Raw genomic sequence first — 144,179 nt, forward strand, 5'->3', positions numbered from 1 at the left:
TTTAAACCAGAACCATGTCACAGCCAGCACAAATAAATGCATCCCACTGTTGAGGGTAGCATTCCAGAGGTTCAGTTCGTAAGAGCTGATCCCACTTCCCTGTTCCTCAAGTAGCACTGCTTTGAGAAACACAGCCAAGACAAAGTGAGAACAGAACACAGAAGAAACAGCGGCACTTACCAGTTCATGACTGTGCTGAAAACTCCTCCTGGGCTGTGTTTAAACCATCTCTCAGACTCTGGTCCATTCCTCTCCCCACACTCGCAATCTTTGTCTGCACTTGTAAAAAAAAGCAAAACTCACATGAACGAGTCTTTGAGTGTCACAGAGGGTTGCAAGAAGAGGTGTTGCAGAAGGAGTGAACCGCTCCAAAAAAGGAGAGAGGAGGTAAAAAAAAAAAAGGGACTGTCCCTTTAAGAAGGTACGCTCCACGGCGGATACACCTCGACGTAAACAAAGCAGTTGTGTGTTCCCTGGTGCGGGCGGCGGAGTCCTACACGCTGCACCAACACATTGTTACCGCCACCTTCCCTTCCCTGCGCCCGTCAAGCAGGGGTCAGGACCCCAGCGGCTGGAATGTGACCTGGGAGAGCTCAGACTGCTCACCTCACTGCTCAGCCCGAGGGGGGGGGGGGGGGGGGGGGGGGGAGCGAGAGAGAGAGAGAGGGAGAGAGAGAAAGGGAGAGAGAGGGAGAGAGAGAGAGAGCGAGAGAGAGAGAAAGAGAGAGAGAGAGAGAGAGAGAGAGAGAGAGAATGAGGGAGAGGGAGGCTGTAACAGGAAATGACATATGAATTTCATTCAGCTGTGATTGGGACTTTGGCCTCTAACTTTCTTGGGAATTCTCCCCATAACTTTTTAACTTGGGCAGATGGAAAAACAAAGCAGTTTGGCAGGATTTGTGCTGACTGGAAGGGCTTTTTCCCAGCCTCTTTCCTTTTTTGTTAAACCTGAAGCAACAACAATGATAGTTTGGTATGTTGTTTCCTACCTATAAAAATAGCACACTTTCTTTCATGTTTTCAATTGATCCAGGTGCCTCTGAACTGAACAGGGAACATCACCTCAAGACTATTTGGAGCATTCCACCCCTTGTCTGTTAAAATGCCTTTTTCAACTGGGTAAATGCCCAAGCCTGCCTTGTGAAACAAACTCATCTGAGCAGCGCAAATGGTAAACTGTCCATAAGAAAGTATAATTTGGTGCGGATCAGTTTTACTCCCACGGTAACATCTGGCGGCTCTCTCGGGAATTCAGGACGGAGGATTTCTCATGCATGACTGCAGCTGAATCCCTTTTCTTGCCCACAGAGAATATAGATTCTGAGAAGACCTTTAAGGACAGAGCTGAATTCAGGGAAATTGAAATGTACGCTGAGGATGCCTGTGCTGTCTGACAGACAGGCTCACCTCTCTCGTGACACAGAGACACAGCGGCGATGACCTCACGATGACCTTTCTGATTGGTTATTGTACTGTCAGGTACACACACACCTCATCTCTGGCTGAATACAGGGCAGAAATTTAGCAGAAATGATTGGACCATAGCTCAGAAATGTCATTTTATCATGGGTAAGCAACACCCCAAGTCTCAATCAGAAATGTCTCAGCTTTGTAAGAAGACCAAACTGTAACAGGGCTTTGGTATACAGATTACCACAACGAACAAGAGATCTAAAAAAACCACAGTCCTCCTCAGATAAACAGGAAGTTAAAGCACTTGTCAGCAGACTAATCCACCACCCTCAGGTGTCTTTTTTTCTGCATTTTCACCCAGCTTTTTAGCAGTCATTAATTATGAATTTAAACTCGTCACAACCACAATGTCAGCCGCTGAACACACTCAGGAATGAGGGGTGAGGCTGGTGCAATTCTCTGCAATGCAAACTCACTGCGATCACTTTTCACACTAAAAGTCCCAGAGTACCGAGAGCAGAACAACAAGAGGACCCTGACTGACCTCCCTCCCTGTCCCAGGGGAACGAAGCCAGTTTGCTCCACCGATGTGGGCTTCTAGTCACTGTTGGCAAATGGCATGGGTGAGCTCGAACCTGGGCCATTGGGTTCAGCCTGCACTTGAAACAAGTGCTTTTACTGTTTGAGACACACTAGAACTAACTGCAGGTGTCATATCAGATAGATCTCCCTGTAATCTCTACACTTAGACTCAGAGACATAATGAGCTCCTTTCTGTACACTTGACATGTGATTGGATTTAGCAACTGTGAGCAAACTGTGCAGCAAAATGTTCTCACCTTAGAAAAATGTACTTGAGCTGCATACTGCACTTTATTATCACTTCCACCAGGGCCCTAAAGGTAGCCCTGGAAATTAATAACAAACCATAAACCTTCACAAGCAAGTATAGCACAACACAATACAATATTTTAGGCAAACTATTCTGTATACATAATTACTTGTTTTTGTGTGTTAAAGTCAAATAGCAGTATGGCAGGTATCCCCCACCTAATTTAATAATGATGACATTATAATATTTCACTGAGAATAAAAGTTGATCATCACTTCAGTAATCAGTCGTCTAAGTCGCAGATCAGGCAGGAGACAAAGTCAGGCCACAGAGCAGATTGTGAAGATGAGCCAAATTCATCCCTGGAAATAATCTGATTAGCACAAATATGCATAAATAGAGCCTTACATAACTCAGAAAAATAATGAGGGAACTGCATATGGGCCAGAGAATGCCCTGGCATGAAAAAAAATTCCCACGAAGACTCCATTTCCTGAACTTTGATCCTGAATGCTCCTTTAATGACTTCACACTCATTCATATTACATAAATGAATGCCTATGACTTCATACTCCTTAAAAATTCAAAGTAACGTTACATTGTCTGTCTCAAGTCAAAGAGCAGAGGAGACTGAATGTTTTCAGTGCTGCTGGCTGTGCTCACTTCCAGTAAGTTATGAGCAAAGTGTCTGCCAAATGAATAAATGTAAATGTAAATGAAAAACCATTTTTTTAGAGCAGCTATGGGGCTAAAAGGACAACTCTCATCCTCAAACCTCTAAAGCCTCCTGATGGCCTCAGCACTCACATACAAAACACAATTCCATCTAATGCATCACACCATGCTTAAAATGATACCTTTATGGATAGTGAAAACATTTCATTTAACTTAATATTAACTTAAATATTAAACGTGGTACAAAAATGACATATTTATGAAAAAAAACAAATTTAAAATGTTTATCATTTAATATTATGCAGCACTGGACACCCCATAGACACAGGCACACAGATGGTAACACACAGGGCTGCAGTGTACAGTGTAACTTCATTACGTCATTTAGCAGATGATCTTACCCAGAACGACTTCCAAATAATTCACACAAATACTCACATACTCAAGCTGAACCTGCACACTAGCTGCAGCTGTACCATGCCTGGGTCAAAAATAAAGAGCTCTCATTGGCTGGAGTGGTGATGATTGTACAGGTGGAAGACCTGACGCCCTGAATGTGGAGGGGCCCCAGAAGTTGCTTTGGAGTAACCAGAAGGGTGTCATTTAGATACCAGTCCAGCGTAGTGCCCGAGTCATCACAGCAGAGCAGTCTGAGTGGGATGGGATACTTCACAAAACCAAAATAAATCGGCAGACAGACACACTCCAGGCGTAATGGCTACAGGCCACTGAGCACGGCCATGTAGCTGTCTGTACGAGTTCATCTCCAGCGTTTAAATGCTATAATTAATACGCTTCCAGCTGGCTCTGTTTGTTCGGCATTCCTCTTGATTTCTTTAATGAATTTCTGCTTGCTGACGCCCTCCCCTCCTGCGGTCGTTTCAGACACACAGACGGGGCTGTTTCAGGGAAACGCAAGGCTGAGAACCCGAGGGCCGACCTCAGGAAGGGGGCTTGTATCTCTCGTCTTATCCCTGTGCTTTCAGAAACATGACAGTAAACTGCACTGCATTCACCAGATCTTTAGCAGAAAGTTAGGAGCTCTTGGAATAAGGCCCTGGGAAGCCTCAGATGGGATTTTCAACTGTCCCCTTTGCCAGTGAATGAAACCAGTACCAGCACAGTATCAAATCCACAGCCACAGTCTCCATTTAGATACTATCCAGAAGAGCCAATAATGTCAGCATCATCGTTCATCGCTCTACAGTACTCCTCTGAAGCCCGTGTCTATCAGATGAGTTATCTGTATGCATCTCTCGAAACTCTCCATGGTTACAGGGCAAGATTTCCGCTGCTTCCTGAGGCTACTGCTCAAGCCTCATTCATATTCAGACTGTGACTGAGGAAATTCCAGTTTGAAGCTCATCAAATTTATGACCTGCTTGCTACGGTGTGGTTTCTTGTCTGAGCTGAGAGAGCAGGGGCCGGATTCCCCGTGGACGAGACAGAAAGCTACACTGTACAGTCATGTAGGAGAAGGCTGTCATGGTGTTGGCTGCTGCACCACACAGCACTCTCCAAATAACCTATTTTAAAACTTCAGCACAAAAACCAGGACACAACCAGAGCAACTGCTGAAAAAAGGCTATCGTGGCTCTCCAGCCACACACCTGAATTAACAACCCCTGAATAAACACAGACAATTTCAATTAACGATCGGATCTGTTATTGGAAGATTTGAATTGTTGATTGTTTGAGAAAGTTCCTCCATTAATCATACAAACAGTTATCTACGTAAAACTAATTTAACATCCTTAAAAAAATTAGCATGCCATGCAAGCAAGACCAGGGTGACAGTGGCAAGGAAAACACCCTTCCACCCAGGACAAAAGAGGAGAATAACACCGAATTCTCTGTTTGGATGTGGAGTACCTGTCTTTCTGTACCTGTCTATAAGGCATGAAACATAAGACAAACAACGCATCCACAACACTGACGAATCACTGTGACAATCTGAAAGATCCTCACTAGAAACTACCAGCTGCCAATCAGGACAAATTCAGCAGATCACAGCATACAACATGGAAACAAATAAGGAAAATAATGCAAAATATTGAAAAAAATATTTAAAAATCTGAATCATCAGAAAACACAAATGTTTCTTTATGATTCCCATAACATCTACAATCCATTATGTATGATAATGGAGAGCAGTGCGTGACAGGCAATGCCAGTAGTTTAATCCGCCTAACATTACCATTCTAAAAAATTATTGATTAATTTTTACAGGAGACTTGGCTTCCTTTGCCTCTGAGCTCCCACCTCTGTATCAGACATGTAACTGGACACAGACCAGCTAATGTGAGACATTGCACATTTCAATAATACCAACATCTAAGAGAACAACCTGCTAGCAAGCAAGTGCTCACAAGCATGCAACCCAGCTCTTTACGTGACTTTGGGTAAAACAGTATAATACTCTCAGTGAAGAACACAGCTGTTTTGACTGCTATCAGAGGTAAACATGAATGAGAAAGACAGAGCTTCACACGCATTGACCTGAGATGGTGATTGTGCTTTCCCTGTGGGGTCTGTCTTGACGGGAGCACTTTGGTCGCTGGTTTAGATTTGTCAGTCAGACGGGTTAACCGTTCCCCACACCTCTTGAGCTCTAAATGAGACTCTCTGTCCAAGTGTTCTCTCAGTCCCTGAAAAAGCTTCAAACGGATGTGTCAGCCGTAATAAATCGTGTTCCAGTGCTGTTGAATTTTCATGCTGTTTTGGGCATGGCGAGCCAAGGCGAATTAAAAATGTAAGCCTGTGTTTATTTCTCAGGCCTCAGATCTCCTCCCTCCAGATCTGGGGTTAATGCCCGTTCCAGCGTTCGCTTGCTGTTGTTTTTCCGCAGTGCTTTTACCATAGTCCTCAACGTGCTCCATCAGATTCCCCGACCAGAGACACTGTAATACTGCCTGCCCTTTGCAGGCCGTTCTGATCGTGTAACTATGGTTTTGTGTGATCTGAAGCCACACCAGTGATCAACCACATCAGCTGCAGGTGATCTGCAGTGTTACGCTTTGTATGATGTTATCTGTCTTCAAAGACCTGAGCTGATTTATAATTAAGATGGGAAACAGTACCGCAACTCACAGAGCACATATCAATGCTGAAAATATGCATCACAAGTCTGAAAAATATGCATGAGGCTCATGTCTCTATGTGTATGAGTGTGAGAGTATATCTGTAAGTAGCCGGACCAGTGTACAGGCCTATGCTCACTCTGTACAGAAAATGCCCTTAGCTCTTAGATAAATAAACACTTGTAACTTAATAAGCAATGCTGATGTAAGGGCCTCTGTTTATGTCTTTTAATTAAAATCACCTTGTGTGAAAGGAGACATTATTGTATATGCTTTTAGATAACACTGTTTACACTGATTCTGGATGTTGCTTTATCATCGTTGTGGACTGTTTCAGATTTTTACAAATAATCTCAAGACTGTTTACATTGACTGCGAATATGCGCACCATCAGGACAGACTCTAAAAGGGACAGACTCGATCCAAGTTCATGCAATATTGCACAGCCTTCAGAGAAACTGAGCACCATTTACACATAAGGCACATATGAACATTCACAAATGATAGATCTAATGAAGCATTCTGAAAGAGCTCCCTCATCTGTAGTGCTGCTGCAAACCCATTGTGCTCCTCCAAACGTCCAGCTGGGTCCTTTTCAAACTGTGAGCTGCCATCAGAATAACATTCAGCCCCTCTGCATCTGCGGCAGCCGATAGCCTCTCTAACCTCAGTGCTATGGTAACAACAACATGGTACTGTCTACGTTGGCAAGCGGGAATTGGCTTTCACTCCCTTAATAAGTGGCATAGTTTTCCCCTGAAAACATTAGCTGGAGGAAAGTGAAAATGGCAGGACAGGGGCTGGAAATGACAGAAAAAAAGTCAGGGAGGGAAACACAGCAAGCAGCAGAAAGAGCCACTTCCACTGCTCAGACCCTCCTGGGGCTGAATTTATAGCGTCCTGTGAGAATGGCTCACTCCTGTCCTTCATCCCTACTCTGCCCAATTGGCTTTGGACCCTTCGTCAGCCCTGCCTTCTCTCTGTATCATCATATTTAAAGTGCATGTTGTTCATACAGCCATCTCCAGTTCCACTGCCTTGTCTATATCAGTACATTTAAGCTGACTGTTTTGCCTTTCCTTGACGTGGTGTCTCTTTTCTTGATGTCTTCACCCACATACTCCTATAGGACATCATGTCTGTTTCATCACAGGAGACCACTAACACTTCCACACCCCTTGAAATGCACACACAGCCTTAAAGCCTTACTTTTGTTCCCATGGTGCTTTGCAGGGTGCAGCAAAGAGGCATCTCTGGGTTCAGACCTTGAAGTGAATCCCTTATGAAAACGTACTAACAGGCAGTCAGAGCTGAAACATCTGGACACCTGTGCGGAGAACACAAATAATACAGAGTTCAGAGAAAATGTATATGTATATGTACAACTCAGAGTAGGAAAACCTGGTCTCATACACCAGGATGATAATGGCTAGTAATGATATCAGCTACTTCTCATAATCTACTTTTGATTAACCTCTTGAGGACATGACCCCTGGATGAAGCTTTTAGATGCTTAACTGTCCGGTTACAGTCATGCCAACCCAAACTCTGGATAAAGAGTTTCCCAGCAGGCAGGTCCAGCACTGGCCCCATGGCTCTGAATCCCAGCAGCTCCCATTCTGTTGGGTTATGGGCTGTGGTATGCAGTTTCAAATCCACACCTATCCTCCGCGCAGCACAGAGAGAGATCGCTCCTGCTGCCCACTGATCCTGGATATCTGTGCAGCAGATTCCAGGGAATAACAGCCGATCAATCACCCGACACGAAGCCCCCCGGGCTGGGCTCCTTCCCCCTTCTTGTTGGCTTAAGCTCCGGGTTCTGACTCGTTCGTCAGTGCGGACTGCATGGAAGTGGGGGGGGGTGATCTGTGCTTTTCTCATCATCAGAGGGGGCTACAGGGGTGGCACGTCCTGAACAGCAGGTCCTGAGAATGCGTGGTGCTGAGGGCAGAGCACATGAAACAGCATGGAAGCCACCTTTGGCAAGGAGATCATTTAAATGCAGTTAAAGCGGAGGTTATGATTAAACACCCCCATAAACCAGGCCCCCAGGCCTGCTGATCTTCCATCTGATTCCTGCCCGGGTGATTAGTCAGCCGGAGCCTCCAGCAGGGACAGAGACAGGCCGAGTTCCCCTGTGGCTGGTAATGGATTCACTGCCAGAGAACCTCTGCAGATCGGCGCTACATTCCTGCCAGTGGGTTATGGGTTTGAACTCCCCAGAGTGACTTAGTAGCTTTTCCACGCTGACACACGCGTGCCGTTACACACTGAGGCTGTGACACACTCCCCACATTGCAGCCCTGCCCTCGTTTTGTCTGTTTACCCCTGATGATCAGGGGGTGTGCCTCCCCTCCCCACTCCCCCCTCTCTGGGATTCCCCCTGACTGACCTGGGATGGGAAGGTGACTGAAGAACAAATGCAGGGGCTCGACTCCTTCCTTTTCACCTTCTGTGGAAATAGCCTGATTGGTCAGGTGAGGTGTTACTTCCCTTATGTCTTACAACACCATCGGTTAATAAATACATCACTCTGTAAAAGGTTTCCTGACCGGTTTATTGGATGGAACGCTGCTGTTGTACCCTAGAGCAACTTTACCCGATTTAGTGAATACAGACATGTAAAAATCTACATTATTAGGAAAAAAGCTAGACAGGTTGCAATTTGATAACACATAAGGAAAGTGTAAAACTATCTGCTTAAATGGACTGACTTAGCTTTTATCAAAAGGTCCTGACTTTATCCAAAAATATACACAATGACACAGTCTTGTTCTGCCCACCAAAATGGGGTAGGTCTACCTATGGTATCTGTTGTGGTCTTGGTCTGACAAACCAGAGCAGGAGAGACATCAAAAGCCCTCCCAAATAAAACCTTGCATGCCAAAGCAGCTCCCAACTTTGTGCGTCAGGCCCCTGCTGGGCCCTGTTAACCACGAAGACCCCCTCCAGGGGGGCTGGTCACGCCCCGCTGGATGATGGACACATTCCCTGGGAGCCGGTCTGAGCTGGTCAGTGTTGGTCAGCATTGTTCAGCGTTGGTCAGCATTGGTCAGCGTCAGTCTGAGGCTGTGAGAGTCTGTCAGCACCCCGCGGACTCCAGCCGCCCACAGAGGCAGGAGATTCACCCCGGCCGTCCATCACTGTCATTCGGCCAGCTCAGGTCACCTCCAGGGGACAGCTGGCCTGACCGCCTCACTCCGCCCAGCAGGATACAGACGTGTGAGTGGGAAACGGAGAGAACTGCGGCTCTGCACTTCGAGAATAACCCTTAAAATCACATGTGTGGGTGAGATTTGAGTTCTTGTATGTTTAATGTATTACAGATATTCTTCAGTACATCAGGCTATTCACCACAATGCTACCCTCTGCTTGCTGGCAGTCCTGCTAAAGGGCTTGGCTCTATATTTGAACCTACAGGGCTACAGTGATGATCGATTCAACAATGCAGCCACAGGATTTCCCTGCACAGAGCCCAACATCTTGTTTTCACACAGTATCTTTGAATATATTCCAATAATATCCAGCTGTTTTGCAAATGAAGGGTGTTGAACCACTGTAGAGAGAAGTGTTCCCCTAATGCAATTCTCTTCTATCACGTGCACACTCACCTCCCCTCTCAAAGAATGCAATACAGTGAGATCTCACACTGACCGCATTGAAACCACACTCAGACAACCTTCCGTCATGGAGAGCTACATACCTCAGCGATGCACGTCTCATGAGATTCAGGTCTCAGTGTCTCATTTTGTCTTGCACTCGGGGGAACCGTCACGGTATTGGGCACTTCGCAGTGGAGTCTTTGACTCAGTGGTTTCTCTAGTCTCGACAGTCAATGTCCACATTCAGATGTGGGGAGCCGTTTGAACAGAACCTCTCCTGTGTCTCTGTCAAACCCTGAGTAGGAGAGAAAGGAGGCTTTCCCTTAAAAACCTGCGGTGACTGGCACAGAAAAGCATACTTAGTAGAAGGAATTAACACATTAACAGCTGCTCTCAGGTCTCACCAAGGGAAATCTGCGCTGTAAAAAATCTGGACACATGCAATGCGCTGTATCACTGACCGTTCTGTGCGATGCCACACCAGTACAGTCCAGCCAATTCACAGCCTGAATGCAAGCCGTCTCTAAGCTCCTGGATGTGGTAGCCACTGTAACACTGTCCCAGGGGCAACACAGGCTGATACTAAGGCATTTGCAAAGAGTTATTATTTCTGCTTAGTAACTTCTTGCAAATGCCTGGGTATCAGATCTGCAAGATTTCAATATCAGCGTTTTAGCCAGTGCTAACAAAGCAGTTCTAGTAATATTGCACAAAATATAACATTATGAAGATGTATTTTTTTTTTTCTACATATTACTTCAGTGTCTCACTCATGCATGTCTGACCATGATGTCAGAAACGAATGCCGACGGATTATGTGAACACAATGTTGAGTAACAAAGGCCTTAGCATGCTGTAATGGTTCTGCAAGTCACATCAACAACCAATCTCAGATTGTGACATTTAAAAAGTGAAAAAAATGTACACTTTCACATTGTTATATAGAATATCCTCTGACCAAAATAAAGTTTCATTTTGCATTTCGACTGTTGGGTGGGCAGAAGTCCTCAGAGCGGTTTTAGACAGAGGGGAGGTGACCGTTGAGTGAATAATTAAATAGTTGCACAGGACTGGGTTGGACCCAACCAGATGATTACAGACTTTCTGAATATGATTTCAGATCAGCCACAGAGTAACAGCAGGCTACCATGCTGTCATTACACGCCCCTCCAACTGCAGAGTTCAACGAGAAGTTACAAAAACAGCAGCAGCAAAAAACGCTCCAAACATAGAAAAGACATTCAAGCGTGTCAGAATTTTTAAACGATCTAAAAGACAAACCCACAGAAACCATAACAGAACGATGCCTTTATCTTGTACTCGTGATATGCAGAATGTGTTTTGAAGGACTTTAGGTCCCCGTGTGTATAAAGCAGCAGCTCTGCATATTTGGGACACTGGAACACACAAGTGCTCTGAGATGCTGCTACAAAGTACCTTGTAACTCTTAATGAGATGAAAATGGACAGGTTCATTACTTATGTTTTAATTATAAATGTGTCACATTGTATATTCTTGAGTTCTACTGCAGTTTTTCTTCATTTTCACTCTGTTAAACACATTTTATGTTACAGCCATTTAACAGACATTACAGGCATTTAGCAGACGCTCTCATCCAGAGCAATTTATATGGGTTAGAGTGTTAGTAAGATCATACCTGTTACTGAGAGTATGCAGATTAGGCCCAGTCATCTGAAATCACTAAGCCGCCCTTGAAAAGTGCAAAATGAATACAGATGCATAATATCTTTGTACCGCTTTCATCAAAGACCTCACTGGAGAACAGCGAAAGAGATGGAACAGATACTGCCACTGAATGTGGGATTATTACAAACTAGTCATTTATAGAGCATGTTTGAAAATATAGATGCAAATTCAGAGATCTGTGGTTCATGTCTAACTTCATAAAATTCCATAAGTAAAGGACCTGTCTTAAATGAGAGGTAGTAAAAAGTGCTTACTGAAGTTTTGAAGTCCTTAAGTCCTTTTGTATATCGCTGATCTATCTGGCCTCCACAGATCCCGCGCGGAGGCTGCTCAGAGAAGCATGTTCTTTCGTGTCGCTCAGCTCAGCCTGTTGCAGTTGTGGCTGTTTTGGTCTGGCATTAAGTTCAAAGTCTTTGAATGTGTTTTAATGAATGTTTGAAGTCCTAATCGCTGCGGTCACAATGTGGCTGTGTCACTAACAGAATTGCTTGGGGCATTTACATTATTTTTGAAATGATCGTTGCATTTATTTTATATATATATATATATTTTTGAAACATGAATTGTAAGGGGCCATCTCCACACCCTGATTGCAGCCTGAGACTCTGCAAAGCTCTGACCTTTAGCCCTGCCCTGTAAAACCCTTTACACCCCAGCCTAGACCCCAGCCTGCTGAGGGCTGCTGACTCCTGGCAGCTAATTACCGTACTGTCAGCCTGAACATGAACAGCTAAACTAACAGTGAGCAGAGCAGAGACACAGCCTTCCTGCTCTTATCTTCACAGCTCGGGAGAAATAAACACGCTTAGGTCAAACTTCAGCCACACGTCACACTCCACAAACACTGCAAAGCGCTGCTGGAGGCTTTTTATAACTTAGCTGGACGCTGTTGTTTAATGCTTCATAAAAAGCAACCCCAACCATGTGCTAACCATCTGAGTGTCTCACATTCTAGCCCTGCTAGTTAGCTTCTGTTGACTTTTAGAATAGTCCCCATTTTCTTGCCTTGGGTTTTGGATAGTGAACGCTGAACTGTTCCTTATCGGCTAACTTGCTTACTCCAAACACAAGGTAAGGATTAGTGCAGTGCCTACAGGCTCCTTACATACGGCTTGCATGTGGAATACGAGGAGAAAGCATCTACCTTTATACCTCTGGCATGTCAGACTGAGAGGATCTCTACCTGTAAATATCATCTGATTTAACAACAGTTCTATAGTGGCCTTTAAATTGACATTTTGAGGCCTAATTTCATTTTAGAGGGCTCTGCTACCATCTAGTGGACAACAGAAGTGAAATTTAAAAAAAATCCATCTCGCAGAATACTCTGGCGGATAAAACAGTTAAAAAGACATTTAAGTTATAAGAATTACACTTGAACCAAGAATGCATTTAAATATAAAGTTAAAATCTAATAGCTCAGAACGTCTTTGAATTGTCCCACTGAAGCTCTTTTCCTTGTTGGAGGAGAAATTGTCTTTAAAAACAGACTCAAATAGGATGCCCACAACTGGGGTAAGAAGCAAACAGCAAGAGAAGATGGGCATCCCAAAGCCTGTTAGCAGTGGAGTAAGCAGCAGCTCTCCCTCACCAATTTGAACAGAATCTCTACAGACTGAGGGTAGGACACGCCTTCCTAGTTTCCTGGCCCTGGATTTCTAGCATCATCCTACTCTCCTCATTTATAGCTACTTCCAATACGTGCCCTATCGCGTGCCGTAAGCTGCCCTTCGGTTAGGCCCGACGCCTGCTTTCTGAGCCACAGAGACAGTGACTAAACTATCCTGATAATGTAAAATGTCATGACGAGTCATAAGCCTTCGTAAAGTTTCCTATGGGACCATTAAGGGATGAAAACATGAATCTGCATGCAATTATGATACTTAGGAATAATCTGAAGGATACAGAGGTTATGCTGAAGTCTACTGTAATGTTACCTTTGCCATTTGTGGGAGACTCATTGCAGTGTTTATGCAAAGTAAAAACAAAGGAAAATACAGCATTTCATTATTTTCAAAATTTATGACCCAAGAATCATACACTTTAACACAAGTGAATGTATAAAAATACATATCACAGGAAACTGACTCAACAGACTGTTCCTGTTACAGGGAAGTAAAAAAGGAGCCAAGCAGTAAACACAGTTGTCTAGGTAACCCTATCTATGAAACAGCGAGTCCTTCGAGTCCCTTCAAGTGGTATTTTTCCACTATATCCGATACACTGTCCAGGGCTCTGATGTTTCTCAGAAGAATCAAAACATCCGTTACAACATCCCTGCAAGTCAAAATAAAAGACATGTTAATATGATTAAACACTGTGCACTACAGCAATAATCCTCGTGTCAGAGGTCCCCTTACCTGACGCTGGTGATGTCAGGGTTCTTCTTACACAACGAATGTGCCGTCTGAAGCAGGTGATTGCTGAAGTTCTGAAGCTGAGGGGTGGGAGACCTGCTGCTCACATCTTCAAACCAGGACTTCGGAAAACATGCAGCCACCTAATTCAGAGGAGGGAACACAGGAGGGAAATCTCAGCAAAAACACACGGCAGTCCCAGGGCACTCTCCCGAGGTTTCCATGTTGTAATACCCAATCAAACAGATGCACTAAAGACCTTTTTACACTTCTCCACAGAGTCCTTCTCAGAAGGCGTGTTCAGAAGGGTCATCATGAGGTAGCGGTTTAGCAGCTTGTCCAGGCTCAGTTCTTTCAGCACATCCTCCGGAACCAACCCATCCCACAGAGCGATGCTACCCAGCAGCTAATGCAAAACAGCACAGACAAAGGCAACTTTTTAATGAACCCTGACCTTAATGACCCCACAGGCTCCATGCATCTGATTCTGAAAGCCCAACGATACTGCCACTTACCTTCACAGCTGAATAGAACTGCCTGTCCCGAAACAGGTATTGTGGGGACCTTGTGTCATCTAAAAACCTATCAAAAAAAAAAAGAAGGATTGATTACAATAACTTGTTGCTTATGGCGTAAGAGTAGTAAGACTGACAACTGTACCATAGTTTTATGCATGGACACACACATCTAAGAATAGTCCAAGCTAAACAGCATTAGCTGTGCAACCTTTTCCTTCACAATGCCAGTGATCTGACACAGAATGGGGCTGCGGTACACCTGCTGCGTTACCGTTTTGGATAGAGGGGGATAAACACATCTTCGTCCACAGCACTCCTCATCCTCGCCACGACGGCTTCCACAAAGGCCTGCAGGAGCGGGAGAGAGTGTTACAGGCAGGAACACAGAGCTGTGATATACTCCTGCAGCAGGAGCATCAGGCTAACGCTGTCGCGCGAAGACAAAGAGCTGCTACCTTCACCGGCTTGCTCTGCTCGCCCTCAAATACGGAGTAATCGTCCTGCAGCCTCCGGCAGAGCTTAGCCAGGCACCGAGACTGTGCTGAGGACAGCGGGTCCCACACCATCTCCACGAAACCTGGAGGATGACATCAGAAACCCTGTAAGTACAGTGCACATCACTAACTGCGCTAACAGGCTGCAGGCTTAGCTCTCATGCAGCAGATCTTCAGCTCTCTGTTCAGCATTCTCTGCAGCTGATGTGAGCATTCCCAGCACTGAGCATGCCTGTTTCATAGGGACCATGAGTGATGGTGCAGGGTGGAACATGGACTCTGAACCAGTGGGCTCTCCACAGGATCCCAGCTAAGTAACTCCTGTTGTACTGCATCTGTTTAAGATGGGCTGTAGAATCTGTAATGTACAAAGCCAAAGCCTACAAAGTAGAATGTGATTCTGTGTCACTTTACATGGGCCTTGATCCAATGTTATACATCCAACCACCTCCCAAAGGTGTCTGCAGGAGAGGCCTCACCTTGGATCTTCGTCACTATGGTCTTCTCGATGATGGAGGTGAGAGTCTTGCTGTCTGTGTTCTCAGACTCCTCGTAGCCCTGTCCATGACAGAACCTGTCCGCTGCCGAATACCACGGGAGGGCCTCAAAGTCCGTACTGTCCTCCTGGAAGGAGAACCAGAAAAAAAAACAGTTAATGCAAGAGGCCACTTGCAATCTCATGCAGACCAGTTTCCACTAAAGCCATTCCACAGCCAATTTGTTTGATGAATTTTACTGGTTTCAGGAGAGACGACCTTGTACGTGTCTTGTGTTTTTTAGGGGATGTGAAACAGCAGATCAGCTTTGCTATGCTAGCCTATACGCGCACCACTTGAGAATGAATGAGAATGAGAAAGAAAGTCTGACACCTTGAGAGGGTTCCAGCCGACGAGCTGATGCCTGAGCAGAGGAGCCAGCAGTTTGGGGAGGCACAGGCTGATGTAGGCGTTGTGGTACGACTCCGAGAACTGGCTCCTCCACTCCTCAAACCGGGAGAGAATCTTCCCCACGTCCGAGAAGCTCTCCTGAACGTCCACGAAGATGTCCTCGGCCCTTCTCAGTATTTCATCTGAGACACAAGACGTCACTCAAACAAAGTGCCACTCGACTCAACAACCTACTCACACTTCACACCTTTCCTTCCTCCACTCACTATTGAACAGGAAAGTCCTCACAAACAAAAACTACATGTATTCAGACAGGACACAGACAGGTGTCCTTTCTCTAAGCTGCTCTCTAAACCACGAGGGAATGAAAGCAGAAGGAGATACTGTGCACCACATGGTGTAGTAAAGAGGCTGGTGATGCTTAAGTGTAGGGAGGCACCGATCCGTAGGGGAGCACCACTTCCCCCCTTACACTAATTTGGGGGGGATTACGGGGGGATTTGGGGGTGGGGTGGGGTTACACTCGCACCTCTCTTCCTGTCCAGCTCTTCCTCCTCCTCGGGCAGAGGCTGCTGGTCTGCTGCCCCCCCCCCAGCTTCGGCTTCGTCAGAGTCACCGGGCTGCCTGGGAAGACACAGCAAAGCACCCTCAGATTGCAGGACATAACGTGAGTGTGATACCTACAGTACAGGCACATCAGGACATAACGTGAGTATGATACCTGCCTACAGTACAGACACATCAAGAAGAATCAAGAAGAACCATCAACACATTACGCTGTTTAATGTGTCCCTATCCAGCCTGCAGGTGCTATCACTGGTAACCAGATGCAGCAGGCTGAACAGTTAGCACATCTGTCATACCTGGCTCCCTGTGCCTCTGCCTGGGCTTTCTCTCCGTGGCCGTTGCTGGATGGGTCTGTGTTATCTACAGCAGGGTAAAAGAGAACAGCAGTAGCATTTAAGCATTACCTCCCCTCCACAGGCTGCATTCTATCAGAAAGGCACTCAGCTGGCTTATGAAAGCAGAGGCAGGGCTCATTCAGACCGTTTCCAGTCCCACAGCAGAAGCACACGCCTCCCAAGCCAGCGATGCCTCCTTTAATGAGGTTCTGGGCGTGTGCTGTTTCTGAGACCTGCACCTGTAGGCAGGCGTGGCGGTGTTCCTAGTACAGCCTCAGTGTTTACTCACAGGCGAGCTGCTGCAGGCGAGAGGACTCCTCCCTCACCGCCTCACGCCTGCGGGCCAACAGCGCCTCCGCCTGGTCACTCAGGAGACTGTGCATGTCCAGCTCCACTGCGTTAATCTGCACCACCTGAGGAGGAGGAAGAACACAGCTCAGTGGAACAAATCACAGAATTATTCTACACGCTCCATATAAAATATGTACACTGCTTACACACAATTAATTCCAAAAGGCACATATACAAATTTCATTACACCCTGTGTTATAAAAATGCATATTGTTATTAATTGTTCAAACCATGTCTGCACAAATATGTCCATGTCAAATTACAAATGAAACACTTTAACAGTTTTTTGCAGCCCGTGAACAAATACTAACATCAGCAAAAGGCGCTGCGCGCGAGAGCCTGTACCTTCTCCCTCAGGCACTCTATCAGGTTCTGGATGTAGACCCGCATGTCTCTGTAGAACCTGTGCTGCTCGTGGGCGGACCCGTTCTCCAGCTGCTCCAGGGCAGCCTGGGCGTCGTCCATGTCCAGCTGCATCCTGCGATGCTCCGCCTCCCGTGCGCGGTGCACCTCCCTCAGGGACTCCAGCCTGCGGAGGGACCGGGGAGATTCATCCATCCATCCAACACACTCATTCTAACTGTGCGTTTGTTAGTTTGCACAGGGACAGGGCACATGGATGAACACCGCAGGAAGTGTGCAGACGTTACCCTGTAGAAGTAACATCTGTTTGGAATTGCACTAAATGTTCATTTTTCTCGTCCGACTGCGGAACATTCAATTTCTCAGAGTCAGCTGGGTTTGAGACCTTTTCTCATCAGGCCAAATTCTTCCCCTTTCAGCTTTACACTGGTGTTATACTACAGGAAGTTTACAAACTGGTTGGTTTCTGCTTTCAAATTCATATGTAAATATGAATCATGCCATTTACACAAAAATAAGATGTTAAAAACCTTTGAGAATACATAGCGCTTACTTGGTAGCGACTCTCTTCTTGATGACAGCGATGCTGACAGGCGGAAGGGACTCAGGAATTTCAAACTTCTTCCTGTGCTTCACTGTCTCCTGGGGGGAGCTGCTGCCAGAATGCTGTCCACAGGGGAGACAGGAGATGCTGTGAGCAAGGTTTACTCTCGGCTGCCATACTGAATACAGAGGTGTTACAATAATAACAAATTCAATAACAAGTGCAATAATACCCTAAAGTAAAATACAAGAAAAGGAAATACTTAAATGGCACTAAGATACTGTACTGCTGTTGAAACAAAAGTATTACAAACTTTTAACAAAAGGCTGTATGGCAGGTAGGATGGATGAATGATTTAATAATCAATACAGCTGAGTATAAACACTGCTCTCGGTAACCAGTACAGAAGCCATTTGGGGAAGAGAGTTCTAATGTGCCCTGATGTCACAGAGGTAGCTGGTCAGCTAAACGATATGGAAACATTTTTGAGAAGGCTGCCTTAAACCAGCCCTCTTTGATGGCCAGCACTGGTCATCACAGCTCAGGGACAGATGAGGCCAGCTAAACCAGCCCTGTCTGAGGGCCAGCGCTGGTCATCACAGCTCAGGTAAAGCAGCGGCTGTCCTACCTGAAGCCTCTTGACTCCCTTCCCAATCTGCTGCTCCTCCCACAGGTTGCGATCTGCATCCTCCTGACTGTCAGAGAGACTGCCCTCACTCTCGCTCCCACCTGAAACATCACGGCGACACACAAACGGACCTGCTGAGCCACGGAAACATCTTCCTGCCCTTCCCACTGCACCCCGAAATACACAAGCCAAAGGGGACCTGACAGAAACCGACCAGCCTCTTCGCTCATCAGCGCCTTAATCACAGACGCACCAAGGGTCTGCCACACCAGCCAATGAGGATGCCCTTTCACACCCCTCATGATATAATCCTGTCATGCTCTTTCTAATGGGAATTAGAATGCATGCATGTATAGTTTACAATATACCAGCAAAGGGTGCCTCTCAGAACTTCTCCAGGTTGTATAAAGCTCACCGATCTTTTCCGTGATCCTCTCTCTCAGTGTTTTGGGCCTGGGCGCAAACTGGATTCTGCGCTGGTGGTCATCTGTGCCATCGCTGTCCTCACTTCGATCTTCCTCCTCCTCCTCCTCTCCAGCTCCAGGGGTGCTGTCGCGCCCCTGATCCAGGGGGATGTAGTCTCTCTGCGCTCGGGCCTCCCGCCGCTGTCTCCTGGCTGCGCGGATCTGCCGAGCGTCAGGAATGGCACCTACGCCGAGCAGAAGCCGGTGCGAGTTACCAACACAACCGGGCTGCTGTTCCGCAGAAAACGCGTCCAACATCTCATCTCTGAGTCAGTCTGTGACCTGTTACCACGGCACCCTCACTGCAAGAGTACCCTCAGGAGCTACTCATTTACCGTTCTTATTACCAAGACTTACTATAAACTAACTCATAACGGAGCAGCTTCAACAATAATGCCATCATTTAAACATCTTAGCACGATGCAAACACGTGTTAGAGCAACTGATTAGGTCTAAAGTCAGATGTTAATTCTGACGAACCTATCCTGGGTCCAGATGCGCGGGACGAACTGGAGGTTGAGCTTGCATCGCCATCACTCCCAGCGTGAATGTCTACTTCGGCGGCGTCCTCTCCAGACTCCGGCTCATCAGAGGACACGCTGGCCGGATCAGGGGACACGCTGGCCGGATCAGGGGACACGCTCGCCGGATCAGGGGACGCGCTCGCCGGATCAGCATCCTTCTGGTCTGCAATCCCGAGATGAAACGTTAGCAACAACTCAGTATCACATAGCGCAGGCAACACGTCAACAATAAATAGAAGGAGAGCTAGCAGAGTGATGAAGCTCAACTTTAAATCTTACCTTTGACAGCTGTCAGTTCGGCCGGAGAGACTCCTTTTCTCCGAGCTTTGAAGACAACCTCTCTGTCGGCTGATTTCTTCACCTTGAATTCACTTCCATCCACTATTTTAAAAAGAGACACAGTGAAAATGTCAGTGTGATTTCTTATTCCTCGCATATTTACTTTACGTCTCCGAAGTTAAACTACTTTACTGAGATATCCTACCTTCCTTCTCGTCTGAAAAGCTCAGCACACTTTTCTCCTGGTTTTCTTTCTTCCAGGCGTTTGGGGATGGTTTCCTTTCAGCCGCAGTCTCGCTGCTACCGACGGCATCTTCCGCGCCGCCCGAAGCCGACTCAGAGGCACCCACCTCCCGCTTGGAGCTGCAGGAAATGCCCCTGCTTTGCGGCAGGTTCCGCTGCCTTAGGCCACATGCTCCTTCTTCATCATGTACCTGTTCTTCTTCTTCGCTTGATTCATTCACCCTTTTTCTGAAATTTCGTCTCGGCTTCTTATTGAACATGCTCCAGTTTAAAACTGCAGCAAACTGGCAAACTTAAATCAAGCGTTCATGCACTCAAGTTTGTGAGCTAGCAAGCTAGCTTATTTGAGCTTCATGAGCTTCCCAAATCGAGAAGACCACTGCACCGATGACTATCTTCTACTGCCAATTTTTTTGTTTATTTTCACGGTAGATACTAAACCTGGTAACTAACGCCTGCACGTTGACTAACTCACCAACGTTATTCCAACTACCCCAAGGAGAACTTCCGGGTTACGATTTCTGAGAGAGACGTCAAAATAAAAGTTCTCATTCACACGCGAAATTTAATAAATGCTTGAAATATTATGTTTTTGCTATGAAACAATCATATTCATAATCTGCAATATACAAGAATTACATATATTTGAAACCTGAGACATTTAGAGGTTTAGAGCATTTAATATGGCTTATTGGGGCACAAGCACTGTTCAAGGCGTACGACACGCATATTGAGTTGGAGATAAAAATAAAAGAAAGTGTATTAATTATAGGGGGTTCACTGTACTCAAGAGGACCTCCTCTAATCAAAATAAGTCAGTTTGAACTCCATGCTTTTTCTTACAAAGTTTGCTGCAGCCACACTGGTTACACAGGCACCATTTCACACCTACAGCATATATGGCACATACAGTATATATTGGGCTGCAACAAAAAATAAAAATAAAAGAAAATATATTTTTTTATCCATGATATTTCATCAAGGGAATTGCATTTCTGTCTCAGAACCTTTCGCTCAGAAATGTTTCTTTTACATTCACTTACACTTGTGACGTGTGCATGCAGAAACCCTAAACTACCATTATGAATCCTGTGCACCCGTGACCCGCATCTAACAGCGTAGGCGCGCGCACTGCCAATATCGTAAAAAGCGCGCACCGATACCAACACGAAGCACGAATCTCCGATATCTACAAACCAGACCCCATCTCCACTATCGGCAAAATAATCTCAATATATTTATATATTTCAAAATATAAACACATACTGAACATATTACACAGCGCGCCTTGTCCATAAAGAAAAAAGTTAACGATGTGTCACTGCGTAGAAAATAGTTGTTTTGCTGTTGCACAAACTGTGAAAAACATTAAGGCATAGAGGCTACTCCACATTCTCCGAATTCCTGTTGTTCCATTTTACCTTTTGAAATCAATGCGGTGCGCCCATATTTTTAAATCGTTTGATTCGCCTACCACGCTACGTCTGCCAATCCAATCCACCGCTGACAGCCCATGGATCCCCCCCCCCCCCCCCCCCCCCCCCCCAAAAAAAAAAACCCTTTCCTCCACCCACTGGTGGTTGGCTTGCAATCAAGCGGTACGCGGCTCTCGCTGACAGTCAGCCATGTTTTTGGTGCGACGCTCAGCGCTCAGCTGCGGGTAGACGCTGTACAGATTGACACATTTCCTTGGGAATAAAAGAGTCAGTTTTATATACAGGGACTCCCCTGTGTTTATCACCCGAAGGAAGGATTAAATACAGAAATCAAACCACTTTCGTTGTCCCCATTGCAAAAGTAAGTATTTAAACGCATGACTTCAAGATATAATTAGCATTAGATATCCTTAAATAGTTTATACTGGAGGATAATAGTAACCTTGTTTCTTGTTGAAAGTTGTTTTCACGCGGTATATCTCACTAATGTTAGTTTAGTGCGTGTCATGACTGGCAATGTGTGATATTCGGAAAAGTTACGTACCGTGTTTGTGTACATTAAGTTTTATGTTGGTACTCAGTAATTTTGTATACTTAACGATTCTCTACTTAAAGGATAGAGGATAAACTGTCAACAGTTAAAGTGTTTTGAAACTTTTAGTTTCCTTTAACTTTTATTCCCGATTTTACAGTTGAGGAAACCTTCCAGTGTTCGGGATGTTTGATTTGACCAAACTCGTTCAGCAGGTTGCTAAGATGTAGACTGACTATCTCTCACTTGCAGGAATGCAACTGTGTCGGTTTACAACTTTGCAGACTGATGTTTACATTGAAAGATTGAATGCAATCGTAATATTAATTGATTCATTAATATTGCAGTTTTTTGCGCGTCCCTCCAGTAAAAACTTTTTTGAAAAGCAACCTGTCCAAAGTAATTCCCATTTACCATTTTATAGTAACGGTGGTTCAACAGTTACTTTGTAACGTATAGCGTGTTCACTGTTTTCACACGCCACATGAACGAGTAGAAACATACTCTGTGTTGCATTGGGGTTTGGCATCTGAAGTATCGGCGTAATTCAGACTCGTGTCATTGAGGTTCAAAGTGTTATTTGCGGCCAGTGTTTGGGCTTGCAGTAAGTGAAGTCATTTTGGAACACGATAGAAATTAATAAATATGTAGACAATAACTCCCAGCTTCCGACAGCCGCATTCATATATCGCTGTGTGCACAGATATTTGAGCTACATTATTTTGAGCTACTAGATATTTGAGTATTTATTATTTCCAGAGAGTGTCCGTTTAGAATTTGATTTCAGCGACATTGACAGTTGATTTAGGTTCGAAAAATCTGCCGTACAGTACCCGTCTCGCCTTCTGATGTTTCACATTAACCATGACGTATTTTTCATTTATTCGTGTGTCTGCGGGTGTCGTGAGAAAAATGAGCGTGAAAATGTATTTATTTTGACTTAGAGTATATCTGCTGTACCGACAGATGTGCAATTGAGGGAAACTTGTCTAAATCAACAATGAGAGACGCACATCAGTAGAAAAGGCACCACGGTGTTATTGATCGCTGTAAGTGTGAAGACAGTAGATCCAATCACTAAGGGACACATACTGTATATATAAATATATAAGAAACATTATATATGACAGAGTATTTGAAGGAAGTGCACTCTCATGCGTGCTGGGAACGTAAAGTGAGGTGTAAGTGTTGTAGCTTCCTTAGCCAGACTGGTATAGTCTTACCAGAGTCAATTCACAGCGGGAGTGTACCAGTCCGAGGATTTGCTATCATGACGAATCAACGAGTAAATACACACGCGCTCACAGAAACGAAGGTTTATTAGTTTTAGTCTCTGTTTTTCTGTAAATATTCATTCAAAGTTGACAGATGATTATAGTTTTATCACAGTTCTGCCGTTCTTATGCATCAGATTGCATTCAGCTGCAGTGCATTGAATGGTGCCTCAGCTGACAGCTGTGCTGAATTGATACATTGATACGTCTCTCTCTCTTTCTCTCTCTCTCTCTCTCCACACACACACACACACACACAAACACTCCAATGTTAAGATGTAGTTTACACCCCTAATCCACACCGAGTGATATTTTGCTCATTTCTTTCTAGTTTTCACAGATATCTGTGAACTCAGTGGGCAGTGAAAAACTGCTAACAGACTCTTAATGTTCCATGTATGAGCATGTGCAGTTTTTCAGGGGCTCTGCAGCATTCACAGGGCAAGCTGCAGGAAGTTCTGTACAGAACTGTGCACAGCCATAAGGCTGTACTGATGTCACCACACTGATGCAACATTCTTGGTTTTGAACAAGTTGCTGAGGTGTCTAAATTTAGAGGAAAAAGCACACACATTGGTTATTATAAGGTGGAGCCCTGACTTAAAAAAAAAAAAAAAAAACTAATTTCAGGTCTTTTATATGTTCAGCGTTTTGCAGAAGTTAAACCATAATCTAACCTTTAATTGGCCAACAACAATTTTCAGCTTACTATATTTTCAAAGTTTGTGGCTGTGAAAGTTTCAGAACTTTTTTGTGCATTAATCCCTTTGATAAAAACACTAAGAAATTGCTCTTTTATAATGTATGTGAATGTGAGCAGAGAAAGATGATGTATAAGGTATGTAAATGTGAGTGTTTCACCAATGTGTGTCATTTTGACTTGGGTATAAGTTGACACATGTTGTGAATTTTTGTAGGTTTACCGTAGGCGATTGTGGGGAAGTTCTTTTTTGACCTCCTTAAGTGTTCCTCATTGTTTGAGTAAAGGCCCATTCCACCCTGTTTTCTTGTGGAAATGGAATTCCCATAGCCAGTGTCTCTCTTCTTCGCTGTAAGACATTTGGACAATGCTATGGTTAGGCTTTGTTTCATGTAGGCACACCGAACTGTTATCAGAATTGCTCTGTGACTTGAGTGAAGCCCCAAAGAGTGCAGTTCTTGGGTTCTGTCAGGAAGTGTCTTTCTTTTAGTGTGATGGCAGTTGCCTTTCTGGGGATGTGATGCCCATGCAGAATCATTAAAATTATTTGGCTGTCTATTATCTAAGCATTATTTACGATTGTATTATTGGCACATGTATTTGATGGTTGTCAAAATAAGAGAGAAATTATTTAAAAAATAAAAAAGAACACCAGTTCAAATGCCATCAGTTCAAATGTGGGACAGTGGTTGTGTTTGTACTGTAAATATCAGTGCTTTCAGGATCATTAATATCATCTGCTGCTTTTGTGTGTCTGTTTATGGTGGCCGGCTGCGCTAAACCCTGCTGCCATACCACTTCTCTTCCTGTGAGTGTTACAGGCATGTGGCATGTCTGCTGTTCTTTTTAAAACGCAGTCCATCCTTTTCAGGTCCCCTCCCAAACCTCATTAAGTGTGGAAACCAGCAGACAGTAGCAGCTGAAAATGCTTCCCTTTTTACACCCAGCTGTGTGACAGATTTTCCCTCACCTGTCCTGTTAGACCTCACCTTTCTCTCTGCCTGCTCTCTGTTTTCTGTTTGTTCTCCACCTGAACAGGTTGCATTCCTCAGCTCTGATTTGTCAGGTGACTCAGGTGTAGGAAGTGTTTGTGAGGAGGTGTGTATGACAGGTAGTGGAAATGGCCAGGAAATTTATTTTATACCAATTCAAGGCAGGTGATTCCAGTAGATGTCCTCGGCAGGTGGCAGTGAATGAGAGTCTAGCTCTTCATCCTTTTTGAAAAGCAGCAGGTGGGAATATGGTCCCAGCAAGTAAAGCAAAGGGACAGCATTTTGGGAGTTACTTCTATTGCTATCATTTGACAGTGGACCTGAGTCAGTAAAGAAAATCTTCACAAGTGTTACTAAGCAGCATAGATTGATGAGACCCAGTCAGCACAGGTTAGGTGGTTCATACCATCTCATACAGACAACCTTGAAAAAGTAATTGTAGTTGACTGATAATTTGTGTGACCCCCAGAAGACCTCTTTTGTCAGTGTTTGTGCAGTCTGGCCAATGTGTTTATGAATCAGCTTCCCCCTGGTGCTTTGAAGACGGGCCCTTAAAATAACTCTTCCTCCGCTTTGAGGACATGCCAACATGTCATTTCCTTACTGTGGTATCAGTGGCATGTCTACGCTGTGTCCAGAGCGATACAGAAGTTCTGTGGGGTTTGTTCTGAGGGTGAGAACTTCAGTCTGTCATGGCACTCATGAAAGAAAGGAATCTGATCAAAATGTTCTCTCAGTCACCCTGGAACCTGCCTGTGCCTGCTTTTGTGGCCCAGAGCTGTTGAGGAGCCAAAAACGGGTTGATTTTTTTGTGAGAACTGTGCTTGAAACTTGTATTAGTAATAGTAGAGACAGACACCAAAGAGTCCTCATGAAACGTAAGAATGGGGTTTTATTTCCCGTGGTGCTGCGTAGAAGGTTACCATTTTGAGAGAGTGTGGTATTCGATGTGCAGGCTGTGAGGTTTGTGCCGTGTCTGATGTAGGTCACAGTGCCCTGCAGACTACAGGCCTTGGGAGGGAGGAGCCTATAGTCATTCAGTACCTGGTCTCAGCATCACCGTCCTCCCTGTCTGTGTCCCTGTGCTCGTCACCATGGTGACAAGGACACCTAGGAGAGAGGACACGTATTGGAACAACATCATGTCATGCCATGTCTGTGGCTTGGCAGTTCCTCGCTTTCTCTATGAAATATATTGGCCATGCAACAAAACCTCCTGTGGATGACTTGGCTTTATATTCTCCTCTGTGTCTTATGGCATGAAGATACTAGTTTAAGGCCCTGTGGAAAAATATTCCGTTGAACTCTTTGCTTTAGGTCCTGCGGGACTCATGTGGAAGGGTTTCTGTGCTTCAGTCTCACTGTAAGAGGACCCTGCCCTTTGCTGTGACAAAAATAACCTGAAGTTGTGTAGCTGTCAATTTAAGGTTACAGCCACCCTGCAGCCTTTCTGAGTACTCAGCCAAAAATTAACAGAAAAAATAATTGAACCTGGACTGTGGAGAGGCCAGAGCCAGCCAGCAGATCCAGAAGACTCTACCCCTGAGATCTGCTCTACAGGGACCAGAAACTCTGAGGTTAGAGCCCAGTTACTGTGGCCTCCTGGAAAGTTTAGAATGACCTCTGACTGTACTGTTAACTGCTTGACTACTATATGGCCCAATCACCCAGGCGACAAAGCTGGGGTCTACCTTCTACCATTTGGGGCGGCAGTGTAGCGTAGTGTAAGGAGTGGAGCTCAAACCCAAAGGTTGCTGGTTTGACTCCCCACTGAGGGTACTGCTGTACTCTTGGGTAAGATACCTAACCCAAAACTGCCACAGTAAATGTCCAGCAGTATAAATGGATAACATGTAAAAATTGTAATCTATATAAGTTGCTTTGGATAAGAGTATCTGCTAAATGACAATAATATAATTGATCAAATACCTGCCTGCATCAATCACTGCATGCTTACTTTAATAGTAAATGAGTACTAGCTAACCTTTTGGGCGATGCATGTCATTATGTGTCTTTGTTTTATCAAGCAGGTTAGCCGTATGAATTCACTTACTCACTTAGAGTTTACTATTGGTAGAGTTACTGTTTTTGATAATAAAATGCTTATCTGAGCTCAAGGGCTGATCCAATAACAAGTGTGATAAGCAGATAGCAGTCAGTTGTCTAGCTGGTAAAATCACACAGCAGGTAGCTGTCTAAATTTACACTATTTCTCCTGAGCTAAGGCAGTCCAGAGCGCAGAAAGGCTGAGCAAAAATAAATGAGGTAAAAAATGAGAAAGTAGTTCTGTGTTGAACGCACAGTGTGAGCTGTGGGTGAGCTCACCATCACCACTTGCAAGGACGTCTTGTTGGACTGCATTCTTCTGAATTACTCATCCCATCCCCCAAACATGCCTTCTGCAGGTAGGACATCATCGCTGACCTGTGTTTTATATTTGCTTTTCTCACAGCCAGGAACCTGATGGCTGGCTGGTTTTGGGGTGTGGCAGGAAGTGGCCCAGGTGGATTGTGGGAAATTGTGGGAATATTTTAGTGCCCTGCTTGGGTGTACTGTGCTGGATATCTTAATAGCAGACCCCTTCACACATTCCTGGTCCTCCACAGTGAGGCTTGATTCCTGTCTCAGGGCTGGAGGAAGACAGGTGGCTATGGGTGAGATTACCGAAGGCAGTGCTGAAACAGTATTTCCTCTCAGCACTGTGCTTTACAAATCGTGGTCAAACACTTGCTGTCATCTCCTCCCCCCAAAAAGAGGAGTAGAGCTATAATTGTATCCAAGAGAAAAGCAGCTCACTTATTGATTTTTTTGGATGAGGATTTAGTATGAATTTTAACCACTTTTCTTGCACTCCAAAATTTTCTGGCAAGTTTCGATGAATAAGGCAAGATATGCTCTCACCGGGGACCACGGTACAGTGTCCCTGGTTCGACTGAGCTGTGCCATTGAGGACGGGTCACGGTTGACTGTGGAGTATAATTTCCTTTTCCTGAAGCATCTCTTTCATCAGCCACCAGGCAGGATGTGACTGTAGTGTTAAATACCAGGAAGAATTTCATCACAGGAAGTAGCTCTTCACTGCTCAGCTGGGAAGGCTGGTCTGAAACACACAGGGTTATTATGGGCTCAGAACAGAAATCAGGGTGAATTTATGCCCACCTTTCTTTCTTTGTCTGCTACTTTTTCTAGGTAATCAGTTAGAATCAGTTCACACATATAACCCACATGCAGAATTCAGGGTTACATTCAGATCACAGCAGAGTCTGCATTCATCTCAGATTCTTGTATGAAGCACACAATGGCAGGATGAATCCTCACAGGAACTGTGGAAAGCATATTTTCAGAGACATGGAAGTAGAACCACAGTCAGCACCACTCTGGTATCAGTTCTGTGCTGATTACTCTTCCCACCTTCACAGCTGTTAAGATTTCCATCCCTTTTCACATGGGGAGTGTCCTGGCTCTTGCCTGGGCTGTGGAGGTGCTGGAGGGAGCAGGTTTGGGACTGAAGCACAGAGGGGGCTCTGTAGTGCTGGTGGAGGGTGCTCTGACTCCTCCGCGGCTCTCCCTCCTCTCCCAGCATCCATCTCTGCTCTCTCAGGAAACTGACACTCGGTTCACTGTCAGTGAATTGTCCGGCACTCAAAATTACCCAGGCGGATTTTGAAAAGGAGGTTCCTCTCGTCCTCCTCGGCTTCCTCTTGTCCTCCTCTATCCCTCTTCTTCCCCCTCTCTCCGGTCCACCCTCCTCCTCTTTCTTCTCCGTCTGTCAGAGGTGGAGTAAGCCGCTCTCGGCCCCGTCTGCATTATTAATGGAAGGATGTTTCCCTGATCTATTTTCCCCTTTGTGTCTGTGTGTGTGTGTGTGTGTGTGTGTGTGTGTGTGTGTGTGTGTGTGTGTGTGTGTGTGTGTGTCTGTGTGTGTGTGTATGTGTGTCTGTCTGTGTGTGTCTGTGTGTGTGTGTATGTGTGTGTATGTGTGTGTATGTGTGTGTGTCTGTGTGTGTCTGTGTGTGTCTGTCTGTGTGTGTGTGTTGCAGATGGTGGTAAGTTAGCCAGCTGAGCTGAAGATCGGGAGTGGACCCCCACCCCCCCCCCCCCACCCCCCCTGGCATTCTCCACACACCTGCAGTCATGAATGGTAAGCCCTCAGCCTCACAGCCTCATTAGAGTGCCAGAGCGCGTATCTGAGGCGGAAGAGCCAGAGAGCATCATTCCCCCTACAGTGAAAGCTGCCGCTGACAGTGTCCCTGCCCATGGGGGCAGCGATGTGTGTGCGGCTATAATGCTGAAGCACACCTCAGCCTCTCTGCCGTGCTGCAGACAGCAGACTTCACAACTGAGGCAGCCCAAGTGGGAAAAGGGAGGCTGGCCATGAAAATGAGCCATTTGGTTGATATAATTACAGGTCTTTTCAATTAAAATGGTACACAGGTTACTGTTTAGCCACAGTCATTTACATGAAGCATAGTGATAATTAATGACTTACTTTCCTGTGCTTAATTAATCATGGTGTCCTCGTTAACTGTGAACATGTTTGTGGCGCAAGAAACAAGATTAAAGGGTAAACATTAAACTCCCAACACTTTATGAGAGAGTATTGCCCAGAACACAATTTTAGCCAGTTGGAGGGTTAAAGGATAATAATAATAATAAAGCTCTTTTTGTCCAGGTGGTCGCAGTACTTGGGCCATCACTCCAGAGGAGAGAGCGAAACATGACAAGCAGTTTGAGTCCCTGTCGCCCGCTCTGGGTTACGTTTCAGGTAGGTGCCACCTGTAGGTACAGCTGCCTTCCTGTGACACTGTGGTTTGCAAATCACACCTGAAACCAGAAGGCTCCAAGTTTGAATCCTGAGCAGGTTGCTGCTGCTGGTCCCTTGAGCAAAGTGCATTAGTGATCATACAGCGCTAAGTTTCCCTGGGAAAAGGTATCAGCTCATAAAAATGTGATAGAAAAGAGAGAGATCACCCAGGTTCCCGACCAGCCGAAAGGCCCTGGCTCAATCCGAGCTGTGAGGGGTGTGGATGCAAAACTGCTGGTGAGAAGCAGTGAAACTCACTGCTCTGGGAATGTCCGGAGGTTCTGTGTGTTTAACCTCGCAGTATCTCTGATCCCACAGGAGACCAGGCGCGCAAATTCTTCCTGCTGTCCGGCCTCCCCGCTCCGGTGCTGGCAGAAATCTGGTGAGAGTCTCCATGGAACGGGGTCGACTGCATAGTTCTATACTGAGTATAGTGAACAAAACTTCATTTTATCAGTGTGTTTGTGTGTGTGTGTGCGCACGTGTGTGTGCGCGCGTTTGTCTGTATGTGTGCCTGTGTTTGTCTGTGTTCGTGGTGCAGGGGGCTGGCGGACGTCACTAAAGACGGGAAGATGGACCGGCTGGAGTTCTCCATCGCCATGAAGCTGATAAAGCTGAAGCTGCAGGGTCAGGCGCTGCCCTCCGTCCTGCCCCTCATCATGAAGCAGCCGCCCGTGCCCTCGGCCTCGGCTGGGGGGCCCTCGCCTGGGGGGCCGTCGCCCGCCGTGGCCTCGGCACGCTTCGGTACGCTGCCGTACTCCTGTTCTCTCGGGCTGGGGGGGGGTCCCAGGTCAGGGACTGAGGAAGCCGTTCAGTCAGACAGCCTAAGACCTCGTTTCAGTTAGTTTCAAAAGCTGGGTTAGGTCATATTACATTACATTAGAATTCATTTAGCAGCCGCTCTTATCTAGAGCAACTTCCAGCACAAAAGAACAGAGCTGTATTCATTCAACCAGGTTACTGGTCAGCTCTCTTTGTTACAGCAAGAGATTTAACATAGTCATTAAAATAATGATGTCCTGTATATTCAGAAACTCTTGACACTCTGGAGTGACCCCCTAATGTAACACAGCACCCCTTGTGGTCAGAAAAGCGCATTGCATTCTGCGAGGGAGTTACAGCTCTGAGACCTCACTGGAGAGACTGGCTGATTTCAGACAGAAGCAGATTCCACCTTGTAGGATGCAAATGTGTGTGTGCGCGTGTGTGCGCGTGTGTGCGCGTGTGTGCGCGCGTGTGCGCGCGTGTGCGCGCGTGTGCGCGCGTGTGTGCGCGCTTGTGCACGCGTGTGTGCGTGTGTGTGCATGCTTGTGAGAAAGCTTTAAGTGCAGAGTGACTGAGAGCCAGCATCAGTTCAGTTTTGATGTGAAAGTGAAAAAGGAGAGAAGCCATACAGCTCCAGGCGAGTAGACAGTTTTTAAAGAGTAGAGTAAAGAGTATTTAGAGGTAGAGCATCTTGTCTTCATTCCGACATATATGTTCCTTCCTGTCCATTTTGTTTCAGTGTATCTGTCCCTGGTAGCAAGTGTATTACATACTAGCTGTTGCAAGTTGATATGTAATGTGGCCCAGGTAAATACAGAACATACCTGCGCATGCATTTCAGCGATGTGTGATAAACGTCCACTGAATGTTTAGTAAAGGGAGATAAACCCTCCAGCATGGTTTCCAGTGTAGTTTACATAAACAGACCTTCATCATATCAGATCGTCTGAGGTTTAAAAAGACCTGTTTTTAAACATTTCAAGCGGCTTGGCCCGTGTGCCCGTCAGTGCCGGCCGACAGCCTGGCAAACAGTGCCTGATCTGTGTCTTCGGTACCAGTCTCTGGGTTAATGTGTTTGTCCAGGGATGGGATCTTTGCCAAATCTGTCGGTGATGGCCATGATGCCGCCCGTGCCCATCCTGGCACCTGTGCCAATGTCGGCCTCCCTGACCTCTCTGAGCTCCCTGGGGGGCAGGATCACGCTGGCGTCCCCGCTGGTCCCCGCGGGGGTGCCCCTGGCTCGGTACCCCCTCCTCGGCTACCTGCCGGTGCCCGCCGGAGGATCGGCCCTCCTCCACCCCTCCCCCGTCCCTCGCACCGCAAGTAAGGCGGTCTGCACCGCGCGGGTGCCGCGTGTGTGCCGCGCGGGTGCTGCGTGTGTGCCGTCTGCGCTCTGCATGCATGCACGGCTTCTGCATGCGCTGCGGCAGGAAGGAATGCGCAGCACGCTGCAGCTGCTGCAGGAGAGCGCTGGCCGTGATCGCCGTGCAGTTTAGTCTTCCTTAAAGGGGTTTACTGAGCTCCTTTCCAGCAAACGTCCTGCATACCGCGCACAGTAAGTCCGCTGCCATGCTGCAACCCCTTATGGGCAAAGCACACTGTAAATTGTAAATGATGTAGATCAGAATGTGGAAATCGACAACATTTGGACAAGTGGGGAGAGTCATGTGCATGAAGCGTCATCATCTCTGAGATGAGATCTAAAGTCGCCTTAATATCACAACAAAGACTGTCCTACGGATTGTGCCTGTCCCAGGTCTCACTCTGGTGTCTTAAAGCTTTGGAATTTATGCCTGCTTATGCATGTTTCTCTAGCTGCATCTTATTAACAGCAAAATGGTTTTCAGCAGTCTGTGGTACTGATTGAACAAACTGAGTGATGTGCTTTTGTACAGTTTAAATAGATGTGTTATGCAAATCTGTAATCTTTCCGTATTGATTAGCATGGATGTGAGGAAAGACAGAGGATATGTCTTCCTTTATGTGTGATCAGTTTGTGATAAACGTTTGAGCGTGTGTGAGACATTCCAGTTTCAAACTCACTGTAGTTTCAGGCTCACGTGGTCACGCTGGAGCCTCCAGGCGCATGGTTACACAGCAGACTACCTGCTTTCAGCTGCTGTTGCATGCTGGCAGATGACCCGTAGGGTGCTTTAACTTACTGGCCAATGGCAGCTCTGAAACCCTGTCGCAAGGTGGCTCAGTCCTGCTCCTGAAGGGCTGCTGCATCTGCAAAATGTCCAAACAATTCCCTCTCCAGTCTGTGATGTGCCAGCTTGGTCCAGTTTGCCTCTCTTTCCCAGCTCTGTGAGTGTTAGGTTCAAACAAAGTGTGAAAATGGCTGGATTGTGGAGTATCCCTGCTCTGCAGAGAGAGAGAGAGAGATGAATGTTCCAGGGTACCTGACTGCAGCGTGTCTCTCCCGGCAGCTCTCCCTGTCTCCAGCTCCCTCTCCTCTCCCATGGTGGTCCCCAGCCCTGAGATGGCCAAGGCACAGTCCCTGCTGGAGCTGGGCTCAGGCAGGTAAGAGGCCCTCAGCCGTGAGGGTGGCATCACAGTGACTGACAGCTTGCGATGTGTACAGCAAAGCCGATGCAGTCTATGGGATGGATAGAGAACAGATGTGCTTGTTCTTTGAGTCTGTGGTAACATTAAGGTGTGGTAACATTAACCTGTCGGTCTACTGAAGAGGCGGGGCTGACGCTGGGATATGGCCTCATGGGGTCACACAGTGGCAGTGTGATGGTGCCATTGGTCAGTGGTGTCTACCCCACCTTTTTTTCAGCCTTCAGCTTCAGCCTGCAGCCTTGTCCACCACCTCCCTCCCTGCCCTGGCGAGTAACATGCCAAAAACAGGCCTCCCGGACTGGGCCGTGCCACAGGCGTCCCGGCTCAAGTACCGGCAGCTTTTCAACAGCCTGGACAAGAACATGAGCGGCTTCCTCTCAGGTACGGAAACGCACACCTGTGCTGGCTGCACTCTCACCTGAGCTGCAGGACTGATTTAAAATCTTCTCCGAAAGTAGAGCCGATGGAATGATATACAGGCACCGTATGTTAGGACAATGACACTTGTTGATGTGAAGGTGTGGTTTGAGGAGGAGGGGAGGAATTTAGGGTATGAGTCAGTCACCCAATTTTAATCCCAGTGAGAGTGTTTGTGACTAAATGCAGCCAAGAACCCTGGCAGCCTGTGTTTTATTTTTCTTGTTTCAACCACTGCCGTACAACGCTGCTACCTGTTGCTTTGCCTTAATCATCCTGACTCAGCCTACAGCCTGACTCAGCCTACAACCTGACTCAGCCTACAGCTTTCCCAGAAACTCTGCATCTCACTGTTGCAGTGGCTAAATCCACAGCTTACCTCACTCAGCAAATTATGATTGGTAAATTCCTCCACTATCAAGTGTCCACTCAACAGGCATAAGTTATCTCATGATACAAGCTTTTTGACTATTCCTGAACATGAACACAAGAATAGCAGGGTCCCCTTGTGTGGGGGAGCTCTCTGTCAAAAACAGTCAGAAACCCGAGTCCTAAACCTCTTCCAGAGCCAGGCTAAGGGGTGGTGCTCGGTTGGTAATCTGTGAAGTGCTTTGTGATTCCCTCTAAAGCAAGAGCACTTTAAATGTTTTGTATTTCATAGTGTGGGACACTCTGCCAGCAACGCCTCTAGACCTTGTTTGACAGCATACCGAGGCAGTGCTAACCCATCGTTATAGCTACAGGGGATCTACAGGATGTGGAGCAAATGATTTGTTGTATGTGTGTGATGCCATTCACTGTGCCAGAATCACAGTTTCTGTGAGTGAGCATGTACAGTATGTGTGTTAGCTGAGTAGCTCTGTTGGAATGCGAGTGTGAGTGAGCTCAGGTGAACCTGACTTCAGCGCATGGCTTTGGTCTCAGAGAAACAGTGGGGTAGAGGGTGCTTGATATGTCACATTTCTTTATAACGTTTAAGACTAATCACACTGCAGCTGCAACTAATCCCTTTAATGATGCCTGTTAGTTTAGGTATGTCAGCATTCTGGAACAGCTCTGAACCATTATATGTATCAAACATACAGGCATTTAGCTTTGAGTCTTGTCTGTATGCATTTACAGTACAGAGAAAAGGTTGCATGTGTTTGTTCCTGAGTCTGGCCAAAGAAACAGGAAGAGCAGCCTGTACAGCATCACTGATGACTGTTTACCCCCAGTTCCTGTGTAACAGCGTCAGATAATGCCTTTGCATACCCGCAAAGTGGACATACGACCCCGGAGTATCTGAGGGGTTTTGAACAAATGGAAGCACTTTGGCTGCTTCTCTTATTCTTTTTAATGGACCCTGCTCCTTGATAATGTTTTATCTATCAAGGGTTTTTACATTATTCATTGATTTAAACTTTTTAAATGTTTTTTTTTTTTTCCGAATTTCTCCATCTGCACATATTTTCTTCACTGACGACTGTCCCTGGTGACTGAAACATTTTCTAAGCTCATATTTTTTTCCACCTCTTCACCATGCAAGTTATATTTCATTTATAAGTATTTCTGAAGCTCAGCTCCAGTTGTTTTCTTTTTCATATTATTTTGTCTGTGTTGATGTACCCACTTTTTCTCCTTCGTCCCCTGTTCTGGAACTTCACACTGCAGCTCACACTCCTTACTCATATCCCGGGAAAAGGTCACTTCCAGTCAGACCAGTTCTGTGGCAGCTGTAGAGGTGTCTCAGCTTGTGAACCTGCAGGCCACTAAGGAACTGCAGACTCAAACAGCAGACTGTCAGAGAAAACAAAATACCACAATTCATGCTCAGAGTCATAAAAACTTTCCATGAGGATGATCAAAGGGTTATAAATCATTCATAGGTGTTTGTCAGGACTGTAATATCCCGGTCAGTAAGATCAGGGGAAAATGGTGACTTCGCTCTCCTATTAAAATAACAGCTCTGTAGTCGTTTACTCCTGTGGAGTATTGGAAACTAGAGGCCCTGTTGACCTTCGTTTGTGTGTCGTTTGTGTTTGCCCAGCGCTGTCTTAACGTTTGTGCAGCGTTGGCAGCATTCACGAGCGTGCCTCAAGAACTCGTTTCCTCTGAATTGTTTGTTTTTTATCTGAATTATGTGAATTTCTACCAAATGCTGAGGTGGAGCTGCTGACAGGTGAGGACACTTCAGATAGACGCCACTCAGGTAGAGACGCCACTCAGGTGATAACGCCGCTCAGGTAGAGACGCCACTCAGGTGATAACGCCGCTCAGGTAGAGACTGTGCTCAGGTGATGAGTTTGTTTTGCAGGTCCCCAGGTCAGGAGTGCTTTGGCATCATCACACCTATCCCAAACACAGCTGGCAGCCATTTGGTAAGTTTACTGTGGGCCTTTGTTGCTTGCATTCAGACCTGTAGTAGATGTAAAAGCAAATAATAAGTAGTAAATTAAACTAAAAGAGTGCAAGACCAATGCAAGAACATTGTATCATACCACAATTATTACCACAATTCATAATTAATCAAACAAATACTTACCAAACAATGCTGTACAGTTAATATTATAATACAAGACCAGGTCCTTAAGAGATGTGCTTTTCATTGTGAGTCTGTGACATCATGGCTGAGTTCAGACAAAGAGAGCTCTGCTCTGTCAAAAAGTAACTCTTTTGTGACAAATCAGCCAACATTTTTTAAAAACTGCACTGTGTGTGTGTGTGTGTGTGTGTGTGTATACGTATGTATACGTATGTGTACGTGTGTGTACGTGTGTGTGTGTGTGTGTGTGTGTGTGTGTGTGTGTTCTCCGCAGGAACCTGGCAGATGTGGATAAAGATGGGAGACTCTCGGCTGAGGAGTTCATGCTGGCCATGCACCTGGTAGACATGGCGAAGTTAGGCCTGCCCCTCCCCCTCACCCTGCCTGTGGACCTTATACCCCCCTCTCTCAGGTACACATCACTGACACCCAAACACACTCCCCCTTTCTCAGGTACACATCACTGACACCCAAACACACTCCCCCTCTCTCAGGTACACATCACTGACACCCAAACACACTCCCCCTTTCTCAGGTACACATCACTGAGACCCTAACGCTAACCCCCCCTCTCTCAGGTACACATCACTGAGACCCTAACGCTAACCCCCCCTCTCTCAGGTACACATCACTGACACCCTAACACTAACCCCCCCTCTCTCAGGTACACATCGCTGAGACCCTAACGCTAACCCCCCCTCTCTCAGGTACACATCACTGAGACCCTAACGCTAACCCCCCCTCTCTCAGGTACACATCACTGACACCCTAACACTAACCCCCCCTCTCTCAGGTACACATCGCTGAGACCCTAACGCTAACCCCCCCTCTCTCAGGTACACATCACTGACACCCTAACACTAAGCCCCCCTCTCTCAGGTACACATCGCTGAGACCCTAACGCTAACCCCCCCTCTCTCAGGTACACATCACTGACACCCTAACACTAACCCCCCCTCTCTCAGGTACACATCGCTGAGACCCTAACACTAACCCCGCCTCTCTCAGGTACACATCGCTGAGACCCTAACACTAACCCCCCCTCTCTCAGGTACACATCGCTGAGACCCTAACGCTAACCCCCCCTCTCTCAGGTACACATCGCTGAGACCCTAACACTAACCCCCCCTCTCTCAGGTACACATCACTGAGACCCTAACGCTAACCCCCCCTCTCTCAGGTACACATCGCTGATACCCAAACACACTAGTTGCCAGTAGATAGAAACTGTACATATATTTTGTAGCGCGGTGTGTTATTTCAAATGTCTCCATGATGTTAAAAATGTTCCTCTTGTGGATTTTGTTTCCCAGAGAGGGGAAGTCGGGTGAAGTGGTGAACGGAACCACTCCCTCTCCGTACCTAGGGGTCCCAGAGAAGACTGAGGCCCTACAGAAGGCCAAGAGCAACGGTACTGCACACACACACACCACACACGCTGCACGCAAATGCCAAACGCACAAACCACACACATATCACCTACACCCCCCTCACATGCCACACACACACCACACACACTACACATGCTGTACACGCTGATGTCACCCTGCGTCAGCACCAGGCATGTACCCAGCATGATGGGACTTTTTATGGATATAATTAATGTCTAAAATAAGAAGTAAATGTCCTCTTTCCCTACCTGATTTTGGACAGTTTGAAAGAATAGAAACGGACTTTCTGGGTTAGGGTCTTCCACAGCTTATATGTCACACATTCTCTCCCTCTTGCTCAGCCCTGCTTAGTATGAATATCCACAGGCACTTAGGCCCTCTCTCCCTGTAAGGAAACTCATGACACAGCGCTGGTGCCTGTTTGTGTTGTGTGTGTGTGTTTGTGTTGTGTGTGTGTGTGTGTGTGTGGGACAGTGACGTTTGAGGACAGGCGTAAGGAGAACTTCGACCGGGGCCACGCGGAGCTGGAGAGGAGGCGGCAGGCCCTGCTGGAACAGCAGCGGCGTGAGGAGGAGCTGCGGGTGCGGAAGGCCCGGGAGGAGCAGGAGCGCAGGGAGAGGGAGGCGCGCGAGCTGGAGGCCAGGAGGAAGGCGGAGGAGGAGCGCAGGCTGGAGAGGCAGCGCGAGATGGAGCGACTGAAGGAGGAGGAGAGGCTGAGGGAGCTGGAGAGGAAGGAGGCAAGAGGAGGCCGAGCGTCCCAGAGTTAGCCTGAGAGAGGCTCTCGGGGTTGGAAACGGGCTGAGCACTTTGGCTCTGGTTCGAAACGGCCCCTGTCATTTGCCAGCAATGTATGGGGTGGGGCCTCATTCCAGTAGGGTTAAGGGTGGGGAGGTCACATAGGGTTTCCTCATCTCACCACTCTCAGACACCCTGAAATTTGTCAGGTGCCTGTGAGTTGGTCAGATGACATCAGTGGAATAGTTCCCATCCTCCGGTTGGTGCCTGCTTTGTGGCGGTGCACTGTGGGAGCTGTAGCATGAAAAATGGTCCTTGGTTGCATGGAAGTATATGAGAGGATCGCATTTGTCTCTTTCAGCTGTCCTACACAAGTACACAGGTTGTCATGGTGAGATGAGCCTAGTGTGCAACTGGCCATTCCAAAACAGGGTTGCATGGAGGGGGAAGGCATTAAAAAAGGCGGCTGTGTCAGCCAAGCTGTGTGTCTGTGAGCCTGCGGAACCCAGGTCACGTGACCGTGTCTGCGTGCAGGCGGCGAAGCGCGAGCTGGAGAGGCAGAGGAAGCTGGAGTGGGAGCAGAGGAGGCGGCAGGAGCTCCTCAGCCAGAGGAACCAGGAGCAGGAGGACATCGTGCGCCTCAAGGCCAAGAAGAGGAGCCTGGAGCTGGAGCTGGAGGCAGTGGTAAAGCAGCTCACTCATGCCATTATTTGACAGTTATAATGTAACTAATGATATACAGCTAAGAATGAAGTCCAAAGGAATAGGTGTTTTACTTGCATACGGTGAAAGTGCTGGTTAAGGCTCAGGTGAAGAGTCTCAGTCTGGCCGTACAGCCAGGTAGAGCCTGCGGACGGCACTCGCAGCAGGGGGGAGAGACGGGATTCTCTGCTGTCCTGCAGCGAGAATCCCACACTCCCAGAACAACTGAAGCTCACGATGATTACATGACAAAACGGCTGTTTAGCCCATTGGATTTTGCAATCCCTGCCGCTGGAGTTACCATGTTCATGCTGTCACAGGGGGACAAGCACAAGCAGATCTCAGACCGCCTGCGGGACGTCCAGAGCAAGAGGAGGATCCAGAAGGGCGAGCTGGACCTGGTCAACCAGCGGCGGGACCGCAGTGTGACCGAGATCAGCGTCCTGCAGCAGCAGTTCGAGGTCCGACTCTCACCCCGGTGCTCTGCTCTGCACAGTTTAGCAGGGAGAGGAGAATGAGCGGCAGCAGCATGACCTGCTAATGCCCCCGTCCACGGGCAGGAAGCCACCTCTCAGACATGCAAAGTACTGATAATGTAGGGGTGTCTGATCTCATCTGCTGCATGTCAAAGCTGGACAGTTATAGTGCAGTTTTAGTGATTATGTCACTGTTGTTTAAGTGTTTGGAAGACATTATTTGTCCATGGTGAGATATGGGTGTTCATGTCATGGTCATACATGAAGAAGTGTTATAGAATGTCTGGTTGCTGTCTGTCGTTGCAGCGTGTGGAATGAATGAATCATGTTCAGATTGGTCCTGTTTCCCCAGGACTGTCAGAGGAAGCTCTCTCAGCTGGTCCCAGAGCAGCAGAAACTGAGTGAGAGGCTCCGCAACATGGGTCTGAGCAACCTGCCCTGTAAGCATCACCCGCGTCACCCCGCGTCACCCCGCGTCACCCCGCGTCACCCCGCGTCACCCCGCGTCACCCGCGTCACCCGCGTCACCCTCGTCACCCTCGTCACCCGCGTCACCCGCAAACGTTTGGAAACATGGCGGTCTTTACCTCAGCATGTCCTCCTGTGGAAAGTTTAGTGTACAAGACCCTGATTAATGACTGTGATTTTTTTCGCTGTGCTATTTCAAGCATCAGAACGGTGCATATTGGCCATAGGTGCAAAATCATGTAGTTATCTTGAGGGCAGCATTCACTTCGTGAACCTCAGCAGCTCGGACTTCCTGTTTCCCGCTCCTCAGCTTCGACGATGACGATGCTGAAGAAGAGCGTGAGTGAGAAGAATGCCGTGTGTCGGAAGCTGAAGGAGCAGCTGGAGGCCCTGGAGAAGGAGACGTCGTCAAAGATGTCCGAGATGGACCAATACAACCAGGACATCAAGGTGAGGGTGGGGGGGGGTGTCAGGGGGCACAGCTGGGCCTCTCCTCATTCAGCCAGTGGAGCTCTGATTCACTGGCTTTACCAGGAAAACCTGTATAAATGGCATTATTTCAACGAATGCGGGGAGAGTGAAAGTGAATCCCTCCTCTGCGTGACCGCAGGTCTGCCGCAGGGATTTCTGGGTAATGTAGCTGGGTGATGGTTTGCTGAAGGCTGGGCGTGTCTGTCCCGCAGGAGCTCAGAGAGAGCCAGAGGAGGCAGCAGTTCGCCCTGGACAAACTCTGCGCCTTCAAAGAGGACAAACTGAGAGAGCTGGAGAGACAGAGGGAGGAAGAGCTGGAGAGGAAGAGGAGGGAGGAGGAGGAGGCTGAGAGGTGACACGTGACGTTTGGGCACCATCCCTACAGCGTGTGCCTGCTACTGTAATGTCAAAGGATCTCTGCTGGGTTATCCTGTGAAAATCAGTTTGCCTCTGTGGCATACATACCAGTACTAATACGCAACTTCATCTTTTTGGAGTGCTGTAGAATGAGTTCTTTTAAGAAATAAACACTGCTATCTCGTCTTTGTTTTGTGATTAAAGTGCCTCGGCAGTGTTGATTATTTGGGAACTGAGTGTTCATCCTCATACTTAGCGTTCTGAGTTCTGACCTGCCTGTTGTGTGTGTTATTGGTGAGCATATGTGCTTTGTGTGTTGCACTAACCCCAGACGGGCTAAGCTGGAGGAGGAGCATAGGAGACGCCTGCAGGAGGAGCGGGAGGCTGCGCTGAGAGAGGTGGAGGAGCGTCGCCAGCAGGAGAAGCTGAAGCAGGAGGAGGAAGAGCGTCGGAGGAGACTGCAGGAGGAGCTGGAGGCCAGGCGGAAAGAGGAGGTGGAACGGCAGAGGCAGGAGAAGCTGAAGCAGGAAGAGGAGGCGCATCAGAGGCGACTGCAGGAGGAGCTGGAGGCCAAGCAGAGAGAGGCGGAGGAGCTGAAGACGCGTCTCCAAGCGGAGAAGGAGCAGCAGGAACGCAGCCTTGCTGAGGAGGAGGAGAGGAGGCGCAAGGCAGAGGAAGAGGAGAATCGCAGGCGGTGGGCACAGGAGGTGGCCCTAAGGGAGATGGAGGAGAGGAAGAAACTGGAGGAGGAGAGAAAGAAGCTGGAGGAGGAAAGGAAGAAACTAGAGGAGGAGAGGAGAAGACATGAGGAGGAGAGGAAGAAACAGGAGGAGATGAAGAGAGAGGAGGAGGAGAGAAGGAGAAAAGAGGAAGAGAGGACACAGGAAGAGGAGAAAAAGAAACAGGAGGAGGAAGTAAATAGAAAAGACGAGGAGAAGAGGAAACAGGATGAGGAGATTAAGAGAAAGAAAGAGGAGAAAAAGAAACAGGAGGAGGAGGTAAAGAGAAAAGAAGAGGAGAAGAGGAAACAAGATGAGGAGATGAAAAGAAAGGAGAAGGAGAAAAAGAAACAAGAGGAGGAGGAGAAAAAGAAACAGGAAGAAGAAGTAAAGAAAAAGGAGAAGGAAAAGAAGAAACAGGAGGAGGAGATAAAGAAAAAGGAGAAGGAGAAGAAGAAGCAGGAGGAGGAGATGAAGAAGAAGGAAGAGGAGAAGAAAAAACAGGAGGAGGAGAAGAAAAGACAAGAAGAGGAGGCTAGAGAGGAGGAGAGGAGGCGACTCCAGCAGGAGGAGGAGTCTGCAGCCAGACAGAAGGAGGAGCCAGTCAGCCATCAGAAACCGCTGTCCACCAAGTCCAACATCAAAGGGAAGGTAGCAGCTCTCCTCAAAGGCATAGAGGAGCGGAAAGGTAGAGAACTTCTCCCATTTCATACTGTGTTTTTGCATGTGCTTGGCATACATGTGCAAAGGCATATTTAGCACTAAATCCCAGCCTGAACTTTTACAATGTGACTGCCTAGAGCTGTCATCTTTGAGGCTACAACTTATTCATTATAAAAGTGGTAAAAAGTCAGTCATTTCTGTATGAAGGTAATGTGATGCACGACTCAACTCAACAGGCAGAAAGCTACATTTGAAATAAAACGATGGAGTGATGGTATCGTACCATCATTGTACCAACTGTGATCTATGGAACAGATGACTGACATCACTGACAGGTTGCCTGTGGTTGTAGGTGCTGATGTCACTGACAGGTTGCCTGTGGTTGTAGGTGCTGATGTCACTGACAGGTTGCCTGTGGCTGCAGGTGCTGATGTCACTGACAGGTTGCCTGTGGCTGCAGGTGCTGATGTCACTGACAGGTTGCCTGTGGTTGTAGGTGCTGATGTCACTGACAGGTTGCCTGTGGCTGCAGGTGCTGATGTCACTGACAGGTTGCCTGTGGTTGTAGGTGCTGATGTCACTGACAGGTTGCCTGTGGTTGTAGGTGCTGATGTCACTGACAGGTTGGTTGCGGTTTCAGGTGCTGATGTCACTGACAGGTTGGTTGCGGTTTCAGGTGCTAAGCGGGCAGCCAGCATTGCGCAGAGGAAGTCTGCAGCTCTGGTCACCTATAGAGCCCTCTTCACCTTCTGCTCCAGGAGCGGCGATGAGCTGGGCTTTGAGGCGGGAGACCTGATCGAGGTATGCCTCCCGCGCCCCTCCCGCTGATCCTGGGTCAGTCTTATAGGGAGCTCCATTAGCGATGGGCTGTAACCTCATTCCATTTCCCATGATCCCACAGGTGGATGAGAGCGCGGAGGGGGAGAAGGGCTGGCTGTATGGCAATGTTCGCGGGGCTGTGGGCTGGTTCCCTGTTAGCTATGTGGAGAAGCAGCCCAAGGCCGATCCCTCCGTCTCTGCTAAACCCGCCCTGCTGGCCACGCCCTCCACCCCCAGGTACACTCACCTGCCCCACAGCATAGCCTTGCCACAGCATCACTATTTCTCATCCTTTAGCGGCTAACATTTAGATGCACAAATGATTAGCAGGTGGACAGGTAATACCAACATTCCACAGATTTGCAGAGAGTGGCAGTGTAATGTCTCCTGTGTCCCTGTCAGCTCAAGCAAACCAGAGGACGAGTCTGCTGCCCCTGAGATGAGTCCGGGTATCCCCAGTGATGTGGAGAAGAGCCCCGCCCTTCCACTCACCCCTACCCCTGACCCCGCCCCCGATCCCGCCCCCCCTGTGACCTCAGTCCCAGTGGAACAAGAACAGGTGGGTCTGAGAGATGAGACTCACACAGGTGACGTAGCTCCCTCCCGCTCCTAACATAACCCTAAACCCTAACCCTAACAGTAACGCTAACACTAACGCTCTCCTTGCTATTGCAGTACTCAGCCTCAGAACTCCCTGACAAAGTAAGAGTCAGAATTCTTTTACCAAAACAGGAACAAACTCATAGTGCAGTCTTTGGTGTTCCATTGCTACATTCGGCCTTCTTTCCTGAAGTGCAGTGTCCCAATGTCTTAATAATACTGCTCACCCGGGTGTGATGAACCTCAGGTGGGTAACCTCCAGGCCCAGGTGCTGCGCTCCTGGACAGCGGACGAGGACAGTCACCTGAGCGTCTCCCAGGGCGACGTGGTGACGGTGCTGGAGCAGCAGGAGGACTGGTGGCTCGGGGAGCTGAACGGGGTGCAGGGCTGGTTCCCCGCCTCCTGCGCTGCCATGGCGACCGCTGACATGGTGCATGCAGAGTAAGACACGCCTTCTCCCCAGGCACGGAGCGGTGCTCACCTGGCAGGCAGGTTACCTGTACTGCAGGTCGTGGCAGCGCTGCAGTCAGTGTGAAACTCCTGCAGGCTGCACACTGGCTGCCAGCCCTCTCCCAGGGCAGGTTTAATGTTTAACCAGGGAAGGATGCAATCATGTGCTGGAGCTCCTGTCTGCCCAAAGCCTGTGAGAAAACTGAATGGGATTTTATCTAAGTTTCAGAAGGATACAGACACAGACACACAGAAAAACCATAATGAAAATTACCATTGCCCTATCTGATGCGGTTCTGTCAAATGAACCAATCACAGCCTTAATTTGCCCTGTAAATGAGCTGAATGCACTGTAACTGGAGTTAGTAAGGACCCAGGGAAATTAATGCTAGTTTCTGTTGTCTTGTTAACAGTCAGCAGCTTCCCCCTGCAGATGGATTTGGGATAACACAAAGCTGTCAGCCAGAAGGTATGTAGGAGGTCTTTGTGTGACCCCCACCCCCCCACAGGAACGCCCCCTTTGTCCCCAACTACTCAGCTACCGTTTCCTCTTAAATGGGTACTGACGACTGCAGTAATTATTTTTCAGTTACTTCTCATGTAAGCATTGCCGCAGAATAGATAACAGCACTGGTCTTTAGACAGACCCTGACATCGTCTCATGCAAGCCTGTCCTGTAATCTGCCCTGCTCTTTTCTGCTCTGTCCAATCAGAGTTCGTGGCCCTGTACACCTATGACAGCCCAGAGCTGGGGGACCTGACCTTCAGCGAGGGGGACACCATCCTGGTGATGGAGAAAGGAGGGGACTGGTGGAAGGGCTGCATTGGGGACAGGTCTGGGGTCTTCCCCTCCAACTACGTCAAGCCCAAGGAGACAGAGGTGAACCCAACAGTGTCCTTTTAATGCTAATAATGTCATGGTCAGAATGGGGGGTTTATGTCTCTGTTTAGTCAGCAGGTTGTGATGGAATGATCCGTTTTAGTTTGGTGTGTTGATTTCCGATTTCCGATTATTGGTATCCCTATAATCCTCTGTAAAAGAGCAGGACTGTCTGTGAGAGTGTTATGCAAAATGTCTTTTCCTTTGGTAACACTATATCTCAGCCTCAATTATCAATGTGTCTGCAGGTCCCTGCCAACACAAGCAGACCTGCAGCTCCCAACAAGAAGCCAGGTCAGCGCCTGCGCCTACACCATACATTTCACTAACAGCACAGCCATCTTATAACGAGCCACTTCAATGACCTCCCATCTGACTCAAATAATAGCAGTGTAAAATGCAGCAGAACTCAGACTACATGTATGGTTGAGAAGTCATGCAGGTCGTGGTTAAAATGCCCACACTTAGTGTCCCATTCTCACTGAATGTGGTTTTTTAGGATCAGCTTTCTCTTCTCTTTAAGTGCCCATGTTAAATCACAGGAACCTACTTATTTTCATTTTGATGTCCTGTATGGCTGCACAGATGAATTTTGCTGTTAAAGATGTATAATTTCTTTGAAACTTTAATTAACCTCATGAATCATATGGGTAAAATATGAAAGGCATTTGTCATCGTTAGCCTTGATAAAGGCCTTTCACACCTGTACCTGAGGCGGCCCTGTATCCCTCACCTCACGCTTTTGCGATCGGTACCTGCTTTGTAGAAATCGCCCAGGTAATGATGGAGTACACGGCAACGGGGGAAGACCAGCTGACCCTGGCCCCCGGGCAGCTCATCCTTGTCCTCAGCAAGACCCCCACTGGCTGGTGGAATGGAGAGCTGCAGGTGAGAGCCAGAGCATCTTACTGCAGCATCTCACAGCAGCATCTCACAGCAGCATCTCACAGCAGCATCTTACTGCAGCATCATACAGCAGCATCTTACTGCAGTATCTCACAGCAGCATCATACAGCAGTGTCTTACTGCAGCATCTCATAGCAGCATCTCACAGCAGCATCTTACTGCAGCATCATACAGCAGCATCTTACTGCAGTATCTCACAGCAGCATCATACAGCAGTGTCTTACTGCAGCATCTTACTGCAGTATCTCACAGCAGCATCTTACAGCAGTATATTACTGCAGCATCTTTTAGCAGCATCTTAAAGCAATAAATCAGGTGTCATTTCACTGTTTGTTCCCTCATATATGATATGATGCAGACTGTATTGTAATATATGTTCATACATGTTATACACATACATGAATTTTTGTCTGTGGCTGAACAGAATGAGCTCCACTTTCAGCTCTTGGTTGTGAGAGAGGACTCCCAGTAGCTTTGTGATTCGTATACAGTATGTAATATTTGGTGTACAGTACATTTTGCCTTTGGATTTAATATTATAAAAAGGTGTGTTTCTCCACAGGTGTATTGAATTTGGATTCATTCATTCATTCATAATTCTGGGTTTGATTATGTGACTTTCCTCCACTCAGGCAAGAGGTAAAAAGCGTCAGAAGGGTTGGTTCCCCGTCTCCCACGTCAAACTCCTGGGCTCCAGCAGTGAGAAGTCCACACCTGCACCTGCGCCAGGTAAGAGCGCCTAAGGGGGGCTCCTCAGGTACCCTCTCCCAGTGAGCCATACTCACGCGTCTCTCTCCTACAGCCCAGCTCTGCCAAGTCATCGCCCTGTACGACTACACTGCCTCCAGCCAGGACGAGCTGAGCTTCCCCAGTGGTCAGCTGATCAACGTGCTTGAACAGAATGACCCTCATTGGTGGAAAGGAGAGATCAATGGAGTCACAGGCCTGTTTCCCACCAATTACGTAAAAATGGCCACCGCCGAGATGGAAACCAGTCAGCAATGTAAGTACAATCTCTATAACCACAAATATAAAGCAAATCATCACTTTTATCTATTTATTTCAGTTTTTTTGCGCAGAACCTCAATGGTAAAGTCTTTAGTGGGTCCTATAGAAATATACTAAGCGGTGTGTTGTTTTGAAATGGTAATCACTGTGTCTCTCTAAGAGAGTGTCCTAGTGTTCAGTGTTTGTTTCTTTATCTTTCTAATGAGGGGACAGTTGGTGATGGAAATTAGTCCATAGCCCACCCCTTTCTGTAAAAAGAGGTGGAGTTCACCTCAGAGGTTCACTAAAAAGGCCTCCGTTGGTGGTGCTGAGTACTGTGAGGATAATGTTACAGGTTACAGTCTTAGAAGAATTCCATGTGTTTGCATGATGTAGCTTATTGAAAGAAATCATACACATAGACACACACCTATGTGTGATATGTATGGGTTTGTCTAGGATGTCTCTGAGAATGATGGAAGGTTTGAATGATCTCAGGGTTTTTCCACACACAGGTCTTTTTAAAATGATTTTTCTCCTTGCATGAGTCCATCTGTCTAACACACTTTTCCATTCATTCCTCTCTCTGTCTCCCTTCCTTTCTCCCTTCATGTCTTTCTCTGTAGGGCGATAGTGTTGCCTCCTCCTCCTCCTCCTCCTCCTCCTCTCCTCCTCCATACTGCTGACAGACCCTGTGGCCTGTCTGGGCACGATAGTGTTGCCTCCTCCTCCCCCTCCTCCTCCTCTCCTCCTCCATACTGCTGACAGACCCTGTGGCCTGTCTGGGCACGGCTTTCTGACCTGACCTTTGATATCAGGGGGAGTCAAACAACTCCAATGAATGTTCCAGTTTACATCTTGCAAAATGCCAGTTCTTCCATACATTTGCTGGTATTCTGTAGATGGTGCCCCTAATCCTACAATGTCACTGACCGATACCAGCAGTTTTCATGTATGAAACTCAGTGGGCAATGGTGGTGAGCAATGTTCAGTGTCAGCATTTTGCCAGTATTTTGGTCTGAAAGGCATACAGTGTAAGAGAAATTGAAGTTTCTGAAAACCTTCACATTTTACATTTCATGTGCTTTATTGCCTTAAATCACCTAATTATTTTCACATTTAAATAAAATACTTTTTAATGTTTCCTTCCTTCTGGAGGGAAGCAGTCTCTCTCTGTAGTTCTCGTGTCTCCACGCTGTCTGCCGTGTTCCCTCTGGTTCTTTACCCTCTGAGACTAAGTGTTCATTTTGCCCTCTTTATGCATGTCTCTGTCCCTGACTTCAGCCACACAAACTGTAGTGTGTTGGTTTGGCAGTAAGGAAGATCTGCCTGAAGCACATCTGAAAATATATTCCCAATTTAGACACTGTCTGTGTGAAAAATTTGATTTGATTTGATGATTTTAGATGATGTTTGATTGAATAGCACTGGTGCTGTGTGAGGCCTGACAAAAAAAAATTGATTGTAGTACGGATAGATATGAATGCTTTACTATAACAATAAGCATATGGTTTAGTCTGAACATGTTTTTTTCCTTGTGATGTGACATGTGATCGCAGACTGTGAGCATGCAGCTTACTTACTTAGCTTTAGCATTACAATCATACTCTTCTCTTATTCAATTATTCAGTTATTATTTAATCAAGCTCCATTTTCAGTTTTGATCTTTAAACAATTTTAATTTTCAGGATTGTGTCACTCAACTGGACCTGGATAAATAGTGATTTGAAAATGGATAAATCATGCTCAATTGTTTTACTTTACAAAAATATACTTTCATTTAATCACACATATCTCAATCTTTACATGGTGTTATCCTTAATTCAGATTATTCACTTAGATTTTAAAACATTCTAACACTTTGGTGCCTGTAGCAGTAGTTATTTGAATGAAATGTGACAGTTAGCTGAATTAATTTCATTCAGAAAATAGCAGCTGAATTGGCTAGCTGTGTTCTGATTGGCTAGCTGTGTCCTGATTGGCTAGCTGTGTTCTGATTGGCTAGCTGTGTCCTGAATGGCTAGCTGTGTCCTGATTGGCTAGCTGTGTTCTGATTGGCTAGCTGTGTCCTGACTCTGCCATTACTTGCAATTCCTCACATCTGTTGTTTCTGTTACATTTTAATCTGTAAAATTACGTAGCTCGTTACATAGCTCGTTACATAGCTCGTTACTGTACATGTGACTGAAAATATGAGTTAAATCTAGTCCTCTAACAAAACCACATACAATGCTTTAAAAACGTTAAAGTTCTTGCCAGCACACGTTAAATAGCAATGATATGTTCAGAGGAATATATAGTACAGCAATCTACTTTCTTAAATTACTAAAGAGCTAAAGTGAAAGGTGCTCTATTTTTATATTTTAGACTATTGTTAGAAGTGTTTCCATCATATGCCAGTGGCCACCACCACGGGAGACATTTTATTCATACATCAATTTCTTTAGTGCTTGAAGGGATTCTGTTATGGCATATGAATGATCTGATGTGGATTTTATTTTGCGTTTATGCTCCAGGTATATTTGAACTCATCTGACTATTTTGAAGATGTACCGCATTTGTATACATTAGTATACACAAGTGAATATAGCCATTTCAAAAATAAAGTCTTCTTTTGAAAGTCTATTGCTTTTTGTTGTTAGTGGTCTGTTGCACCATGAAAACGTCATTTGCAGATCATGTGCCACCGTCCGAAAGGAACCAGGTAAACATTTTTGAATGTACAAACTGAATGTAGTCGTTTCAGTGATGTAATTTAGGCATTGTTGTAACTGCAGACATGTGCATGGACGGGCTGTGGGTGTGGCCTCCCACTGAACTTTTGGGGAAACATGAGTTTGCAGAGTGATGGCAGGCAGTGTTTTTTAAATTTGGGGAATACCTCAAACAAAGCTGTCAGTGGAACTCCAGGCCCTGAGGGACAACCGCTCTCTGGCTGGTCAGGGAGGAGACTCCGCAGTACAGAGTTTTAGAAACCTTTCTTTGTCCCATTGGTGGTATAGTCGCATGCATAGCTGCCTTCCAAGCCGTTGACCTGGGTTTGATTCCCGGCCAGTGCATGTCTCTTACTATTTGTGGGCAGCAGTGTGGCATAGTGGTAGGAGCAGGGCTCATAACCAGAAGGTTGCCAGTTTGATTCCCCGCTGGGGCACTGCTACTGTACCTTTTGGCAAGGTATTTAACCCAGAATTGCCTCAGTAAATATCCATTTATACAGCTATCCAATGTGTATAACTGTAACCGATGTACGTGGCTGTGAATAAGAGCATCTGCTAAAATGACAATGTCATGTCCCAGATGTTTCACAGGGTCATTGTAGCTTGATAAGCATGTAGCTGTGTGTCGCCTGACTGATGTCTCCCCCGACAGCGTCTGCTGACATGGACGCCTTGAGCCCGCAGGAGAAGAAGAGGCAGGGCTACATCGTGGAGCTGATCGAGTCAGAGGAGCGCTACGTGGAGGACCTGGAGCTGGCTCTGCAGGTGCAGCTCCCTGCTTACCTCACCTGCTGTGCTGAGCAGCCGAGCAGCCGAGCTGTGCTGCGCGTTCAGCCATGATCACTCATCCGCCTCCTGACCCAAGAGGAATCCTCGTACCACCAGTCTGTCTGTCATGGGCTCTGTTACAGTACAATGTGTTGGAGGGTTTAGGGCAACTGTACTGGAAAGAGGGGGCATGCTTTAGCCTGTGAGCACCACTGAGGTCAGGGGCATGTTTTAGCCTGTGACGGACATAGACCACTGAGGTCTGTTAAGCTCACTCATATTCAACACCTCACATATTTGGCAGGCTTTTACTGATAATGACACGTGATGTGATACGTTATAAATGATTCTCGCGTAGTGAGCTGATGTTATGTAAATAGCCGACCTGTGTTCTGCAACTCGGAGTATGATAGCAGCTCTATAAATAGAGACCTGTGGCATCTTTGTCAGATGCCAACGTGTGTGTGTGTGTATGTGCGTGTCTGCCAGTATTTTAACTTTGTGCTAGATGTTTTATTAATGTCGGAATCAGCCGTGACATTCCTGAACAGCGTGTTTGTGTTCATCCTGAGTACAATATGTTCCGTTGTTGTGGACATTAGTGGTTGTGTGTGTGTGTGTGTGTGTGTGTGTGTGTGTGTGTGTGTGTGTGTGTGTGTGTGTGTGTGTGTCTGCCAGTATTTTAACTTTGTGTGTGTTTGTGTTCATCCTGAGTACAGTATGCTCCGTTGTTGTGGACAGTAGTGGTTGTGTGTGTTTGTGTTTCCTGCATGCTTTTTTATTCTGAGTGCGCTGTTTCCTGCTGTTGTGGTGGTAGCTGTTATGTGTGTTTCTGTCCAGGTCTTCCACAAGTTCCTGTCTGAGTCGGGCCGTCTGACGGAGGAAGAGCTGGGATTGATCTTCCTCAACTGGCAGGAGCTCATCACCACCAGCACCAAGCTACTCAAGTGCGTGCTCCCACCCGCTCTGCACAAGACCACTGATGCAGTCATTGCAGAGACAGAGAGACAGCTCTCAATGACTGAAATACTTACTGCCTTAGTAAAGTGTTAGCAGTGTAGCTTTTCTCAGTTTACGCAGCCAATTAAACTAAGAAGGCAGTGTTTACAAAGATATAGTACGAACTCAAGATGTCAATCGTTAATATATGTTGAAATGAAAGCTTCACAGTGGAAATTCCTTTTAAGAAGCCACATAAGTAATGGGTGGAACTCCTTAGCTGAACCAGGAAGGAACAGATATCATATCCACAGTCATAAAGGGTAGAAAAGGTGACTGACATCTGAGTAGAGTAGCACTAAAGAGAGGCATAAAACACTCATTTAAGATGGGTGCATAAAGAATCTAATCAGTTCTGCAATACAGGAAGAGCTGTGAGACTCACAGGGTTGTGTGTATGTGTGTGTGCGCGTGTGTGTGCGTGTGCGCGTGTGTGTGCGTGCGTGTGTGCGTGCGTCTCAGGGCCCTGCAGGAGAGGAAGCGGGTGAGTGGGGACAGGCCGGTGCACATGGTCGGGGACGTGCTGGCCTCTGAGCTCTCCTGCATGCAGGCCTACATCCGCTTCTGCAGCAGCCAGCTGAAGGGGGCCGCCATGCTGCAGCGTAAGACCGACCAGGACCCCGAGTTCAAGGACTTCCTCAAGGTGAGGGAGCCCAGCGTTTTGGGAATCCCACCCCCTGCTTTCAGTCACACTGCCTCGTTCCCCTGGTGTCTCCCTCTGTGACGGGGGCATCCTGACCCTCTGCTGTCTCCCGCAGAAAATCGCCACAGACTACCGCTGCAAAGGCATGCCTCTGTCCAGCTTCCTGATCAAGCCCATGCAGAGGATCACCCGATACCCTCTCATCATCAAGAACGTGAGTCAGCTACTCATGCAGATGCACTGATCTTTAAATTACCTGGATGGCCCGTACCATGTTCGGCACTTGCTCTGAGCCTATCCAGATGACGCTAGGATGTCGTCTGCACAGATCTGCACATGCTCCATGGAGGCTTTGTTTCCAGGTGAAACAAAGTTGCTCTGGATGAGAGCATCTGTTAATTCACAATAATGTAATGCATGAATCTGTGTGTTAAATCGTGATTTATTTTTCAATGGAGATCACCTTTAGTCTTTGTTGGAGCCATGCTGGTCTCTTAGTGGTCTATTTCAGTGTGCTTCATGCTCCTCTGCTCCCCCAGATAATGGAGAGCACCCCTGAGAGCCACGTGGACCACGGCCAGCTGCAGGAGGCGCTGGAGAGGGCGGAGGAGCTGTGCTCGCGGGTGAACGAGGCGGTGAGGGAGAAGGAGAACATGGACAGGCTGGAGTGGCTGCAGGGCCATGTGCAGTGTGAGGGCGTGACTGAGGTAAGCGGGCCGGGGCAGGGTCGGGGCGGGGCCAAGGGTGGGGCGGGGGAATGAGCCGGGCCTACAGCACAGACAGGCTGAAAAAGCAGGCCTCATACTGCTCCATGGGCTCGGATATAGATCACAAGACAAAAACAAATGTGCATTGTGTAGGTAATGTGTGTTACAGCCTGTTGGATGAAATCTTCATAATGAGTTATTTGTTGTATTATGAATTATGATGAATTATTTCATTTTTCGAAAACTTCAGTCAGGTTAAGGGCAGGTGGTTGTTTGGGTTTTACATTTCTGTAGGCATATCTCAAGACAGCTTCCTTTGGTTCCATCCCAGTCAGTTCTGGATTCATTATTACTATAGCGACATTTCACAGTGAAATGGGATCGTTCTTAGCTTTTCATAATGTAAAATGTATTGGATGTTGACGCTGGATGGAAGATGCATTTTCCACAGATTCAGTCAAACTTGAAGTCAAAGACATGGACAAATCGATGTGAAAAAGATAATGCTAAAGATTTCCTACACTAAGTAAAAGCCTAATATTTAAACCATTAAAACGTAAATCATGTCTGTAATCTGCCCATCTAGAATCTGGTCTTCAACTCCCTCACCAACTGCCTGGGTCCTCGCAAACTGCTGCATCATGGGAAGCTGTACAAAAGCAAAGGCAGCAAGGAATTGCAGGCCTTCCTGTTCAACGACTTCCTGCTGCTGACGCACTCCGTCAAGCAGTTCAGCTCCTCAGGGAGCGACAAGCTCTTCAGCCCCAAGTGCAACACGCAGTTCAAGATGTACAGAACGGTGAGCCTCCCGCAGTGGAAACACGTCCCCGACATCCTAACCCTCCTGTGCACACAGTACCTGTTTCTGTATGGGTAATAGTCTTCTTTTTGGAAAATTTGAAAAACCTCTTATTTTGTCATTGCTGTTTCCTTGGGAGCCTCAACAAACACATTTGGTGCAGTATGGTGTTCAGTGAGTCACACAGCTTTCCTGACAGCTTGTTTGATATCAGCATGAGCCACATTTCCTGTTCAGATTTCAGGTTTGACAAAACACTGAAAGATGCATCAGATTGCAACATAATACAAAAATTGCATCATGGTACACCATTTGACCCAAATGGTCTAAATAGAAGAAGTTTGTTTTTCATAATCCCATGCAGTGGGGAATTAAAACTGGCAAAGCTGCATGGAATTGAATATGCTCATTAATGCTGTACATAAATGCAGTCACTCGCTCAAAATCGCTCTGAGAGGTATGTCAGAAGTATCTCGCACACAGAATCCATCTCGCACTTTTTCGTGAAGATCGCACAAGATCCAGTGCGTTTCAGCGGTACAGGCGTTCCCTCTCAGCGAACCCTGTCTGTACGCTCTGTGACCTTCCTCTCCTCCGTCTCCGTTCCCCTCTGTGTCGCCCCCATCCTCAGCCGATCTTACTGAACGAGGTCCTGGTCAAACTGCCCTCAGATCCCTCCAGTGAGGAGCCCGTATTCCACCTCTCACACATCGACCGCGTTTACACCCTCAAGGCGGAGAACCTGAACGAGAGGTAAGCCGCACGTCTGCGGAGGACTGGGAATGGGCCTCATCCTTCTCCTAACATGCTCTCCAGCAGACACATACAACTCTCACAGTGTGACAAAGCAGTATTACGATATGTTTAACCTGGGGTAGTGAGGTTAGTCAGCAGTTTTTCTACAGTATTACTGCAGTTTTGATTAACTGTCTTAATGTCCCTAGAGCGCTTATGTGTGATGTTCTCTGTTCTCTCTGTGTTACTAGGACAACCTGGGTTCAGAAGATAAAATCTGCTTCAGAGGAGTTCATTGAGACTGAGAATAAGAAGAGAGAAAAGACACACCAGGGTATGGCTTCTCACTGGCTGCTCTGTGTTAGCATTCATGGATAGCGAGGATTAATTGTGTCAGTCTTGTTAATGTGGTTGTACAAAATTTGAAACCTGGTTGAAAGATGATGGGCAACTTTGCCTCATTGTCCTGTTACCTGCTAAATTCCGTAAAGGCAAACCATGAGCAGGAAAGTTTCTTATAGCAAGTTAGCTTGATAAAAGTATAATGAAGCTGTACATCTAGCTATTTACATACAAATATTGTCATCCTAACAAGCATGGCGCTTCCTGTGGTACATTATGCATGTTTTTTTAGCTTGGCCATGCTTAGCTTTTCAGCCCTTGTTTTGTGTGCTTTTCCTCGGCTTCAGGGCGCTCTTCGAATGACAGCGGAATCGGCCGCCTGCTCATCACCATCCTGGAGGCCATCGAGCTCAAGGCCTGCAAGCCCAACGGTGAGACTCAAGAGACCCCCAGCTGTGACACACCTGAGACTCAGAGACCCTCTGCTGTAATACACCTGAGACCCACACACCCCCTACTATAACACACTTCAGACCCACACATCCTGGACTTTAACACACCTGTGACTCGTGGGGCACATGTTCACCTGACACCCACAGACACTCTTTTATAACATCCCTTAGACCCATGGAGTACATGTTCCTCCTCACATTTCTCCATCCTTTAGTGCTCATACACTACCACAGTACAGATTCCTGTTAAAGTGCATCATCATTTTTGTTATTGTTATTCTGCACACGCTGACCAAACCCCCTTCCCTGTCCAGGCAAGGCTAACCCCTACTGCGAGGTAACCATGGGGGAGCAGTGCTACGTCTCCCGAACCCTCAACGACACTCTCAACCCCAAGTGGAACTTCAACTGCCAGTTCTTCATCAAAGACATCTACCAGGATGTCCTGTGCATCACCATCTTAGAGAAGGACCAGTTCGCTCCCGATGGTCAGTATGCACTCAGCGCACAATACACATACCTGTGTTAACTCTGGGTATCTCACTAATACTGCTGTATTTTTCAAATAAAAGGTATTTGCATTCATTAATTATAAATCATAATGCATCATAGGTGCTCTGAATTAAATGTTCTTGCTGAAGATATTTTGTACACAAACGTGACACACACTCCGCCTCTCCTCTGAAATTCACTCTCTGATCCTTCCTCCCCCACAGCCTTCCTGGGCCGCACAGAGGTTCCCGTGGCAACCATCAGGAAGGAGCTGGGGAACAAGGGACCGGCCAATCGCAGGCTGCTGCTGCAGGAAGTGGCGACGGGGGAGGTGTGGGTCCAGCTCGACCTGCAGCTGTTTGACCAGAAAACCAGCACGTGAGGTCATACCCACCCGACCCTATAGCTCTTCCCACTGCCACCGTACTGCCCCGCCCATTTCCACCATAGTGCCCCGCCCACTGCCGCTTTCAACCCCTGCCCACTCCTACAATACAGCCCCACCCACCTGGTCTTGCACCCCAGCCTGCTCCTGCCTGCTGTGGCCACAGTGGGGCTGCATTTAAAACTCAACACTGCAGGCCAGAGGGCTCCTCGTAACGGCCTGCATCTGCTCCTCTGATCCACACACTGGAACTATGCTGAATCATGTTTATGCAGACCATAAGAAAGGGAATATATTATATAAATGTAATTATTTGATGGTTGTCTTACTGCCATTTAGCATGGTTGGATATAGGAATATCTCAGGATTTTATTGCAAAAAACAGTCAATTTTTATGTTTTATTCTGCAGAGATTCAGAATTTTCATGACTTCATAGCAAACTTTAACATGAAGTTAACATGAAGAGTTGAATTGCAGAAGCAGCTTGCAAGTGTTACAATGCCTTGGTTACCTTGACCTGTTGCAAAATTTTTTTTTGTTTTTTTTTTAATCTGTGTGTGCCTTACCTGCAACATGTATGTATAGATTTTTATCTGATGGGGTCACATGCTACTGCCAATCTACCTACTGTCCTGTCATGTGCAAACACTCCTTTACACAGTTATCATTTATTTTCCGTAAAGATTGAAGAAATGAAATTTCATTCAGAGTTTTATTTCTCGTTTTATTTTCTGGTGGACAGAGAGAGCCAATCGGTGCTGCATCATGCAGCTTTTAAACCTCCATCACCCTCTGACTGAGAGGAGAGCTGGGCACAGTGCCAAGCCTGATGGTAAAGGAGAGCTGAGAAATACGTACTTTTGTATGATGGTTTAATGCCTGCTGAATTGCATACAGGCTAGAGATGTATTTATTTTAACAGAGGACTGTTGAATGATTGAATGACTTTTTCCTATTTTGAACAAGGAGTTTTTCTGAAGTATTTGACATCAAATTTTGACATACCATGTGATATCCTTCATGTGTACATGCCTTAACATGAAATCAGGGCAAGCATTTAATTAGACATAGCAAGCCTGTGCCAAATGGATATGTCAAGTTTAACATTTTCCCTGTGTGTTCTGGTAGAGCCTTAAGCACCCTTTCACTGTTGCACATCTTAAGATTGCAATGACACGTCTTAAACTGCAATGTGAGTAAAGACTTTGCTTTGTGTAGGTCTTTACTGTGGTTACGTGTGGATACACCGGAGGTACTGAACAGAATTCTTGGAGGGATCGAGATTTGGTCAATCTTTGAGTTGTATCAGACAAATAAAAGTGATATAAATTTTCTTCACATTTATTTTTCAGCTGATGAACTCTCTGGAAACAAGTGATTCATTTTCATTTTTTACTGATGCACATATTAATACACAGACAAACTGCATTGACCTCACTCAACAGAAACACTGTGCTAGTCTCTTCCGCTCCTGCAAAACACAGCAGATCATCACAGATCATGACAGGTCCAGCCGAGGCTATGCAGCGCTCTCGAAATAAGGATCTTTCACAGAAAGAGTACGTGTGCACGGCCTACACTGTCAGCAGGCCAGCACAGTAAGAGGACATAAAGGTGAAATCATGACAATTCTTGCATCATCAGTGACTTGAAATATATGCGAATAGGTCACAATACAGAGGATTGGAGAATTTTGGAAAATACTGCAGATTATTTCCCTTTGCAGTGTGGACCGATTAACCTGTTACACCAGGTACTGAGAACAGCAGGGCTTTGCTGAATACCCATAAACCCTGTGAACAAGGTGCTGGCACAACTGATCCTGGATCAGTGTATCACAGTTTCCATTTCAATCACAGCACAACAGGTTAATTAGATTAATTAGTACTTCAGGAGAGTATCCAGCAGCTCTCACAGTTAGTCATGTACAGAGTATCCAGCAGCTCTCACAGCCATGTACAGAGTATCCAGCAGCTCTCACAGTTGGCCATGTACAGAGTATCCAGCAGCTTTCACAGTTGGCCATGTACAGAGTATCCAGCAGCTCTCACAGTTAGCCATGTACAGAGTATCCAGCAGCTCTCACAGTTAGCCATGTACAGAGTATCCAGCAGTTCTCACAGTTAGCCATGTACAGAGTATCCAGCAGTTCTTACAGTTTGCCATGTACAGTGTCTATCTCAGTCCTGGGTCAGTTCATTCATGTACAAATTTGGCAAAAATCAAGATAAAGTGGCTTCCCATATCACATGACGATACTTCTCCACAGGAAACACACATACTCTTCTGCCTGCATCACATTCATTACACGTGGAATACACACTACTGTCCTTATTACACCTTCTTAACACACACTAAACAATACACACCTAAAACAGCACGAGAACCGCGTCCTGTTAACACACGTGTGACAACATTTTAAAAGCAGGTTTTACCATGAAATTACTGGTGCTTGGGGACGGTCAGCCTTTGTGGGTGAAAATCAGTGCCTTAGTCATTTTACTTGCAGTCTACGGTGCTTTGCTCATCTAGAACAGCATGCATACACACCTGAATCACAGTGACCCTGTGGAAGGGGTATAAAGAGTCAGTGCATCACAGCCACTGGCTGCTTGACCAGCTACCGTTTCTGTGGCCAAACACCAGGCTGTGTCCAGGGCCTGCTTCCCCCTGGCTGTTTGCTCCAGCTGAAAGAAGCATTTTTTGAAGCACTAATTTTTAAAGCATTAATTAAAAAAAAAACATTAAAAAGTATGTCTTATACTGATCCCACACTGCAGTCAGGTACACAGTCAATAAACTTCACATATTTACAATATATACAATTCTCTTTCAAAGTTGGCACCATACCAGTGTTGCCTCAAATTAGAATATACAGTCCATTCACAGCACACTGGAAACGCGTAACTATTCAAGTTCTTCAAGGGTCAGACAGAAAAGACAGTTCCACACATTCTCTTTTACAAAAATAAAATAATTTCATAAATAAGTTGTTATACTAATTACATCACTTTGAATGTTATGTTCCTGGGATCATCTCTAGGATAATCCACCCTGAATGGAGTATAGGTGGCACAAACACCCTGTGGCTGTACCATAACACACAGCATTTTCAGTGGTAACTACCCCTCTGTCATGCATATTCACCACACACACTGGCTTTCCGAGAACATAACCGAGTGCCTAAAATAATTTGTTTTCTCACAAACATCTACACGGTATAGCTGACCCTGAGTTTTCCTTGAACAGTTTATCCGATATGGACAAAGTCGTCTCTTCTGCTTTGCCCCAACACTTAAGAACAGATAACAAATATTTCATTTTTTTAATGGTCTGGGCTATTGTGCTATCGAACAGGAATTTGCATTGATCGTTGTTGTATTTGACAGTGTTAAATTGGTGCTACATATGGAAACTTTAGAAGGAATAAGAATGCATTTTGAAATGGATATTTGAAATGGATCTTCTCTAAAATACTATTCAATATCATTTGAAGAACGCTACCTAGCTGACACAGTGGCCTTGGTAGAAATAACTATTGGCACAATCATTTTACTGTAATTTGATTGACACATTTTCATTTACATATAACAGTATATTCTCTCTATATATTCTCATTTTCACAGTGCTTTTAGTTTATATATTATCACAATAACACTTCTTAGTAGCTGACAAATTATTAAGTACAAATGTAATACTTTCATTATCCACAATACACACTCTGCATACACATGAGCAACCAGAGAGGACCAATGACTTTCCTTTGTGTCCTTTTTGAATCTGCATGTCATTCAATTTAATGATTAATGAGTGAGAAAGTCAATTAACCAGTTTGCAGGCTCTGTCCTTTCATCATTGTGTTTATATTCCTGTAGTACTTGGCTTGCTCCTTATGGTATTGTGCTAAAGACAGAATGCATTAATGCCTGTGGAGTTCACAGGGTTTCAATAGCCAGTGGCGAGTAGTTACTGACTGCTCACATCTTAGACCGCCTTTGTTTCTGTGGCTGAAACGCTGCGCTGAGAACAGTTTCTGCCGCATACGTCTCTCAGAGGAGAAATGACAACAGCTCTGTGTCCTGCTCTTCTGTGACCTGCTGACCGTTACCACAGCAAGGCTACGAAGAGCTTCACTCCAGCCAGCAGCGCTGTGAGGAGGTTCCACACTAAAGTGCAGCTGTGCGCTTCCTCTGTGGGAACGCAGGTTTGGCACAGAGAGAGCCAGCGTGACTGTGAAGGCAGTATGGTTCGCCGTCTGACACAAAGCAGAAGCTTTCTCTAAATGCACATCTCATCTCTTGCACAGATAATTGAAACTATAAAAGTAGTATCTAGATTTGCCTTTTCACCCTAAGAGCAAATAGCAATAGGAATCAAATTAGGATAATAAATGCTGATATGCTGATATGTTGAGGGAAAAAGTGCTCTTTTGCTTGTGCGTAGAGGTATACTGATGCTATCCTGATGCAAAGCAGCTGTCAGCATGTTCATGTTCCTGCCTACTCCTGCAGGCCTCTGACCAGCGTCTGCGCAGGGATGCGCATGTCTGCGTACGTCTGCACATGTCTGCGCAGCACAGCTGGGTTCAGCTGCCCCTCAGGTCTTCCTCCTGGTTGTCCACCTCTGGCAGCTGGTCCCTCCAGTAGGTGAAGTGGCTGAAGGTGTCGGAACAGGGGAAGTCTGAGGAGTTTCCTCGGATTATCAGGGGGAAGACGTGATCCACCACCTCGCACAGACGCCCGTACCTGGGGGAGACACAGAGGAGAGAACCATGCAGGGCTGACCTGTATGCGCTAAAAATCTGAGCCCAGATCAGGGACGGAGAACAGAACATGGTGAGGCTCTTAAAATCTGTGTATAGATCAGAGACAGAGAATGGTTAGCTAGCAAGGTCCTCTGTACTTACGATGATATATTAGTCTTGGCGTGCTCTTGGATCAGTTCTCCTTTTGGGTTCACAGTGAATATTCTGTTTAATGGAACTCCAACTTCCTTATAGGAATACACATCCTAGGAAACGTGAATTTTAAAGTTGCAGTTCAGTTGTGCAGCATAACATTAAACCAGAAAAAGTAAACATTGCAGACTTCATTCACCATGATATGTTGAAGTAATCTATTAGAAAGTCAAAATGCAGAATTCACACCTGTAAATTCTGCATTATGCCTATATTACATCTGTTTTTTTGCACTTCATATGACGTGTTTAAACCATCCGTACCGTTGCCCTATTCCCAAATGCAGCGTAGAAGGGCTGGGTGTTGGGGTAGAACAGGTGTTTGATGTCTGTCAGACACTCCACTTTAAACTTCTCCGGTTTCTTTTCAATAACTTCTCTGAAGTAAACAGAGAAAAAAAACAAAGGCTGAGAACAGAGGATTCTGGGAAATGCAGTTCTGTGCAGACAGTCTTCGGTCATGGAGATGGAGGTGGAATCACAGCCAGTGACGGTAAGCGATCGGGCAGCTCACCTGTGCAGGGCAGAGAGGAGGCTGCTGGGACTGAGGAGGACTGGGCCCTGGGGCAGCATGGTGCCCCTCTCGTTCACCCAGTGCAGGTACCCCCTCGTTATCCCCGCAAGGCCTATGGCCCGCGCCGAGCAGTACATGAACTTATACCCGTTTCTGTAGGACAGGAGAGAACTCAGCCTCAGGGCCACAGTAAACACGTTTAAGAGCTGTAGTGAAAGGCAATTATGCTGCATGTCTAGACATGTACTGCAGACCTGGAAGAAGGGATTCTTCTTAAATAAGTACATTGGAGCTGACACATCAACAGGGAAGAGACACATAACCAATAATCAATAACTCCTGCTGTACTTTACAGTTCAGGCGCAGTCCAAGATTTTTGATAGTGAGGTTCCAATACATCAAGGCCCTTTATTAATGTTTCTTACTTCTTTAATGCGCTACAGGGCCAGACCAACAGCAAACATGGTTTGCCCTCTGATGCATGGTAATTACAGGCTGAGCTGGCTCGTCCTTATCTGCATAGAAAACTGAAATTAAAGGTGTACAGAGAAAACAGCCTGGCTATCCCTGCTCTAGAACATGGGGCCATGATGTCACCCACGTAGGCCTGGGGTAGTGTGTGGATATGAATCTGTGGAATCAGAGTTTGGTCCTAAAGGTTGTAGGAACCGGTGTAGGAGCCATTTTCCTGACTCTGTACTTACTGGCTGACTCTGTGGTAGAGCCGTGCGATGCCCTGATGGGTCCAGTCTTTGCCCAGTGTTGGCAGAATGTGCCCCAGGGTGTCAGACCTGTAAGAGAGGGGCAATTTCAGACACCCCCAGGTCACTGAGACACTGCGGCATGCAGCAGCCATGAACAGAGCACTTCACAGCAGGAAGAGGTTCTCTTTCCCAGTGAAACAGGCCTGAGTTTTGATGTGTGTGATGTAATATTGGATAACAACTACAGAACCACGCACGGAATGAAAAGTTTTAATGGCAAAAAAACCTGAGGTCAACAAGAGAACCTTAGCTTTATTCAGGTCCACTTACATTTTGCTCATTTTAAACAGACCGCTTTTATGTAACTGACTGAATTAATTCAGACTGAGAATCTAGCTCTGCAGTACCACAGCAAAGTTCCACTAGTGATTCAAACCTGCAGCCTGGAGGGCTATGCTACACTGTCACTGTGCCACATCAGTCAGAGACCCAAAGGCCATTGTACAGAAGCTGGCTAGCACCACTCACAAAATGGACAGAAAGAGTAAACAAATGAAAAAACCCAACAAACAGAACCAGCCTTAAGCCCAGAGCGCAGAGCCAAACTGCTGAAAAATAATAAACCATCCAGCCACACACCTGTATTTAACCTGTCCTTAATTAGGCAGGCGAGGCTCATTACCAATGGCTGGTCAACCACAATCAAACAGCCAATGACTTATAAGCACAATCAGGTGATTGCAGGTAAACAATCGATAGTTTGACTGCAGTTCATTGAAAGGATCTCAGTTATGCTAAGATGAAAATGTCAATACACAGATCCTTATACACATGAACAATTAACCAAAAAAAAAAACTCTCCTTCACAGCCATGCCCTCCGGCCCCCAGGCCACGCCCCTGTACCTGGTGATGGTGCCGTCGATGTCGGAGATGATGATCTTGTCGTCCCAGTTCCACAGGTAGATGGTGCCCTCACAGCGGCAGGTGCCCTGGTACTGCGTGGTGACGCTGAACACCACGTCGTTGGGGCCGTCCTTCAGCTGCAGGCTCAGCTGGGACAGGGCAGAGAGCGTGAGGGCCTGTCTCCGCTGGCCATACAAACACCCCAAACCAAAAACTATACAGCCCTTTACAAAACTGATACCCAGCTCTGTAGCAGAGTCCTGTTTTGGGATTTCTGGCTGTAATCTGTAAATGCGGGTGTACTCTGTAAAAGCGGGTGTAATCTATAAGAGCAGGTGTACTCTGTAAAACCGGGTGTAATCTGTAAATGCGGGTGTACTCTGTAAAAGCGGGTGTAATCTGTAAGAGCGGGTGTACTCTGTCTGCCGGAGGCGCTCACCAGCTGCTCGGAAGTAAGACGGAGGGTCTTCCTGTAGCACACGCTGCCCGGGCTGAGCAGGGCTTCAGGCTGCATGGGGGCGGAGCCCAGCCTCAGCGCCCGGGAGTCTTCATCACTGGAGGAAGACTCCTCCTTCTGCCTGCAGCAACAGCGCAGATCAAAGCCAAAATCACCCACCGTGCACTCAAATGATGGAGGCAAGGCCTACACAGAATACTCCTGATCTCCATCATCACATTCGTATGCTGTACATGTACATATTACACACTTTTTTTGGAGTGGTGGGGGGGTTGGTTGGAGCTCAGCAGTACCTGTTTACAGACGCCATCTTCCCAGCCTGCACTGCACTCTCTCCCTCTCCTGAAGCGGATTCCTATCACAACAGAACCAGATTCAGACAAACACTCACAGCTCACATACAGTAAAACAGAGGTAAAATCCACTGCTTTTTCAGGTGAGATAAAATATGATTGCTCCATGAATTATTTTATTACTTTGTTACTAACACGTTAGGCACTAATTTAGGAAAACTGGCACAGTTTACATTTTTACATCTTGTCCAATCATACAGCTGAACATTCACTAAAATAGTTCAAATTAGGTTCCTTAACTGTGCAAAGACAACAGTGATGTTAATATTACCATACTAATATTGTTAATATTTTTCTCTGACCACCACACCACAGCTTCACTAGCACTGGATCATAATGTTCATCATGAATGAGGTATCGTTGGGTTCTGCAGGCGCTCTACAGCGCCCCCTGCCTGTCTGCGGGGTGAGAGCGTACCGCCTTAACGCTGGCCCTCCCACGCCACGAGAACCACCAGCGGCCTCCTTTTTTCGGCATCTTCTCCTTCATGATGCTCTCCACCGTGGCCTGAAGCAAACGCACAGAATTCCCTGACACGACCAAAACGCAACCAAAACCAAAACCAAAAGGGGGCGCCAATGGACACGCAAACACGAGCATGCGACACACAACCCACTGCGGTGGAAGTGAGGAGAGAGACGTACAGGGCTGGAGGAAAAGACACCGGGCATACAGTAGGAGAAGAAACCCAAAGCAGAATACACATAACTGAGGCAGGAATACTTGGGAACGAGGGGACAGATGGGAAAATTAAAGTGTGACAAAACCAGAAGGAGAAAGCAGGGGGAAGAAACAGGTTTACTCGACTTTCAGGGACCTTCACGTTACAGTTTGGCAAAACATGGAAGCTGACACATCAACAGTGAGGAGACAAATAGCCCTGGCGTCGTTTAACATTACAGTATAACACATTATAAAAGGAAAAGTTTGTCAAAAATTTACTTTAATGAAAACACAGATCATATGTTTCATGCTGATCTTGCTAATATTAGTGCTGTGTTGTTTAGATTGGTATACTGCATTAAACATTCATCTTTAGATAAGCACAAAAAGACAAGGAAAACATGCTGAAAACATTCTACTTCTTTAACATGAATAGTGAGCTGAATCTGAGCACACCCTGTAGACTTACAGGTGAGAGCAAACAGGAATATGCTCACACATCATAGGCAGCCACACAATCAAAGCAGGAAACTCAGAATGTCAATAATCGCAAATGGAGTGACTTTGTGATGCGCATTTACAGTATCCACCAGCAGGGGGCGTGTGATATGCTTGCAAGCACCATAAATCACATGACCCTGCCTGACTTTTAACACACATGGATCTCAATACTTTCGAGAACAAAGAGGGGGCTGTGACAGACTGCTGCCCTCTGACCTTCCCCTGACCTCTCTGCGACCTTGCTTCCTGTCACATGATCAGTACCTTTGGAAGAGGCTTCTGGAAGGCCTGCATAGCGAGCATCAGCGGTGCGGCCGTGGTCCAGTTGTAGTACCTGCAGGAGGGAGAGGGGATGTTTCCTGTTTAGTCTCCACATCTCTGAACACAGAGAGACCGCAGACCCCAGCATACAGACTCCTGATACACGAGTGTGCAGGCGGTGACCTCTCCAAACCACTGAGAACTGGACACACAGGGTTCACCCAGCGAAAAGCTGCATAAAAAATAATAATTTACGTTGTGACCTCAAAAGCAGCCAAAGTACAGAGCTGCCAGACCACTGATATGATTTAGATCATGTTTGGATTGTTGCCTTCATGCCTTAGATAACATGGTCATTAACCACTGACACTCTGTGTAAGGAACTACATTCCATGCCTCTGAAACAAAAAGGCTGTCTTAAGGAGCCATTCAATACAGGAGCAAAATCATCAAAATGTATTTACTTGGTTCCAATCTTGACCACAAGGTTTGGGTCATCAATGAGGGCTGGATTTTCAGAAAACTGTTGGTAGGATATTGCCTTTGCCTGGAATTGTTCTGTAAGGACAAGAAGCCATAAATTATTTACAGAGCATCCCCAGGGTTATACAGTTATTTTGTATCAAAGGAATTGTGACTCAGTGTCTAACAATATTCAGATGATTCATAATTCATATTCAAAGATACTCTTGTCCCAGATAATAAAATCATGTTTGTGGAAAACAGTCACAAGCAAAAAAACACAATTAAACACATCTGTCTGCTGCAACAATTAATACAAAAACATATCTTAACAGCAGCATACTGAAGTCATGGAAGTCCCATGCTGACCTTTAGTGATCTCCCTGTTGTCAGTTAGCCCTCCACAAAGAGAGATGGCGATAGAGGGCAGGTCCCCTATCTGGTCAGAGTAGCTGTCGACGCCGCTGTCCACCCCGGAGCTGACTGACTGCGGTGACTGGTTAGCGCTCCGCGCCCCACACTCTAGACTGGTCTTTATGCTGCCACCCCCGTTACTACGAGACGGGAGAGCTTACATCAGTTTCAGCACCCAGCATGTGTTTGTGTGTTCATTTTCAAACATGAATCATCACACCTTAATTTGGTCATTACATAGTTATCACACTCGACCACACTTTGCCCTTGGGTAACCGAAGACTCCTATTTATGGCCCTGTTCGAGTGCATTCCGGAGGAGAGCATTAAATGTCCTCTGGCATGCAGTGGCGTTGGTGTTTTACCTTTTAGGGAAGTACAGAGCAGCCACCTCCGGCTCCAGTTCTGTGATGTCATCCAGGTAAACCCCATCCTCTCCGAGATGACGGCATCTTTTCTCTGGGAAGAAACACACCGGGGTTATTCTATAGCAGCCAATGAAAGCAGGAGATTCCAATATAACCAATCACTGCTTCCTGTGTCATCTCTCTTATCAGCTTCACAGCCAATCGGATCGCTGCAGTACCTTTCCTCTTGGAGGGCGAGTCGGTCTTGCTGATTGGACAGGAGGAGGTGAGGCTGTGTGCCCCCTCCTCCAGCTCGGACAGCAGGCCGGGGGTGCCCCTCATGCCCTCGGCCTCGGGTCCCGCAGAGGCTCCGGCCTCCCCCCCTCCCGCCTCGGGCACGGAGAGAGTGATGGAGGGGAGGCAGTCGGCCTGGGGTTCGGGGGCGCGGCCCTCAGGGATCACCCTGAAGTGGGCGCTGTCAGACACCGGGACAGCCACCGGGACAGCCACCGGGACAGACACCGGGACAGACACCGGGACGGACACCGGGACAGACACGGGGGCCATTGCTGGCTCCTCTGGCTGGATGGGGAAGAAGGGCGGCTGCGGAGGGATGGGGAGAGGAGGGGAGAGGAGGGGAGAGGAGGGGAGGGATGGGGAGAGGAGGGGAGAGGAGGGGAGGGATGGGGAGGGATGGGGAGGGATGGGGAGAGGAGGGGAGAGGAGGGGAGGGATGGGGAGGGATGGGGAGGGATGGGGAGAGGAGGGGAGAGGAGGGGAGGGATGGGGAGGGATGGGGAGAGGAGGGGAGAGGAGGGGAGAGATGGGGAGAGGAGGGGAGAGGAGGGGAGAGATGGGGAGAGGAGGGGAGAGGAGGGGAGAGGAGGGGAGGGATGGGGAGAGGAGGGGAGAGGAGGGGAGAGGAGGGGAGGGATGGGGAGGGATGGGGAGAGGAGGGGAGAGGAGGGGAGGGATGGGGAGAGGAGGGGAGAGGAGGGGAGAGGAGGGGAGAGGAGGGGAGATCACCGTTACAAACCCCAGCAGCTGGAGCTCTGTGCTTATCCTCAGCTCCTGATATCAACGTACTACCAACCACCAACTGCTTCTTCCCCCAATCCTACAGAGAGTACTACTGTAAGTCACTCTGGATAAGAGCATCTGCCAAATGATTACTGTGAAGGAGAGCCGTCACCTCCTCCTAACTGTGTGTTAGTCATTTGTTAATTGTTCACATGTTGGTAATTTGTCTGAGAACCAGCCTATTGGCTAACGAGCCACACCTGACTAATTGAAGGCTGATTAAGTACAGGTGTGGCTGGAGAGAAGGAGAGAGGCTCACTTGGTTCCTGCTGTTTGCTTGGGCTGGTTTCTTTGTTTGGGGTTTTGGGGTTTGGGTTTTTTTTTTATTATTATTGGATTTTTTTATGTTTACTCTTTTTCTGCTCATTCATGTGAGAAGTGTGCTGCAGACCAGTTCCTGCACGGTTCCTGTATGTGCTGGTGCATACGAAACCTCACTGCACGCGTTAGTGACTGACTCTGTGCAGCTTTGCCCAGTGGCTCTCGGTAACAGCAGGGCGGTCTCAGTACCTGGGCAGGGTGGGGCAGTTCACCCCAGGCCCACAGGATCTCCGGGTTGTCTGAGCGTTTGGTGTCCAGCTCAGAGTCGCTCTTCGGGGTGGAGGAGCGGGAGTCACTGGGGGGGGGAAGAGAGACAGGCGGTCAGGATGGCAGGGTGTGCAGCAGCTGCATATGGTCTCACCAAAGTCAATATACCACTGTTTTAACAGAAGTACCTTCCCTCCTCAGGGAAAGGGGTCATTGTTTAAAAATGTGTTAAGCTTACTGTAGCCCTCGATGAACAGAGTTTAGTAGCCCTGATCTACCATGAGTAGTTATATATCTGATTTATCTTAAGGGATCTGAATTAATCATAATTTATGTTGTAAGAGAGACATTCAATTATTGCAGACCATTCCTGTCAGTGTCTCTGCTGACATGATGAGACTAGGGAGAGGTTGTGTGAGTGTATCTCAGACTACTCACTTCCTCTAATGAGTAAAGAGAATTAGCTGTTATTATTGCCATAGTAAAGGTCAGAGTGCTGAGTGAGTGAGCTCCATGTGAAAGCGCTCTCATTTCTGCACCCGTTCTGCCAGCTGTGCCGCTCCAGCATCTCTCAGCAGTGTAAGCAGAGTCCGGTGACAGACTCAGTCTTATCTCAAGCAGCACTCTGCACTGTTCAGCAGCAAAACAACAAACAGCAAAACCACATGTGTGGTGATGGGAGTGAGGCAAGCGGCCATTCAGCTGCTGCTGGGGGGGGGGGGGGGGGTGTGCACAGTGAAGTTAGGAGGGGAGGGCGGGTGGAGGTTAGGAGGGGACAGTGAGGTTGGGAGGGGATGATGGTGGAGGTTAGGAGAGGGAGAAAGGGAGTCGGATACCTTTGCGGAGCCAGGAGGAAGGTGGGCTGCGGGGGGCAGGATGCAGACAGGCCTTCCCCTGCAGGAATCGGCAAACCGCAGGTGTGGGACGGCCGCTCAGGCATTGCGCTGGAGAGGGAGAGGGAGAGAGGGAGAGGGAGAGGGAGGAAGAGAGAAAGAGAGAGGGAGAAGGGGAGGGAGAGGGAGAGGGAGAGGGAGAGGGAGAGAGGGAGAGAGGGAGATGGGGGAAGAGAGAAAGAGAGAGGGAGAAGGGGAGGGAGAGGGGGAGAGGGAGGAAGAGAGAAAGAGAGAGGGAGAGGGAGAGGGAGAGGGAGGAAGAGAGAGGGAGAAAGAGGGAGGGGGAGAGGGGGAGAGGGGGAGAGGGAGAAGGAGAGGGGGAAAGGGAGAAAGGGGGAGAGGGAGAAAGGGGGAGAGGGGGAGAGGGAGAAAGGGGGAGAGGGGGAGAGGGAGGGGGAGAGGGGGAGGGGGAGGGGGAGAGGGAGAGGGGGAGGGGGAGAGGGAGGGGGAGAGGGAGAGGGGGAGAAAGGGGGGAGGGGGAGAGGGAGGGGGAGAGGGAGGGGGAGAGGGAGAGGGAGAGGGAGAGGGAGAGAGGGAGAAAGGGAGAGGGAGGAAGGGGGAGAGGGGGAGGGGGAGATGGGGGAAGAGGGGGAGAGGGGGGGAGATGGGGGAAGAGGGGGAGATGGGGGAAGAGGGGGAGAGGGGGAGAGAGGGGGAGATGGGGGAAGAGGGGGAGAGGGGGAGATGGGGGAAGAGGGGGAGAGGGGGAGAGGGGGAGATGGGGGGAGAGGGGGAGAGAGGGAGAGGGGGGGGAAGAGGGGGAGAGGGGGAGATGGGGGAAGAGGGGGAGAGGGGGAGAGAGGGAGAGGGGGAGATGGGGGAAGAGGGGGAGATGGGGGAAGAGGGGGAGAGGGGGAGAGAGGGAGAAAGAGAGAGAGAGATTTCTCATAACTTTGCTCATATATATATACTGCCTTGTGTGTCAGTTGCCTTTTAGGGAAAATTCATTATTTGGGACCCGCATGCATACAGAAGTCATAATGATGAGTATGATAACGATCACGCCAGCATGCATTCCACACTCGTGCCCAGACGCAGAGGGCGCGAGAGAACACAGACCCTGCAGCAGCGGCAGCAGCAGCGAGGACAGTTTTTGCTCAGCTTAGTTACCCTTTTTAAACGTCAGTTTAAGTGTTAGGAATTTGTTTTTTAGTAACTCAATGCAAATGCACAAAGCGTTTTACACACTGTGGACCTCCTTGATGGAATTTTACTTTTACACTTTTGTGCTTTAGTGAGATATATCTTATGCACATTTAAAACTGCACTTTTTAAATTGAGTGATGCCTACTGGCTATAGTTCTATTAAACACAGACCTCTGCCATCTTATATGCAATATAAAAGATCCCACTACACAAAATTGATCATTGAATTTTTACCACACTTTTTATACCTCCAGAGGTATAAGCTGACCTTTACAAGACAGTCCTTTAAAATAAATAATTATCGTCCCACTGAGTCACCTGCGTGTGGCTTCGGGTTAGAGCGTTCCCCTCTGACCTACCCCTCAATGTGAGTCCAGTCCCCTTCCGAGCATGTGTACACTGCGCTCTGATCAAACGTCCGGCTGGAGAAGGTACCCATGGGGCTCTGTTCCGTGTAGGGGTCGCGCAGCGAAGTCCTGGAAAAGACAAACACACACACACGCAAAAATTAATAATGAGAGAAACTCTTTAAAGGTCCGAGTCAGCCTGGATCTTCACAAGCTGGCTCAGGGAATGTGCAGGACTCTTGGAAAAAGAGGGTCATTATTCAGCGGGACAGAGTGCATTGTGGGGTTTGTAAAGACCTCCTCTGGAACTCCTCCAGCGTGAGGGAGGACGGAGGGACATGGAGCTGGCATTCTCGCTCTGGGAGCCCAGCGTTTGTCTTTCAGTCCCTTCTAAATGAAAAGGAAAAATTGACATGTTGGTCTTGTTTCGCTGTTTATATTCTCTCAAAGTAACTGCTGGTGTCAAAGGCACTCTGGGCATTTGACAAAGAGCCCATTGTAACAGGGAGGGAGAGTATGAGTCAAGATTCTGCACAGTTTATTTTGTTGTGTCAAAATTTATGAGCAATAGCAGGGTTTTTCTGGCAGGAAATAATGTATTTTCCAAGAAAATATGGATTTGAAAAGTCACGGCCACTGAAAGAGTGACAGACAGAAGTGCATGTTGGGAAAACGTAAGGCAGGCAAGCATCACTCAGGCCTGCCAGGACTCTGAGTGCAGCTGGCCATGTTTCTGAAGCTTCTGGAAAACATTCTCACGGCCGGGCCAGTGAGAGGCAGCTGCTGACTCCTGCAGTGTAGCTGCTCTCCTGTCTCCCCTCGCCTGCACTTTGGCTGTGTAAACAGCAGGACACACCCCCAGAACACACCCCAGAACACCCCCCCTACAGGACACACCCCCCCAGGACACGTCCTCCAGAATATGCCTCAGGACACACCACCTAGGACACACACCCCCGTGATATGCCCAGGACACAGAGGCAAAGAACAGACCCTACACTCACTCCAGGCTTTACAGATCCAGAACCTTTATTTCTCATGTACAATCAGCCAGAGAGCAGAACAAATCCACTCAGGACTCAGGGTTACTGAAGGACAGCCTGGTCTTAGTCCCGCCTTGTTTTCATTGTGAGAAATCTGCCTGCGTCTGTATGTCTGTGTACCTCTCACCCCTGGGGTGGGCGTCCCTGGGCAGCGCTGCCAGCCCTGACTCACACACACGTGACACAGCCTGCCTCAGGGAGCATGTGCCGGTTTCTCGCTGCGAATCCCGTTATTTCTGCCAGCCAGGCTGAGCTGGCGGATCCGCAGCAGAGGACACCTGATGCTGGCACCACAGTGGGCTGCTGCAGATTCAGAGCTGTTTGCTCTCAGAGGTGAAGCAATTCAGCACTCAGATAACAGAGCGCTTCTAAGCTCACACGTAGCATTTGGGCTTTGCCAAGCAGCATTGCTGCAACCATCTGTTAATCATATGCAGAATACCGCACAAAATGTGTCTGCCAGGTTTTTACTAAACCTCCTCCAGGTAGGATGAAAAATACTGTGCCTTAATACATTATGTGTATTTTTAGGTATATTTAGGTGTAAGAGAATTAGAAGAGTTTAAACTGCTTATTCATACCTAACTCGAAGCAGAGAAAAACATCAATGCTTCCATTACAATCTGAGCTCAGCGAAGTCCTTTGAAATTTTTCTTCAAATGTAATAAACTTAATTTAATTAGTCCCACCCCCACCGAGTCCTGTCAGAAAGCTGACATGCTGCCTCATTCCCTTTTTATTGCCTCAGCAATCTAATTTGTAGAAGAAACGCAGATAACCTAGAAAAACACGCACATAAACAGATTAGCTCCTCAGTGAACAAGCCCTCACACATGGGCTGGTGCTTTCAGAGCTCACACAAGGAAAGATACAGTGAAAGGACAGGACTCTACACATTCATATCAGAGAGGATCCTGGGTAATGTCCCTACTCCTGGCACCATGGGATCTGTAGTTCAGTGTCCCCATTCCTGCGCTGAGCCACTGGTTTCTGCTTGGTCCATGTAACTCCCACTTGAAGATCCAGGCTGTCTCCCGTTCCAGTGCTAACCTGGCTCAGCTGCACTTAGCCTCAGATGGCCGGCAGTTAGCAGTGAAAATGGCTAAAAAGGCTACTGGTAAACGGGTAAAGAGCAGGGCAGAGTGACCGCTCCCTCACCTCTCCCCTCTGCACACGCCGCTGCTCTCTGCCTCCTCCTCCTCGTCGGAGCTCATGTCGATGGGAAACATGTCCTCCTCCTCGGACAGGTCTCCGCTGTCCTCCCACCTCCCGCTCTCCACCTTGCTCTTCCTCCTCCTCTTCCTCCTCTTCTTCGCCAACCCGTTCTCCCCCGCGGACTGCAAGGGGCCCAGGGTCTGGACGGGGGGCCCGGCTGCGGGGTCAGATTTTCGGCAGGAGCCCTTACCCAGCTGGGCCTCCATCAGGGCCGCGGCCTCGGACAGGATGGGAGAGGTGGCCAGGTATGGTGGCACCACTTCCTGTGTAGACACATGAAAGGAAATAACAGGAATTATGGACCCATTTTCATCCATATCTGCAGTTTACTATTTAGAATTTCGTATGACACATTGTTGGGCCTTTGAGGAAGTCATTTTTCACGTGTTGCCACTTCAATAAAAACCCAGAGAATATGTATTGAAACAACTAAATTCTGATTTTTCAAAATTACAGTACATATAAAGCCCCCGTAAATTGTGATAGTTGTCCTTCAGAAAGACAAGCAGAGTACAGTATACTCTGATCAGGACTCTGGGCTCCAGTTCCTTCAAAGATCAGGGCAAAACCCTCAGACGAACCCCTGCAGCTGAACAGACCCCTTCATTCAGGGGTTTACGTCTTTCAGAATCATAGCCATGGAGTGCCATATGTGAAACAGTACTGCAGTACTCAGTCACAGAAAGCTGAAGCTTTTCATTTTCCAATATTCACCGCACCATGTGTATGAACTACAACTGTACAGTATAAATGCCAGGTTAGCATGACTGTAAAGTAATATCTTATGAACTATCTGTAAAATGAGTATGCAGTGGTACAGAAAACCAGGTCACATGAGGTCACCCTTTGAACTACAAAATGAATGGGGCCTCCCAGCAGACACACACGGATGCACACACAGGTGCGCGCACACGCACACACACACACACACACACACACACACACACACAGACAAAAACATATACACACACATACCCTGATGGTGCCAACCAGCAGAACATACCAGGTCACATTGTACCCTATGGAACTGGGACAGGAATATCACCTATCAGAGATCCGTACATTACATACTCATACCTGCTGCCCTGAGAGCACTTGCAGCTCTCGGGTAACCTCATTCTGAGGATCTGAGGCGGGGCGTGGGTCGCCCACGGTAACACCGAGACGCTGAGAGGCTGAGACGCTGTCGACGGGGTCCTGTTCTGCTAGTTTCTGCACTCTGAGAGACACTCTGTGAGAGAGCTCCGTACCTGTGCTCCGCCCTACCTGCTGGGTTTCTCAGACAGCGGGAGTCCCAGGTGAGCAGGCCCACAGCCGCGGGGCCCAGCCTGCTTTATACCTGCCCTCAGAGCAGTCGGGATTTCTCTCTGTCACACGCTGTTTATGCAAAGCCTGGGTGCAGCTCAGTACAGCTTTACAGGCCGGGCCCGTCAGTCCTGCCTCACCTCAAGAAGGCCGACTCCAAGAGACTCTGTTTCACTCTACATTCAGAGTTAGTTGCCAGCTAGCACAGTCACTTTCTATAAACTGTCTTCATACATTATTTTTGTCAGGTCTACCTATGTTTTCCACTACAGCGCGGCTCCATAAAGTGCAGCTGAATGGTTTGGATTAATGCTATCCTTCTGTCCTCACTCCCTGACTGTCCCGCCTCAGGCTACAGTGTATGCTGGCCTGAGTGTGTCTCCGTTAAACATGGCTAACGGTAGGGAACGCTCTCCCCCTGAGAATGACCCTCCTTCCTGCCCTGCAGCTCTTCGGCTGAGCGGTGCGTAAAGGTGTGAAGGTGCGCTCACCTGGTCGCACTCGGTCTCCTGCACGAAGAAGGCCTCTCCGTTCTCCCCCAGCTTCATGTGCAAACTCACTGGCTCCCCATTTATCTCGATGTCCACCTGCGTCGGGTACGAGGAGAAACACGGGTGATGGAGAACATGCTGAGCATCCCGCTGAAGACTACAGGCAGAGACTGCCATAAAGCAGCACTATAGGGAGCGGGGTGAGGATGACTCAGTGGGGATACTTCTCATTGTGATTTTACATTATTACATCCATTTTATATGAATTCAGTCTTAATATGAATAGTGATATTATACATGAAGAAGGAAACACTTCAGTAGAGCTCAAGTTTTACCTTGTCTAAATCTTGGTCAAAATCAAAAGTGTTCCAAATTCTCACTCTCTCTGCCCCACTTCCCTAACAATACCTCCTCAGACCTACATCCCTTTAATTCACCTCCCCTGACCCCACCCCTCTGATCCCACTCCCCTAACTTCACCTCCTCAAAATCGCTCTCCCCCCGCTGCACTCACCACCTTCTCGCGTGACCTCAGCACCCCCATCTTCCCGAATCTCACGTGGAAGGGGGAGCACTGGAGGGTCCCGTCCGGCTGCCGCACCACGATGATGTCGATGCAGCCCGACAGGGTGGCGGGGTTCAGGCCTCGGTACAGCTCCTTCACCTGCACAAACACCTGCCCCGCCAGCTGCCCCACGTAGTTCATGGTCTGGGTCTGCAGGAGAGAGGGAGGGAGGGAACCAATTAGAGCAGGCCATAGCGGGGGAGGGGGGGGGTGGCCAAGCCAAGCCCTTTCTTATATCAGCATGGGCACTGCAACCCATCCTGGAAGTGAAGGCAGGGCTTTGTATTTCAACAGCCAACGTCTGAAAAAACAAGTCTCTTACTTTCATACAAGGAAAGAGTGACATTGTTGTGGGAGTGCAGAATCTAGTGACGCTCCTACAACACACAGATTCAGGCTGCTTCCACATGCCCTCAACCTGGCACTCAGCCAATGACCGAGTTCAGTCCTGAGTTGCAGGACGATTATTCAGTGACACCCGTTTGGTGTCCCTCATACTGCACTCCCAGAAACCCCTCTGCTGCTGTCAGAGTTAGCTGGCACCCAGAGAATGCCAAGGCAACACTCTGGCAATGAGGCCACGTGGATGACTGATGCAGGCAGTTGCTGTTGATCAGACTTAAATAAAGGTTGCAAAGACCAAAGGAATCTCGTAGCAGACACATCTCCTGCTATCAGATATTTAGAGTTCAGTGTAGATTGGCAGGGCTAGGTGGGTGCTAGGGAAGATACAATCAACAAAGTATCAAAAGTGATTGTGATACTTCCTGTGCCAGCCACTTAAGAGACTTTCTGCTATTGTCTGTAAAAGAAAAATGGTATACATTTACATTTTACATTTACATTTATTCATTTAGCAGACGCTTTTATCCAAAGCGACGTACATAGGTTACAGTTCTTTACAATGTTATCCATTTATACAGCTGGATATTTACTGAGGCAATTGTGGGTTAAGTACCTTGCCCAAGGGTACAGCAGCAGTGTCCCAGCGGGGATCGAACTGGCAACCTTTCGGTTACGAGTCCTGCTCCTTAACCACTATGCTACACTGCCCCCCCAAACCCCCCAAACCCTGGATCTGCAGAAAACAGACTTACAAGTAGCACATGAGGACAAATTATCACAGACCATTCAGACAAGAAAGGACCTTCAGATTCAATTGACAACAGTCAGGACGACTGCCCTACAAGTAATCACACTGTCAATCATCAACCCAAATTCAGCTAAATAAAACCCACAAGGGAAGCCACCCACCATTCAACATCACCAGCAGTGACTTAACCCTAAGCCATGGGACTAATTGCAGGCATGTCTATAAAGCTCATTCAGGAAAGCATGGGCCCTCGGTACTATCTGAAAGACTAGAGACACCATGGGGATTTATCTCCACCTCTAAAGGTAACTGAGCTGCAATGCTTACCTACAGGACATGGTAGAACATCAGAGGGAGACGGTGTTTAACTGCAAGCAAAAACTCAATGACCAGGCATAACCAGCCTGTTATCATCATCATCATCATCATCATCATCATCATCATCATCATCATCATCATCATCATCATCATCATCATTACTGGCTTTGGCAGATGCCCTTTCCAAGGTGGACTTACAGAGCGAACAGAGTGTAGAGCACCTGCGAGTCACTACTGAACACCTAGCCGGACACTGCTCCAGTCAGGCTCTGTGCATCCACTGAGCAAAGTCTGAATCCGCAGCAACACCTCTGTGGCACTGCTGCTGTACCCTTAGGCGAGGTATTTAACCCACAGTTACTGTATATTTATTCAGCTACATCCAGCTGTATAAATGGGTAACATTTAACAATTGTAACCTATGTAAGTCATTCTGGATAAGAGCGTCTGCTAAGTGACAATAATGTAATGCAACAATGTTTGCATCAGCTGCAGTGGTTGTGCTGACTGTCTGAGGTTTAGAGTGATATAAAACGATTTACCCCAGCAAGAACTGCCTAAATGTTTAAACTAACGACTTAACCTTTTTTTCACATTTTGACATTCAGGGAGGGAGCCAGGTACCTATCTGTCTTTTGAGAAAATGTTTAAACCATGTTTAGATAATGATGAAGAATTGCTATTTTGCAATCTGTATGCATTATCGTGATCGTGATACTGGAAGGTAAAACAGTGATAACCTACTGTAACATGATAAAAACATACCTAAACCATGCTCGTTTGTAACCTGAGAGTAATATTAGAAAGCTGACCAAGGCAAAACATTGCACAACATGTATGATTTCTTCATGTGTCCAAACAAAAAATTAACCTACGAGCTGATGACAGAGGGGAACACCAACCTGGCATAGACAACAGAAACATTTCACCAGATATGTGCCAGTCCATTAAACACATACAAAAGATCTACAGAGACCAAGGAAATATTTCCCTCTAGCTAGGAAACTGCTTCAGTCTAATTTATCCGTGTAATTTACACTGACATAACTCCTTCCAGCTCCATATACAGTTGGAAGAATACTGCCCATTTAAATAATCACACAGCATTCACAAATTGTTTTGTTTCTATGGGACCTGGCGACGGTCAACAAATTTCTTTTCCACAGCCACTTTTACAACCTGAGAAACCCCCTCCACCACACCCCTGGGACATTCCCCAGACGAAACCTGCTGTCTGACGACCGTGGCCTGGCTACAGAAGCCCTGTCTGGAAGCCCTGTCTGGAAAAGCTCCTAGATACAGCCTGAAACAGAACGGGAGGCTGGTGAGCTCAAATTGCAAGTGTTACATTTGTTAAAGTGAAAGCACTATATGGAAGATTATCTCTATCAAAACTGTAGGGACCCCTTACTTGTGTGATCATTGCACTCTTCTTTCCTTTGGACAAGGATGTGATTTCAAATTGATAATCACAAGCACTTGCTACTGTAGCAATATGAGCCACTTGTTACATGCATCAGACCACTTATGTAGGCATTGGAATCCCCATAGCTACAGTTACATGTTATTGTTAACATGAGCTGAGGGGTTCAAACCACAGACCACAGCATGTTGCAACTGCTATGGCATTTAGCTGGCTTTCACTGCCATGTCCCACCCAGAGAGAAGCCCAAAACAACTGGCACTCGATAAAGCTTCCCTACAGGAAGTGAATGATGGATTATCTGTCGGCTGAGCCACGACCAGGAAAGGAAGAGTCCAGCCAGCAGAACAGCCACACAAGGGAACATGCAAATGAGAAAATCACACAAACAAGAACAACATGTCCTTTTCTCTCTTTAATATTCTTTCGCATCCTGACACTAGTCCCCCTCAATAACAATATTTACAAATTCCAGTGTGTTTCTTAGTTCTGTCAACAGAACTCAGGCTCGAGCTGTAAATGTGGCTGAGGTTTTTTTTAATCTCTTTTTAAAGATAGTCACACAGTTTACAGCGTTTGTCAGGGTTTACAGCCATAACTTGCCAGCTAGCTATCGTAATGTTACTTATCTTCCAACATCAGTTACAAGTCATCAGCACAACCTAACAAATAAAAAACACATTCAGGATTTCCTCTTTCCTACCTAAAGCCATCACACTACTCTTCACACTAAAAGCATCAAATCATGAACACATCGGTAAAAGAGCAGAGAAAGGCTTCAGTTAGACCCTGCATCACCCTGCCTGCTCTGTAGAGTTTGGGGGTTCAACACTGACAACATTGACTTCGATGAGCCAAAGCTGTCACAGATAGCAGGGGCTAAACCCACAGTGACAGAGCTATCAGCAGGCTGGAGGAGAGCAGGTCAGGCCAGCTCAGAGGAGGCCTGCACCTCGCCCACCACGGCAGGGCCGTCCACAGACCCATATCCAAGAGGGCAGCGGCTCTGTCCCAGCCAGCTCAGAGGAGGCCTGCACCTCGCCCACCACGGCAGGGCCCTCCACAGACCCATATCCAAGAGGGCAGCGGCTCTGTCCCAGCCAGCTCAGAGGAGGCCTGCACCTCGCCCACCACGGCAGGGCCCTCCACAGACCCATATCCAAGAGGGCAGCGGCTCTGTCCCAGCCAGCTCAGAGGAGGCCTGCACCTCGCCCACCACGGCAGGGCCGTCCACAGACCCATATCCAAGAGGGCAGCGGCTCTGTCCCAGCCAGCTCAGAGGAGGCCTGCACCTCGCCCACCACGGCAGGGCCCTCCACAGACCCATATCCAAGAGGGCAGCGGCTCTGTCCCAGCCAGCTCAGAGGAGGCCTGCACCTCGCCCACCACGGCAGGGCCGTCCACAGACCCATATCCAAGAGGGCAGCGGCTCTGTCCCAGCCAGCTCAGAGGAGGCCTGCACCTCGCCCACCACGGCAGGGCCCTCCACAGACCCATATCCAAGAGGGCAGCGGCTCTGTCCCAAGCACATGCTCTGCTTCACTCTCCCTCTCTGCACTCACTCTGTTACCAGCCTACACAGCCCGAGGGTCGCTCCCACGAGTCAGGCCCGTTCCAGGTCATGCAATTTAAGAGCAGAAAGCCTGTGACACCATGAGCAGGCCACTGAAACCATCTCTGCTGGTCATTTTCCTGCGTGCTTTGCAGGGTCCCGGAGTTCACCTCCGCTGTGAATTCAGCACGATCATTCCAAGCATTAAGAGTTTGCAATGATACTAACAGTACTGATGAAGAACAAAAATCCCAGTCTACCCCCCTTTGTGGTTTTGACCTCAAGACCAGGAAAATCACAGAAAAGTCCTTTACACAAAGAGTAACAAGACTCTTTTTTAGTCATACTACTACAAGACCGAATCTTAATCCGCCATTCACAAACCTGCTTGATAGATACCGTTCTATTTATTTGCCTACTAGGACACACGATCTGCAGTCGTGCTTATATACTGTAGATAAAGACAGGTGTTATCTGACAAGCATAACATATCGAACATACATATTCCACATGACTATTGCAATGGCTTTGTTGCAGTTCATAACAAAAGTCAATATTGAATCACCATATACGCACATGGAATTCGGAGAATAACCTGAAGAAATAAGAATATATTCAACCCTAATACACATGTATGGGATTTACAACCAACACTGCTTTCAGAAAAGAGACTTGCGAATGCAGTGACTAAGACGTGTTCTTGCACCGACATTAGCCTAGAGCACGCAAGTCCCTGTAATGCTATTATCTGCCTCACTAGATCCAGCAGAACTCATGCACGGTTCTGATCTCTTGCGTTAACGGATGCTGGCATTTACGGTACCCTCCGATCCAACACGTGATTGGCATAGTAACGATGACCTGTGCCACGCAAGTACCATGTGCCATCCCCCGTGAGGCTGACGCTGCGGGACATCGTGTCCATGCTAGTGGCAGGTCGTATTTCAGGATTATTACGATTTCCACCAAGGAGACAAACACGTGTAACTTCAAAAAGGAATTTAAAAAGTAAAACATGATTCCACTATTGCTGTCTCAAGGAAAACACCAAACGGCACAACACAACACAATACTCACTTATGCTCACGCAAAAGAATAGTAACTGTAACGTAACTATAAAATAAATGTTGCTGTTTGCAATTATCAAGAGATTAATCCGAAAATCCAAAGTAACAGATTTATTTATTGGGATTATAATGCCATGTGTCCCCTGAAGTCAGGTGTCATGACCTGTTTTCCAGCAGGGTATGTGTTTGGGTGAAGCGGACTGCAGTTACAACGCAAATACCACCTACATAAACTGCTTCATATTCCGCGCAGGGTGGATCGGACCGACCAGCAGTAAAATTAATTTTTGTCGTTCATAAATAACTGCATACCTGCGGTGAGCCAAGGTTAAAACAAAATGTATGCACAACATTTACATATATATTCAGTATATAGCTCAGACAGTCAAGCTCATGTACATGTATATTCAGTCTGTTCCATAAGACTTGTACCATACAGCATACACAAATACAGTGGGCTAATCGGCAGAAAACAACACGGGCGATCTGTGATAACGATCGGAACGGGGAAACCACAGATTAGCTATTCGCTGCGCCCATGTTTTGAAACCCTGAACCAAAATGTGTACGATCGCTGGAAAAAAAACAGGCTACCTCGTCTTAGTAAATATTCATTACATGCAAAAATTCAATTGCAAGGTAAGCCATTTAGGTATATGTACAGAATGTCTCATTTTATTCCATTACGGGTGTTTCATTCATTCAGTTAGCGACAGACATTCATGTAAATACATACATTATCAGCGGCGTAATATCCCGTCGGGAATGCGTAAACATCCACCTATATGAAGAAACAGGATGATTTCCTCTCAGCACGGCAAACGAGACATCGCAGAATCGCAGTCTTGACTTGTTCCTACAACCTTGCCTCAATATTTAAAGCGCCGATGAAATTCCTTTGACTGAAGCAGCAGAACCCTTGCCCTGGAGATGACATCACACGTGGTTAACCCCTCCCTGCATGCCGCCTTTCACACGGCTCAGCGTAACGCACCACTGCTAGCAATTTCCTCGATACTACTAAAGAAACGCAGGGCCAGCACACGAAATGAGTGCCAATGCTAAATTGTGCTATAATATTATTGCACGGGTTTATGACATGTCACGATGGTGGGGTGTGAGTGTTCGAAATAAAGCGCGAGAGGGCATTGCAATAGCCTTCCCCCATCGGGTCTCTGAGGAGAGAAGTGTAACATGACGAAGGGGACTAATTGTTATACGACACGTCCTGATGATACCTTAAGGGGAGTAGAGCCATGAGGTGATCGCACCATCCAATCCCTGGGCTCCTGCAGACGTTGCTTCTTTAGCTCCTGCGGTGCGGCTTTCTGTCCCTCATCCTGCGATGTGTGCAATCCTAAATATTAAACGTCTACAGATGCCGCACCGAAAGTCTGAAAATGTCCGTTCAAAGAACATAATTCATTCGGTGTTCAGTTCAATAGTGAACGGGTTCAGCTCTGGAAGGTAAAATAATTTGAAGAATCAGTTCTCCACAGAGCTGGAGACAGTCTGCATTTTTATGCATGTAGGTTATTTTGCAGGTTCTTTCTTGTTGTTATACCTGCCATTCTTCTTTGCTGGCTTATTGGATCTTTATAAACAACTTTAAGTCATGCAACATTTCTTTAAATAATATAATGCATTAACCTTTGGTTTCTTTTGCTCCATAAGCAATTTGAAACTGGTTTGCTCCAGTTTCAGGTCTTCCATTTTTATTAAGGAAGCTGTACCTTAAAGCACTAAGTGAATGAGTCGGCTGCTTCATAAATAGATGGAACTACCATGAAATAATGCTTTAAGGTTGACTCCTCTGTGGGTGATCATGTGGTGTGATGTTCAATATAAAGATTTCTCTCAAACAAGATCCAGCACTGAAGTACAGTTTTGAATGTTTGAAGCAGAGAGGCTTCCTGTGGACATGCACTATGCCTACAAATGGGTTTATCATTAAGATTTTCTTTGAAGACCTTTGTACTAAAATATAGTGAGATCTGATTGTATTATGACACAAACCATTAATTTCATCCATCTATATGAACAGAAAGTTGTTGAAAAGTAGCTACTCCTAACATGCAAATCCTCCAAGCCCGCCAAAAAAACCCCAACAGTAAAACAAACCAAACCCACTGTAAAGTGTGTGCAGGTTTTTACCATTCATAAGCGAAGGACCTGGTGCCTAACGTAAACACACGCCTCCCCTACACTATCTGTGACTACAGAAACAGGTTCAGCAGGAATGTAATAAACTCAGTGTGATTGAAGCTCTGTAGACCTGAAGGGCAGAGCAACATGTTGTGCATGGGCAAAGGTTGTCTCTTCTCTGAAAGGAAAGCCTCCAAGGACACCACTAAATCAGCAACAGTATGTTATATAATTGGGACATGACATGTCCTGTAGATACAGGTGCTTAAGTGTATGTAGGAGGTGCGAGAAACATCATTCCAGTAGGGTATTCCAGATAGGGTGGAGGGGCCCAGCAGTTCACTGCAAAGTGTACGGAAATCACAATGGCTGAGAACATGATACTCTTGCTCTCTCTCACACATGCACAGACACACACACACACACACACACACACACACACACACACACACACACACACACACACATACACAAACACACACACACACACGCACACTGCACACACTGAATTTGACTCCTTGGCTGTGGGTGTACTTGGAGAGTTTCCAGCATTGCTAGCAGTAAGATGCTTAATGATAATAGAGATTCCGAGGAACCCCAGAGAGGCGCGCCAAGATTCTCACTCTCACTCACTACCTACAGATTGCACAATGGCCCTGTAGCTCTTGGCTATTCTCTTTAATAGTAACTAGTCAGAACAGAATTCCCCTTCCAGATAAACACATGCATACAGGGGTATTTCTGCACACACCTGCACATACACACAAATCCACACGTAGCCTCCACCACCACCCTCACAACACATACTCACTCTGTCCTGAAGTGATTGCCACACTAAATGGCTATCAGAAATGAATATATTACCCTACTGTTGCAAAACACAAGATGTGTATGTTTTCATTCTGTGCCTGTCGGCTCTGAGTTTTGCTGATAAGACACCAGTCCAAGTGTTCAGTTCAGACGCTGTGGTCAGATTGGCTGAGAGTCTGAATGTTTGACAATTTGCACAGCACAGGGGCTGCTGCTATTCTACTCCTTTCATCTATCAATACTACACTTTCAGTAAACAGGAGAACACCATGAAGTCTGAAAACTGGAATTTTTTGGGCTACAATTTCAATAGTGGCAGATAGGAAATTCATATATTTTCTCAGTCCTATTGGTGTGTGTGTGTGTGTGTGTGTGTGTATGCACTGCTATCATAACTACAGTTTATATAACATGTTCATATAACATAAACATCTTCTCCAGAATCTGAGCCTGCAGATACAATGGTGATGTTAGCCTTTGCCTTGCAATCATTCTTCCATTATTTTCTTGGCGGATCATATGGATGGTGAGATGAATAGCTTTAATGATGCTTTTATATACAGCTTAGTTGACTGCTGAAGTACTTCATGTTAATTACCATTCACACGTTTACAAAGGCAGTGTAAACGATTCACAACCTGCAACCTTATACTCTGTTCCCGCTTCTCCAACCTGTTCTACCTTCCGCATACCTAACAGTGCTTCAGCATGGTGCTGTTTCACATTCTGTCTTCACTGTCACTGTAGCAGTGAGCGTTTTCCAGAATTATCTGTGATGTCATCACAACAGTCTGCGTACTTCACACCGCTGTGCACTACAGTGACCTCAGGAGTCCCTGGAGCCATTTGAGAGGGGGAGCCAGATTATCCTGCTTCGTTATTTTGGAGAGCGGGTGTCTCTCCATCAGCCCTGGCTGTAGTATTGATCTTGGTCACTCAATAATTTCTCAGCATTATTTCACAACGCAGAGCAGATAAGGCTTCCTTCGTGAACGCGATTTGTTTAAATGCATCTCTGCAAACAGTGGATCGACATTTCGGCTCCCTCACTGTGCTTCTCAGAGAATGTTCTGCCAATGCACAACCATGTATGAGAGAGAGGGGGAGAGAGAGAGAGGGAGAGAGGGGGAGAGAGAGAGAGAGAGAGAGAGGGAGAGAGAGAGAGAGAGAGAGGGAGAGAGAGAGAGAGAGAGGGAGAGAGGGAGAGAGAGAGAGAGGGAGAGAGGGAGAGAGAGAGAGAGAGAGGGAGAGAGAGAGGGAGAGAGAGAGGGAGAGAGGGAGAGAGAGAGGGAGAGAGAGAGGGAGAGAGAGAGTGAGAGAGGGAGTGAGTTAGAGAGAGAGAGAGAGAGAGAGAGAGAGAGATAGAGAGAGAGAGGGAGAGGGAGAGGGAGGGAGAGAGAGAGAGAGGAATGAGCAGTGTATGAATGAGAGGTTAAATGGGGTAGTCTCCAACAAGTCAATCAAATATCAGGAACAAGCTGAACAAGGGAGGCAAAAATCCACTTGGCACGGACCGTGTCTCCCTGGCCAATGAGGCTGTGCATGCTGTACTTGGTGATTTCACCATGATTTATGTACTGTAGCATGTTGGCTCGCTTTAAAAAAAAAACCTTGTGATTGAATTTTGTCACGTGTGGTTTCTAGGAAAAGTAAAAAGTGTGATTGAAACAGAGACCTTTGCACGGGGCAGACTGACGCTCGTACGGACGTAAACGCTGCACAGTCTGTCTCCAATACACAGCCACTCTGATTGGTGGAATTTTCCCTGTGGCATGACACACAGGGACCCAGGCATTCTAGGTAAATATGGATGTTACCCTAAGTAAACAGTGTTACAGAGACATGAAACCATCTTTTTTATGTGATTTCCAGATATATATTTAAAAAACAGATATTCAGAATTCAGTGATATACCAATACTATACCAATACTATGATAATTTATATATTATTGGAATTTACTAAAAACAAGCAAACAAAATTTCTGATCTTTTTATGGGACTACTACAGGGAAAAGTTTAAACACTTCCCACACACATGAGTTCACAAGTAGGGATGAAGCTGGTCACTCTCCCCTTTCTTTATATCCAAACCTAATTTATTTCTGGTATCCACTTGCTATGTGCTTCTTTGTTAAACAAGCCACTTAAAATCCCATCCATCTAAACATCAGCAGTTCTACCGCTGTAGCGCTGTGGAGAGCAAATGAGTTCAGCTGTAGTTTAAATTCCTTTAACCCTCTGCAACGCAGCTTGTGACCAACTGTGGAGAAACTTTCCCAGGCACCTCAGGTCAGGAATGTATGGACGCCCTCTCAGCCGAGAGAGGTGGGAGTCGGCTGGGATGGGCTGTCTTGACCAATCACAGACCAGGGAAATATCTGACGTCAGTGAGTGTCATGTGACAGGGAATCTCTTGTCCCTAAGCTGGCCTTGAGGACTTGGACTGACGATTTTAAGGCTGTCATTGTCCACCCATACTTGTTCCTTAAATTCTGAAAACAGTATGTTCCAGGGACAAGCAGGCTGTGATTGCTCACTTCTGCTCCTTCCTAAAATGCTTTGTACAGATTGTTCTGGGTGCAATCTCCTCCTGTCCCACACTGACAGTTTGACAGCGGAATTTTACCACTTTAAGGCTACTGCCACTGAAAGTGGCTTTTGTTCCTGACATGGCAGCATGTCCTGCTGATACCATGCTATTCACGTTTACCCTTTGACCTTTAAGTGTTACTGAGGGGGGTGCAGGGTGGGAGGTCATGAAGTGCATTTTTTAAATCTGGTGAGTTGTGGGTTTTCTGGTCAGCTCTTATTTTTGCATTTCACATCTTTTAGGCTTTTATTTACTCTGCACACCGTCTCATTATTTGAACACTTTTTGGTGGACATATCAAATAATGCAAATATGCTTATCAAACATTATTTTTATATCAATTACCATATTTGCTATTGAGTGCAGTGCATACACATTTAAAACACTTAATTTCTGCCCACATTTGCAGAGATCAAATATTAATCATGGGCAAGTTAAAAAAAATCCTATTGATTTCCCATTGATTTGCTGAATTCAAAATCAAAGGCTGCCAGTCAAGAGACAAATAATCCTACACAAGATTTTCTGACAACCTACACACAGAAGAGATTGATTACACCCTCTGGAAATATCCTCTCCTTTGCACATATTTTTAGTCTCATTCAACCATTGACCATTTGGGGGATTTATGAATGAGTTTGTGAGAGCTGGTTTTACAAGGCCAACCCCCCTTAAGGGTAACAGCTGGTGGTGGCCTGATCTGGAGTGACACCTCAACCATCCAATCCTGTGAGTATGTCAGTAAGTCAGATGAACACACCAACCAATCAGCTAGACTATATAGAATAACCAAAGCACAATATAACTATTAGGTAAATATATACTAAATTAGTAACAATGATAGTATAAATCAAACGCTTAATGAAACACATTACCTTAACTGAAAATACTCTAAACGAAAAATATCACCATCGAGGGACAATAGCTGAACCAGTCATCGGAAAACGCCAAGGTGTTTAGCAAATCACAAATCATTTTCCTGAAGCAGATCAAATATATGTTAACAGAAGAATGTGTCTGAATGTTTTTCTCTGGCCGATGACCCGGGCTATTCCTGTCATAGTTGCCATCTGCAGAGTCAGTCTGCTGTCAGCTTTCCACTTAAACCTTTTCATGTTTTTTCCACATCATTTAGCTCCAGCCAGTCTTTCAGTCTGAGGAGCCCTGAGGACAGGCATTTCAACTGCAGAGATCCACCATGACCTCTCCCTTCCTCCCTCACCCAGACCCCCCTCCCAGTTTCACCCCCACCCCTCCTCCCAGACACACCCCCCTCCCCCCAGTCCAGTTTTGCCACCTCACTCTCGCTCTCAATACCTCAAGGCGGACACCACCCCCCCGTGTCCCCTCCCCCCCTCCTCCCCCAGCCCCCTTCCCTCCTCAGAGGGTCTTCCAGGGGCCTCATAAATGCACCACACCCCACTGCGGGGCCCCTTCAGTCACTTCATCCACCTCTGAGTTTCCTCAGTGTCCTCAGACAGACAGCACTGTGTCTAACACCGATCTGTCTCTCAGCTCACAAAGTGCTGGTGGGAAGAAAAAATAGGTCAGTCTCAATATGGCGTCACCTGAAGGTCAACACTTCCCGTCACCATGGTTATTGTAGCTCCCCTATCCATTGTACATCCCAAATTCTTTCTTCTTTTGTGTTGGCCGGTCCTATAAAGGTGACATTCTAAGCTGAGGCTTCTGTGAGCTGGCTGTAGTAGTATGATGTTTGGTTTCTGCATGCACACAGTAAAGTTAAGTCGAGTATAGTTAAGAAACCACTTCTCAACAAAAGTGGAAAAATATACAATTTTACACGAGTTCCACAAGACAGACAGGTGTAAGGTGGTCTATGCTGGCTGTCGTGAGACAATCAGGTGTCCTTACACAGCCTACCTGACATTCCCCTGTGCCACCTTGACTAAAACACCCAGAATGCAATGCAGTTAAGTCTGTTTCTGCTCCTCATCCACAAAGTACAACTTTGCCTCAGGGCTCCTACTCAAGCAAGACGTCCGATAAGATGAAACGGGATCTAATAATCAACAATGCTATCTCAATCAACATTCACGGAGCCCCACCAATCACATGATCTGTAGCCTGTCCACCATCCACACTGTTCCTTTGCCTGATGCCTTGCTGAAATTTTACATGGTAATTCAAAAACCTTCCCTGATAAAACAAATAGCCAGCTTGCACACGTTCAGCCGAACTCTCCCTGGATTTGATGACTGGATCACCACTCATCTTAACACACTGTACTAATGCCAGCTTGTGTTCAGGAGCTGGCTCCATACTTCGTACAGTACGCTTTTTACTCTCTCTCACCAAATATGACCCAACTGGTTTCTGTCAGCGCTCCCTACAGAAGTCCAGTCATAGCCAGCAGTGCACAGAACCCCCGCCCCCCCATGGGGAAGGAACACATTACCCAGGACCACGGGGGCTCTGCAGGGCTCCCTCCATCACAGAGTTTCTCCAAGCTTTCAGCCAGCGTCATGATCCCACTGTCCATCTGGATCAGACTGTGCTCCCATGAGATTCCAGCCTGTCGTTAGAAGCTAAACTCCCTCTGAATCTGCAGTGTGAGAGATAGTAAGAATGTGACTAAGAGGCCATCTGAACAGAGACCTCTATATGCTGAGCTCATGCATGTTTTCCTGCTAATTTTACCAGGCCTCTTCTCAGAACAGCTTTCCAAGCAGAAACCGGAGAAGGCCTGGAAGTACTACACACCACTTAAGAGGTCACCACACACACACACACGCACGCACACACACGCACGCACGCACATGCACACACATACGCACGCACACACACACGCACGCACACACACACACACACACACACACACACACACACACACGTACGCACGCGCACACGCATGCACACACACACACACACACACACACACACATGCATGCTCAGTCATGTACTGCAATGATGCATGACAGTTTTGCCAGGTGCTTAAAATTTGAAAGTGTGTAACTTCAGCCATGCAAACTTGTGTCTTCCTGAACAGTTCTCACCATCCTGTCAAGTTCTGCAACTCAGATTGCACTCTGAAGAAAATAAATAAATATGGGTATCCTTTTTCATTGAACTCATCAGACGCATATAGATAAAGTATTAAAACTGTAAATTTAATTAAAACATGTAATTTAATCTGTAGCTCATGGGAGAAAAAATAACTTAAGGTGTTTCTCAGATTGAGGATCATTAGTCCTGAACTATCAGATGTTAGTTTATGCAAAGTGGTCCAAGATCAGGAACATCTCTGTGAAACACCCACGTCACATGGCTATTTCCAAGACGTTTCAGTAAACAGGAAACAAACGCTTCTGTGATCATGACCTCACCCCTGTATTCATTTACCACAGGACAACATTCCAGCCCAGACCAGCGGTCTGAGGACATGGCAGTGCTCCTGGCACTGCGGACTCAGTGTGACATCATCAGCAGCATCCTCGGACTGACAGGAGAAAGGCGAGGAGGCCATATTCACTGCACCGCAGGGTGTGTGGCGAACAGGTGAAGTGCTGGATGACCCTGCCGTTTCTCCCATTTGAGTCACGCCAGGGGTCTGCTGGAGGAGCAGGCACATGTGGTCCTCTCCTGTCTGGGAAATGTGTGGCCACAGCAGGCCTGACTCTCCTCCCTGGGACTGGCCTCCCTCAAACTACACCCAGCTCATCCCCCTCTCCCTGTCCCCTCCCCCGGTCCGCTGTCCCAGCTCCCTCTCCCAGGGGAGGAGCAGGGCCTGTTAGCCAGCAGCCGGCCTCTCTCACACTCTGCTGCTGGCTTCTCGGGTGCAGACCCACCAGGCTGAGTGTGGGAAGCAGAGAAACGTGCTGGGCATTATCCTCAGTCCTGAGGTTTACTGCTGCGGATCCAGACAGGTGACGGCTGCAGTCCAAACCATGCAGGCTCTCTGGGCCTTTTTTAAGACAAGACATGCCAGAAACAAAGTATAAACAAGCCTTCGGTTGAGTAATTCTATTTACACTTTACCCCAACCACAGCGGTACTACTGAATTTTCAGGGCTCCTTCTATAGAGTTCAACAGCAGGGTCCTCGTGTTTCCCTTCACGGCTGCGGTCAAACACTCAAAGACGCATCTCAAAGAAACCCGTGGGTCAGCTCTTGTTGCGACTCTGTGTGGAATGTACCCCATCAGTAATATGCGGGGAATTTCCAGCGTTCTCACTGGTCATGTTTACCGGCTGCCTTCTCATAGAGGGCCCAGCTCACCATGGCAACCCTGTACACTAAGCAACAGCACCGTGCACATCACAGCCCTGTTACAGGAGCCGGTCTGTTTACCGGCGGTCTGTCACAAACACAGGTCATATCGTGTTACCTGGAGCTGCGAGGCAGCCGAACACATCCACCAAAACGCAGAGTCCGATGCCAGCTCTCATTCACACAGAGGAATGTTATTGTAAAGTGAGAGGATGGTACATGTTGTGTTGTATACCTGAAATGTAATAGGGTGGAGGTACATAAATATACTACTCTTGTTACCATTGTATCAATGTAAGGCCAGCGCAATAAGGCCAGACTTTGCCAACAGTTTCAGCATGACTGTACCTCATCTAAAATCTAATTATATATATTATAGTAGTAGCCTACATATACCTCCACTGTTTTACTTATTATATTATATATTATATATTCATTACTATTCCCCAACTAGGGAATAATTATACAACCATTCCTTCTAGCACCCATTAATAACCATCAGAGTCCTAGTATATGGCCAGATTGTTCATTGATTACTTAGATAATATTCCATAAGTTTGACTGTTTTATAGTAGATCATTGGCTCTGACATTGTACACATGTACACATTTTGAGTTTACAGATTTACACAAATATAACTAATGCTTTCTTTAACAATCCAAATTTGTAAGAAATTGTATTTTAAAACAGTTTTATACATGATACATTACAGTATGCATAAAAAAATACCTTCAGTATGGAAGTCTGTGGTGGTGTTTGCTTACTGAGAATAGAATCCCATGACATACCTGTCCGAACTTGCTCATGTAAGGTTCAGCAGTGTATTCTTACGTGTATCCACACCTTGTGCTGCCCTCTGCTGGCTATGAGGTGCATGTCACCCACCTTATCCACAAAGTCACAGACAGAACCCCAAAGCCTAAAAGGGACAAGTGGCCCTTAGGCGGCCTACACATTCACAGGGGGTTAAACCCGACTTTTTTTACTTTATGGTTTATTTTTTCACTTTGTGGTTTATCAAAACCACACTTTAGCTTTAGTCGATTTTGATGGACTTCCTTCAATCATGTGTTGGCAGTGTTCCATACTCTGGGCTGCCTAGCCATGGTGCAGCTTCAGTATTGGCATAAAAAAGAACAACGGCGCCCTCTAGTGATAAATAGTCACTGCTTCAGTCACATGCAAAACATTTTAATAACCCTGATTGATGTTCTAAACCCTCCTCAAGTGATTTGAACGTACGACCAAATGTGCCCAGGAGCAAATATGAAACTTTCAAATTTTTAGTTTTAGCAGTTTCAGTTTTAGCAGCCCTTCTGACTGAGTGACACTGAGATCTGAAGATGGACCTGCATTCTGGGCCTCTGCCCCCATGTGTGACATCACAAAACACCGAAGTATACGATACATTTACAGCTGGCAGGCAAAACTGCAGACTGGCTTCTTATAATTAATCACTTAAGAAAAAAATACTCTGATTTTTGCTCAGGAATAAACCAATGTTAGTACTGCAACTGAAAATGCATTTTTTTCTGATGAAGTTGATGGAATTTTTTGAAAAATGAAAAATCCACCTGTTTATCAACATGAAAAATAAAATCGAATACCTCAACATTTCAGCATCAGTGAAATGGTGACATCTATTGACCACTTTTAATACTTAACTGTAAAATATCACCACAGATGTACAAGTTAATTAGACAGGGATTGTCAATCAGTATCTCTGTGTCAGTGTCAGTAATGTTGTTAATGAGGTTTTAATGAGTTAAGTATGTCAACAGAGGAACACCATTACACTGATGAAGGCAGCGTGCTAAAATGCTTCAGGTTTTTACCCTCACCTTCACTCAGAGAGGGCGAGTCAGTTTTCTATGAATGTAGGTACTGAAATACGTTTGATATATTATCTAAATCTTTCACTTATAGGTTAAAAGAAGAGCACAACCCACTGCTACTAGCAGTGACAAGCTGGCCAAGCACTGAACACACGAATGCTTAAAGAAGCAGAAAACACCTGTGGAGTAAAGGTGTACAGAATTTGGTGTGGTGAAATAGTTGTACAAAGAAAATGAAATTACAAAAGCCATCTTACTGTAAATGAATTTATAATTTTTTGTACAAAACATACATAGAGGAAATTGTTGTAATTGTCAAAGAAAATAATGCCTGTGAAGACAGTATTAGCAATAAAGCAAAACGGTACATAATCACATACAATGCAACACACCGATACAATGACAATCATGTCAGTGTTCAGAAATAAGTATTTTTTACAGCTCAGAAAATAATGTCATTAACAAATCAAATATATTCCCATAGTACATCCCAAGAAGGCAAGAAAAAAGTGGCAACTAACATCTACAAAAGTTTTTTTGTACAAAATATTTGCACAAATTATGTATTTATATTCTACAATTGATTTTTGGTGTAGCTTTTTTTTACCACAGTTCAAATATAAACATTTAAATATATATTCTGGAGTTTTTACACAGAAGTGAAGAGCTTTAAGGGCTTTGGGTGGGTGTGAGATCTGTAAACAAACTGGTTAGCTGTAGTACCCAGCATACAGGACTGGCAGCCCAAACTGAAGGCTTACAGCTATTCAGTGTAATACACTAGGAGCAAGTACCTCATAGTAACAAGACAATTGTCTGGTTTCCTAATATGACTGATACCCATACCTCCCAAACAGCAACAACACAAGCTTTCCCTGGCTGTTTTAGCACTACACATTATTTACATAATTTCAATTACTGTAAAGTCATACATACATTATGGCAAAGAAAAAAACTCAGATAAAAATATGTACTTCCATGGGTGATCTTCCCACAGGTCGAATGAAGCAGTCCCCTTTGGCCAGCAGGGGGCAGTGATCTCAGATGTGCTTTCCCGTCAGGAAGAACAGGGGCCGGTCCTCTTTGGCGTTGGCCGTCTGGAACTCATCCTGGAGACGGAACCTCCACTCGTCCTCCAGCTCCAGGCGAACGACGGTCTGGCGCAGAGAGCTGCGGTCAGGGCACACCACACACAGTGTGGCCCCTGGGACAGAGAGGCGACAGGGTGAGAGGCGGAGCCTGCGACTGTGTGTTCTGTGAGAGGCGGGGCCTTTCACTGTGTGCTCTGTGAGAGGTGGAGCCTTTCACTGTGTGCTCTGTGAGAGGCGGAGCCTGTGACTGTGTGCTCTGTGAGAGGCGGGGCCTTTCACTGTGTGCTCTGTGAGAGGCGGGGCCTTCCACTGTGTGCTCTGTGAGAGGCGGAGCCTTCGACTGTGTGCTCTGTGAGAGGCGGAGCCTGCGACTGTGTGCTCTGTGAGAGGCGGGGCCTTTCACTGTGTGCTCTGTGAGAGGCGGGGCCTTCCACTGTGTGCTCTGTGAGAGGCGGGGCCTTCCACTGTGTGCTCTGTGAGAGGCGGGGCCTTTCACTGTGTGCTCTGTGATAGGCGGAGCCTGCGACCGTGTGCTCTGTGAGAGGCGGGGCCTTTCACTGTGTGCTCTGTGAGAGGCGGAGCCTGCGACTGTGTGCTCTGTGAGAGGCGGAGCCTGCGACCGTGTGCTCTGTGAGAGGCGGAGCCTTCGACTGTGTGCTCTGTGAGAGGCGGAGCCTTTGACTGTTTGCTCTGTGAGAGGTGGGGCCTTTAATTGTGAGAGGCCAGCTCTCAGCTTTGTGAGAGGCGGGGCCTTTGACTGTTTGCTCTGTGTGAGGTGGGGCCTTTGCTTTTCGGCTTTGTGAGAGGTGGAGGCTTTGTTTTTGTGCTTTGCTGAGTGTGCTGTTCAGATACCAGGCTCTCTTTTGTTAATAGCTAGATGTCACATCTCTTCAGGAGAGTTTAAATGTGGTCCTTCAAGAGTTTCAGCCACACAAATGCACAAACACACAAACACAGACACACACATGCACACGTTCACGCCTGCTTTGCACGCAGGAGCTCCTGGCCCCTGCACCAGCATGGGCAGGGCCAGCCTCACACTCACAGCCGCAGGTGATCCTCTCACGGGCACAAACGCTCACCTTTGAGGAAGTGGAACTTCTTGAGGAAGCCGGGCGTGACGAAGGCATCGCAGAAGTAGAGCAGCAGGCCGCTGAAGAGCAGCCCTGTGGTGCTGGTGTTGATGGAGTGAGGCCTGGAGCTCACGAAACACACCGTCACCTGCGAGACACACAGGAGTGGCTGTTCCTCTCAGGGGTCTCAACCTGGCTAACAGCGTTTTACGCTCACTTACATTCATTTTCACACCAAAATAGCTCCCATTACATTACATGGTGGTAGATCTTGTGCTCTGTTTTTCTCAGAATAAACCTGCTGTTAGCAGATCTGGTTAGCAGAGTAGAGCAGACATCACTGGAATTCACCTCTCATTCACAGGTATTGAAGATATTGCAGAATAACACCGTATGTGATTAGCATTTGCTTGTGCTAGCCCCAGCATCATGCTGTGGTTCTGTGCTGTGCTGTTCTGTGCTGTGCTGTGCGGTGCCGAGCGGGTCAGTACCTCCGGGCCCAGGCTGAGGTAGCAGTCCACAGACAGCACCGGGTGGTCGGGGTTTCGGGCGCTGAGGGGGAACAGGTGCTGGCTGCTGTGCTGCAGGTACTTCTCCAGCAGCAGCTGTGCGGGCGTGGCCAGGAAGGGGTGCTTGCTGTCCGGTGCACAGATGTACTGGGAGGGCAGCACAGTGGTGGGCACGTCTGCCACCTGGAATCATGGGAAATGTAGTCACATGGTAAAAGTAACTTGGGTAACTAAGCGAAATCTGCTGCATGGAGTCCAATGGTGACATTTCTCTTGGCAATTAGATACAGAATAACTGTGTATATGTACTGGTGCTGAAATTTTCCACAATTTAACTTTCTGTTGAACCTCACAAATCATTTACATGTTCATGTGTTTCCTATATGGCAAACTTGAGACAGACCCTGAAAAAGCTACAACGAATACGTAATATTCAGGTTATCTGAATGACAGATTTTGCCAGAGGAAGGCGCTGAGACCTTGGTTTTGATGATGAAGGTGCGGTACCCGCCGATGGCGATCTGCTTCTTCATCACGCTGAAGCCGTTGAAGCGGCAGAGCAGCAGCCCGGCACTGTGGGCCCTCAGGTTAAAGTCCACGTCGTCACAGGTAAACCTGCGCAGCCACAGAGAGCAAAGGCAATCGCCATTTATACACACACACAGACAGGGAAACGCCATTTACACACACACACAGATAAGGAAACGCCACTTACACACACACAGACAGGGAAACGCCATTTACACACACACACAGATAGGGAAACGCCACTTACACACACACTGACAGGGAAACGCCACTTACACACACACACAGACAGGGAAATGCCACTTACACACACACACAGACAGGGAAATGCCACTTACACACACACTGACAGGGAAACGCCACTTACACACACACACAGACAGGGAAATGCCACTTATACACACACACAGACAGGGAAACGCCACTTATACACACACACAGACAGGGAAATGCCACTTACACACACACACACACACACTGACAGGGAAATGCCATTTACACACACACACACACACACTGACAGGGACTCAGCAGTTACACACACACTGACAGCTTTTCCTCTCCAGCGGCTAGATAGGGAACAAGAGTTTTACTGTACATTCACTGAGCTTATAAAACTGTGATGGTGCAAATCCAGTCTAATTCCAGAGTGATCTTAAGAACATACTTAAGATTGGACAACAAAGAAAATTCTTAACACCAGCACAGTAGTGTATGTGTATTATAACAGGGTAGTATTTTTTGGAAAGTGTAACTTGGAAAGTGTAAGAGTTATGAGTGCAGTCTGTACAGCGCACTCCTGCAGGGTGTGTATCATAGTAGAGTGAGGCAGGGCTGACTGCACCTGTTCTGGTTGTACTGGACGTCCTGGGTGCGGTCCACGTTGAGCAGGAGGAAGTCGTGCAGGTGAGACCGGGAGAAGGGCTCCCAGTACCGGCCGGGCCCGCTGCCACGGCTTGACCACTTCCTCAGCCCGCATAGGCCGTACTGGGTCACGTCTGGGGTCGACTCCATGTGCTGCAGCACCTGCTTCAGCGACACGTTCCTCTCCACCGGCACAGTGCCCCCACTGGCCAGGAGGAGAATGATCAGCAGTTTAGAATATGTGGATAAATTACAGCTCACCAGTCTGCTGTTGGTAATTAGCAACTGGAAATAACTTATTATGTTGTATAATCATTTTGATTGGAATTCAATTATATTATGCACAGTTTCTGTGGTATCAAGATTACAGGTCATCCAATGTGACAGGGAGGTTCCTAGAACAGCTGCTGATCTGTGTAAATCCACCATATTTTTCAGCATAAAAACTGAAATGCAAAGAAAAGTGGAAGTGAAGTGGTTCAGGAAGACTTCTGTATCTCATCATCTCTGTCTTTCTGTCTCTCTGTCCGCCCGTCTCTGGACAGCATTCAGTTTTAATGCTACTGCTGCAACCTTTAAGAGTGCTGGGGTTACACATTCCCCTGATTCAACCTGTAACCTGCCCTTTACGCAGAGTGAGAGTCAGGTGACCGCAGAGCGACACCCCGGCCACACCTCTTGCTGTCCAGGTCCACGGCGTTCCACATGACGCAGGAGTCGTCTGCCAGGACGATAAAGGGCCACACGTCCTGTGGCCGGCTGCCCTGCTCCGCCCACCGGCTGCGCTCCAGCTCCAGGTTCTGGTAGGACAGCTCCTTGATCAGGAAGTGGGCGGCGCCTGTAGTCACATGGGGGGTGAGGAGGTCACATCAGCGGGCACGCAGCTCAGAATGTTATGCATCCCTGTGGAATTACTTTCAAAAACAACTACACACTTTACCTGTCAGGACCTGTGTAAATGTTTGTGGAATATGGTCTCAAGATTCAATACAAGGTATTAGTGTGTGTAAGCATACCTACAGATACCGAGCGCATTGTATAAGCTGCTCCTAATGCTTCTTTGATCCATATTTACTTTACACATTCTTGTGTAAAGTTTGTAGAGTTTTCAGTTGCTATGCAATTTGTGTCAGACCTCTGTTGACTAAGGACTTCAGTAAGGCTATATTCAAATGGACATTTAGAAGCTGCATTCCAAGTCAGGGGGTGACTTTTAATTTTTAAATGATTCTCCTGCACAAACCACACCCAAATTTGAAGTTGATCTCAGCCAGTGTCAATGACATCTTCCTTATAGAGTATGTCATGTATGCCATTCATCTGCTACATCTAAATCAATGACTGTAAATCAAATCCTATTAAACTGAGCAAGATCACCAGGTAAGCCACGTATGTATCCTAAAACGTCCACTGTAAAAATCATGAATCTGGATGAATCTAATCTTAAAATGATTAATTTCCCATGAGCACTTTCAGCACACTAAAGTAAAGCTTGAGAAGTACAGAGAACCAGCCCACGTACCGATGCCGGCCCCGTTGAAGACGGTGGGCAGCACCAGCATGATGTGGTTGGGCCAGTACTTCTTGTAGACGGCCATCTCGTACTCCTTCACCACCAGGATGTGGAGGTGTGCGGCGCCGTCCAGGGCGTGGAAGAGGTTAAACAGGCCGTGTTCGTGCCGGCCCGTCGTCGGGGTGAAGATGGGGCTTTTTATGCAGTCAGGATTCTGGGGGAGACAAGCGGATGGCTTCGGTTTACATACAGGAAACATGCTACCTCCTAATATACAGGAAATATATCAAGTCCTTTTGTAGCTCCTGAAGCACTGTCTCAGTTGAAGTTGTTTTCAGTTAATGACAGATTTTAACACTGATGTATACTTAAGTATGTAGTTTACTAACTGCTTACTGTCGTACAGTAACATATTTGTGACATGCTTTCTGATAGCATAAAGAGTTAAAATATGCATGAGGCATGACTTATTATTATTATTATTATTATTATTGTTGTCATCATCATCATCATCAGCTGTCCTTCTCAGGAGGGAGGGGGAGGCGCGGTACCCAGTCGGAGGTGAGGGGCAGTCTCATGCTCTCCAGCTGACCCCCGGGCTGGCTGAAGGAGAAGTGGTGCTCCTTGGATTTGGGGATGATGAAGTAGAGCTGTATCTCCTGTCCCAGCAGCAGATGGGAGAAGGTGAAAGCGTGCAGCGTGGACTCGTACAGCTGGGGACACAAAGAGAGGAGTCAACATGCAGTCCCCCTCAGCACTCTACCCAACACAACCTCCACTCACTTCTGCCCTTAAAACTCTGAGTGATGATCTTAAAACAGTGCTACTTTATTTCTGGTTATTACACAGCATTTTTATTCAGTTTTCCAAGGAAGACAAACAATACAACACCTGCCCCAACAGTACATAGATCAAAGTGATCAAAGTGGTGTGAATTCTCTATGGTTAGAGAATTCACAGCACACAGAGCAGGTGGATCAGATGTGTGCACACCTGGCGTCTGGGACTGAAGCCCATGTACAGGTGGCACTGCTCGCAGTGATGGTAGGTGTTGTAGGCCGCGTATTTGGACAGCTTTATCCTGGTGGTGCGTCTCCGAAGATACACATCCTCCAACTGCCTGGAGCTTCCTGTGGGGAAGAGGAAATGATGTCAGAAGCACAGCAACGCATTCTGAAATGTGGGGCTACTCAAAAGGGCACCCATGAAGTTACGAACCTTCTTTCCAATTCCCCTCCGATTAATTGCACTGAAATTTAAACTAAAGTACAACTGCATTATTCTTGCCATACAATGTTTTTTTTTGATACAATGCGTTTCAAATATAAAGGTAAAATTTCTAAATTTATCCAGGCCAGATGTTGACTCTGTGGTTGCACATATGATTACAGTGTAAGATCACTGACCCGCAGCAGTGGAGGTGACCCCTGCTGAGTACACAGCACTGATGTCCTCGTACTTTGGGTCGTTAATGCTGTAGATAAAAGGCATGGATCTGAAGGTGTCCAGGTTTGGCCACGCTGCATTAGGCTGGTGATACTGAACCGACTCCATCTGTACAACTGGAACAAGACACAACAACCGAGAAAAACTCCATTACACAGGGCAATGATGCTTCATGCTGATTGGCTGTTCAGCCATGATAAAGAGCGATGCATTCTGATTGGTTGATTAGTCCTGATGAGAACAATAAAAGCTGATAGTAGTCAAAGTGATCTGGACACTGACTCACCTGAGTTTATTTCCTCTTCGTCGTAGATATCTACTTCCATCAGACGAATCAACATCCGCGACAGAATGCCCAGAAACTGCAAGTAGGCTCCTGTTTTCCCTACCTAGTAGGTGAAAAAGAAACAAGTTAGAAATTTTTATGAAGAATCCAAGTATGCAGAAGCACTCCATAACAAAGACAAAGACACCGTTACAGGTGTACCAGACCTTCTGTTTGTCTTGCCTTCAGTAGTGTGTGTGTGTGTGTGTGTGTGTGTGTGTGTGTAAAGATGAATAAATTAATACACAGCACATGAAGAAGACAGAATACATTATTCTACAGCCTCTGACTAAATCCTGCACCATATGCCTCAGATACAGCACTACATAGGAAGACTAGAGGACTCCTGAAACAGGTACAGGAAAGGCTGTGACGGAGGTTACAGTATAAGAGGCCTGCGCTTTTAGGGGCGGCTGTGATGGGGGTAATCGGGGGTAACCGCGCCGGGCCCTGCACCTGCGGGGGTCCCGTCAGAAGCAGTCTGCGTGGGTGGAAGTTGTTGTTGCGTCCCTCGGCACGGTTGCTGCTGTCCATGTGCAGTGGTTTGGGGACGGTCCACTGCCGGTAGTACAGGGACTGCTCTGTGCAGGTCATCATCTTGCTGAGCGGCGGGCGGAAGGAGCTAGCCCACTCCACGCCGCCGTGCGGCAGCAAGGAGGTGGCCTTGGGCAGTCCGCCGCTGTCCGCCGTCGCCATCACGTCATACACCGCCTTCGGCAGCAGCACCACGGGCGGCCGATTCCGCCCGCGCGCCCAGGGGCACTGCCCGCCCCGCTGGGACAGGCCCGAGGCCCGCGTGGAGGACGAGCCCGAGGATGTCGATTTGGACGGCCTCCGGGAGCTCTGTGCCGGCCCCGCCTCTTTACTGGACCCTCTCCAGTCTTGGTGTGGGCGGGGTTTGTCCAGCTCTGTGACGCTGCTGTCCGGCTGGGAGGCCTGGGGATCCAGGGGGAGCCTCTGATCCAGAGCGGGAAGGTCACTGCTGACAGCTGCACACCAGGGTGAAAGCAACACACCGGCCTGAGACAAGCTAACATACACAGCACACAGCTTCATACACATTATACAGGCCAATATGAACGGTTTTCATTTTTACTTCAGGGATATGAAAACAATACCAGCAAGTCCTGATGTGATACCTATAAAATTTATAACAAACTTTTTTTAAAAACTGTGGACTCATTTACAGCGCAGATTATTCTAAGGACACATGTCCAAATTCAGAGTGATAGTCATGCTACACAGGAATATCAGGAGTGCAGTGAGTGAATAGCCGTGTGGAGATTAACACTGTAAAGCTGCCTGAGCGAGGAGAGAGCCTCACATTCAGGGACAAATTCACTTCCACCTGCCTGCAGTTACACATCATCTGATCATCAGAATGAGTTCAAACCAGAAATAAAAGCCTGGGCTTGCCCATGTAACACTGGTATACAGATACATTCAGACAGTGTTGAGTATGAATGACTCCTGCCGAGACAGAGGGTGTAATGATCATCCTCACTCACGCTCCACCACCTCCTCCTCCTCGTTGTCGGTGCTGCTGAGCTTCTCGGGGTCGCTCTCGGACAGGTCGCTGGCGGCGGCGTGCTCCGCCCCTGGCTCCACCCCTGGCCCCGCCCGCACCAGGCAGGACGCCAGGCCCAGCTCCTGCTCCAACGCCGTGCGCAGCAGGTACGAGGAGCTGATCAGGCGCAGGTCACAGTACTTCAGCGATCTGGGGAGAGGCCACGCCCGGAGGTCACGCCCGGAGCACACACGTCACCGCTCCACACTCACCACAGCATCAGTTCAGCTTACAAAGCCCTTACGGCAAACTGGCAGGAAGGCTTCCTACTTATTTTCCATCATTAAAAAATGATCATTTTTTTGTGTTTGTTGAGACAAGAATGTGCTCTAGTGGATTAACACCGGAACATAAACTGAAGAGCCCTGAAGAGGACTGTTTCTGCTACTGCCTACATTTCCTTTCTATCCTGGCTAAAAACAAAAACTACCTGTTTACACACACACACACACACACACACACAAACACTGGTGTATATTATTCACTAGCACGTGTTGTGTGTTCAATCTGCTACAGCTCTCTAGTCAACCCCCAAGCACAGCTGATCAGATTAATTTCTCATAACAATCAGTAAAGACATTTCTACCACAGCACTCGCAGATTCACAATGAGGCACTCACATTTGGCTACACTGCACTGTTTTGAACAAAGTTCCATTAGGGAAGAGGGCAGCAGTCCAAGCCACTATCGATAAAAACAATAATCACATCATCCCCATGGAGTAACATGAAGGGTCAAGCTGACCTGCTCTGCAGGGGTCAGTGCTTATGTGATTTGAAACACACAGTTGGGGGCTAAAGGTGACAAAACCATGTTCTGTGTTTGGCTCAAGATGGTACAAGATGCTAACTTCATTTTCACTGTTCAGTCCAATATCCAGTAAGGTTTACTGGTGCATAGGATGTAATGGAAATAAGACTACATGTGCAGAAATAAGTTTTTTTTATGGATACATATTTTATCAGACACATTAGTGACACAATGGCTTCAGGGTGCAGCTCGAGTCTGTTAGGCCATCTGTCTGGCTGTCCTCCAATCAGCCTCCACTCCCTGCTGCCTGTCCTCCAATCAGCCTCCACTCCCTACTGCCTGTCCTCCAATCAGCCTCCACTCCCTGCTGCCTGTCCTCCAATCAGCCTCCACTCCCCTCCCCATCCTCCCTCATCCATGGGTGTGTCCCCCTCTCCCACCTGGGCAGTGACTCTCCCAGGGGGTCCATCCCTGTCAGTATGAGGATACAGGGCAGGGCCTCCAGCTCCAGGTAGGTGCGAGGGGTCCAATCAGGGTCCTTGATTTTTAACCATGCCTGTGGGAGAGGAACAGCATGGACCCCCTGTCAGTGGTCTCACTAGGATATTAACCACTCTGGAACAAACATGCACACTTCACGGAAAGTTCCAGAAATGAAAAAAGATCAATGTGAAGCCAGTCTGGGCAGCCTCACACAAACCCCTGATCTGCACTTTACCCTGAACACATTAGCAGAAATGTCAGCAATAGCAAGGGACAGCAGTGAAGCAAACGAAGCTGGGGTTGTTCTGAAAGCTACAGGACACGAAAGGCACACTTTGGCCACCCGAGCTCATATAAGATACACTGAATCAAAGAATGATTCAGGATTTAATTGCAATTTTTCATACACTTAAGAACGTGAACACACAGAAAGCAATTCCATGTGCAGGTCTGCATATGAGTGTAACATTTGTAATATGAATGTCTCAAAAAAATATTTCAGAAATATGAAAAAAACCCTGGGCAGTATGACCTTCAGCTGGTGGAGGAAGTGCTTTCCGATGGAGAGGGCGGAGCCGGGGTTGCCGAGGACGACCTCGAAGCAGTGCTGCAGGCCCAGGCAGTCACGGGCGTGGCGCAGGCGCCGGTGGGCGAGGGCGGCGAGGGCGGAGCAGGGCACACGCAGCAGCAGCATGTGACCGTGCCGGCCGGGACAGCGGCGCCCGGAGCACAGCACACCCTGCACCATCTCCAGCGTCTCCACCGAGGCGTGCCTCTGCAGCCGGGCCTGGCCCGACGCCGCCATCAGCGCCACGGCGTACTGCTGCACGAGGGCGTGCGTCCGGATCACGCCGCTGTGCAGCTCCGGAAACCTTACAGAGGGAGAGCGGGGGGGTTCAAATGCCACTGCTTAAAAGAACCCTCAAGATGTACTAACAGACAACGTGCTTACAGTTATGTCTCCCAGCATAAGCATGTCTGCTACACAAGTGAAAATGTGGTATCTTAAAACCACACCACTATGAGACACACTGAACTGTCTCTGTATTGATGTGATATGTGTTGGGTCCTGCTGGGTGTTCAGTGTTGGGTTAGTGTGTTGGATCAGTGTTATCACTGTCCTGCTCCATGCTGAACGCCGTGGTGCTCAGTGCAGGTGGTGCAGTGTAGGTACCTCTCTGCCAGCATGCTGGCTGTACTCTCGAACCCACTGTCATATCTCAGCAGGGACAGCCCACTCCCACAGCGCGCCGACTCCAGGAACTCAGAAATCCCAAAGTACCTGCTCTTCTCACGGTACAGCTCCATATCCTGTGCAAGGAAAGGAAGGAACGACACAGGGTTACTGTTCTGCAGGAGGACAAATCAAAGGGGCTCCTTCCAGGATCCGCAAAAATAATGCGTACCAACGTTCCATTTGAGCGCAGTGTACAACACAATGTGCAGTGAAGGCTTTTCCTTAACATCTGACACCAGTCAAAGGACTAAGTAGCTACATTAATGTATTACTGAAGACTCAAAAATATTTAATGCACAGAAGCAGCCCATTACTGTGGTATTGTATGTAACAGATTTTGAGCTGATTACATTAGCTCAGTATGTTCATTGTGCTGTATAGTGTTGAACTGCAGAGAGTTGAACTGCATAATGTATCCAGACCTACCTTTGATTATTTTTAATGCATCATATAGCCAGAGAGAGTATTCACTTGCTAGACCACACCCTTTTTAGCTATGGTCAGAGGAGAGAAGACACTGACTACACTGAGGTAAAGCTGAACTCCCTATAAATCAAAGAGGCTTAATAGCAGCGGGGATGTGAGGAGCTGTATAGATGTATACTGTGGTTCTCTCCTCTGACAGTGTCTGACAGAGAGATGCTTACGTTGTTGAAGGTGGAGGATGTGAGGAGCTGTATAGATGTATTCTGTGGTTCTCTCCTCTGACAGTGTCTGACAGAGAGATGCTTACGTTGTTGAAGGTGAAGGATGTGAGGAGCTGTATAGATGTATTCTGTGGTTCTCTCCTCTGACAGTGTCTGACAGAGAGACGCTTACGTTGTTGAAGGTGGAGGGCCAGTGGACCTCGTTGTAGGGGCTGATTCGGGTGTTCTGTGTCTGCAGAGCGAAGGGGAACGAGGTGACCTGGAGGGTCAGGATGTTGGGGGCGTCCCAAATCTCGCGGCAGTTCAGCAGGTTGTCCGCCAGCCCGAAGTGCCCGTTACCCCCCGTGTGTGCTCCTCTGGACAGCGAGAAGCAAAGGTCACCACACTGCTCCACAGCAGAGAAAGCTAACACACCAGCACACACTGTACAGTACACACACTGCCATTTCTGTTCAGCTAAAGTGCACTGAGCACACTGATAGACCAGCACACGCAGTACCTGCTTCCTTTTGTGCTGACTATATATCTCCGTCTGATAGGCTAAAGCACACTGAGCACACTGATAGACCAGCACACACAGTACCTGCTTCCTTTTGTGCTGACTATATATCTCCCTCTGATAGGCTAAAGCTCTTATTTGTTCTGATAAAACACCCCAGGCACACTGAGAGACCAGCACATGAAGTACCTCCTTCCTTTCCCGCCCTCACCTGCTGAGGTCCCAGTGGGCGTGGTCATGCACCAGGATGAAGAGGGTGTAGGGGTTCATCTTGGACTTCTGGATGAGAGAGTCAATCTTGCCCTGCGCCCCCTGGTCCAGCTTGACCACGTACCGCTCCGCCTCCCTCTGAGACACACACTCCTTATCCAGACCCAGCTCCTGCAGGATCCCTGGAACAGCACCGACAGGGTATTAACACCAGGGGGCGCTCTGGCATTGAGCTCACAGGTTTACTGAAATCCACTACTGTGATGGGTGGTAGCTTCACATTCAAAGATACCAGTTTCATTCGCCACGGGGTAAATGGTTTGCTTTCGAATCCAGTGAGGTCCTACATAACATCTCTGGCACAAGGTTTCTCTTCTAGCCACTGCATGAAGATGGCCTTTTAAAAAGGTCTGGTATCCTTAGCCTTTTCTCTGAAAATTTTTTATAGCATTCAGAATGCATACAACCCCAGCTTATCAAAATATGACTGAATACATTAAAACTGAAGGAGACTTGTCCACAGAAAAAGATGAGCCTGGTCAATGTTGGGGGGACAGAGTGTCAGATCACAGGCAGCTCACCTGAGTTGCGCAGGTGCATGAGGACCTGCTGGAAGGTGACCTCAGAGGGCGGGACGAAGATGAGGAAGTCCACCCTGTCGAAGGAGCCCAGGTCCAGGTTCTGGGTGCTGGAGTCTGCGATGGCACACACGTGGGACAGCAGCTTCCTCGCCACCGCCAGCTGGACGGGCCTCACCTCGTGCCACTCCACCTGGTACTCTGAACGGGCACACCTGTCAGTCTCAGCTCAGGTATCCCACCTTATAACCAGATACTGCCTTCCCTCTGTGCTCCTCAGATCCTCATCTGGGAGGCTCCGGAAGGCAACAGGTTCTGGTGCAGCCTGCATCAGTATGCTAGCTAAGGGTTGTACACCAAGAATGTTCTTCAAGAATATTCATAATGAAGCTTGAGCAACGGCAGAGACAGCACTTTCACTGTGTAGTACAGGAAGCGGAATATCTGGTCCATACATAGAGCATCTGTGAGTGCATGTTATGAGGACTGACAGGACAGGACTCAGAAGGACAAAACTGCTGAAATCTGCCACCGGTCATTCAGCCATCTCTGGTTTCGCTGGCTGCCTTTACGGTCACCTGGAATGGAGCAGCGAAATGGCATGTCAGCTATGCGTCTCACCTGTGCAGGTGGCGTTGGGGCTATCCCCCGAGGACTCCAGACCGCTGGACAGAGACGAATGGCTGCCCCTGTCCAGACTGCATTTCTCCAGCAGGGCATCCACGTCTCCATCTGACAATGAGAACAACGCCCAATGGAGATGTGGAGATTCACCTTTCAAACGAACCCCGAAAGCGGATCACTGTCTGGGTATTGTAGATACTGACAGAGGAGTAAAGTACACGATTACAACTGGGCGTAATTTGGGGGTTGAGTTTTCCGCATACTTCCTGTTGCTCTCACCTGAGCCCAGGGAGCCAACGAGGGCCCTCAGCTCCCTCTCCCTCCCTGCTGCCAGCTGCAGGCTGATCTCCGTCAGACTCTCACTGGGAGAGAGCATGCTCTCTGCAACAGCCCGAGCCTGCTGCTTCCCTGGGCCACAAACACACAGCAGAGAGCCAATGAAAGGGGGCTCCCAGCACACAGCAGAGAGCCAATGAGAGGAGGCTCCCAGCACACAGCAGAGAGCCAATGAGAGGAGGCTCCCAGCACACAGCAGAGAGCCAATGAAAGGGGGCTCCCAGCACACAGCAGAGAGCCAATGAGAGGAGGCTCCCAGCACACAGCAGAGAGCCAATGAGAGGAGGCTCCCAGCACACAGCAGAGAGCCAATGAGAGGAGGCTCCCAGCACACAGCAGAGAGCCAATGAGAGGAGGCTCCCAGCACACAGCAGAGAGCCAATGAGAGGTACCAGCACACAGCAGAGAGCCAATGAGAGGGGGCTCCCAGCACACAGCAGAGAGCCAATGAGAGGTACCAGCACACAGCAGAGAGCCAATGAGAGGAGGCTCCCAGTACACAGCAGAGAGCCAATGAGAGGTACCAGCACACAGCAGAGAGCCAATGAGAGGGGGCTCCCAGCACACCACGCACCTGTCACCACGAGGCAGGACTCCGTGTCGTGGCTTTTGGACGTGCAGATGATGACCACGTAGTTGGTGTGGGCCAGCCGCCCGTCCAGCAGGCGGTGGAAGGTGTCCTCCAGCCCCTCGGCCAGCGAGGAGGCCACGCCCAGCACCAGCACGCCGTCCCCGCACGAGCTGGCGGCCAGCTTGGCCAGCCAGGGCAGCTGGGAGGCGCTGACGGGCTGGGCCAGGCTGGACAGGTGCGGCAGCAGCGGGGGGTGCGTCTGCTGGTACTGCCGCACCTCCGTCAGGTGAGACTCGCGCCAGGACCGCATGAAGATCTGCTCCAGGTCCTCCATCAGCGGGACCTGGTCAGGAGCTGAGGAGAACATGCCACAGCCAATCAGATTCCCTGCGCAGGCGTCACAACTGACCGCTGCACCAATCAGAAGCTACTAGGGCTGGCTGCTTCCTTTCACACAACCAATCACTGTCACCAGCATTGCTGATTAGAAATTGCCAACAGTGGCCTTTTTTTGCCATGATCCTGGGCAACTCACACAACAACTTTTTTTAACAAATCTATTTATGGTAAATACCCAAATATTTACTGGAACAAGGGTAACCTACTGTAAAATAGCAGTACATTTAGACTGGAACCTGCACCTTTTGGCTATAGGTTCAGTTCCCTAATAACTACTCCTGACTTCCACTCATTCTGTCACACAGATATAGTTACATATTACATTATGTCATCATTACACAGATGTCATTCATTGTATTATATCATCACCGTGACAATGATGACATCATATTACATTACATCATAATTACCACACAAATGACACCATATTACTTTATGTCATCACCGCTGCATGCATGAATCCTAACTTCATGAGTAAAGCCATCACCGCTGCACAGAGGCCGCAGGGTTGTCCCTTGTCCCTGCCGTTACCCACCCAGCTGCAGCAGGTAGTAGACGGTGAGCAGGACCTGCATCTCGGTGGAGAGGGGCTGCATGGGCGAGGCCCCGTACTGCTCGTACAGGCGGGGCAGGGCCTGGCAGCTGCGGTAGCAGGCCTGCAGCAGCGAGCTCACTATCACCTCTCCCACATTCCCACTGAGCACCGGCAGCTTCCCGTGACCTGAGAGAAACACGCACAGCCTGAGCCTCACTGCTGATCCCAGATCAGCTGACCTGAGGAAACCACGGGCAGCCTGAGCCTCACTGCGGATCCCAGATCAGCTGACCTGAGAGCAACACACACACACAGCCTGAGCCTCACTGCTGATCCCAGATCAGCTGCTAGAACCTGCTCTGCCATTTCCATGTTACAGCGATTAGTAAACAATTTTGCTACTCCACAAGAGATAAATCATGAATACCGTGTTCATGCGGAAATGTTTCAGTTCACAGTGCTTGAAATATTTCTTGTCATTTCTTGCAATATAGTTAGAAATCTAATTTGTAACAAATACAATTGCATAAACCCAACCATTAACATTAGATTAAGGTTTGGTAAATAGATGGAAGTAAAAGGTGCCATTCTCAATAATTCTGATGCTCAAATTTAAGGGTAAAACGAATTATATTTAAACTGAATCTAGGCCTTGGTCACACTAAACATTTCCTCCACACAGTTTGACCTCAAATGCCCATAATTCTGACTCAAAGTACATTTTCAGCATTTCTGACACAAACAAGATCAATCCTTTTACCACTGTGTTATCTTGCTTGTGCATCAAATTCCTTGAAACAGTCCTGCCCCGGTTACAGGCAGGTCACAAAGAAGTCAGACCCTGGCGGTCGCTGGACTGGAGGCTTTTTACATTTTTGGGAGTCTTACCTTTAAAGATGACAGGCCGGAGTCTGCAGGTGTGCACCAGGTGCTCTGGGACGGTGACAGACTCCCCCGGGGGCAGCTGGGGTGACGACCCCTGGGGGGCGCTGATCGGGGCCCCATTGTCTGTCGAACAAATGTAACAACACAGAAAGTGGCTCTCAGCGCGTAGTCTGAACAACAGCGGTGAGGGTAATACAGCACTCCAAACACAGCGGAACAAAAGAGGGAGAGCCGTGAAGCACACTCAGAGACAGGACTAACCCCCCGGACTGGCCTTCTTACTAATCACCGCGTCTGAGGGATGGGGAAGCCAAACACTGTCGTCATGTTAATGGTGTTTCTCCTGTAAATACAGCTCTACAATTTGTATCCATTCTCAAGAAACAGGAGACATGAAACATGTCAACTCAAATGTTTATCAAAACATCTTTTCCCGTCTTCTTCGTGTAACTCTTTTCACCCTCTGTGTCCCTGTAACTGATACCAGACTATAAGACTGAACCGGACAGAGGGGCCCCCATGACACCCATTGTACATGCAGACAATCAGAGACAAAATGGAGGAAAACTAACTACGGTCACCAGGTGCTCTTTGGTCGAGGGTTTGTATAAATGAGAAGGACACGAGAAATCAGGACGTCATCATTTAAAATCTGAAAATTTTGCATTTCCATGCTCTTAAAAACAGGAGTGCTGTGAAATGCAGACAATAATCTTAAAGAGTGAGGCAAAGCTCCAGATGCAGCTGTAATATTCAGCAGATAATTATCCGTGCTGTTTAACGCCTAAGGCGTCTACAGCAGTAACACAGACCAAGCGTCACGCGCAGGCCTCCTACCTGTCCTGGTGCTGTTAGCCGAGGCAGTGCAGGTGGTCTTCACTGAGGGTTCAGAGATGGCGGGGGACTCGGGCGACCAGCCCTTGTGTCTCTTTTTGGGGGGTCCCGTGTTTACTATGGTGCCTTAGAAGGGACAAACAGTGCTTTAATACACAGATACTCACATCAGCCACTGAGGTCTGACCCACACTGAGCAGCCATCCGCAATGGGCACCTTCATGGCCTTTAAAGCTGTAGAGTTTATGGAACCATGCTCACATCTGCACTCCACGCTTGCATATCTGAATTCTGGTTAAATAAATAAATAAAACTGAAAACTGAAATGAACTAAGCACTTATTTCTTGAGGAAACCATTCCTATAAGGCCCCCACATCAACAGCTCAGTTTAAAAACACTGTTGCCTGCCATAACAGACGATGGAGTTATACACACCACTCTGGTCCCTTTCTCCCTGTTGCACAATTAGCCACTGGTTTTATTTGCATTGTCTCACCAGAGAAACACCTGCAAGCGTGCGCTGAGCCACAGACCGTCTCACAACATTCTCGTTTTCGGAGAATTCGGCATGGACGGGGCAACATGGCCAATCAGAAGCTGCTGTGGTTGGGGGCGCTCTGAGCCTCAGCCGCTGTGCTCAGATGCAGCTGGGAGGCAGAGCCTCTGAGTAAATTCCAGCCGGGGGACCAGACCTCTCAGCAAAGGAGGCCTTTCACTTCATAACAATACAGAGGGTCTGTGCAGAGGCGTTTTATTGGTGGGCCAGTCTGAGAGGGAGGACAGCAGAGAGGGGCCTTTTACAGCCCAGAGAGCGCAGTCACAATGAGGGACAGCATACCAAAGCAGCTGCACAGAGCCAGACAATGCAGCAGGCCCTTCCTGGAGCAGCTAAGCAATAAAACAGGAACCAGTCTCAGCGAGGTGTGAAGTCTGCTGGTGGGGGCTGGGGGCTGGACACTCCCCTCGGTGAAGACAGCCATTAAATTAGCAGTGCCTGTTTTTGATAAGGCCCTGAGGTTCCTGATAGAGCTTCGCTTTATCACAAGATGAGCAAAATAGCACAAATCTGTGCACAGTTTACCGCACAGCTGACTGTCTCCTTCCCCCGGCTGCAGGATGCCCAGAGCACTTTGTGCCTGCAGGTCTATAAGTGACACCAAATCAGCTCAATCATACCCAATGACTGGAGCCTTTAAAAAGTTTCTCACCTTATTCTCTTGCATTTTTGCATTCAATTATTTCTCACACTCAATATAACCAGCTCTGGCGACAATATATTTACTGCCTTCCGTGGAGTGGTTTTAATTCTTCTTGACAGCTGCCATTTTCAGTGCTTTATTAGAATGTTAGGCTTTGGCAAGTCGACTCTACATTTGTCATGACAACGAACAGACTCAGACCGAAGTGGGAAGCATCAGAGGAGTGACAGCGTACCTATCACAGAGGGCCTGCCTGAACCATGTGACCCTGGGCCAGGCTGTTGCAAGGGCTGCTGGGATAGGCCAGACTCTCTGCCATTGGTCAGGGGAGGAGGAGCTGGGGCTGGTGGGTCTGGGGGCAAACCAGCTGCTGGAGAGAGACAGACACAGTGTCAGTATATACCCCTACACCCCTACAACCACAAGAGGGAAGAAACCAAGCACACTGAACACAGCTACCTTTAAATAAGGCTTACAGGTCAAACTTGTATGTAGGACACATCTCTTTATCATGAGCTGTTTCATGGCTGACGTTGAAAGAGGGCAGTAAACATTTTCCTTATGCACAGATCATGCTACTGTAAGTGTTTCAGTCTTGGCGTCTCATTACTGTAATCCAAACCTATGTTTAACAGTGAAGTTAATCACAAATTCATACAGCAGGCAAGATGGTAGGCGAAGTCAAAGATGCAGGTTTGCAATTAGTGGTATGCAATCAATACTCTAGTCTTGCCTAGACTAAAGCTAAAATCTCTAAATGTAACCAAGGAAACTTTAAACTGAACACGGCCAGCATCTGCACCACGTCTGGACTTGAACAGACAGGATTAACAGGCAGGAGACAGAGGCAAGGTGAGTCGACTCTGAATGAATGCTTCGGTCTGATGCAGTGGCCATACCTGCATAGCTGTCCCCTGTTGGGCCAACGTGACCTGTGGCCAGCAGTGTTTCCGTGGCAACGGGGGCAGGCAGGTGTTCCTCTGAGGTCATGTGACTCCCACAGGTATTGGCAGCTGGCTGCTTTACTCTGCTGTCTGAAGACAAAGACACAGTTTGCAATCCAGAACAGGCAGCTGTTAAACCCAGAACAGGATGAACCAGCAACAGAATCAGATGCAATTAGTGCCCTTGCTATTCTGCCTTCACAAAATTTGGCATGTAGGTGTGTAGCTTTCACACAAATGCATGCCATGCCATGTGAATGCCGTGACGTTTCAGGAAAATGTACGTACAAAATGTACTTGAGTTTTATTTTCCCAGTGGCTGACAGCCTGACTGCAGTGAGAAGAATCAGCTGGACAGCCAGGAGAAATGGTGCTCCTACCAGACTGAGGCAGGGAAGAGATTATAATCACTAAATTCTGTATAATTTCACGTACTTGTTTGATTTTGCCCTTAGTACAGAAAAAACAATTTTCAACTGCTGTTGTATTGTGCTGTGTTGTTGCGTATCTTATTTAAATACATTATAATTTAGACAGCTAAGTGTTTAACAAAACACGGACAAAATTCAGACTGAAAAAGCACTGGGAAAATATGATAAAAAGTGGCCCTCAAAGGTTTTTCCATGGAAAAGCTCAACATAAATGGAAACGTCATGTGCTTCCTGAAGGGCGTTCTCCCAGCTCATCGGTAACAGTACTCCCCATTTTCCCGGTTACCACGGCAGAGTGCCGGAGGGTTGGGATGTCCCTGGCTCTCCGGCCATTCGCCAGAAAGGCACACTGTGAGTCTAAGCAGGGTCAGTGTGGTTCTACCGGTCTGCCCAGATCTGCAGACCCCCCCTGTCTGAGGGGAGGGCTGGAGGTGGGGGAGGTGAGCCTGTTTCAGGGACAGACTCGGGGTCTGCGCACATAGGCACTTTCAGCCTCCTGTCCCCCAGCTCAGAGGGACATGGGACCTGCAACCACAGCTCGACTCAAAGTGAGACAAACTGCCTTGATGTAAAAGGCAGGTCACGATTCTAATGCAATCACATGGAAGCCCCTTGTTATCTGGGCATTGCGTATGCACAGTATCAGTACCATCATAAATCAAACAAGAAAGTGAGCTTTGCTTTGTGTTGTGTTGTACTGAATTACACACTAATTGTACCAACTGTGTTTGCCCCCTGGGCTCTCTTGTTTATCTTTTGAATCCTGAGCAGGTTTCTTTAAGCTATGTGGTTGAATGACATACAAGAAAGATAACTGGTCTGACCATGATCATGTTCAGCTTTGGTTGCGTTTGCCACCTCTGAGTTGGAGGGCAGCATTAAACAGTAAAATGTGCAGCTTAGAGGTCTGCACCTGTGAAACGCAGCTCAGCTTTTGTCTTGAATCAGGAGGCTGCAGAGGGGTGCCCCCTCCCCCCGCCGGTGCAGACGGGGGTTCAGGTTCGGCTGAGGGCGGAGCCTCTTACCTGTGCCCTTCCAGCAGATGGCAGGGCCTTTGACCAGCACCCCCTGGGAATTCCTCAGGAGGCAGTACTTTAAGTGCTTCTGTTTCTTGGGCTGGGTGGTTAGCTTCAGGTTGATGTGGTTCGAGAACTCGGTGAAGTATCGAAAGCCTTTCTCTCCGCACCCCACACAATTACCTGAGAAACCTGGGAAGGCAGGACAGGTGAGCACCTCAGAGAGAAATAATTATCACTTTGAATGAGAATTGTTAATTACAGACCATCTTACCATACACACGTAAGGACAGGTCTTAGGCTTATTTTTCCAGCCGTTTCCAAAACACTCAATCTAAATTTGACCACTGTGTTGTGCACCATTGTGCGAGAAGAGTATCCTCTCAATTAGCTGAGCAGAAACCTCAGCAGCAAGGCGGTGTGGCAGTTCAGAGGGTGAGTGTGAGTCAATCAGTGGCCTAATCTCGTTCAGAGACACACATCCTAACCGGGGTTCTCTCAGATGGCTCCGTTTCCATAGCCACCAGCCGATGTCGCATGTAAGGCCAGCAGCAGATAAACGGGCCATAGAAACAGGACTGCAGAATTAGATGCGTCTGCGTGACAGACACGGTCTGACTGAGCGCTGTCAGGTCACCCTGCCCCAGCTACAGGGCTGTTCAGGAGACCGAGGCCTGCCTTACTCTGACACGCACCAGCCTCCTTCCCCTCACACACCCTCGCTTTGCACCACGGCTTTCCAGAGACCACACACCAGACTGCTTCTTCCTGAGTGCCAGGAATAAATGGCATCTCACACACTCTTCTGCACTTGGAGACAGAGACGGTTTTATCAAAGTGCTGAGTACAGAACACTTTGGGTTGGCACTGTCCTGAATCTGACGTGAGACCTGTGACTGCCAAGGTTTATTGGGCCTGAGAGTAAGGTTAAAGATCTCACGGGACTGAGAGAAAGGTTAAATGACACCAGAGCTTCACGTCCATTTTGCTAAAGCGCATGGCTAACAGTAAGCCCTGGTGTCCGTATTCAAGGCCCCCTGGTACAATCACTCCATTTACACGCTCGGGGGGGGGGGTCTGGGTAGTTGTAGGTGCTGCCCTGCTCACCTAAAAGTGCGTTGCGTCCGCTCTCGTCCGGCAGGAACCTGTGGTCCACGGCACACACAAGGATGTGGTCGGGCAGGGCGGGGGACTTGGCTCCCACCAGCAGGAAGCCCTGGGGGACCTCCAGAGCGGTGCTGCCGATTGAGGCCAGCCGAAGGTCTTTCCCCGCCTGGCAGAAACCTGCGGTGGGGGCAGAAAGCGGGCCTTCAGAGAGAGCAACCCTGTGAGAACATGACACAACAGAGAGCCCTGACACTTTAACTGGCAAAAAAAACGGCTCTCTGACACTTGAGTGACTCTGTCACAGGGAATCGAGCCCTAACCGGGCCTCAGCCCCAGCAGGGCTCACTCCTCCACTGTTGCTAACATCCCAGGACTGAGGCATGGTGCTTTCACCAGTTTTTCTCAGCACATAGTCCTCTGTCCTCAGACTGCGATCTACAGAGCTACGGGAGGTTCCAGCAGGTGAGGATGGGGGCGCTCTCCTACCGTCAGTGGTGCAGCATCCCTCTGGCGGGGGCTTCATCTGGTATGGGATGGGGGGACTGTTGGACTCGGAGCTGTCTTCTTCATCCTCATCCTCATTTTCTGGTCTGCCGGCTGAAACTAAGAAAAATATGAAATATAAAAACATATTCAGTTTTGCACATGCATGCAACATTAAAACAGCTGCACAAACCATCCTCCGAAGTAACAAACAAAGTAATTTAAAAGGTCGTCACCTTTACCTTCCAGCGCTGGGGCCGGGTGCTCAGCCTCCAGGTACAGCTGGGAGAACACAGGTCTGGGCACCACATTGTTGGAGCGGAGGGAGGCCTCTATGGAGCTGTGCAGCACCTCCTCGAACCGCGTGGTCCTCAGCTGCCCTGCATACGAGTTGCCCATAATCTCCAAAGACAAGAGAGAAGCAAGACTCTGAGGGCCGCTGGGTCACTGAGATCTTCCTTGAGAACTTGGTCTGTACTATTGTTATGGAGCTTCATTATGGAGATGAGAGAGGAAGGAGAGAGAGACAGGAGAGGGTAGGACCAGCCAACACACCAGCATGAAGCTGTGTGTTAATGGCTTCACTTAACAATGGCAGGAGTGGCATTCAGTGTCAGGAAACCACTAGCCTTATGCTCACCATCAACATCAACGACATGTGGGAAGCACACCAACATCTGCGGATGTTGCCTTGCTTTGACTGTGGCATAAGGAACAAACGAGTCTGTTTCACAGGCGTTGGTCCCATCATGGGTCCCATCATGAAAAAACACCCCTCACACAACAGCCACACTGCAAAGCTCAGTCCCTGGTTCAGTATTCCTCTCCCCGCACACTGGATGACCGTTTTGAATGTTCTTGTGTAGATGATATTTAAATCTCACGTTCCTCCCTCTAATAAGCAAGTTTCTTCAAAGACATTTCCTTTGGATGGCTGAATATTAAATGGAGCTTAACCCTCCAAGTTGGGCGTGCTGTAATGTACCACTCCGCAAGTCCACCCCAGCCACAGAGCTCTCTGCCCCACAGGAAACGCCAGTGGAAATCCTTCCAGGCAGCTGTAGTTCCATTCCACATTGCTAACTGTACTCACCTCTTAGATACTCCACCTGTCACATGAGGCTTTTTCTCATCGAAAAGTATAAAAGTATAAAAAATGCATTGCAAAACATACAAACCATGGCTAACTGTCTTGAAAAGCTACATTCATTAACACCCAAGCCATACGTAGCTGAAACAAGCACATCTCTTAATAAAACAAACTTAAACTCACTGCCACAAGCTGGCCTCCCTGCCAATAAATGCAGTATCATCTGCACCAGCTCCTCCAGGGCTCAGTCTGACCGCCTTCCTGTCACCATCTCCTCTCACTGCACCCATCTCCACCGCTCCCTCCTTCCACTGAAGCCTGCAGCCTGCATGCACTCCAAACCCTGCCGCTGGCACGCTGGAGACTCAAACACACCAGCACTATTCCCTCAGCCTCTCGTTGGTACCGCTACCTCCAGCCGTGAGCGTGCATGCTGAACCTTTCCGGCTTCCTGCTGATGCAGAGAGCTCAGGGAGAAACAGCCAGAGTGATGGTGGTTCAGAGACTCTCAACACCCCTTCAGGGGTCTTGTAGAGTCCGTGCCTCGGCGGGTCGGCACTGTTTTGGCGGCACACAGAGGACCAACAGCATATCAGACAGGTGGTCATAATGTTTCGGCTCATCAGTGTATATGCTCAAGATGCAAACAAGATATTTTTAACATTAAAAATCACCGGTTGGCTCACAGTCAGAGGAATTCATACTGTTCTCACAGTAAACTCACCATGAATATGTTTAAGAAATATATTCAGATATTTTCTAGGCAAAAACCTGGTAGCTAGCCATTTAACAATGCATCTGCCATTTCAGAACATCTTCATTCCGTCTCTGTGGTGATAATAAACAGCCAGGTGATCTCCTCCCTCTTTGCCGTGTCCTCCTGGCCGGCTGTCTGAGCGTGCAGGAAGGAGGCGGTGCTCCACTGCTCCACTTCGTTTTGGCCATGAAGCGTTCATGAGTGAAGCAATCACGGTGAATCCAACGCCCCCCGAACCGCAGCCGTTTCGAGCTCCTGCTCTTCTGAAACGTCAGCGGAGCTGCAGGCCGAGGTTCCCGCTTTATATCCTGAGCCAAAGTCAGGATGTCCTGACCCAGGCTCTCAGCCGGCCCTGGCTCTCACAGTCAGTAAACAAAGCACTGTTTACTTACAGCGAGGCTGGGTAGTGTGCCACTCACTCAACTCATATTCACACAAATACCATCTAAACTGAGGTTTTCCACAAGTAAGCTCTAAATGTGTAACTTGCTGCGTACAAATGACCTGACACTAATGACACACACAGAAATACTGCAGGATTGGCTGAAAGCCTTTGCTGGTTCTCTGTTGAAGAGACGTCGATTCATAAATAAAAAAATACAGAGTTCAGTAACAAGCAAAGTGCTTTCCTGCACAATGGCTGGCTGTGTCAGGGTGTGTGTGTAACCCAGCGATGCCATTAGCTGGGCTGTGTAAATGTAGTGTATTCATCTGTGCAGGAGGACCATCAGTGAGCTCTCCTCCAGCATAGCCTCCTCCGCAGCGTAGCCTCCTCCACAGTCACAGTGTAGCCTCCTCCACAGCATAGCCTCCTCTACAGTCACAGCGTAACCTCCTCCACAGCGTAACCTCCTCCACAGCGTAACCTCCTCTACAGTCACAGTGTAGCCTCCTCCACAGTCACAGCGTAGCCTCCTCCACAGCATAGCCTCCTCTACAGTCACAGCGTAACCTCCTCCACAGCGTAGCCTCCTCCACAGTCACAGTGTAGCCTCCTCCACAGCGTAGCCTCCTCCACAGTCACAGCGTAGCCTCCTCCACAGCGTAACCTCCTCCACAGCGTAACCTCCTCTACAGTCACAGCGTAACCTCCTCCACAGCGTAACCTCCTCTACAGTCACAGCGTAACCTCCTCCACAGCGTAACCTCCTCCACAGCGTAACCTCCTCCACAGTCACAGTGTAGCCTCCTCCACAGCGTAGGCTCCTCTACAGTCACAGTGTAGCCTCCTCCACAGTCACAGTGTAGCCCTAGCCTCCTCCACAGTCACAGTGTAGCCTCCTCCACAGTCACAGTGTAGCCTCCTCCACAGCGTAACCTCCTCCATGGCGTAACCTCCTCTACAGTCACATTGTAGCCTCCTCCACAGCGTAGCCTCCTCCACAGTCACAGTGTAGCCTCCTCCACAGCGTAGCCTCCTCCACAGTCACAGTGTAGCCTCCTCCACAGCGTAGCCTCCTCCACAGTCACAGTGTAGCCTCCTCCACAGCGTAACCTCCTCCACAGCGTAGCCTCCTCCACAGTCACAGTGTAGCCTCCTCCACAGCGTAGGCTCCTCCACAACGTAGCCTCCTCCACAGTGTAGACGCTGTGGATCTCCTTCTGTCTGTAACCTCTCTGAGCGTCAGGATGCTTCCAACAGTCAGACGCTCTGCTGTCAGACCCAGGTCATCCCATTTCCACCACCCAGCCCTCAGAGTAAACCCTGCCACACATTTCACTCAGTTAAAAATCCTGCTATCCATCTGGGTTTAGATGAACAGACACAAATCTACATGTTTTATTTTATTCATTTTATTATTTTATTTATCAGAGATTCTCATCAACACCTTATCTCACCTCAGAACTGGAAGACACAATAACGGTGACACTTCTTCATACCATATCAAGCATCACCACAATAACCATACAACATGAACCCCCTGCATTCAATCCTGCACCTCTCCCAATGCATTAAAAATTTCATGCTGCAATATCTGCGGTAGAACGCAGCACCAACAAAGATGGGTCTGTTGACAGAATAACCCTTTACTGTCAAAGCTCTCAGTTCACACAGATCCCCACTTTAATCTCCCTTTAAGTCGTCTTACCCATATGCTCCCCGCCAAACGAACACAAATACACACATATCATTTCAGCTCGGCTCAGAGCCAAAGCTGCTGGCTCTGCCTATACAGCGGAGTGTTCTGTTCTAGAACTCGGGACGGCTTCTTCTCCATATTCTAGAATAAAAGCACAGGCAGGGCATTTTGGGGCATACTGGCATTTTGTGTAATTTACTATTGCCTTTTCCTGATTCTGACCTGCAGACACAGCTGTCTGCAAAGCCACTTAAGATTATTGGATAATACAGTTTAAGACCACTGACCACCATTCAGAACGGGGAAAAGGAAACGCTGTCACACTGCTGTGCTCTCATTTGCTCATTATGATCCTAAAGTTCACACAGAAAGAGCGAATGATAACATTGTTTATTTGTCAACTTATTAAATGTCTAAGAATTGTTGTCTTTCCATTTTCAGCTTAATTATAATTGAGCTCATTTCACACCAAATACATCTAACCGGTTAATTGTTTTACTGCCACTTGCCAGTTTGTAATTGTCTAAGCCAGCCATTGGTTAACGAGCCTAACCTGCCTAATCAGGCTTGTTAAAGACAGGTGTGAGGCTGCAGTGCGGGCGGACTGAGCTGGTTTAGCTGTGTGCGCAGGCTGGTTCTTTTCTTTTGTGTTTTGTTTTTAACCATTATTGGTTTTTGAATATTTGCTTTTTCTGTTCTGTTGTGAGTGGCATCAGAAAGCCTCTCCACAATCATATTACTGCCATTTAGCAGATGCTCTTATCTAGAGTGATTTACGTAGGTTACGATTTTATCCTTTTGTACAGCTGGATAATTACAGAGGTACTTCTGGGTTAAGTACCTTACGCAAAGGTACAACAGCCATGCCCCAGTGGGCATTCTAACCAGCAGTTTTTCAGTTATGAGCCCTGCTCCTTACCACTACACCACGCTGCTACCCATGGGACAGGCACAGACAGACATGTTCTGGCCCTTTGGATAAGAGATTCAGATTCAAACCACAAGCAGGTGGCCATGATCTCCATCCAACCCTGACTCTCCCACGGGATCTCTCCAAGGCTGCTGGTGTCCCCACTTCTCGCTGGCCCTGTGTCCCCCTCCGAGCCCTGCACACTAGCACGGAGGGGTGTGTGTGTGTGTGTGTGGGGGGGGTCTTCAGAGGGTGTTATCACCCTCAGCTGGCCTCCTTTCAGACCAGAACTGTGGGGGTGACCTGCCCAGTGCAACACACCTCCTCCCTTTCAGATACCCTCGGCCAAACATGTCAAGAATTAAAAACCAGTGAAAAATATACCAAGATAATGATAAAACATGTGAATTGAATACTCTCAGAAATTACTTATCCTATAAAGAGTTTACATATTATTGACAATAATAATAGGAATTTCATTACAATATCATAATTTTGTGGTTGGTTTAATGCTTTTCTTCCTAATAGTAGTGAAAATAATTGTGAATAATATTAGTGATACTAGGGCTTCAACTGCATTAGAGCAAGCACTTTTTGGTTTCTTGCAAAACATTTTTTTCCACTGATTTCTGCTGTAACCAAACTTAAAGGGCTGTAGAGGAAGCTGAAAAAAGCAGAGCCTGCTTTAAGGCCGTAACTAAAGGAACAAGCACTTCACTGCTCCCAAAGCTCCCTTATCACACAGCAAGCTTACGAGGTCCCCACTCGCAGTAAAAACGCCAGCGCTTGCTTTTATCCCTGAGGTGGATACCGCCTGCCTGAGACGCCACAGTGCTGTGGTAAAAAACAGCAGAATACCCCCCCCCCCTCCCCCGCTGCAGCGGGGCTTATAGAATTCCACCTGCAGGGTGCGTCTCCTCTAGCTACACCCTGTTACTTTCACTGCTTTCTCTGCTTCAGCAGAGCGGGGGGGGGGGGGGGGTCGTGGGGGAAAGGCTTTCGGCCCAGAGGAGGTATGCGGCCCAGGCTGACACACAATAAAGTAAAGAGCAAGCAGCCGGCCTGGGAAAAGGAAAAAAAATGCTAATGTTATTCACCCCAGACCAGAAGCTGAATTAATGGTCCCAATTTGGAGGGCCGGGCCCAGGTTTCCCCCACCGCTCCTCTCCCCTGTAAAGGCCGTTACGTCGCAGGAGGGCAAAGGCCAGGCCCAGATAACAATGTTTGGGCAGCGCTTTGATGTGCTCAGGCAAGGTCCTCCCCGGCAGCTCAATAGAGACAAAGAGGCACTGAGGGGTGGCCCGCTACACCAGGCTTATTCTTCTCACCACCTTTTGACATCCTTCAGGCCTCTGCCCTTTGACCTCTGGCCTCTGACACAAAGATCACATTTCAGGGATGGTCACTTACATTCAGAGTTATTTTTCCGCCCTCAGCTCCAGGAAGTTTGGATCCCTCCCCCCTTTTTTTGGTTTGCTGCTTTGCGCCAGCTGGCAAACGGGACCACGCTGCGACAACCGTTAAGTGCGATGTGGACTGCTGTGTGGTTAACCTTCATGGCTGCAGCCGATGACCAGTTTAAGCCACATTTTTTGGAGTATGTAGTCTGTGTTCTAGACCTGGAGGGTAGGCTTCAGGGGAAACGCACCATGACAAAGCCAGGCAGGTATGCACAAACAGGGGCAGCCCAAAATCACTCGCACCCTGAGCACTGGCCTGTAATGGATCCCCGCACTCCAGGATCTTCAGGGGAACAGGAGAAAACAGGAGAAAGACACTGCAGGGCTTGGCTTTGCTGGTGTAAGGCCACTCTTCTATTTATTGGTTAATCAAAACATACAAGAATTTCAGAATACAATGCAGCGCATAAACATTTGTAGCATTTTTTAAACATTGGTTCCGGTATTATGCACTGCATATTGCTGTAAGTGAGTACAGGGTGCCACTAGTTTATAAATACACTGGCTAGACTGTGATCTTTCAGCCAGGATTTCGTTAAATGACAGTGAAGCTGCCTTGAATTAGCTCTAACCTGGCACACTCCTCCAGGAGAGGGTACTAATGGAGGAGATGACTAGTAGGTATTCTGTGTCCACCTCCCCCTTTAAATGATCCATTTATCTCACCCTAAGGCAGACAGGCAGCTTTGCTTTAACGCCAGCATCAGTTTCACAGACAAGCTTTGTCTTCTTTAAAAATCAAAGCATGAAAGGACGCAGGTCCTGTGGTCACGAGAAGCCAAACACTCCAGGCTTGTTTCCCCATAGGCTCCCCTTCCTCGCTTCTTTTTTATAGTCACGGGTTGTGATTATATAGCGCCTTTCTTCCCGCTAAGTGCCGGACTCAGCTCACCCTCCACCCACGTGTGGCAGCTCTCTGGATGGTGCACTGCAGCCCTTTTTCACCAGAATGGTTGCCACGCAACAGCTGAGGTGGTGTTGAAGGGATTTATTTAGCCAGTTAAACTCAGAAGGCCAGGTTGAGAATTTTGAAGGACATGCGGAACCATTCTACTCTTTTCTACACATTCCATAGGATCCTTACTGGTGAGAGCAAGTCGGGACCTTGGATGAAGGTCTCAGCTGCAAAAAAAAAAACTGCATCACCTTCAGCACCGTGTCCCCACCACTGTACCGGGATGATGTTTTTCGCTTAAACCATAAGACCAAGACACAGGCTGACATCACAGATATTCTATATTATGACCAGATACACAACTCCTGAGTTCCTTCCATCCTCCTCACCCAGGAGGTTCCAGCTAGTAAAAAGATGTTCCAGTGCAGCCTGCTAATACGATGCTGTGTTTTAGACCATGGTCCTTTCTAAACGTTAACAAAGAACCAGCAAAAGAGAACACTTAATGGAGGCCTACAGCTTCCATTGCAGAGTGGCAGATGTTTCAATATCACATACTTTATGCTTTATTGATTCCCATGGGGAAATTCGTCCTCTGCATTTAACCCATCCTACATGACACACAGAAAGCCGAATATCTGGTCTACACATAGAACGTGTACGTGTCCTCGTACAATGATTCTGTTTGCACCACCACTCTGTTTCACTGTGTCTGATGTCCTGTCAGTCCTCGTACGAGTGTGTCAGGAAGTACTGTGTATTTTGTGTGATATTGTGACGGCTGGTACCCTGCCCACCCAGGTGGTGCAGTGATGTGCAGGGTAGCAAGGTGGCGTAGTCTTCAGGAAGAGGACTCAAAGCCGACAGGTCTCTGGTTTGAAGGGGCACCAGCCCATGCTACATCCTCTTTTCACTCTCAATGCTGACCTTTCTGGTTCTGCCTTAACAGTTATTATTATTATTGTTATTATTATTAACCCCACAGAATCTGACTGATAAAATACCAAACTGCAAAATGAAGCTCGACAATCAAACGGCCAATCAGTCAGCCATGGTTTTTTAGTATCCCTAATGTCATTTTCACTGTTTTCCCAGAAACCCCACCATAACCCAAAATATATAAAATGTAAGCAGACTAAGCACCCCTGCAGACACACAGACCTCCATTCCATCATGTCAGACCGGACATCTGAGCATCAGCGCTTTACCAACTGCTCTTTATTCCTAACAGACAGGTTTAGGCGGCTCTTCACCAGCACTGGCCTGCAAAATGAAACTAGCATTGCACACGTAGCAGCAGCACTGTGCTGTCCTTGAAAACAACCAGGGATCATTCTGTCTGCGTTTGTTATGTCTACAAAGGCAAAGTGAGGAAAAGGGGAGAAACTTCACATACAGGATAAAACAAAGCAGTCAATATTTCCTATTTTCCTTTTTCCAGTTATCCTTGTCATGTATTGTTTGTGTTTTCATTCTTATAATTACATAAAATGTTGTCTAAATGATGGTTGGTGCATTTCTGAAACATGCTTCTTTGACAGAAGTGCAGTTTAGATTTACTTTATAAAGGAAACACTGTATGTTAGCTAAACTTTACTGGCCAAAACAGCCATATGAAGTTAGTAAAACTATCTGTTAGCTTTCAATGCATGTTTAGAAAAAAATTATTTTAAAGAACAACATCCAAGACTACACTCTTTGAAATGTTACAACATATAGAAGCACACATAAAGACATCTCAGAACTGCCACACTGGAACTTGTAACATGTTAAAGTGTTCCGTTTTATGAAATTACACAGGTATTCTTCTCTTTCTGATGTCATTATTGAACACATGGCATAGGTCAAAAGCTGTGCTGTCCAGACTGAGTTTCATATAGAAAACCTCAGCCTCGACTTCTACTGAACTGTTATGTCTACTTTTCTCTAGGCCTTTATCAAAACTACACCCAGACAAAAACATGTCATCCGAAGCCAATCAAACCGCAGCCCTTGCAAATTTGAGCAAAAACGTGTCAGCACTTACTGCTGTCTTGTATTTTAACCCTGTATTTGAGCGCTCAGTTATACCCACTGCTATCTGCTCCTATCATGGGACTTGATGTGAATCACACAAGATGGGCTGATGGCCATATATATATATACATACACCAGTGTCTCCTCCTGCTTGAGTGTGCTGCACAACATGGTCATCATGGAAACAAACTGGACACATGAAATCCTCTTTCTGAGGTGAACTGGGCACCTAATGCAAATGTTACAGTCTGTAATCATGGCTTGCTTAAGTTGATGGGTGAAAAAACATGGGTCCATATGACAGAACAATTTAAGCTTTTCAAAATGTGCATACATTGAATCTTTTTGTTGTAGCTTTTCCCCTTGCGTTTAATCCTATTTCACTGCAGTTCTGTACTTCAGCTTGCCTGACTTGCTTTTCTTTCTAGTTGCATGAAACATTCTATATAATTGCTTGCACCACGGCTTGCAGTTAAATGCAAATACTGTTACAGATCGCAGTAATAATTCATGGGGCCATGGGGCAACGCTTTAAAAGTTCCTTTGCATAACTTAACTAAAATCAATTAATTAATAATTACGATAACGTGCATACGGTCAGTCTGCCATTACAAAGTTGCCAACTTACAAAATCATCGCTTTTACAAAAGGTAAAAGCTTTTGATGACACTTGTCTCTTTCAGTCATACATTGACAATGACTGCGAAATAACGAACAGCCTTATCATATTCGCCGTATTAAAATAAATGTAGACAATTCTTAAACCATTTACTTTGAATAGATGCGTCACATTCAACTGTCCACTAGGGTAGAAACTAATTTTACCGACTTCTATCGATTTTACCCGATTTCTAAATCTAAGTGCATGTTCCGGCGTGATCGGTGAAATGCGGGACCAGTCTCTTCGATTTTCAGTTTCACGAAACCAAACGATCTTTTGCAGTGATCACACACAGTTCCCAGTAAGTGAGATAATGTTACACACATAGGAAATCGCTGATCTTTCAAGTAATGAACATGTGTCTTAAAGACTTCCGTCGAGGGAAGAAGATTCCGGGCATTTCGCTAACTATCGTAAGAATAAGTCAATATACTATTGCACACCACAGAAATTCTCATCTTACCTGCGTTCCTGTTACAAACTCCGCAAAAATGTCCTTAAGTGATTGCTTCTTAGTGAATTACACATTTATCTTATTATCTCCGTGATGCGCCGCGCTCCTGTCTCCTGGACTCAACAGTCTGACCGCAAGAGGTGCCCTGAGTTCAGAAGCAGTATGAGTCCTCAGGCCGCAAGACACCCCCAGACTGAATTACAAGTGGTATCATCCACAGTAAAACACGACGGGTTTGGGAATAAACCACTCAGCTAAAAGGTAGAAAGAAGTGACTGCTACTCATCATTTAAACATGGCAGCAAGTATATTAATCGTGTTGCATGCTAAGATCAAAATGAAGTGAATTAGGAATTATATATAAAATTCACGCACACACACACACACACACACACACACACAAATAGCCATGCAAGTTGAAATGTGTAATGTTATCACCCTGCCTTCTTGCTGCAATTACGTATTTCACTGAGGCACGGTTATCTTTCATATACATCCACTGATACTGGCTGTTTTTCTCTTGAAATCTTAAATATATAATTGTTCGATACGAGATGCGCTGCCGAATTACATGATGCAATGTCTCCCTCTATTGGACTGAAATAAAACAACAAGATATTCCGTCCTGGTTTATGAGCTGTTGTCTACTCAATCATTGGTTATGCAGACGGATACATGCGGTTTACACAGCATATGACACAATAAATACGCTAGCGAGGGGGATAAAACGATAAAATATATCTCTTCAGGCTTTACGCTGCACTGTGCGTCTGCGAACCCAAAGTCGGAAGGACAGCGAGAGCGTATTCCAAGTCTGAAGATGCTCATGCACTCACATATACGCGATGGAAACTTTTACTTTAAATTCAAATTTAAAACTTCTCACCAAACACGTGGGTCGGGAAAATATCCCCTCACTGTATATACCAACCCCTTAATGTGTGTGTGTGTGTGTGTGACCAAAAGGTCTGCATTTTAATCAGATAATTCATGGAAATATGTTATCACTTTTGGGATTAGATTGATACCCCATTGCCAAAGGATTGCATTTAATGTTAAATATTTAATTATCAATGTTGCTGTCCTCAGTAGTGTTGTTTAATCGTGTTTTACCTGGTTTCGCCCTTACTGTAGATGCATATTTGCCAAGTCAATTTAATCAGGTTGGCCAAATCACTAAGAATCTCAGCTGCACCTTCCGTAACAATGTAAAAACACTGTCAAGCTAAAACAATTCATTTAAAAGGAGTGTCAGTGCTGCTAGGGTTTAGCAAAGAGCCATGATCAGTTTGAATAGTTCATGAACTGTTCAGATTGTTCTTACCGAGTGTAACACTAAGTTGTAAAAATGTTCCTTCTCTCACAGTTTAGTGAGGATCCAAATTAAATATGAAAATCCATCCAGTTGCAGAAAAAAATACCTTCTTCTTCATCTTCTTCTTCTTCTTATTATTATTATTATCATCATCATTATTATTGAGTATGATGAAGTCACAACATTCCATTTCCCTTTTCCAGGAAGTTGTAGGGAAATGGACACTTAATTTAGGTATATTATTATTATTATTGTTGTTGTTGTTGTTGTTGATCCACGCATGCGTGTTTCATACATGTGAATAATACATGTTTTAACTCTTAATTAGGTGGTTACCCTTTTCCATGAAAAATGTTGATTGAAATTTTGCATCAAGCAAGAACTGATCCTGCCTGTAGATAGCAAGCAAGATTTTCTCACCAGTGAAAATTTACACTATTTTTTATTGCATTTGTCAGAAATTTTATTTCACCTCCATAAAATGTAGAACTTAAATTTTAATAGAAAAAGGGCTGTAGTTAAATGACTGCAGCATCAAAATTAAAGAGGTGGAGCCATGAGGAAAATTATTTTGCTAAATCACTTTCAGAGTAAATGTTTTTGCACAGAATGTACGATTAAAAAAACCTCTTACATTTAGATCTGTCAATACCAAATGAATAGAATACTGAACAGGATACAGAATATATATGTAATTCATCATATTTAATATAATAAATCATAAAGGCATCTTTCAGACTGTCTTTATTTCCGTGTCTGGACTGTCCTTGTCTCCCCCTACTCCCCTTCTGCGTCTCCATCCTTTTTTGCCGTGGACAGTAGATACGTATACTGATATAGATATAGACCTAGTCAGGGCATTAACCCGAGGACTGACCCACAAATTATCCAGCCCTCATTCCCATGACAACATTTTCAAATTGACACGAGCATATCACACACTGTCACCCCGCCAAGGCGCCGCCGCCACGCAAATTTCCATTTCCCATATTCCTCCGAAGTCGCCCCTTTTCGGCAATCTGTCATCCTGACGGCTCCGCGTTCCTCCGCTAAGTGCTACAGGCGAAGGAGACAGCGCGCTGTGACGAGCGCACTTTTGGGTTGTCATGCACTAATGCAAAGTTCCCCGGGACCCCCGCAGTGTATCCATCTTCATCTGCTTGACTCGTCCGCCCGCCGAGCGCCAGCAAATTAAAGAAGCCTCCCTGAAAAAAAAAAAGCTCTGTCAACAATTTACCCAAAATGCACCTCATTAGCCGCTCGTGCTGCCACTCAGACGCAGATCTGAGAGTTTTAATCCCGGTGAATTATTGCCGGGGTGTCATACGTCAGTGCCGAGCGCTAATGAGAAAACAAGAGCTGGAGCGGGTCCAGCGATGTGGGCCACGTCGGTGATTCATTGGGCAAGGCCACGCCAGGCTCCTCCGCCCCAAGGGAAGATAATAAGGCCATTTATATGGGTGTCAGAGGCAGGGAAACACGAACACACACCTGGGTTCTGAAGGGCAGCGCGGACAATGATGGCGCTGAAGATCACATTTAGCGGGTGCGTTTAACGCCATCCCCGACCACGGCGTGTCAGGCATTTGCATCGGGGACCATGCCCTCATCTCGGGTGATGAACGGAGTGACCATCAGAAGGGGGTTACCGTGTTTCACTCACAAGTTTTCCTTGTAATTAAGTCGGAAAAGAATCGCATTAAGGTCTTCTGGGTAGCTACTTCTCTATGAGGAAAACAATGACCAAAAGTCTTTCGATAGGCAAATTATAAAGTTTCGGTACCTTGTCTCTTACTCAAAACTCAATCCTTTATGGTGTGTATGTATGCATTTGTGTATGAATGTAGCATATGTATGTTGATAGGCATGTATGTATAATGTGAAAACATTTCATTTCAACAAATTTATGGTAGGGTATTGGCATATAACAGAATTTACAGTTACAAACGTGTAAACATGTATCAAGAGTATGTATGCGTGTATATATGTGCTTGTGTCTATATATAGAAAGTGAAACATCATAAAGGTTTAGTGATATAAAGTTTTATAAATGTGAAAATTTTTCTGCATGCAAATAAGCACCTCGCCCTTTAAATACCAGCCCGAGAAGAAAAGGTATTTCTAATTTACACGTAATGATTGCTGAAGTCATTTGAGTGAAATCATTGCGATTTTGCAAGCTGCAAAGCATATCATTACCATTACGGTTTTACACACTGGCATAACCGTAGACGCGCTCTGCAAAGTCCGGAACCTTAACAAAGTCATTAAATCCATTTAAAAAGTGCCTCATTTGAGAAGCAATAAAATTTTTAATCATTTTATTACCAAAAGAGTATTTAACAAGTAGCTAATTAAATGCCAAAGGCAGGTTATCTAAGTTTAACCTTCAGAAAGAAAACGATGTATCAAAGTCTGCCCCTGGCACTGTGTGAGAGAAATGTCATCCTCCATTATCCCTCGCACCTGAAGTAGCGGGTGGCCTTTCCGCGAGAGGTGCGCGAAATTAGGTGATTCAATTAATGGCCATCTTTATGCGCGGGGGAAGGCGCGGCGCATGTCCCGGCGTGGGGGAATTCAGACAGGACAGCATGCTCTCACGGTCCGATCGAGATGGCGCTAGACGGACCCTGCTTCACTGGAGTTCTCTCTGGGTCAATTAACAAGAAAATGAGAGAAACTGCGAGGACGACGCTCACACTGTCTTCGGTAATGTGCAGGTGCAAGATGCTTTGTGTAAAATTAAGAACAGATTTAGTGCCATCTACTGGTCACAGAGGTGAATGTATGTGACGGTTCAGAGTGAAATGTGCCAACGACCTGACAGTACTATTTTCGTTGTAGGAGAGAATATAGACTTATAGTACGTGAAAATGCTTATTTTTATCTTCTCTTTGTTGGATTATTGTCAGATCATACAGAATCCGGTTTATCCATGCGGCTACATGATATATCACTGCTATTACTCTGAAGCTTTATGGTCTCAGTTTTCAGTGAGGGACTTCAAACTCAATGAAGCCAGTTTCAGCATGTGTGACTTACTGTCTCTGAATGTACCTGTAACTACAAGCATGACATAATTGATTGATTCATTTCCTCCATTTCACTTATAATGGAAATGCATGCTTAAGTGTGATGCTGTAATCCTAATCAAATAATACTGGTTAATTATTATACAGGCAGTTCATGAAAGGTCAAACAAATACATGCTACAGAAGTCTTTTTCCTAGTCTTTATAAAGGAACACATTTTCCCCCAAATTCACTGACTGAAATAAACATGACAAAGCCAGCCAGTTCTCACATCCAGTGCATTAATGATGAGTTATGAAAACTTCCAAAATGTCTTTTTAGTTTGAATTACATTTTCTTGTTTGGCTTTAATGAAATTCTTCTCAAAGTTAATTGAAAAGTGTCCTGAGATTTGCATAAAGAACACATTTAAATGTGGAAAAATGAAAAAATAAATACAGGTACATGACTGTCTGTGAAATATTAGGTATAGCTTGTTGATCATTTATATCTATTCCTTTAATTATCTGACAGAGCACTTGAGCTGTGGAGGCTTTTTACTTTAATGAGTTGGAGGTATTAGGTTGTTAATATTAATACGTGACAGTGCTTACAGTCCTACACAGCTAAGAGAGCTACTGATAAAAGGACATTAAGAGAGCCTTCAGAATGTGTACACAGCAGCACCGGTAAGGTTACACGCTCAAAATGATTGTGCTTTGTGGAATCGCAGGGTTCAGGGGTGAAACGCGTGGACAGCTGTTTGAATCCCAGCCTCCTTGCGGTCCTGATTTTGTGAGTTTCGTGTTTGCGTCTGGTTCCCTGTGGGAGCGGTGGTCCTCCATGCGTAGATGAGTGTTTACTCACACGTGTTTACACGGACGGGTCAGACAGACCCAGAGAGCTCTTTATCTCTGGCTTCTGTCCAGAGTGGCTGTGCACATCTTGCTGCTGTTGTCTGCTTCTGCTGCATCTCTACAAATAATGGCTCTCTGGAACCCGCCGCTGCAGCATCGATTGTGTTTGGATGTCATTTTTCACCGACTGTGGGCCAGCCTCAGGTGCAGTGTTGGTTGGTAGTGCCTGGCGTGCTGTGTGATTCTAGAGGAATCTGACAGGCCAGAGAGCTGCTGGAGATGCTCACTCAGGCAGTTATCATACACTGTGAGATCCTGCCGTATTATAAGACCTGATATATTATAATATTGTAATATAATAAAATATATATATTATAATTCTAGGGAATTGTGCTGAGTTTCATAAACATTCCACAGCAGTGCTTTAGCAGGACTGTGGAATGTTTCCACTGTGTGGACTGCACTGGGGCTCACATTGTGCTGTGTATTGTCAGGTTAAAGGACTATGAAACAGTTTCAATTTGATCCATCTGTAATTGGGCAACTTATGTTTTTCATATAGTCCTATAGTGATGAATTGGGCATCAGATATCTGAGAGGGACAGGCATCCCTCCTGTAAAATCGTATTTGTGAGGATGGGCTTGATTTGACATCTGGACGTGATGTGGCATTTACACTTGCAGGGATCTGTGGCCTGTCTGAGACTCTCTCTCCACCTCTACCGTTGTCCGGTCGCATTATCCTTACAGCTGACACAGAGGAGCAGGAAGCCTGCCGGTGATACGGCGGCACCGGGCCCGGCACCACCACTGCGGCCCTCATTCCTGCACACCACATTCTGCCTTCGTTATACTGACTGCATCATTTTCAATATTTTCTGAGAAGTATTTTTTTGTATTTTGTTAACAATTCCTATATTTCATACAACATTCAAAGCAATTGTCCAACCAATTATACCGTTCCTCAAAGCAATGGACAAAGTGATGCTTTGTGAGCAATTTGAATAGAGGCCAAGGTTGTTGTGAGAATATTGATGCATTTTGCAGAGCAGTAGCATTCAGACAGAGATGTTTTCTTATTGAAATCCCAAAGTGACATGAAGCATATTCTCCCGTGGCTTCATGATATACTCACCAGTGTGTTAACCCTTTCAACGACAGCGCTAAGGAGACAGTGGACGCCCTGTGCTGAGGCTGGCTCAGGAGGGCTCTGTCCAGCCTGTGGAAGGAGAGTAATGTAAAAATACACACTGGAGCTGCAAGCCTGCGTACAGTAAGCCACGACTGTGTTACTTACCCCTTCAATAACACCCCACACTTATCCTGCACTGTACTGGCGCAATATAGGAGACGCGGCTAATTTCAGCACACAGATGCCCCTTGGGATGCATGGCGACCAGGCTGCCACCCCCTTCTCCCACCCCCCTTCTTTATGCATAAAGAAACACAGCTTGCGCTGCCCTGCAGGTAGAGTGGCGGCAGCAGCCCCCATTTTCACCTTCACTCTTTCCTCCCCGGTCAGCCCTCCGAGGGGGGGGGGGTTCTGGTATCCCCCCGACCGGGTCCGCGCGCACCAGAGCGTGGCCCGCGCAGCCTTATTAAAGCCGAGGGGGTCCCCATTTCACCCCTCCCCCAGAAATATAACAAGATAGACACACGCGGGGCGCTAATCCCGCCGCAGAAATTAGCGGGCGGCAGGCGGAGCTGCGGGAGATGATGGACGAGGGCTGGGGTGGGACGCCCACGCCGCTGTCCGCCGGGATAATTGTGCCGGGCTCCCGGGCCCAGAATTTGTCGGCAGACTTTTTTGATGGCTCTATTTTCAAACGGGGGCCCCTGCTTATGAAATACATAGTAAAAGCTATTAAAATTGAAATTGTTCTAGGCTGGTGTTGGGAGAGGAGGCTATTGACCCTATCAGCCCATGTTTAATAAGGTGCTTTGCGCTCTGTGTCTGGATCCTGCCCAGTGCCGCGGATCCAAGCCCCACTGGACCACTCTCAATGTTTCGGCAACCCGGGCAAGCGCTACCTCTCTTTCTTCCTCTCTCTCTCTTTTTTCCCCCTCTCTCTTTCTCTCTCTCCTTCTTTTTTCCCTCTCACTCTTTCACTCTCTCTCCCCTTCACCCTCCTTCTCTCTATCTGTGATGGAGCACACAGTTAGCAGAGTGAGCATTTTCCTGCAGACCTACGTGAAAATGCACAGTGGACACTGTGCCCTTTTTAGGCCCTTTTTAGTTTCTGCCACATTTATCAGCACTTGCTTATTCCTTCTTGGCTATAATCCTAGTGTTCAGTTAGAACATATGCAGTGCTGCTTCCAGCAGGCTGTCAGATGTACAAATACTAGATATATCAAAAGCGCACAAATGTCGTTGATAGCAGCCAGACACCAGCCAGTAATATTTTAAAATGAATAAAGTAATATAAAGAAGGACATATATGTTCCTTAAAGACTGCAAAGTGAATGAATATGCATCACAATATGCAATGAATGTACATTACTACACATATGTATAAATAAAGACATCTGTATTGACAATAACATAACAAGCATTCCTATCATTACCTATATCTTTATCAGTATCAATAAAATGCTTGTACAGGACATGGAGTTTAGCCCTGTAAAACTGCTGTAAGGGGCACACAGCAAAAATGTGCATTTGTGCAGCTCTTTTGACTATAGCTCCAGGGGAAAAGCAACAAAACAAGACCAACAGATGGCAGCTCCTCAGTCTGGTGGGAGAGGAGGGCTGAGACGCTAAGGGTTAAGTGCATGGCCTTCAGAGTGGATTTGTGTTTAAGCTGATGAGGACAGGAGAGATTGAAGTGAGGCACTGCTGTTTGTCAATCATCAATCATTTCTGAAGAATGTGGTAAATTTAGGGGGACTGCTATGAGTTCAGCCGATATCCAAACAGTGCTGCTGGCTCTCAGTGCGAAGGTTGCACTCTTTACCCTTCAGGTAAAGCTAGTTGCAACCTTCAGCCATAAATCACAACTAAAGTTTTTGGTGTCAATGAATTTATTTGGCGGATGCTGTCATTCATGAGCTTTCTGGTAATAATAAGTTTGGCTGCCAATATTGCAATTTATTAAATTACTATGTATCTGAGAAAGGGTGGACATTGCTTTGAAACTTTCAGCTTCAGTGGATTTGACGACTGCTATTTTCAATGAAATATTATTTAAATGTTGTCACTGAATTGTGCTGCCCCTGTATGTAGTGTAATTATACAAACCATATAAAAACCACCCTGCATTTTCAGTCTGCCTGCACGTCTGCACAGAATCTCCAACGCTTCCTCTCTCTGGTCACTCGGATGAAATTGTTGGAACAAAACTACAGGCGAGCATCACATTGTGCTGTTATTCCCACTCGGACTTCTGGGAAATGATGACTTCGAGGAGCCTAGCATGGAGGCTGGCTCCCGCATATATGAAAAGAGAATTCCTGGCAAACTAATTTATCACCTCAGCAAAATCTACCTATTGTTGCAGAAGCTGTCTTCATGCGCAAAGCCAAAGAGAGAGCCATGAGCCACAAGCATGGATGGCTACATACAGAACCCATATCCGAGAGTATGCCACAGATTTCTGCGGTTCTTTTCTGCCAGTGAAAATGCTGTAGACAGTCAGACTGCAGTCAGACTATGTGATTTAGCCGTAAACACTGTATTCCTTTAAAACACTTTCCTCTCTTTTTCATGCATACGACCACATTAATCCAAGCTTTCCCTCCACTGCGGAGCCTCTTAATTTGACAGAAGCGTTTAATCTGTTTAATCAGAACAATTTAATCTTATCATGATTAAAGCACAATGTGTGATTTATTGTGCGTTTAGAGCCACTGAGCTATTACACGCACTGTGATTCATTCAGCACTGCAATAACAACCGTGCTGCACACCTCCGTCACCCCTAATAAACGCGGCCCTCAAACCGAATCATTCCCTCTCTGCCCCTCAGGCAATCATTCCACTGTGTTTTGAAACCATCTCCTTCAAAACAGACAGAGAGACAGACAGACACAGACAGACAGCTTGGGGGGAGGGGCGTTATCCCGTAACTGCTGCCCCACCCTCTAGGTACAGGGATATGTGAACCTGCTGGTCCATTCACAGACTGACCAGCAGATGGCAACATTTACCATGAAATACGGTGTTGGCTTTCAGCCATGGTTATATGTACACTAGAACATAGCTCTGTACTCTTGTATTTTTATTTTTTTTTAAAGGCTTTAAAACACAAAGCTTGATTGTTGGAACTTGTTCTAATGCATTAATGTGGGATCTGAATCTGGCTGTGCAATGTATGTATCTCTTTAACCTTGGAAGAAACTTTATCTGAAACAAGCTCTGGAGCTTTAAATACAAAGCAATGGTAAGGTAAAATATCTCTTATTCTTCATCTCCCTCTTCTTCTGTGGTATAATTAAGATTCTTCTAATTCTTCTAACATTCTAATTCTTCTAATATTGTTCTTTGTTATAATGAAAAATCTAGGGGGGGAACACATAAATAATATAAAAATAAATAATAAATAACATAAAAACATTATTCTGTGCACTAAACACACATCATTTCCGAATGCCTTTCTTTGTTTGAGAAAAGGAACACAGCTTAAACCTGTCAGATGTCATTCATTTAAACATCCCACTCACCAGCTCTGAAGTGCCCTCACAAGTTTTGTCTAAAGGCAACTTCTTCAAATAGCCCCTGTTCTCAGGCACTGAGTCCATTCCCTGCCCCACACATCCCCCTGCTTCCTCTTACATTTCAGACATGATTATAAGACCTCCCTTGTAGCCTCACAATAAGTCAACATGCATCACTATATAACACTTAAAATAGCTGTTTGTTCTCTGTCAACAGTTCTAAATTAATTTCCCCTTTGTGGAGAGAGGATGGGGCTCGCATGCCTGCTGCTGATGCTACAGTATGTACTGTAAGGATTTATGCTAATGAGGCTCCTGTAAATTGTATCAACTGTTCACCTTGCAGAGACGTCTCCCCTGTTTAAACACTTCATACCTGCACCAGCCTCGTCCTTGAGACGGAGGAAAAGGTGATTCCGTTTTTGCTCTGTGTTTTTCAGTGATCTGATTGAGACGAGTGGAGAATCAGGGAGACGGAGCTCAAAGACGAGCTTTTTCAGACCGTTTGTGTTCAGTCATACAATTCACACGTTTCATCTTTGATGCTGTTATGCTGTTTTTTTTCCCCTCTCTATTTTCCAGTTGATTCCGATTGACAGGCAGGCAGAAATTCAAGAGCAAGTACAAAATGCAGTGTATTGTTGCATTATACACCGTGCTAAGTAAGAAACAATGAATATGCATTTGATTGAGGAAACATGTTTAATTAGTTAAAATACCACCCTGCACTAAGAAGGCTGGGAAACATGTCTGAAACAACACCAACTGTAGGTGAGCTTTGCAGTTCATAATATGCATTTATAGGCATATAACCATATCTTAATATGTATTATCTGAATAATTCCATCCATATAAATTTTATATTTTGAGAGGATGCCAAATTATTAACTTGATAATTGATGGTGGGATGGACTTAACAATTTTAATAATTAAGATTAAAGTGACAAAATGTTTACAATTACTAAATCTGTTGGGAACCACACAGAGTTTAAGGAAAACTTTGGTTTTGCTCTGACACTCTAGTAGTTCTTTGTAATGTCTTGATTGTCCACAAACATTAATACACATTGTGTACAGTAGCAGTCTCTGCAGTATGTATGTATGCTTAAATGGTTGACAGAAATAAAAACAGTATTGCTCAGAAAGCAATTCATTAATTTATTCATTCCATAATTGTGAGGATGCTGGATTGCTCTCACTGAATAGAAAAATAATGACTGATTTGTCATTTTTATGTACTGTATATGAATTAATAATGTATATTTATACATTGTGCATTGACAATGAATATACAGTTTTTATTAATAACTTAGTATTTAATTTTTCAAGATGACATGAATGTATTGCATCACTAAAACACTGATTTTGTAAAGAAAGCATATATCAGTAATGAACAAAGGAATGCCTAAAACTCTGAAAATAAATCTTACTGTAAATGACATTGTGAATCATAAAATCATCATTCAATTAAATATAGTATATGATTTCAATTAATTAGTGATAATACTACACTAGTAAAATTAGTAAAAACATTTATCACAGTGAAGCATAAATAATGTGAAATGAAACCATAAACAGCATTGAACTTGATTTAGCATTTTTAAAACAGAGTGTTGTTCATGGGGCAGACAGGGCTTTGAGGGAAATGAGGCACGCATACACAGGTAACGTATGAACAGGGAGAACACACACTGTGCTCACACGGTTTAAAAGAAATCACTGAGCTTGCCTGTTCTCTGACATTTCTTCAGTTAATAACACTAAGTATTGATTTCACAAAATTAAATGATGATTTAAAAAAAAGAAGTGTATCCATAATTTGTGAATGTGTTTAGAAGAGCAACATCACTTTTCTTTAGCAGTGCTTTTTTTGCGGGTGAAGATGCGTTCAGGTGTATTAGCGGGACAAAGGTAGAAAGGGATTGATCTGAAGCTCTGCCACTCCTTTCAGACAGAAACATCAAAAAATAAAGAAAACAGGCTACTTATTAACTCACTTTAACCTCGTGTTCCCCTCCAGCATATTCAAAGCCTCACTGGTGATATTTTGGTGCTGCGGTGCTATTAGTTGGACATGTTTCACCACTTATAGAGACTGAATAAAACACAAGGGAAAGAACAAGGTGAATTTATTGAAAGGTCACTACAGAGCTAAATAATTAGAGCGTACCAGAAAGTGGACAAAATGTACACCTCAACAATAGGTCTCAAAGAGCTGACTGCAACCGCAGTGAGAACGGAGCATTCTCTTCCCAAATGAGTGCTTTTGTGTTATACACCTTGGTCAGGTATCCAGCAAAATTGACTGATCAGAAAAAAAGGATTTCTAACTGACACTTTTAGTAGTTCTACAATTCCCATTTCAATTACAGAAATGACCAATATATTTCCTTTATGCCAATATATTTTCCTTTCTCGGGCTCACGAGTATCCTTTGTCCTGTAATGAAATTGTGTTTATTATTGAAGCAGTTATTTTACTGTAACTGTAGAGAGGAGGATGATGGCAGTCCCAGCCCACAGATCCGTAACCTCTAAAAGAGTGTTTTTCATTTCATCCCGGCTCATTTTCCCGCCGTGATTTAATTTCCCAGCCCTTAAACATGACGAATTACCAAGCTTGTCTTCAGTTAATGCTTTTAACAGATCCCAATAAACAGGCATTAATCAGGTGAGCTCCTGGACCAAGTGTGCAAGCTGCAGCTTCTCATTTGGCTTATTAGGCGATGACTTTAGCGCGCGACCAGGTGGATAATCTACCGGCTTTAGGGCCTTAATTATACCGTAATCAGTTCAGTGCCTGGCCCTCGGAAAAGCCAGGAGCACTCTGCCCCCCCCCCCCCCCCAATACTCCTTTTGTGCCCCCCCAATACACAAACACTCCCACAGCCACGCATGTTCTCAGTGTCACAGTAAGACCCCTTTGACAAATCACATGAAGGGCAGACTAACTTTGCGGGATGAGACAAAGCTTTAAACATATGGCGGAATCCCCCAGGTCTAGTCTTCAAGGCCGGTCTACGAGGCCCTGTGCTTTCTCGGCAAAACTTCCCTCTTAAGTATCGGTCATTACCATTTATGGGCATGCTGTAGTTCTCCCTACAGATGCGTCAACGTTGTCGGTCAATGTTAAAGCGCTCGCTTCTGAATGGCGCTCTGCTGCACCACAGATTTTTTTCATCTTCTATAAAGAAGCAAGAATCTCAAAGGCATGAAATAAGTGGAGCAGGTCTATGTAGACATGTGTCAGCTATGCCGTTGAAATTTTCCTTGATGACAACAATGAGAAATGGGTGTTACTATAATCACTTATTTTTGTATTTACAGGTTTTATTTCCTCTCTTTATCTCAGCATATACTACGAGTGTTTGGAGCTGGGAATAAATATCTGCTATTAAACTTCATTATTATAAATCAAAAGCCTGCTTAATGAAGACAAAGTGAAATATGGATGTTTTTCTCATTGCATTCTAGGCCAATTAAGTGGCCCATTTGATGCTAATTAGCCACTAAACTTCAATTTATGTCATGTTATTTACTCTTTTGAATTTTCCACTCCCAAATACCAGTTTCTGCATGAAATCTAATCAGGCAACATCTGTTTTCAGCAATTGCTAACAAGTATGCTTCACAATAACAATGATGGAATCACAGAGATAGCCTAACTACTGAAAAATAAAATTCATTTCTTGATGAATGATGTGATTGTGATGAAAAGAAATCCATCATAAAATATGTTTGGCTTAAATAATCAACACATTTCACCTGCATCCAATTTTATGTTGGGCAGATGATAAAAAAAAATCAAAAAATCTATGGAAACAAAACAAATTTGGGAGACAGTTTGTAGATGAGGCCCATAACACAACTTATGTAAGGCAGAGGTAATGGCTGGCTTCACAGAATAAACAAATATTTTACTTCACAATAATTAACAAACTAATGGAGTATTATAGATAAGTTTTACTTTAAATTCCTGAATGTCTTTTGACTTTTAAGGCTTCTGCTTCTGCAGTTAATTAATTATGTCCCCTCTGGTAAAACAGGAGAGTTTTTCCATACACTGCTTCTTTGCAATGTTGGGTGCTCCATGAGTTACGAGATATGCTCTACATACACATATGTCTTGTGTGTAAATACAGTAAATGATCTTGGGGTATCAGTTCTGTGATTTTTCTGTGATTTTTTTATTCCTTGATGGGGAAAAGCTTAATGACAAAATAAATGGCTGAAGAATTGAAGCATCCGATCAGTGCAGTCAAAGTTCAAAGCTGATAACCTAATAATATTGACTTGCTAAGAAATGTCCTGAATAATGTAACACATTTCTCTACTTCACTTGAAGATCCTGGCCAGCTGCCTGTTTATACGGTGACCACACACTCCCTCTGCCCATCAGTGCAGTGTTAGCTTGTCTCGTTCCTTATGCCCATGTGCCCTGAAGCGGTGCCCTGACTCCTTCTGTGATGTAAAATGAGCATGATGTGATTGAAATTGTGAGGTACAGCATGTTTCTACAGAATACAGTGATAAATGGGTGTTGTGGCAAAAGTGTAATTATTTATCAAACTTTAACATTCAGCATGTTTCAAAATTTAATTTTGCTTTTAAATCGTCTTTGTAAGACCAACTGTCACAGATTCTCCTTGGCCTGTTATCCTCCTGTTCTCCTTCTCCTGTTGTTATTTATTGCTGTTGTGCATTTTGATCGGATTTCCCAGCAATTCCAGTCCCACAGAATTCTTTATCTCTGCTGACAACCACACAAAGCCTTTGGTTAACATGCAGAGGTAAAACCTGCTGTTTCTCTTATTATTTAGAAGGCAGTTCTCTGCTACAGCGCTGTTGTCCCGGAATTGATTTAAATAGTTGGATCAGGACAGACAGGTTTGTGATGGACAGAGATTTCTCCTACCTGTTTGGCTTCAGAACCTGACACCCTCGCAGAGGTAGGCGGAAACAGGCCGAACAGGTCGGAGATTAAAACAGGCCTGCTAATGCATGCTTATTCAAGTGTTTGATACACCTTTACAGCGGTAGTGTGTGGCAGCAGACATGCATAATACTCCTTCGCTTTTCAAGTAAGCTTTTAGCTTGGCTGTCAGCGCCGCGGAGTCATATGTTAATGCTTCCAGAAGGAGTTTTGATGTCAAGCCAGCAGTTTTCCTTTCTGCAGAGAGCACTTTGCAAGATTTTCCCAATGAAACTAAAACCAGGCTCTCGCTGCGTGTTTCATTCAAACATCCTCAATGCGGACGAGGAGAAAAAAGCTATTTTTAACATTTGACATCTATAAATGGCTGCAAAGAAAATACGACCTAAACAATAAACCTTCATTTATTGTTGCGGATGTTGAAAAGCTGAGACTGTCTTGGTTGAATTAGAAATTGCATGAAAGCTTTATAACAGATGATACCAATGAAGAGTATTTACCTATTTCACACCCTCTGTGACACACGTTACTCTAACATATTGGCGCTATCAATGGGACACACACCTTAAATATAAAACTGAATGTGTTGATCCATACTCACTCAAACAAATAATTACAAATGATGGCACTCATTTTTGATCTACCTTTTATTTTAAAAGGCTAGCATCAATCATAAGTGGAGTTTTTTCTTTCAGGGGAAAATATTATTACTTAATATTATTACTATTACTAGTTGGTGGTTAGACTATATGAGCTGATCTGCTGCTAAGTGGAAACTACTGAATATGACGGGAAATGAGGGTTCTGGTTATGTCTGTAATGCGGGTTGTGCACTCATGTGTACGCGTGTATTCATGCCTTGCTAAAGTGTTTGTGACCCATAATGGCTGAGCCTTTGCTTTGCTAACTGTTGGAATTTAGCAGTCATGTGATCAGTGACACTTTCCTCTCGTTAGTATTGATTTAGATAATTATCTAACCTTAAGTCATCAAGTCAATCATACTTCAAAAAGGTGCAGCAATAAAACTGTCACCCTGAATTACAGGGAGAAAGATGCTATCTTTGTATTTGTAAAGAATACAGACAATCAGCTGAAAACACACACACACACACACAAACACACACACACACACACACACACACACACACACACACACACACACACACACACACACACAAAGCTCTTTCTCAAGGACAGGCCAGTGGCTGATTCCTTATTAAGCAGAGAGGAAGCAAACTTCGCCTCAGTTCTCTGCCTTATGAGCACTTTAGAAAAGGAAGGAATGTATGAGACAAAGTCTCCACTCACTGCTGCTGGGCTCTCTCTGACTGTGGGTGTAATGCTCACTGTGGCCACTGGGTGCGCTATTCAAGCCTTGCCACACCTGCTCAGCTGGAGAGATGCAAAGCATTTGCAACACAAACTGCGTTTTGTTTTAAATGCATAAGTGTCCATATGGACTTGGAAATTTAGGATGAACAAAGACAGGTCTCAATTTAAGGATCTCAATAACAAAAAGCAATGACCTTCAAAAAATATAAATATATATTTATAATTGTTATTTTATATTATTATAAAGTATATAATTTGCAAATCATACAAGAGCTTGTAATCAAAACAGTTCATTGGATTTACAATTCAGAATAGGAAACAATATGTGGAAAAGTTAAAATATGCATATTCTGTGTTCAGGTTTGAATGGGAAAATTTTAGTGGTGGAAACAAGTACAGAATAATTGCATCCTAGATGAAGAGGTTTTAGCACTGTTTTCACAGCTGTTTCAGAATAGTCACTTAGGCAAACCTATATTGCAATATTATTTTAACAATGCTGTTTTGAGCATTTTTTTATTTTCTGCATTTCATCCTGACAGGAAAAAAATGGCGCAAAGTTGTATTCCCATTATAGGCAGGGAGATGGCCTGTGCTCTTCCCTGGCAGCGTGGCTCCCCGTCTCTGAGGGATACAAATGTGGCGTTCGGAAAGCATGGCGGTCCAGACCGGCCTCCTCAATCATGCTCTGTCACCGGGGCGACCGGTGTACGTTCCCCCACGGTGATGGATAGACTGGGAGCGTGCTGGCCGTGAGGGTGTCCGGGCGGTGGGGCGCATGCCGGCGGGGGCCTGTCACTCCGGAGGGGCCACTTTTAGGGGGCTCTGAGACTTCCTGCATCCGGGGACAGAGAGAAGCACAGGGAGGGGCCACCACAGCACCCTCTCCCAGTTGAGGACCCTTCCTATCCCCCTCCTGGACACAAATCCTTAGAGACAGGGTTCACCTGTCTGCTGTCACTATTCTGCATTACATTACATCCTAAATAATTGAATCAAACATTCTGAAATTAATCACAAATTTTCACATTTTCTGTTCTATAATGTCCTGTTTTCACTAGCATTCTGAAATAATGCAACATTTTTGGGAAATTACAAGTGCAACTCTTTTTATTATAATGTTAAATTATGGAAATTAAGAAAAGGAAAACAGAAACAAAGAATGGACAATTACTATTATTATTAAATAAATAAACAATTATTTATTTAATTAATAAATTCATTTATATGTATAATAATGCTTATATAATTGAAGGTACATCACGAATGTGTAAACCTCAATAACTGTAATATCCAATTTGTGCTTACAATCAGTTTATCACTGTTAATTAATAGTAACATTATTTCTTGATGAAAAAAAAAAAAAATTTTTTTGTCTCTTGATCATATCAGATTTACTAATTACTAGTAGTAGATTTTATTCTTCTGCAACATCCAAGAAGTATCATGTTGATCACATATGAGTTACCAATTTAAAATGGGCTGCACGTTACAGCTCTGATGACACTCAGTTTCAGCGTAACTTTTACTTTACTCTCTAACTGTGTCTGATGAGGCAACACACTCCGGAGAGCACAGGTAACTGCCGCTTAGTGCAACACTTCCTAACCAACCTAACTGCATCGCTGCCGCTTTCTCCTGAGCTGTGACGTACAGGGCTTCCTGAAAGTACATGGCCAGCCGTTACTGTAAAGCTGCTCCAGGGTTATGCTAGTGCTGGAGCAAGTGATTATTACAGTGAATGAGAATGATTGAGTGAGGCTTTTGCACATATCCCATGACTGCCATTACACCAGTAACACAATTTACTGGAGTAAGTCCACTGTAATCACTGCAACTACTGACTAATGTACCAGAATATCTGCATCATGTACACACTGGTTTATGTGGGATACAAGTTTGTGGTTACCGTTATCCAAATATCCCTGGCCATATTCTTTCCTCTTATTCTCATTCAAAACATATCTCTCCTTTTGAACCTATATCCCAGCCTTAAACTAACCTGAACCCTGAACACAGCCCACCCAAGCCAACCTAACCCAACCCAATCTTTGTATTTAATGTGATGATTCAATTAAGAACATGGAAGAGTTCCAGAGAAGTCACAGAGTGTTTGTTAACAATTAGAGAGTACTTAATTACTTAGTTAACAACTGTTTGTAGGGAAGTAATTTACTCATTATGAAATGTACCTGTGTCCAGTCATGGAAGTTGAGTGGGTGAGGAGAGGCACTCATGGTAGATGTTCAGATAGATGTTCAGTAGATGTTCAGTTCAACTCTTCCTGCTCATAGCATTGTTTTACATGCGGTTAATGAGTCCATGGAGCTTCGAATCATTATCATTATGCAAAGCAATTTGCTGGCAATGCTGGCACCCAATAGGGGATACAGTAACCAGAGAAAATACACTTTTGACTGAAATGGTTTTCTTCACAATATCCCTGTGTCTGATAAAAGTGATGCTGAAGCATGCTCTCAGTACAACTCTTTAATCTTTTGCTAATAGTGTTTCTCAGAGAGTTCCTGATGGTGGCTTGTCAATCAGCCTCTCAGTTCACAACAAAAAAGTTCAATGTCCCTACCCTAAATACCTGAAAAATCAGGTGTGCAGATTTTTCATGTGGTTTCTTTATTTATTTTTGGGGTGGGGGTGTGTAATCGTTTTTCAGCTGAGGAGATATTTGTTCATGGCCACTGGTGGCAGACACATGTATTTATCAACAAACACAGACGGTCACATCTCATTAACGAGTCACTGTGCTTGGAGACCACGGGAGAAAAGACCCTTTCATCACAAAAGCACTCAGGCCAGTGACGAGACCCTTTCTCACACACACACACACACACACACACACACACACACACATACACACACACACACACACACATACACTACATTCCACACATGCATCCTGTCAGAGCACACCAACACAGTCACAAATGTAATGAAAAACATTCAATAACATGCAGGTTTCCCATTAGTCTTGTCTTTGTGATGTCACCGAAGCCAGATTATTCCAAAAAAAACTTGGTGGAATACTAAATAAACATGTTCTGTTTATGACCCAGGTCTTCATGACTGCAATAAACATCAGTTTAGGTTCAGTGTGTTTCGCCTACATTGTCATCACTATATTGGCAATCTGTTTGTGGCTGCCCAACTGTGGACTGGCAAGGAAGCTGATGCATTTGAATGGTTTCACTTTCAGCATCCACTGGGAATTTTGCTAAAGTTTCAGGAGCTAGGCAGCTCTCACAAATGCTAAAGAATACCTAAAGTGATTTGATGTAAACTGATGAAACCAGCGTGGAT

General features: G+C 46.5%; 4 protein-coding genes across 4 annotated transcripts; 1 reads left to right on the forward strand and 3 right to left on the reverse strand.

Moving 5' to 3' along the window:
- Window positions 1-13,365: 13,365 nt before the first annotated feature.
- gcfc2 (GC-rich sequence DNA-binding factor 2) lies at window positions 13,366-20,337 on the reverse strand. Its single transcript, XM_036542653.1, has 18 exons — window positions 19,826-20,337; window positions 19,621-19,722; window positions 19,298-19,504; window positions 18,769-19,002; window positions 18,354-18,454; window positions 17,735-17,847; window positions 17,164-17,347; window positions 16,757-16,880; window positions 16,429-16,492; window positions 16,095-16,189; window positions 15,548-15,747; window positions 15,158-15,302; window positions 14,640-14,761; window positions 14,456-14,532; window positions 14,182-14,248; window positions 13,926-14,072; window positions 13,670-13,809; window positions 13,366-13,586 (listed from the first exon to the last, which is right to left on the reverse strand). The coding sequence occupies exons 1-18, from the start codon at window positions 20,121-20,123 to the stop codon at window positions 13,472-13,474; spliced, it is 2,535 nt and encodes an 844-aa protein (XP_036398546.1). The 5' UTR covers window positions 20,124-20,337; the 3' UTR covers window positions 13,366-13,471.
- Window positions 20,338-21,475: 1,138 nt separating this feature from the next.
- On the forward strand, window positions 21,476-56,844 carry LOC118787066 (intersectin-2-like). The gene is given in 40 exon segments (XM_036542476.1): window positions 21,476-21,660; window positions 28,838-28,938; window positions 29,470-29,562; window positions 29,920-29,983; window positions 30,143-30,345; window positions 31,450-31,689; window positions 32,796-32,889; window positions 33,152-33,315; window positions 35,648-35,711; window positions 36,150-36,287; window positions 37,189-37,286; window positions 37,741-38,003; window positions 38,536-38,685; window positions 39,024-39,164; window positions 39,532-39,619; window positions 39,958-40,097; window positions 40,331-40,470; window positions 40,957-41,581; window positions 41,765-41,882; window positions 42,534-42,658; window positions 42,759-42,913; window positions 43,079-43,235; window positions 43,524-43,717; window positions 44,140-44,195; window positions 44,440-44,606; window positions 44,855-44,900; window positions 45,373-45,494; window positions 46,145-46,245; window positions 46,247-46,515; window positions 49,869-49,981; window positions 50,825-50,931; window positions 51,446-51,626; window positions 51,742-51,840; window positions 52,166-52,333; window positions 52,920-53,132; window positions 53,764-53,885; window positions 54,119-54,201; window positions 54,557-54,640; window positions 54,976-55,149; window positions 55,378-56,844. Coding segments are annotated over 39 exon segments (5,724 nt in total). The 5' UTR covers window positions 21,476-21,660; window positions 28,838-28,931; the 3' UTR covers window positions 55,536-56,844.
- A 1,021-nt stretch (window positions 56,845-57,865) lies between these two features.
- Window positions 57,866-88,112, reverse strand: LOC118787067 (phosphatidate phosphatase LPIN1-like). Its single transcript, XM_036542478.1, has 21 exons — window positions 88,106-88,112; window positions 74,637-74,837; window positions 74,123-74,218; window positions 72,270-72,589; window positions 70,081-70,197; window positions 68,519-68,626; window positions 67,665-67,770; window positions 66,314-66,677; window positions 66,093-66,186; window positions 65,684-65,868; window positions 65,317-65,410; window positions 64,856-64,925; window positions 63,845-63,934; window positions 63,368-63,429; window positions 63,057-63,195; window positions 62,618-62,766; window positions 61,714-61,800; window positions 61,010-61,162; window positions 60,760-60,874; window positions 60,446-60,549; window positions 57,866-60,284 (listed from the first exon to the last, which is right to left on the reverse strand). The coding sequence occupies exons 2-21, from the start codon at window positions 74,826-74,828 to the stop codon at window positions 60,125-60,127; spliced, it is 2,805 nt and encodes a 934-aa protein (XP_036398371.1). The 5' UTR covers window positions 74,829-74,837; window positions 88,106-88,112; the 3' UTR covers window positions 57,866-60,124.
- Window positions 88,113-92,791: 4,679 nt separating this feature from the next.
- Window positions 92,792-114,835, reverse strand: LOC118786809 (protein GREB1-like). The gene is made up of 30 exons (XM_036542142.1): window positions 114,673-114,835; window positions 114,440-114,550; window positions 113,954-114,130; window positions 112,856-113,038; window positions 110,691-110,825; window positions 109,244-109,381; window positions 108,425-108,544; window positions 107,537-107,722; window positions 106,606-106,956; window positions 105,975-106,103; window positions 105,693-105,803; window positions 105,075-105,272; window positions 104,495-104,675; window positions 103,957-104,140; window positions 103,075-103,211; window positions 102,433-102,772; window positions 101,858-101,973; window positions 100,609-100,817; window positions 99,557-100,089; window positions 99,062-99,164; window positions 98,736-98,891; window positions 98,323-98,459; window positions 97,881-98,042; window positions 97,339-97,543; window positions 96,492-96,654; window positions 95,797-96,021; window positions 94,904-95,039; window positions 94,407-94,607; window positions 93,925-94,063; window positions 92,792-92,955 (listed from the first exon to the last, which is right to left on the reverse strand). The coding sequence occupies exons 1-30, from the start codon at window positions 114,833-114,835 to the stop codon at window positions 92,792-92,794; spliced, it is 5,493 nt and encodes a 1,830-aa protein (XP_036398035.1).
- Between the last annotated feature and the right edge of the window lie 29,344 nt (window positions 114,836-144,179).

The sequence above is a fragment of the Megalops cyprinoides genome, chromosome 12, assembly GCF_013368585.1.
Source record: "Megalops cyprinoides isolate fMegCyp1 chromosome 12, fMegCyp1.pri, whole genome shotgun sequence".
In the NCBI taxonomy this organism is placed as follows: domain Eukaryota; kingdom Metazoa; phylum Chordata; class Actinopteri; order Elopiformes; family Megalopidae; genus Megalops; species Megalops cyprinoides.

Bases quoted from the DNA above. Each gene is read 5' to 3' on its own strand.
- gcfc2 (XM_036542653.1), bottom strand. From the start codon at position 20,123: ATGTTCAATAAGAAGCCGAGACGAAATTTCAGAAAAAGGGTGAATGAA. The intron at 14,073-14,181 runs GTAAGTGGCAGT...GTTTTGCATTAG, and splicing joins AGTTCTATTCAGCTGTGAAG to CTGCTGGGTAGCATCGCTCT. The intron at 13,810-13,925 runs GTCTTTAGTGCA...CCTCTGAATTAG, and splicing joins CTGTGGAGAAGTGTAAAAAG to GTGGCTGCATGTTTTCCGAA.
- LOC118787067 (XM_036542478.1), bottom strand. From the start codon at position 74,828: ATGAACTACGTGGGGCAGCTGGCGGGGCAGGTGTTTGTGCAGGTGAAG. The intron at 66,678-67,664 runs GTACTGAGACCG...ATCCCTCCGCAG, and splicing joins AACTGCCCCACCCTGCCCAG to CCGCCCTTCTTCCCCATCCA. The intron at 65,411-65,683 runs GTCAGCATGGGA...TTGTCCTTACAG, and splicing joins CAACAGGGAGATCACTAAAG to AACAATTCCAGGCAAAGGCA.
- LOC118786809 (XM_036542142.1), bottom strand. From the start codon at position 114,835: ATGGGCAACTCGTATGCAGGGCAGCTGAGGACCACGCGGTTCGAGGAG. The intron at 105,273-105,692 runs GTGAGACGCATA...GTGCCCGTTCAG, and splicing joins CCCCAACGCCACCTGCACAG to AGTACCAGGTGGAGTGGCAC. The intron at 103,212-103,956 runs GTAAGCGTCTCT...TTCCTTGCACAG, and splicing joins GGCCCTCCACCTTCAACAAC to GATATGGAGCTGTACCGTGA.